This window comes from Eleginops maclovinus, chromosome 1 (genome assembly GCF_036324505.1).
Source record: "Eleginops maclovinus isolate JMC-PN-2008 ecotype Puerto Natales chromosome 1, JC_Emac_rtc_rv5, whole genome shotgun sequence".
In the NCBI taxonomy this organism is placed as follows: Eukaryota; Metazoa; Chordata; class Actinopteri; order Perciformes; family Eleginopidae; genus Eleginops; species Eleginops maclovinus.
Window position 1 is genome coordinate 4,312,389 of NC_086349.1, and position 140,826 is coordinate 4,453,214.

The 140,826-nt window shown below is 40.3% G+C and overlaps 6 protein-coding genes across 6 annotated transcripts; 2 read left to right on the plus strand and 4 right to left on the minus strand.

The window, feature by feature from the left end:
- Positions 1-7,486: 7,486 nt before the first annotated feature.
- snphb (syntaphilin b) lies at positions 7,487-37,294 on the plus strand. Its single transcript, XM_063879614.1, has 7 exons — positions 7,487-7,662; positions 24,349-24,466; positions 28,905-29,048; positions 29,566-29,676; positions 30,052-30,201; positions 30,351-30,993; positions 31,177-37,294. Exons 2-7 carry the CDS (start codon positions 24,417-24,419, stop codon positions 32,374-32,376), a joined length of 2,298 nt encoding a protein of 765 aa, XP_063735684.1. The 5' UTR covers positions 7,487-7,662; positions 24,349-24,416; the 3' UTR covers positions 32,377-37,294.
- A 655-nt stretch (positions 37,295-37,949) lies between these two features.
- sdcbp2 (syndecan binding protein (syntenin) 2) lies at positions 37,950-59,840 on the minus strand. The gene is made up of 9 exons (XM_063879628.1): positions 59,604-59,840; positions 55,505-55,556; positions 54,429-54,525; positions 46,406-46,506; positions 45,137-45,301; positions 43,317-43,492; positions 41,303-41,474; positions 40,731-40,822; positions 37,950-39,545 (listed from the first exon to the last, which is right to left on the minus strand). The coding sequence occupies exons 2-9, from the start codon at positions 55,553-55,555 to the stop codon at positions 39,491-39,493; spliced, it is 909 nt and encodes a 302-aa protein (XP_063735698.1). The 5' UTR covers position 55,556; positions 59,604-59,840; the 3' UTR covers positions 37,950-39,490.
- A 2,943-nt stretch (positions 59,841-62,783) lies between these two features.
- Positions 62,784-71,584, minus strand: fkbp1ab (FKBP prolyl isomerase 1Ab). The gene is made up of 5 exons (XM_063891710.1): positions 71,403-71,584; positions 71,204-71,251; positions 67,588-67,700; positions 66,170-66,330; positions 62,784-64,152 (listed from the first exon to the last, which is right to left on the minus strand). Exons 1-4 carry the CDS (start codon positions 71,437-71,439, stop codon positions 66,202-66,204), a joined length of 327 nt encoding a protein of 108 aa, XP_063747780.1. The 5' UTR covers positions 71,440-71,584; the 3' UTR covers positions 62,784-64,152; positions 66,170-66,201.
- Positions 71,585-77,302: 5,718 nt separating this feature from the next.
- Positions 77,303-90,789, minus strand: nsfl1c (NSFL1 (p97) cofactor (p47)). Its single transcript, XM_063891188.1, has 9 exons — positions 90,613-90,789; positions 89,575-89,675; positions 89,391-89,468; positions 86,362-86,527; positions 86,092-86,187; positions 80,674-80,783; positions 80,440-80,577; positions 80,095-80,265; positions 77,303-78,410 (listed from the first exon to the last, which is right to left on the minus strand). The coding sequence occupies exons 1-9, from the start codon at positions 90,712-90,714 to the stop codon at positions 78,248-78,250; spliced, it is 1,125 nt and encodes a 374-aa protein (XP_063747258.1). The 5' UTR covers positions 90,715-90,789; the 3' UTR covers positions 77,303-78,247.
- A 3,455-nt stretch (positions 90,790-94,244) lies between these two features.
- LOC134871057 (tubulin alpha chain-like) lies at positions 94,245-95,974 on the plus strand. Its single transcript, XM_063894040.1, has 3 exons — positions 94,245-94,452; positions 94,539-94,687; positions 95,231-95,974. Exons 1-3 carry the CDS (start codon positions 94,332-94,334, stop codon positions 95,972-95,974), a joined length of 1,014 nt encoding a protein of 337 aa, XP_063750110.1. The 5' UTR covers positions 94,245-94,331.
- Positions 95,975-98,453: 2,479 nt separating this feature from the next.
- Positions 98,454-101,405, minus strand: LOC134863014 (tubulin alpha chain-like). The gene is made up of 4 exons (XM_063881234.1): positions 101,281-101,405; positions 100,287-100,509; positions 100,052-100,200; positions 98,454-99,508 (listed from the first exon to the last, which is right to left on the minus strand). Exons 1-4 carry the CDS (start codon positions 101,281-101,283, stop codon positions 98,531-98,533), a joined length of 1,353 nt encoding a protein of 450 aa, XP_063737304.1. The 5' UTR covers positions 101,284-101,405; the 3' UTR covers positions 98,454-98,530.
- Between the last annotated feature and the right edge of the window lie 39,421 nt (positions 101,406-140,826).

Sequence of the window (140,826 nt, forward strand, 5' to 3'; positions counted from 1 at the left end):
AGCTCAATTTGACCCTGTTTTGGAAAACCATGTCAGCAGAATTAAAGACGGAGAGACACATGCTCATGACCTTAGTAAGGACATACAGAATGAACTCATACAGCTTGTGAGTGACAGGATTCTCACAACTATTGTGACTCAAGTGAGAGACTCAAAATACTTCTCCATTATCTTAGACTGTACACCTGACATTAGTCACCAGGAGCAGATGTCCATTATCCTCAGAAGTGTGGCTTTAAAGGGACAGCCAGAGATAAAGGAGCACTTCCTCGGCTTTGTGAATGTTGAGGCTACAACTGGCTTAAGTCTGTCTACAGTCATGTTGGACAAGCTGACTGAGCTGAAAATTCCATTTGACAATTGCAGAGGGCAAGCCTATGACAATGGGGCTAATATGAAAGGTAAACACCAAGGAGTACAAGCCAGACAGTTGAGAATGAATCCCAGAGCTGTGTTTGTTCCATGTGGTGCACACACATTAAACCTCGTCATTGCAGATGCTGCCAAATCCTCCAAAGATGCTGTTGTTTTTTTTTGGCTATGTATAAAAGCTGTTCACCTTTTTTTCTGCTGGCACACAAAGGTGGAATATCTTGAAACAACATGTGAACATAACAGTGAAGTCATGGACTGACACAAGATGGGAGAGCAGGCTTCAAAGTGTCCATGCAGTTAGGTATCAGGCCTCTGAGATTCAAGAAGCCTTACTGGAAGCCAGACAGAAGATTAATGATCCTGTGGCGAAAGTGGAGGCACAGTCACTTGCAGAGGAAGTTGGTTCTTACCGCTTCTTGATTTGCTGTGTAGTGTGGTGTGAGATACTGTCAAGAACAAATACAGTGAACAAGCTCCTCCAATCTGCTTCAATGCAGCTTGACGTAGCTGTGCAGTTCATCTCAAATGCAAAAGCCTCTCTCACTCAATACCGGGACACTGGATTCTCTGACCTTCAACCAAGACTGTGACATCAGTGGAGTTGATCTGGCAAACGAAATCAAGAATTTACCTGACCTACCATCAGCTAATATGACTGCCTTTGAGCTGCTTTCTTTCCTTTGTGAGAAAAATGTGGAGGAACTCTATCCTAACCTTTGGATAGCCCTGAGAATTGCTGTCACTCCTGTGACAGTTGCCTCAGCTGAGAGGAGCTTCAGCAAGTTAAACATGATCAAAAACTATCTGAGATCTTCCATGTCCCAGAAACGTCTGAGTGGTTTGGCCATCATGAGCATCAACCATGATGTTGGGAAGCAAATATCATATGATGACATTATTGATGATTTTGCATCAAGAAAGTGCAGAAAGGGACACTTTTAATGGTGAGTAATTTGTTACACATTTACTTCGATTTGATTTGGTCTGATTTGGTCTGCATTTATTTTGAGTTAGACTAACAGATGGCGACACTAGTGCAATAGGTTTAAAGGGGGGATGAGTGGAAGCACTGGGTGTCAGGTGCGACTGTTCAGTTAAGAGGGCCCCTTAGCAGAATTTTGCCTAGGGCCCCATGAAGGTCTGAACCGGCTCTGGGTCTTCCCCTCGGTCTCTTCCTTGCTGGACGTGCCTGGAACACCTCCCACTTCTCACCTTATCCCTAAGGGAGATGCCAGCCACCCTGCAGAGAAATTTCAGCCGCTTGTATCCACAATCTCGTTCTTTCAGTCATGACCCATCTTTCATGACCATAGGTGAGGGTAGGAACCAAAATGGCCCGGTAGACAGAGAGCTTTGCCTTCTGGCTCAGCTCTCTTTTGGTCACAACGGTGCGGTAAAGTGACTGCAGTACCGCTCCCACTGCTCCGATTCTCCGGCCCATCTCGCGCTCCATTGTTCCCTCACTCGAGAACAAGACCCCGAGATACTTGAACTCCTTCACTTGGGGTAAGGCCTCATTCCCTACGTGGAATGGACAGTCCATCGGTCTCCTGCTGAGAACCATGGCCTCAGATTTGGAGGGGCTGATCCTCATCCCAGCCGCTTCACACTCGGCCGCGAACCGATCCAGTGAGTGCTGAAGGTCACAGACCGATGAAGGCATTAGGACCACATCATCTGCATAAAGCAGTGGTGCAATCCTTAGCCCACCGAACTGCAGACCCATTCCCGCACGACTACGCCCCCTGAGGACCCGGTCATACGCCTTCTCCAAATCTACAAAAGACATGTAGACCGGATGAGCGTACTCCCAGGCCCCCTCCAGGATCCTTGCGAGAGTGAAAAGCTGGTCCGTCGTTCCATGACCAGGACGAAATCCGTATTGTTCCTCTTCAATCTGAGGTTCGACAATCAGCCGGACCCTTCTTTCCAGCACCTTAGAGTAAACTTTCCCGGGGAGGCTGAGTAATGTGATACCTCTGTAATTGGCACACACCCTCTGATCCCCCTTTTTAAAAAGAGGAACCACCACCCCGGTCTGCCACTCCTTCGGTACTGTTTCCGACTTCCACGCAATGTTGATGAGAAGTGTCAACCATGACAGTCCCTCAACACCCAGAGCCTTCAGCATTTCTGGGCGGATCTCATCCACCCCCGGGGCTTTGCCACTGTGGAGCTGTTTGACTACCTCAGTGACTTCCCCCCGTGAGATTGGAGTTGATCCCCTTTCATACTCCAGCTCCGCCTCTAACATAGAGGGCGGAAATGTCGGATTCAGGAGATCCTCAAAGTGTTCCTTCCACCGCCCTAACACACTATCAGTTGAGGTCAATAGCGTCCCATCCTTACTGTACAGAGCTTGGATGGTTCCCTGCTTCCCCCTCCTGAGGTGTCGGACGGTTTTCCAGAACAACTTTGGTGCCGACCGAAAGTCCTTCTCTATGGCTTCTCCGAACTTCTTCCACACCTGCTGCTTTGCCTTGGCCATGACTGAGGCTGCTGCCCTTCAGGCCTATCGATACGTTGCAACTGCATCAGGAGGACACAGGGATAACATATCCCAGAAGGCCTCCTTCAGTTGGACGGCTTCCCTGACCATCGGTGTCCATCAGGAGGTTCGAGGGTTACCGCCCCTTGAGGCACCTAAGACCTTGAGACCACAGCTCCCCGCCGCAGCTTTGGCAATAGAGGCTTTGACACCGCCCACTCTGGTTCAATGTCCCCAGCCTCCACAGAGATTCCTGAAAAGCTCCGCCGGAGGTGTGAGTTGAAGGCCTCCTGGACTTGGGATTCCTCCAGACGTTCCCAGTTCACCCACACTACACGTTCGGGCTTACCAGGTCTGTCCAGAGGCTTCTCCTGCCACTCGACCCAACTCACCACCAGATGGTGATCAGTTGACAACTCTGCCCCTCTCTTCACCCTAGGGTCCTCTGGTACCACGTACACTTATGAGCATCCTTATGTTCGAACATGGTGTTTGTTATGGCCAATCCACGACTACCACAGAAGTCTAGTAACAAACCACCACTCCGGTTCAGATCGGGGGGGCCGTTCCTCCCAATCACGCCCCTCCAAGTGTCTCCATCATTGCCTAGGTGTGCGTTGAAGTCTCCCAGCAAGGCTAAGGAGTCCCCTTCAGGAGCCCCATCTTTTCAGGGTCTCCAAGAAGGCCGAATACTCTGCACACACAACAGTCAGAGTTTTCCCCCCCATGACCCGCAGGCGTAGGGAAGCGACCCTCTCGTCCACTGGGGTAAACTCCAACAAAGCGGCACTCAACCGGGGGCTTGTGAGTATCCCCACACCCGCTCGGCGCCTCACACCTTGGGCAACTCCGGAGAAGAATAGAGTCCAACCCTTATCAAGAACTAAGGTTCCAGAGCCTATGCTGTGCGTAGAGGTGAGCCCCACCAGATCCAACTGGTAACGCTCCACCTCCCGCACAAGCTCCGGCTCCTTCCCCCCCAGAGAGGTGACGTTCCACGTCCCCAAAGCCAGCTTCTGCGGCCCGGTTCTGGTCCGTCGAGACCCTCTGCTTTCACTGCCACGCTTCTGGCAGCGCAACCGACCCCATCGTTGTTTCCCATAAGTGGTGGGCACACGGGCCGGGAAGCGGAGGTGTTGCCCACGTTCCTTTTTCTGGCTGTGCCCGGCCGGGCTCCGTGGCAAGCCTGGCCACCAGACGCTCGCCAACAAGTCATCCTTCTGGGCCTGGCTCCAGAAGGGGACCGCGGACTTCCTCCGGGCCGGGTACCCTCGCTTTCAAGTTTGTTTTTCATGAGGTCTTTTGAAGTCTTTGAATTCTAGATTCATAAAGTGAAATATTTTAAGATGATTATGGCATACAGCTCAGGAAAATCACAAATCCTTTATCTCAAAATAGTATAATATTACACCAATCAAAAAAGGATTTATAATACTGGAATTTTGACCTTCTGAAAAGTATGTTCATTTCTGTCACAGGTGTCAAACCACACATACAGCCAAATTTGACCTCAAGTGGGCCGTACCAGTAAAATCATAGCATAACAATAACCTGTAATAACTCCGAAATGTTTCCCTTTCTTTTGGTGCAAAAAAGTAAATTTCTGTAAAAGTTCACATTAAATAAACTATGTTTTTACAAAACATTATGAAAAATCTGAATGCAGATCAGAGTGTACAAAAGGTACTGGAACTGAGCAATATAGTATTTCACATTATGATCAAAACAACTTGTCAAGATATAGAAATGATTTTACATTCATTTCCACATCTGTGTATTAATGCTGACACACCACCATACAAACTAAAAAGGAAACCATTAAGGAAGAAGGTTAAATAAATGTAAATGTACAAAATGTTTACTTACAAAATACATCAAAGTTGTGAATATTGCAGTTAATTTCTTCTCTGTCATTTTTAAACTTTGCAAATTCCTCCCACGGGCCGGATTAATGTACTCAATACTTGGTCAGGGCTCATTTTGCATGAAAAATGCAACAATTTGACGTGGTGTGGAGGCAATATATTCCACGATATTCAAATGATTTTTAGATGTTTCATTTGTTTTGTATTCATTTATTTAACAGGGACCATGCACATTAATAAGCATTTCTGCAAATGTGCCAAGAGCCAATTTTCCATCTGAAGTCCTTGGACAGATGTTGTAAGTCACCCTAAATACAAATTCCATTTAAAATAACAAGTAAATACAATCAGTAAAAACATGCAGCATACAATAAATGCAAATAAAACAATTCATACATATTACACAAGGCAGTGCAGACAGACTGAGGGTTGTGCAGTGGATTGTATTGACAGAGCTGATTCCTCACTAACCATGTTTTATATGGGATTTAAATAAGCTGAGTGTATTCTGTTCTCTGATTGGTGCTGGGATTGAGTTCCATTGATGAGCAGCTTTAACAGAACATGTAGATTGACTGATATAACTTTGACCTGAGTGGAAAATACAATCTCCTCTCGCTGCACCTCTTGTTAGTGTATTTACAGTTGTCCGTATGATGGTAAGCGGTCTGAGCGAAGGTGCGGTAAGGCTGTGGATTATCTTGAGCAGAAGGCAAGCTTTTGCATATTTACTGATGTTTTCCCAGCTCAACAAGTTGTATATTTTCAGTATTGGGCAGTGATGAGAATAAACAGATTTCTAGTCAAGTGTTTGAAGTGTTTGTTTGTACAATGTGACCAGTTTGTTTAACAGTACGTGATATGAGAGGGAACTCTGTTGACGTGATCTTTGGTAAATCTTGAATTTGACCCTATTGTGACACCACCTGTACCCTCTTCGCTGACACAAAACCTGCATACTAATATACACCTGAACATGAGCAGGAGAGGACTCTTTAAAGTAGAGACACTACATACTGATATACACCTGAACATCAGCACGAGAGGACTCTTTAAAGTAGAGACACTCCACACTGATATACATCTGAACATCAGCAGGAGAGGACTCTTTAAAGTAGAGACACTCCATACTGATATACACCTGAACATCAGCAGGAGAGGACTCTTTAAAGTAGAGACACTCCATACTGATATACACCTGAACATCAGCAGGAGAGGACTCTTTAAAGTAGAGACACTACATACTGATATACACCTGAACATCAGCAGGAGAGGACTCTTTAAAGTAGAGACACTCCATACTGATATACAGTATCTTATCTTGGTCCTATTTGAATGTGGACAGCTCTCTCTGGTGGAATTAAAGTAAACAGCAGTACAAATCTGAGGTTTCTGTGAAATAACTCAGTTTGAATAATATAGTGTATGTGCAATGGTATTACTGTAGTTCATTGTTTTTATCATATATTAGGATTGGGGGTATCTGCTCTATAATGTGCAATACCATAATATGGGTTGGCAGGGTTACTGAAGAGGTGTAGTCTGTTATAATTAGTTACCTATAAAAAAGAAAGAAATCAGTAACCTAAATGAATTGAAATACAAAAGTAGTGTAATCTGATTACTGATTTGCATCACATGCAATGCATATAAAATCAGGAGAAAAAATAAATATTCATGACTTATTGTTATTTGTTGAAATGTGTTATTATAGACAACAGATTTGAGATTATCTGACTTGAGAAGAGAAGAAAGAACAATATTTAGGATAAAATAAATAGGTCATCATTTTGGTAATAGCCCGGAAAACCAAGTTGTTGTTTTTTTAATGTGAGTATACTTTAACTAAGTTGAATTCAGGTCAGTGAAATGCAAAAATATGGTTATATGGTTGTAATTAATCAACAAGACCAATTAACCAGAGGGGGGAAGTAACTAAATACATATATTGTACCTGAGTACAATTTTCAGGTACTGTACTGTAGTATTTCCATTTTATGCTACTTTGTACTTTTACTCCACTACAATTCAGAGGTACATCGTGTACTTTTACTCTCTACATTTATTTAATATCTTTAGTAACTTTACAGATCTGGATTAATGATGGTAAATATAATCAGCCCATAAATCAGACTTTAGTTCACCTGGAGTAAATCCAGCAGCTACCCTGCAGAATACAAAGCCATTAAAACTAGCTGCACCTTTACCAGCTCTGAGAACACTTTAATGATCAATCATTATAAAACATATCAGAGATATTATTCTGAAATGGACCAATCAAACAATGACTACTTTTACTGTCGCTACTTTAAGTACATTTAAATGAGAATACTTTCTACTTTTACTGGAGGAACATTTTGAATATTTACTTGTAACAGAGTATTCCTTCACTCTGGTAGTCTACTTTTACTTCTACTCAAGTACAAGATCTGAGTACTTCTTCTACCTCTGCCCATGAGCTCATAACATAAAATCAGATATCAGAAAATGTTGCCAATCAGATAAAAGGAGATTGTTTATTATGTATGAAATGCACATTTATTAATGCACTATTGCTGAGTGATGTAGCAGCCTGAACACTTTATCATTTATGACATTACATGTTCACTTGTGTTTTTTGTTAAATAGACCAGATTAATACAATGTATGCATTTAAAATAAAAGGCGTGGTGCCCCTTTAAAAAAATATGACGTAACGTGACGCAGATGTCTATCCATATGAAACGCTCTTGTGCCTATCCTCACGCGGCAGCCATACAGCGCACCTCCTGCATCCCCCTGGCCCGGCCCCCCTCTCCTCTCTTCCCCTGCTCCCCGGGTGTGTGAGCCTGCATCAGCGCTCCATCCAGCGGAGGAAGAACCGCAGGGAGACCATGAAAAGCGAGGGGATGGAAGCGCGGAAGGACTAACATCACCACATGAAAGGGGACACAGGTAAGGCCTGGGCTTGTCATTGAAGCCACCAGTGTCGCTGAACGCGGAGAGTATGGTGTGTCAACGGTCTAGAATACATACAAATGGAGTGAGTGTGCAGGAGGTGTGTGCAGCTTTGTCTTTCTTTGGAGTGTTTTCCGCAGTGTTGGAGCTGGTTTCTGCTGTGTGTGTTTATTTTGATGCAGCTGAGTGACGCTGCGCAGTGCGCTCCGGCAGATGTTTGCGCGTCCTGTCATCCTGTGCGCCACTATGTCTGGGCGTCACATCCATGTTGCGCATCGATGTCAACGTCATACAGGAATACCCATTAAATAGTATGGTGAATAGTAACGCCCCTGACTTCTTCCTCTGGCTCTGTGTGGTGAGACTGATCCCTGTGTCCTCAACCCAAAGTAAGTGACATCCATGTTTTGCAGCCAGGGAAGTCGTGACAGGTTTCCATGTTGCTGCAGTTTGACCTTGCAGCATTTCTGTTTATCATGAACACAGGTGCCACCTGACAGATTACAGAGGCCCAGCTCTTTGTGTTGGGCTTTCAAATGTTGCAGAGTGAATACTGCAATGACATCAAGCTTTATCCAATTCCCAGGAGGCTGTGGGGTTAGCTCAGTGCTGATTGGATTTACTTTCATATCTTGAGTAGTAAAGCCTGTTTCAATATATCTATTTTTTTTTTTGGCTGGACAAAGACACATGCCCTATTTTACATTTAATACTGACTAATGGCCTTATATCTTCTTCTTCTTCTTCTTCTTCTTCTTCTTCTTCTTCTTCTTCTTCTTCTTCTTCTTCTTCTTCTTCTTCTTCTAAAATGCTCAAATATTGTCAGATGTAACACATACAGTGGGGCAAAAAAGTATTTAGTCAGCCACCAATTGTGCAAGTTCTCCCATTTAAAAAGATGAGAGAGCCTGTAATTTTCATCATAGGTACACTTCAACTATGAGAGACAGAATGGGGGAAACAATCCAGAAAATCACATTGTAGGATTTTTAAAGAATTTATTTTCTAATTATTGTGGAAAATAAGTACTTGGTCAATAACAAAAGTTCATCTCAATACTTTGTTATATACCCTTTGTTGGCAATGACAGAGGTCAAACGTTTTCTGTAAGTCTTCACAAGGTTTTCACACACTGTTGCTGGTATTTTGGCCCATTCCTCCATGCAGATCTCCTCTAAAGCAGTGATGTTTTGGGGCTGTCGCTGGGCAACACGGACTTTCAACTCCCTCCAAAGATTTTCTATGGGGTTGAGATCTGGAGACTGGCTAGGCCACTCCAGGACCTTGAAATGCTTCATACGAAGCCACTCCTTCGTTGCCCTGGCGGTGTGTTTGGGATCATTGTCATGCTGAAAGACCCAGCCACGCTTCATCTTCAGTGCCCTTGCTGATGGAAGGAGGTTTTCACTCAAAATCTCACGATACATGGCCCCATTCATTCTTTCCTTTACACGGATCAGTCGTCCTGGTCCCTTTGCAGAAAAACAGCCCCAAAGCATGATGTTTCCACCCCCATGCTTCACAGTAGGTATGGTGTTCTTTGGATGCAACTCTGCATTCTTTCTCCTCCAAACACGACGAGTTGAGTTTTTACCAAAAAGTTCTATTTTGGTTTCATCTGACCATATGACATTCTCCCAATCCTCTTCTGGATCACCCAAATGCCCTCTAGCAAACTTCAGACGGGCCTGGACATGTACTGGCTTAAGCAGGGGGACACGTCTGGAACTGCAGGATTGAAGTCCCTGGCGGCGTAGTGTGTTACTGATGGTAGCCTCTGTTACTTTGGTCCCAGCTCTCTGCAGGTCATTCACTAGGTCCCCCCGTGTGGTTCTGGGATTTTTGCTCACCGTTCTTGTGATCATTTTGACCCCACGGGGTGAGATCTTGCGTGGAGCCCCAGATGGAGGGAGATTAGCAGTGGTCTTGTATGTCTTCCATTTTCTAATAATTGCTCCCACAGTTGATTTCTTCACAACAAGCTGCTTACCTATTGCAGATTCAGTTTTCCCAGCCTGGTGCAGGTCTACAATTGTGTCTCTGGTCTCCTTTGACAGCTCTTTGGTCTTGGCCATAGTGGAGTTTGGAGTATGACTGTTTGAGGTTGTGGACAGGTGTCTTTTATACTGATAACGAGTTCAAAAAGGTGCCATTAATACAGGTAACGAGTGGAGGACAGAGGAGCCTCTTAAAGAAGAAGTTACAGGTCTGTGAGAGCCAGAAATCTTGCTTGTTTGTAGGTGACCAAATACTTATTTTACCGAGGAATTTACCAATTAATTCATTAAAAATCCTACAATGTGATTTCCTGGATTTTTTTTTCTCATTTTGTCTCTCATAGTTGAGGTATACCTATGATCAAAATTACAGGCCTCATCTTTTTAAATGGGAGAACTTGCACAATTGGTGGCTGACTAAATACTTTTTTGCCCCACTGTATGGATACAGAAACTGGATTGACTATGAGACAACACTGACATGTAAAAGGCTTCCTCTTTAATAGTAAAAGTCTTAAGTTTTAATAGTTGTTGTGTCCCTTTCTAATACATTTGTGAAACTTTGTAGTAGTTGTAGCCTCTTTTGCCCTCAGTAATGTGTCCCTTGAGCCATGCATATGAACCTTTACTTATTAATGAGCCCATATACAGTCTGTAAAATGCGAGAGGGAGCAGAGCGAACACTCTATGTCTTCACTGTGGACACAAAGCTCTGTATTGTACTGTCCTTTGGTACAGGATACTTTTGTCCTTTGCAGCATGGCCATCTTGTCAGCAGCAGCCTCCTCCATCCTCAGCCAATGGCAGCTCTCCTCCTGCTCACGTTCCACACAAGTGGTCGACTGACCGTCACCATGGTGATTGGCATTCGTTTTCACAGCATGGGTGTTTGCTCAGATGCACCCATGGTGGGTAAATCTTCAACTGTGCCTTGTGATGAATGTAACCAACCTGAATTATTGATCCTGAAGAGGGTGAGCGTTCTCACAGGACGAATATGCAACACTTCATTTCAGGTATTTATTTATGCTGAATCTCAAAAGACCCCTGCTTGTTGTTTCCCATTCCTCCGGAGCACAGTGCATCCATCCATAAGCCTTTTCTGTCTAAACTATTGGTTGCATTCTAATCACAACAATGAACTATTTGGCTGCTTTTCCTGCTGGCATGAACAAAAAAAAACATTTCCATCTTATGAGGAGTTTGCAAGTTCTCCCCAATGCCTGCCGGTGATTCCTCCAGGTGCTCCAGTATCCTCCTGAGACATGCAGTTCAATTTTCACCACAATCCTCGTAGGTGGGAGTGTGAATGGTTGTCTTGTTCTATGTGTCAGCTCTGTGATTGACTGGCGACTTGTCGAGGCGCCACCCCACCCCCTCTTGCCCATTGTCATCTCATCGGCTCCAGTACCCTGCAACCCTCAAGTATAAGCATCATAGCCATTAAGTTAATAGCTTTAGCCCAAAAAGTATCACCTTAAATCTCAGTAATAACTGCGTAGTTGGGAGGGAAAGGGAAGTGTGGATGGGTGAATCAAATGCATAAAAATAGCAGGAGGCCTAATTGGATAGTTAACTTATCCTCCATGGAGGTTGTGACTACCTGATTTCCACTACACAAGTGCAAGTTGGTCCACCATATTGGAAAGCAACGAACAGCAACCCAAGTAGGACATTTTACACAGCGGCATTCCCCAAAGCAGGAAAAAGACTCCTTTTAGTGGGTTCAGTTAACTTTCTTAGAATAAGTGATAAATGGATTTAACTTCTGTTTGAGAAATACAGTATTTACTGTAAATTTATGCAAACATGTATGGCATTAATAATGGATATCTAATTCTTAACTGTGAATGTCTTTCATTTTATTTCAAATTATATAAAATAACATAACATATTTCTATAAAAAATCTTATTCAAGAACAAAACTCTGTTATTAGATCAGTATTTTTCTTCTATGGCGATTATTGATAAATCTGAAAGGTCTTTCTTAGCTTTGGAATTTCTCTGCAAGGGGCCATATAACGAAGCAATTTTTTTAAATACACATTTTCATATACAAATGTGATCATAAAACAACAGCATTTTTAAAGATATACAGTAGTTTATGGCAGAAAACCTTGTGCTTGTGCAGTGCAAATGGCGGAGACCTGCAAAATCGGTTAGTGGCAGAGGCAACTGACCTCCCTTTTTTAATTTGAAAAGTTTGAGGGTGTCCTGGTTTAAGTGCAGGAAGTATGTTAACCTGAAGTACAGATTTGGTTCCTTGTGGCTGGTGAAAACAAGCCTCAAGATGAAAAAACTAAACGTGCATATTATCAACTTTCTGTTGACATGGGAAGTATGAAGTTGCCATCCAGCAGATTTGGGCCACTTTTATTTAGATCCATATGTCTGGCTACCCGATAAATGTAAATCCAAAACTTTCAGATTTTCGCTGAAATAAATGGTTTTTCACCTACTATGCTGATCAGATTCAGTTTTATTGCCATAACAGTTTGCACATAAAAGTAATGTGTATTAATGGTGAATTGATGCATAGAAACAGGGCAAAAGTCCTGATATATAATAATACTATAACCTTTTTTTAAAATAAAATACTGAAATGTATTAGAAAACTATGAAAGTGAAGTGACCATGAAGTTTTGTGCAGGATTGTGCAAAAGTTCATAATGTAACACACAGATACAAAGAATATATGCATGTGGGGAGAAAGTAAATATATGTGCTCCCCAGCTAGTCCCTCTACTGTATATGACTCTGTTTCATGCTGAGGAATATGGTGTTCAGGAAGCCTGCTGCTGCTTTAAACACTTGGAGAGCTGAGAGGGCTGTAAAGATTCTATGTGCTTCATCTCTTTCATATTCAAGCTGTAATGCAACCACAGTTAGTGAAAACAAGTTATGTTGTTGCAGCCTCAAACTCTCCTCATATTGAAACCCCAAACTCTCCTAACGCTGCAATATTCAATCATTATATTTACCATTAAATGTAATATGGGTAATTTTAGTGTCTTTGAGCTTAATGTTTTGATTTTACAGTCCATAACTTTACGGTTGGGTTGGTTCAACTTCTTTTTTTATCATCCACATACACACTGTTTTCAGACAGCCAGTAAATATTGAAGACTAACTGGCGAACGTAAGTGGAACATTTAACAGCTAATGATGTGGATATTTTTAAGGGGTTTGAAAAGACCAAAACAAAGCTGAAAGACAGGGAATTATTGTATTAAATTATAAGTCCTATCAAAAAACACAATTTTTAAACTTTTTTTTAGCATTCAAAAGAAGTTTAAAAGATCTACTTATTGAATAGTCTATCATTGCATCTCCATCCTGAATGCAGACAGAGACTGAAAGAGATGTGTGTAGTGTTCAGTCTCCTCCCACGTGGCGTTAACGTGATCGATTGATTTCTTGTTTTCCTCAATGCTCTTTGCTTGTCTTGCCTCTGAGAAAAATAGTTCACACAGGCTATTAGCATGGTCACTCAGGCTGCAGCGCTCCGGCGTTGTTTAATCGTTGCTGCTTGACTCACTAATAACATGTAAGATATTTTGAGCGTATGCCCTGATTAATGGAACAAAGTTTAACTTCTGAAGGACTAATGCTAATGTGCTTCACAGCAGAATGAGGGATAAACCATGTAAAAAATCTTTGAAAGAAACCCTTTACTGGCCAAATAAAACAACAAAATCAAGATGTATAAAATGTTCTACGTCACATCCCCCTTTTTCACATTCACCCTTTGTGTTGAATATCATGCTGATTGTTGCTCCAGTGGTGCTTTGCTGTGGTTTTATTGCTGTGCTCTGCTGGATCTTAGCAAAGCTGCTCTGCATCCTCTGCAGCAGCAGCGTGACTCTGCAGGATTGACTTGATCTGTAAAAACCAACAGTCACTGTTTGTGCCCGCTACTGAACGTTATAGCCATCTTGCGATCACTGAAGAGAGATTGGATGAATCAGTGAGTATAATTTGTGTATCTCTGGATATTTCTTCCTCATACTTTTGTTCTTGAACTACACTCATGTCCACAGAGGCTTGAGGGAGAGTGTAGCTGCTCATATTTCTGCTCTCCAGTCTGCTCTTTTGGTTTTAGTTTTCCCATAGAAGTGTAGCCACTGTGACTTCCACAATTGCGGTGAAGGCTGTCTATATGTCAGTGTCTATGTATACCAGCGTAATTTGCAATCCAAAGCAAAGAGTCATAGTGTTAGAAAGCAGGTTTGTTTATGTGCTTCGTACATTAACTCTTAAGCCAGTGTTTTTGGTTGCTTGACAATTTCTCAAACACAACCTGCATTGCACATGTCGTACGTTTACAGTGCAATGTTGTGTCACAGTTGCAAAATTGTAGCAGTGGGCTTTACCTGGGAGCTTTTTCTGCCCTGGCGTTTGACAGAACTGTCCTGAATGGCAATGCTGTTGTGTGTCATTAGTTGCCCTATGTAGCTGATGGTGGATAGAGACTTGTGCTAGAGGCAACATCAATTCTTATGATCGATTAACCCCTGCATCGTCAAAATGCAGCTGACGCTGAGCTGCCATGCTCTCTACGGAAAGCTGCAAAGGCCATTAAGAGCTCAGTGCGAGTTGTTGCTGTTTTGATTCTGCAACCAAACTAGAAGGAGATTATGGTTTAACTTCAAGTGGCAAATTGTGGCCAGAGTCTACTTTCTGCTGCAGGAAAATGTAATCATAGAGGTGAGCCATGCTTCGCCGCAGTCTGGTGTGTCCCTGGCATCAGATGCATTGCAAGTCTCTCTTGATGTGTCTTGTTGCAGGACGGCAATAAATGGAAATGTTAAACCAAATCTTCGACATTATGATCACATGTTCCTTACGACTGAACCAATTTGAAGAGGGGATGTACTGGGTGTGCAACGAAATGCGGCCAAGTGCCCTCCAGTCTCACGAGGGAATAATCAGAATGAGAATACCTTTATTCTTCCCACAGAGGGGACATTTACATTGTTACGGCTAAAGTGAAGATAGAGACAAAAAAAAAACACTATTAGAAAGGGCATGCACATAATATTTCAAATAGAAAAAAGTTATTGCAATATACAATACACATTCATAATACATTTCCAATTTACATATTACAGTGTTATTGCACAACAGTCCGTGTATGTTTTTGTGTTTTTACATCATTGCATATTGGTGTAACTTCACAGCAGGGGTGTCATAGTCTCTATTGTTATGTACGTGGGGGGTCTACCAGGGGCCATGGTGGTTGTACAGCCTGACCGCCACAGGAAGGAAGGACCTACGGTATCGATATGTTAGACACAGCGGGTGAAGCAGCCTGTCGCTGAAAGAGCTGCTCAGTGCGGACAGGGTGTCCTGGAGGGGGTGGGACACGTTGTCCAGCAGGGATGACAGCTAGGTTGCCATTGTCCTGTCTCCCACCACCTCCACAGTGTCCAGAGGACCCCCAAGGACAGAGCTGGCCTTCTTAACCAGTCTGTTCATGTCAGCAGCTGAGATGCTGCAGCCCCAGCAGACCACACCATACAAGATGGCTGATGCCACCACAGAGTAAAGCGCCCATAACAGCTTGATTGATCTCAATGAGACTCTTTCTTTCCAAAAAATGTCTTGGAAGCATCTTAAATAGGCTTCAAGGAGACTTGAAGCGTGATCCTACTAACAAATACACGGCTAGTTAACCACCTCACCTCTGATAAATAGCATCATAGGGTTTCAAATGTGTCAAACTGGGCCAGTTAGACATCAAGACGCATCAAAACAGAATAACTAATACAATAATAAATCAAGGCCAGGCTATATTTACAGGGGTCAAATTTAGGACTGTAAATTGAAACTTAATGACACATGTTTGTCTTGCATTGGTGTTCCCAGTGAACACCAGTGATATGAAGCTGTTTTGGGCTTGACAATTCGAAATTTAGGCTAATCGTTTTGGGTGCTCAGAGTAATGTTGAGACTAAAAGTAATATTGAGGACGCTGTCAATCATACTGGTGTTATACGTCACAATCTTATCAGTGTTTCCACTGGCCTACACCACTATAAGAGGGAAAAGCATTAGGGAAACACTTTGCTCTGATACGTGATGATAAAGATCCTGGGTCATGTATTTACGAGCTGAGTGAAACAAGGGAAGGCTTATGAAGTAGAGGACATAAAAACTCTTTCACAGTAGACAATTTGACAGTTTACAATAAGAATATTGCAGATATTAAAATACATGGGTGCTGAATTATATAGTTTTTTCAGTTTCAGGGTCCTGGTCTTTTAATTTTTTGAATGCTAAATGTTTAACCTCCATCAAAGGGGAGACTTTGCTCTTGGCAAGGTTTTTCTACTGGCTCGATTTACATGGAACTGCATGGAAGGATGTAAAATGGACCAAAGAAAAACCAGTAAAGTTTTAGAGCAGAACTGAATCATATGTCAGAAACACAAATTATGTTCAACTTTGTTCATCTTTGTTCAACATTGCAAAATAGGGAATGTTTGCTGCATTCATGTGATTTTGAAATACTCTGAAAGACGTGTTCCCAGCTCGTACAATTTGAGTAAAAGTGCAATCAAGTAAGAACCAAAACTCCGTTGGCATCAGCCTGAAGTTTAAATGCTCTGAACACATATTCTATGCAGTGTCCACGTGGTTCTGACATTAGGACTTAAAACGCTCATGAAAACACCACCAAAGCCAAAAGTTCATCTGAGGGACGCTTAAATGCACTACTGGCTTTGGCAGAGGTCTGCACCCTCTTAAGTGTTTTATATTTTTCAAAAACATAGCAAGAACTTTTCAACCACAGATCATCACATACAGTGAATAAAGCTTTTATCTGAAACTATCTGAGCTCTGTGTTTAATATGAAACACAGAAATCCCACGTGTCTTCCTGTAGACTACAGGGACTAATCCGGGCAACTGCTAACAAACAAACATGGTCTCCAACACAGGCTCCTAAGGTTTTTCCATGTTTTAATGATCTGATTTCACCTAAGCTCCCCAAACAATATAATATAAGTCAACAATATATTTTATGACAGAACAAGTTAGTTTCACCAATAAACTAAATGTCACCTTATCTTGGGTGAGTATTTATAGTAGCTAGAGTAGCATGAAGCATGATAATACAAGTTGCTAACTGTGCAGAATATCCAGATGTGAGTCATCACCATCCTCTCCTCCGATAGAGACTCTTTGCCTCTGAGAGAAGCAGTGCTGCATGTATAATTTAACTGAGAGGAAAGCTTCTTATGGAGTTTAAGACACTGTGTACAGAAATAGAAATGCTACGAGCTAGCGTAGCTAACTTTCTCAGGCCAGGGGAACACAGGCTGTATGTCACTAATCAGACTGTAAAATGATCTAATTAAGAGCTCCTCATTTAACGAGTATTAATTACTATAATCATAGATTCAAACACAGAGTAGGTACTGTACTGTTTTTATAGACGCAGACTTAATATTGCTAAATAGTTTTGGAATAAACTCGAATCAAATGTTTGATATTTGCATGAGGTGTTAAAATGAAGGGTTTGAAATATGCTAATTTACTTTCTTGCAAGAGTTGGATGAGTTTTTTTGAGGTCTTTTTGAGTTCACTCGTCTTATTTTCAGTCAGCTGTGTCATGTTGTTTATTGTTTTACTGTTGTTTAATTTTTGTTTTGTCAGATTTATTGAAATGTAAGTTAATCAGTGATTTCTGATTTAAAATATGCAGCTTATTTATTTATTTTATTTCATTATTTTTTGGCAGCCTCTGAAAGATTAGCTGTATCCACCTTGTTCCATCATTTGTATGTATATCTTCACAGTATCATTTTTGTCATTTGGATTGTCTATGTTGTAATTCTGTTATTTTTTGTGTTAATACAAACAACTTTTATTGCACGTCTATCATCCTTGGGGAGGGATCCTTCCTCTGTTGCACTCCCCGAGGTTTCTATACCCTTTTCCCATATTAATCATGAGGGTTTTTTGGAGTTTTAACTTGTGCACTGTGATCTAAGTACAGAGAGTATGCTGTACAGCCCACAGAGACAAATGTGATATTTGTGATATTGGGCTATATAAGTAAAATGAGTGTGTTAATAGTAATAATAATAATAATAATCATAATCATAATCATCATAGTAGTATATGAAAGAAAGAGAGACCAGCTTGGAGTGGTTAAAGTGGATACTTATCCTTCTTGTTTTCATTTTATCAGAGAGAGGACTGTAGCAGCCAAAATCACATAGAAATAAAACAGATAATTAACACAAAAAAAACACTGCTGCTGAGGCACCAGTTAGCGGATCTTGCACAGGGCAATGGTCCAAGTCCAGACATGAATCTGCGTCTGTTCATTTATTTCCATAACCAAATATCATTGACACAAGAACACAGTTTCCTATGGCTTCCTTGTGGCTTGAATCACCCTGATAAAAAAAAGATATGCCTGCTAGTGATCTACTCCAACCCCCACCTGTCTCCAATATATACAAATACACCTGGTGCCTTAATCACCCAGTGCCCAAACCTGCCTTCAAAATAAAAGCATAGAAACTACTTTAACTCACTTCAATAACGACACCAAGAATACATTCACTATAATCAAAAACGGCAAGAAAATAAATGTTTAACTATTAAATAATATAAAAGCCATCTATGGCTCCAACATGCTGCATGTGACTCATGTGAGAAACATGTAGAAAAGACAGTTATCATATGTCAATCAAAATGTTTCTCAAATGAGTGACAAGAAGACCCAAATACAATGCATGCTGGGAAGTATGGCATCAAACAGTCATTCTAAACAACTTGATTTCATAAGTTAAGTGAACAAAAAAAGTGAAGTTCTTTTATTTAGTTGACAATAACGTGTTTGAATGTACTTGCCGATGATCTTTATTTCCAAATTGAATCATCTCTTATCTTTCATTTGTGTTACATATATATATATGGTTTTGCTGATCTATAATAATATCAATAAAGTTTACATTTTATTTTGTTAGACACCGTATTACCTCAAAGCCCTGATAAGCATGACATTACTGTGACGTAAAACTCAGAAGAATTAATCCAAATGGTCACCATGACAGGTCGCTGATGTACACTCACCACAACACCAATGTTGCCTTCTGCATGACAATAACAAGAACACTCACACGGCCATAAAGCTGTGAGAGGAGAGTCAGAGAGTCATTTATATACAAACCTCCCAACGGCCTTTATAGAGGAAAGAGAAGTATTTCAACTTAGGCTTTCAGAAAGTAGGGAGAGGGAAATCATTTCTGTTTAATATTCATTCATGTTTCTTGTTTTTTTCACTTGTATTTTCTTAAAAGAGATCTAAGGAAGCATTATTTATGTATTTTTCATGACGTAACTGCTTCCTCGTCCTTCTAAATGGGCTTCTATTTCACTGAGGATGCTAATCATTTCCCTGTAACTGCATGTTGGCTATTAGTGCTGATCTCTGTGAGTTGGACTGTTTTTGTAATGAGGCTCATTTGCATAAAAATGCAAAAATGACAATCCATCCATAAAGCCAAACTTAAATACAAATAGCACAGGAGTACCTTAACACCATGCAGGGAAGTAAGCACTGCATTCCACCTTTTGCAGGTGCACTGGGTTTTTGTGCTTTTTTCTTGATCTACAATATCTGTGACCACAGGGGCTTTGGATGAGCAGCTCTCAGAACACAAACATATTTTTACACGTTGTGTTTTGAGTGGCTCTCCTATATTAACAGCAGTGAGTCAGTGCAGCAAACCCCCGGGCTGTCTAACAGTCTGTAAACCTCAGTCTACCAGCATTTGCCTGTATGTGTGTGTGTGTGTGGGAGGGGGTAGCGTAGCTGGTATGAGTCACACTTTCCCACACACACACATACACACCCCCTCCCATCCCCACCTGCCTTACACATGGGGTTGATTTTGTGAGATGCATTAGCACTGCAGTCTCCTCCGTCAGGGGGGGTCATTAGTCTCTGAAAAAAACTCATTCCTGTAATGATATTTGAAAACAGCCACAACATGAGTTTGTGCTCTCCTGTCCACTCTGTTCTGGAACTCTTAGTACATGTTGTTTTACAGTTTTTGTGTTAGGACACTTTGTATCAAGCTTCGCACAACTCAATTGTAACGTACGGTAGTATTTGTTAGCACCTTAAAGAGACCCTTTCCTGTTGTGTGCTATATAGGGATTTTGAGCATGTAAATGCCACCCCCCCCCCCCCTACCTGAAATGCCTCCATTGGACTCAAGTGAGATCACTTAGTAACACTCGTGCTTCTATTGGTTAGGGCTATAACATTGTACATAATAGACCAAGGGGCGGGACATCTCTCAGCGGTTGAGCAATCATGACAATGATAGATAGATAGATAGATAGATAGATAGATAGATAGATAGATAGATAGATAGATAGATAGATAGATAGATAGATAGATAGATAGATAGATAGATAGATAGATAGTAGATAGATAGATAGATAGATAGATAGATAGATAGATAGATAGATAGATAGATAGATAGATAGATAGATAGATAGATAGATAGATAGATAGATAGATAGATAGATAGATAGATATGACTTTTATTGACCAATTTGGGAAATTCTTTTGTTCCAGCAGCATTAGAAACATAGAGACAATACAAAATATACACAATAAGAAATAGTCAAATATAAGGATAATGCCAGCCAGCTAAGCAATCCGAGCAGACTGGGCTCTGGTTTCAGACACAGGGGGAAAAGAGGTGCTGCAGCACAGACAGTATGAGAAAAATAAAGAGCTTTTTGAACTTGAAGGAGGGAAACATCTCACAGGAGAGACACTAAATACTAATATGAACCTGCAAACAAGCAGAATATTGGGCCCCTTGAAGACGCATCAGCGCAATAGCTATGATCTTCAATGTCGCAAACGTGACTCAACAGAGGACTGTTTTTAATTTTCAGAGAGAGAATGTTAAACGTACAAAATAATGTGTTAATTCTAGAATCAGTAGGCTAAGGTGGAATTAAGCTTTTAAGCTTTGACAACTTCTTACATATATTGATTGCCTTTGCCCTGCTGCTCCAAAGCGAGAGCAATGTTTATTTTTTGATTATATTGGACAACCAGTGCCTTTATTTAAGTGACAGTGTTGAAAGGGGGAGCTGATGCTATGTGGCAAATGTTCCAAGGCTGGATTTGTACCCCATTCCTCCGAATGCGGACCAAACCCCAGTACCTACCGCCTCCTTTTTTCCTATTTACTATTCAAAACTGTACTGATATTGAATGTGTCCCATGTGCTGTCATTCTATGTGGTGGGGTCAAAATAGTTCATTTTAGTTCATTCAGTGTGCCTAAGGTTCCAAGCATGAATGAACCCTATGGTAGGACAGTGTGGGCTTTTGGTTCATGACACACTTAATCCACATCAACTTTGCAGAACAGTTGTGTTAGATTTACAGAGATGAGTCAAGGTCATATCATCATAGAAGCAAGGACACACCACACTGACTTTGATGAGAGAAACTGCAGTGTCTCCACTACTGCAGACACAGTGTGTGTGTGTGTGTGTGTGTGTGTGTGTGTGTGTGTGTGTGTGTGTGTGTGTATGTGTGTGTGTGTGTGTGTGTGTGTGTGTGTGTGTGTGTGTGTGTGTGTGTGTGTGTGTGTGTGTGTGTGTGTGTGTGTGTGTGTGTGTGTGTGTGTGTGTGTGTGTGTGCGTGTCCAGATTAACCGGTGCATCTAACATCCCTTCCTCATTTACTCCTCCCATCTCTCTCCTCTTCACAAGGTCTCTGAAACGTGCCGCCTCCTCCTCTCCTCTCATTGGCTGTCGTCTCCTTCTCTTCCACACTTTCTTCCTTCTCTCACCCATCCCTGTAACTCTGTGTTTCCTCCTCGTCAGCACAGAAGCTGCTTGCGTGTCAGCCTCTCCGTCTGTCTGTGGTCGGGGATGCTGTTACGTAACTTAATAAATCCTGTATGATGTGCCTTCCTGAGCCAAAGCCACTCTGTGTGTATGGTTGTAAAATGCCATTCATAAAAGAGAAATACAATATTTATTTAGGTTTATAAAATGTTTTTTTTTATACGTACAGTGTGTGCATTTGAATTGTAAAAAAAAAATATTCAAAGGTCAGAAAAGAAACATGAAAACACTGAGTCATGGTTTCATGAGCATAGAGAGCAGTCTCAAGGTAGCTTATAAAAAAGTTCTGGAAAAATTCCCAATTAAATCATTACAGCAATGGTACAGGTAATAGAAAATAAGGGATTACAGGTGATAGTGACAAGTACAGCTGAACGACTCATCTGCGCCTTAATTTCCTCCCGCCCTGACTACGTAACTCCCTTCTCTACGGTATCAGCTCAATCTCCCTCAATAGACTCAAACTGGTTAAAAATGCAGCCTCCCGACTCCTCACACACACCAGATCATGGCACCAAATCACCCCAGTCCTCAAAGAACTTCACTGGCTTCCCGTCTCCCACCGCATTAACTACAAAATACTGGTCCTCACCTACAAAGCCCTACCCCACCTGGCTCCCCTGTACCTCACTGACCTCCTCTCCCACTACCAACCCCAACGGTCCCTCAGATCCACCTCAGCCGGTCTCCTATCCATCTCTCAATTCCAATCTCCGCCGTTTCCGAGACAGAGCCTTTTTCTCTGACAGCTCTCGGGCTCTGGAAGTCCCTCACGCTCTTCCAGTCCCGCCTCAAACTCATCTCTTCTCCTCTGCCTATCCATACCCACCCCCCGCCCCCCATCAATCCATCTTATTGATTGTCTTTGTTTGTCCTTGTTTGTTTGTATTATTATTAATAATAATAATAATAATCATACACAGCAGTGAATAGACCTCTTAATATTTTGAAGATGATCTGAGTGTAAAAATTAAAAATGGTGGCCACCATTTCCTTACCCTCTGCAGATAGCATCTCACACAGATCCGGTTTTGTTCAATGTTTGAATAAGTGACTTGAAACTGTAAAAACTCCCCTCAGAAATAAGAGAGAATTACACCACATTTTGTATGGGTGAAATATCACTTTCAAATATGTATTTTTTGAATCTACAAATATTTGAATACATTTATATATATTGTTACATGTAGTAAATGTGTCACCAACTAGAAGGGGAAGCAATTGAGGTAAGACGTATGAAGAGATAAGAGACCTTAATGGTCCCACAGAGGGGAAATATACATTCTGCATTTGACCCATCCTAGTGTTGTCACAATAATATACAACTTTTTCCCTGAGGTGTAGAATATATTGTATACGACAGAAACACAGACACACACAGACACTCACACACACCTCGTAATTCCTAAAAATCCATTAAAAGCATTAATGCTGTAAAATCATGAAATTATTGAACAATGCTTAATACATTAAACAGATCTCAGATATGGATAAAGTTACTCAGCAGGTAGCTTTGTAGTATTTCGAGGATTTTAATTCATAACCTGTCCTTTATGTGCAGCAAAGGGATTATATTACAAGGCTTTATTCCTAATAATCCACCTATCGTCACTGACTGGTGACAGAGACACAGCGTGTGGAGGTGTTTCAGCAGGGAGTTGACTTTGCATTTACACAAACACACACACCTGGCACAGAGGAGCTGCTAAATTGCGATTGATGTATTATTGATGGGGATAATCACTTCCCTTCTATCTCTGTCTCTCACTGTGCCTTTCTATCTCTGATGCTTGAACATATTCATTACATCCTTCGCAAATACCACGGAGTGTGTCAGCGACATATTTGCATTTGGTCTTTCTATCAACGTCTAGCTCTGCAGGGTCACTGAGGGGAATAGAGATTAACTGTTTATGAGATGATGTGTCCTAGAATCCACACAGCCACGTGTGTGTGAGTACTCAGAGGCACTTACTTTAAGGTCTCACTCATAGACAAAGAGAAATGCCCCGACACCAGCGGTGGAATGCATCTAAGTACATTTACTCTCACTGAACTATTATTTTGACAAACTTCACTTGATTATTTTCGATGTGATGCTACTTTATACATCTACTCCACTTACCTACTGTACTTCATTCATTTTACACTCATAGTAGTTACTTTTTACATATAAAATTACATTAAATGCTCAAATGATATGATGCTATATTATACTAATAATCCAGTGTGTATTTTATGATATCCAATGACAAGTTTAAAATGACATGACTTGTATGTGTAATTATAGATACAGGATAATATAATATCTATAATACAACAATACTTTGAGAATACTGCATACTGAGAATTTTTCACAGTTAATACTTTAGTAAATTTTGTAAGTTTTTTAATTTTTTTTACCTTAACTGCATTTTGAGTACAATACTTAAGTAATGTTTAGAATTCAGGACTTTCTTTTGTAATGGAGTTTTTTAAGACCAAAGCATATTTACTTTCATTTGAGTAAGGAGTCTGAGTATCCAACTCCACCTCACAAACACATGAGAATGTCACTAAGGTAACTCTAACTGGTCCTCAGCCAGAGATGACACCAATGAGTGATGATTGGCCAGGGCTCCCACAGGGCTGGAAGGTGAATGGCAGCTGAGCTATCTTTGCCAGCTAAGTGTCAGCTTGAGTCAGCAGCACCAGCAGCCCAACGCAGAGGCAGTCAGCAAAACTCATCCTTGATGTGTGTGTGTTGTTACTCACTGGTCATGTGGTGTGTTTTTCCCACAGGCTGCAGAACAGAGAGACGAAGTGAGGACGGAAGAAGCTAAAGGTTACGCAAGAGGCGTTCCGGCTCCATGTCTGCCCCTGCTCCAGCCAATCGGAGGTCTGGGTTGGGCTCTCGTCGGTAGGTAGCTAATATGGACATGAAACCTGTTCTATGATGTCACTGTTTGGGTATTAAAGGGGCCCTATTCTGATCATTTTTGTTAGAGCACCTTTTCACCCTCTGTCTGAAAATAGAGCCCAGTCTGCTCTGATTGGTTAGCTGGCCGGCTCCATTGTAATTGGTCAACCACATAGAGATGTCCCGCCCTTTGGCCTATTGCCTACAGTGTTAAATAGTGATGTCACTTCGTTATGGAAATAAATAAAGGAATCGAATGGAGGCGTTTCAGGCAAAAAAACATATATAACCTACTACAGGAAAGGGAGGGGCCTCTTTAGGTATGAACCTCCACCAATGCATTTCTCAGTGTGAGGTTCCCAGTTCCTTTTTATAATAATGATTTGTAACATTTCTTTCTCCCTCTATGTTCTGTCTTTAACAGCAGTTCTTGTACTTTTTTATTTTTATTTAACATTAATGATCCCGATGGAGAAGTGGAGGAATTACTGATAATGAGATGCATTTAGTGAGCCACCTCCTACTCACTGACAGTGAACAGCTAGTTTACTGCAACCTGAGCCCAGTTTATTAAGTGCATTGATGTGTTTTCTCCTACAGCGACTGGAATTCCACAGCCTGTTTACTGGACACATGTTAAGGCAGTGTTATTGAGCTTTCTTTGTCTATAAGCACCGGTGATGACTCTTTCCATATCCATTAAGCCTCAGAATAAATGCTCCCTCTCTGCAGTTCAAATGATGCAATAACATAATGTCTGTTGAATACCAAATGTATACAATATGTGATTGTTACAGCATTGATTCAGTCCTCTACTAGAATAATACAGAGAGCCTATTTGTCATTGATATTGGCTGGTAAGCTGAAGAATCACAACCCAATTAGAATTGCCAAAAATGCACTTATCCTGATTGTGTTCAGAGTTTTTTAATCAGGACCTCATCCGAAAGGTCCAAGCCATTTATTTATGTGTGGTTCATAGACAGATAAATGCCCTCCGAAACTACCAATGGTGGTCATTGGTTGTTATGGTTACATACAGTACACTCTCTTAAATCTGTGGCTGTGGTGTCCTCCTCTCTTTCTACGTCTCTTTTCCTTAGATTCAACCCTTTGAGGGCGTTGCAACCCAAACACCGCTTGCAGCAATTACTGTCGCCCTCGCCTGTCCCGGTGCACAAGGTGGCGGCGGTGGGGTCAGGGACGGCTGCCGCAGCGGCCTCGGCACCAGTGGCTATACCTGTGCCTCCTGCGTGAGACTCACTTCAGTTACAGTCTCAGAGGGCATGCTCACTAGCTGTAGCACTGGCACTGGCATGCTATGTAGCCACTAAAACAAGACCTAGCCTACAGGCAACATCTTGCTACCAGTCTCACTTAAACATGGTGATACTGAGATCCCTATCGGAGCTCTCAGTTTTGAAAAACATCTTAGAAGTTGGCACTGATACCAGCATGTATTTTTGTGACTTCCAAGTCTATTATATCCTGGTATGACAAAATGGAAAGCCAGTCTATTTTTCATTTCTTTATAAGGATCCCCATTAGCACTAGCATATGCATTGGCTATTGGAGAATTTCTAACACAATTTGGTTAATGTTCCATGTCATTTTTCGTAGCATGAAGTTGTGTTTAGAGGCTACATGCACGGTGGAAATATCGCAGTCATTGTGCTGTGGAAGCAAACTCTGATCACTGTGATCACTGGTCCACCGCAAACACTCAATCAAAAGCACCATGTTTGACATGAACACTAGAAAGTGCAACCACAGGAAGTTGGCACCGACATTGCCTTAATCTTGAAGTTTTTGTTTTTTCTAGGAACAAACCACAGTATTAAGGAATAATTCTCCAACCACCCACACAAACCAACACCTTTCCTGGGCAACACTTCCCCACACCAGCCTCCACCAGACTGTCACCCCCCCTCCACAGTCACAGTCCAGACACAGGTTGCATCCCAGTGGTTGGACAGACCAGAAACACTGTTGTCCTGTGAACCCCTCATCGCTTCAGCTGCTTCCCTCTGCCTGTTTCTATTCTGTCTTGGCTTTTGTCATATATTGATCTTCAAAAAAGAACCGAGCATTCAATATCTGGCCCCCTCCCTTATTAAATCACACAGGACACGCTTGCTAAGCACAACTCTTTGCTAGAATCTTGGATTAGCCCCCAAAAAAGATTGATTTCCGTGTTTTGACAAAGAATTTGGGATGACACTACTTTGTTAGTGTGTCAAATGTAGCCACGGCTGTGTTACATAGGCTGAACAGATGCAGTGAATCCCTAAGCAACCCTGGATCGACCATTTGATCAAAATGATGCTTTCAGGAGGTGATGATACACAGCCTCCTACCTAAAGTGAATTTGGGGACTGCCCATTATTCCAAAACAACAATTGCCTTGCTTTGATGTTCCATTGGACCGAAGTATAATAATTATTATACAGAATGACAGATTATTTCTTCCTACCATGGCAAGGCATCACCCGCCCTACTCTGTCTCTTATTGGCTAGTACGTGGTATGATGAGGCTAAGAACTTCACGATGGACCAATCGTAGGAAGAATAAGGCAGGTCAAGCCTTTGCAGTCATTCTGAATAATCATTATGAACTTAACTTTGTTGAGTATTTTCAAAGCAATGGGCCTTTATTTTTGGAGCGGTGGGCGTCAAAAAAATGGTTTTGTTCAAATTAAAAATTCTTCAGGATATTGGGGTTTTGTAAAAATAGGTGATCAAAACAATGACAAGATGTGAAACTTTGAAACAGCAGCTAAATGCTAGAACAAAATGTAAAGGTGTTTCATGTGGAGATAAGTCATGAAGAGAAATAAATCAACTTAGTTCTGTTCTTTTATACGGGACCAAAAACCCATTAAGATTCAAGATTCAAGATTCAAGAAGCTTTATTTATCCCAAGGGAAATTGAGGTGCAACAGTTCAATACAAAGAAGTAAGGAGAAATATACACTCAATATAACTAAACTACCAAATATACATCAAATATTACTAAATATAAACTAAAATAACTAAGTATAACTAAATATAAACTAAATGTATCAACACACACATTAAGTATTGTATTAAGCATAAAGAAAACATGTTTCTTTTACATAATACCATTTGTAAGACTATATACTTTTAGTTACAATGTCTCACTAAGAATTTAGAAAAACGTTGTTGGGTAGGGACAGAGCTCCAGGAGGTAGCAGTTTGAGTACAAAGACTCTTGTTTGCTGAAACTGTGTCCATGGTTTGGACTTCAGTGCGGTGGTGTGGAGTTAACGGGTCCTGTGTGAAAATCCCTTATGGCTGCTCTGATTTGTCCCCCCTTCCTGCCTCAGTCGAGGCCAGTGATTGGGCAACAGTCATGATCTTTATAGTAACCTGTTATTACAAGATTGGCTATGTGTCTTTAATATTACTGATTGTGACAATAATAATTATCATTAACGAATGTCCTGACAGAGGTTGCCCATCACAGATCCCCCTTCCTTCCTTCCTTGTCCTGCTAACCCTGATATTACTTTATTTTCTATAGCAGGATGGAAGCAATAGTTAATTGTGGAAATATGTGTTTATTCAACTGTGTTTCAACATTATATTTTGGACGATATGTGTGGTTTGACATCATCGATAAGGGGATGTTTTCAAAGGCGTTTGCAAAAATGGAAGGAGAGATTTCTATTGAAGGAAAAAAGCTTATTTGCATTCCTACCAAGAGAAAAAGAAGATTCAAATATAACATTAATAAATAATATAACTGTATGTTGAAAATATCACAAAGAACAACCTAGTCAGAAAAATTGTCACAGTATAGTGTGTTGGAAATATAACAAAATACAACAGAGTGTAGTCTGTTGATAAATTAGGAAAAATAAACTAAGAGTAGTTTGAAAAATAATGTCATAGTGTCATAAAAATCTGATTAAAAGGACATAGAATAGTATTTCAAAAACAAAAATAAAACAGTGTAATGTAGTGTTGAAAAAATAAGAAAAGAAGTCATAATATTGTATGTTGAAAAATGTTATGGAAAATATTATAATATATATATTTTTTAAAGTCACAGTATGGTATGTGGATATGGAGGATTCAGACTGTATGATTGTGTTCTTTCCATTAAAGTCCTCATTGCTTCAAATACAACTTTGATATGGAAAGTCAAAGAGAGTGGCCTACATGAATAAAGCACTATCTGTCTTTCCTTTTGCAATGCTTTTAGAGTGGCAAGTCAATGTTTGAGTGCTTGTTGACACCTAGGATCTGCATTAGCATCTCAGGCTCTGGATGACTTAGCCAAATGCTATATGCCAGACAGCTTTGCCTCACCGCAATAGTGTGCACACATTGGAAGCATGCACATTGTGTCAGTGTGGTTTGATCCTCTGCTGTCCTCCTGTGATTTAACACCCTGTTGTCTCTGCCTGGGCAGGTTTGACTACTGCAGGTTCATAGAGCTAGACTACGTTCCTATGGAGACAGACTATATGGTCTCAATGCGCCAGACAAAAAGCCTTGCATCGTCCAAGTCACCGACTAAGGGATACGCTTCCACCAAGTCTCCTGATCGCCACAGCCGTGCAACAAACTCCCCCTCGACCCCTCGCTCTCGGTCTGTTCTGAGTCCCGCTTCTTTTCTCACTATCAGTGTTGAATTTCTGAAGCATGGGAATGTATACAATATGGAAACCATTTGAAAATCTTTTCCACAGCATCATGTCTCGTGTGCCCTTCTTCTTTTATATTTGAGTCTTCTCATACATTTTGTACATTTAGTACAATCACTTTATTCTTTGTTAATGAATGCTTCTTCTTCTCTGTTATATCATTGAGTGTCTTTTCTTTAGTGCCAAAATGACTGAGTTTCCTGGTTTCCAAACTGTTTCCGAACTGTTGTTAGCAGTGATTTTGGCCTTTGTATTATGTCTGCATATTTGTGCATTTCCATGTTGTATTGGCATGCTATTGGAAATGGATGGGACCATTTGTGTCTTTTTAATTTGTTGTTTGGCTCTACAGCTCACAGGATTCACTGTCACCTGGTTGCTTGGGGTGTGGTTACGTGGGTTTACATTATTTATTTAACTTTTGAACAGGCGGACACCGGCCACGCCTAGTAATAGAGATCCCTATGGCAACACCCCCCTCAGCAGCAGCAGCAACTCAGGCTCTTGTAAAGGCAGTGAGTGCAGCCCCACCAAAGGGTAAGACATCAGAATGTGCATGGTCAGCTCAGTATAGGAGATAAAAAGCTTCTCTAAGTCTTCACTCTTGTCTAACATACACCAAAGAATTTTGAAGGATTTGTAGGGTTGCGGCCCCCTCACGGCCAAAAAGCTAATTAATGCAAGTTTAAAAGTCGGCCAGGTCCAATTATTGTTTGCAATTTTTAGTTTCATTTAACGATATTCCAGAAATTCTCAAATATACAATAAATACAATTTTTATTAATATAATTGAGTCTTAACTTAGCAATGTTGTAGGCATATGTACATTTTTGATACTCAGTGATACAGATTTTGGTAGTTACGGTAAAAGTTAATCTAGAAAAAAATTCCTTCCATATTCTTGTTTCCTAGTCGTCACCCGAAATATACGTCATGTACGGACAACCATGGCATCCGGCCACCTCCACCAGAGCAGTACCTCACACCGCTGCAGCAGAAAGAGGTGTGTATCCGACACCTGCGGGCCAGGCTAAAGGAAACCATCAACACTCTACAAGACAGGTAAGAAACTGAGAAACTGAGTATTAGTATTGGCCCCGAATGTCAGTTTTTATATTGTCTGACCGTTCTTTTGTTAACTATTATATACCAAGTTCTAACCCAAACCCTAACCCTTTGCTCCTTTCTTTTCTCCACGTTCACCTTGTTAGGGACACAGAGATAGACGATCTGAGGGGCCAGCTTTACAGGATGCAGGAAGACTGGGTTGAAGAGGAATGTCACCGCGTTGAAACTCAACTGGCTTTGAAGGATGCGCGCCAGGAGATCCAGCAGCTCAAACAGGCCGTGGACACTGTTCGCGACAGGCTCAGTGATGCTGGGGGGCTGAGTGGCGACATAGGGGTCCAGAAGTACTTTCAGGACATCAACACTCAGAACCACAAGCTTGAGAACCTTTTGATCAACATGGAGCTAGCCCAAGCTGGATTAGCCAAGGAGGGGGAACCCATACCAGGCTGTCGCACCCGTGTTGGAGGTTCGGCACCAGCGTCGGTTTCAGGGGAAAGTCCTGGAATACCCAAACCGGCAGTAGGAGGCAGGGGGTCTTGTTCCTGTGACTGTTCTCCAGCCCGTTCTTTGACGAGGAGCTCCACCTACACTAAGCTCAGTGAAGAAGCACTTGGGGACCGCAATGGCAACGGCCCCGACTATCCTTGTCTGTCAGGTGATGGCACCCAGGATAGTGGTTTTGTGTGTTGTGGGGAAAGCAACATCACCAGCCGGGCCGACCTGCTGCTGGAGGCCGCATTCCTCTCTGAAGAAACAGCATCTTTACTCAACTCCTACGCACAGACCTTCTCCCAATCTCTGCCCCATTCTCTGCCCAACTCCCTGCCCCATTCTCTGCCCAACTCCCTGCCCCATTCTCTGCACAACCCCCTGCCCCATTCTCTGCCCAACTCATTGCCTCACACCTTCTCCCATACCTTACCTCGCTCCTTCCCACGCAATATGTCCCACTCTGTGCCCCAAGCCATGCCACACTCCTCCACCTATGAGAAGCTGTGCACAGGCGAGCGGCTTGCATCCCTTCGTTGTGGTCTAGGCGGAGCGGGCTGTAGGAGCCATCCCTGCCTGTCCCACCACCACCTCTACCTGCACTCCTTGCGGGAGACCGGCATTCAGACAGAAAGCTGCCCCATCCCCGCAACGGCAGGTTACCCCTCTGATCTGGATACCATAGCGGAGCAACGTACTTTCCGTTCCCAGGCCTGCAGCCCCACCTCCACCTGGATGTCTGATGAGGGCGATGAGGAGCTGGACTCCATTACCACCACAACTTCAATAACCACTGCAACGATGATGAGTACGGCCACAGAGCCGATTCTGGTCACCAAAACACCACCAGTCCATTCCTTACCACGGTCTGCCACTGTAGCGTGCTCTATGGAAAGTCCTCTGTGTGGGGGAGAGGAAGATGTGGAGGAAGAGGAAAAGCAAGACAAGGAGAACAGAGAGAAGGAAGCTGCAACAATGGCGCAGCAGGAAGAAACAACAGTAGTTAGATTGGCAGAAGAAGAGCAGCAGACACAAGGGGGCTCAATGGGAGGGAATGAGTTGGAAGTTCAGGGTACAGAAGATGATTTAACAGAGACATCAGCAGGGATGCAGGGTGAGTTTGGAGGAAGCTGTGAAGAAATCAGACAGGTTGGGTCAACACTAGAAAACCTCAGCCTGGAAGACAGCCAGCAGGAAGTTGGTCTAGCAGCAGGATCACCCCAGATAAAGAAAGCAGAACTGAGTCCCAGTTGCTCAGGATTATCCCCGGACATAGAACAGCCTCACACCTCACAACCGAGGAGATCCACTTCCGAGGAGATCGCCAGTGTCACTGTGGTGGAGTTGCATGATGAGGACAATGATGAAGATGAAACTAAAGAACAAGGCGCAACAGGGGGCGCAACACCCGAGGAGGATGAGTCATCGGACTCTGGGACAATTGTGAAAAGCTACTGGAGTCGTCACTTCCTGGTTGATCTTCTAGCAGTGGCAATCCCCGTGGTGCCAACACTGGCGTGGTTCTGTCGTGGCCCCGCCCGTGGTGAGCAGCCCATATATCATATAGGGTCGCTGCTGCGGGGCTGTTGCACTGTGGCGCTGCACTCACTGCGCAGGGGAGGTGGGTTGAGGCACTACCCTGCAGGCGGGGGAGACATGGGTGGATCACAGATATAAGAGGAGAATCTGGTCCATCCTCTGTGGTCCTTAACTACGACCTCTCCTGTGTGGGTCTGGGTCCTTCTCTTGTGGGAAAATACCTCGAAGGAAAGGGGAAGAAACAACCTCCTGTCCTGCATTCTTCCAAGGTTAACAGCTATGGGGAACATCCGGGACAGGAATTCTGCTTTTATGACTAATATCTCTAACTGGTTAAGTCTGTTCTGTTTGGTCCTACTCCTTATCGTCTCCCAAACACTGGTCCTTGCTGTTGTTACCAAGATGTCTGCTAACACTACTGACTTGTGCAAAACTGAATGAGCTGATTGGAATGAATGATCTATGCTTGAATGTTTAACGCTGATTGTTTTCTTTTTAAATGCAGGAAAATGTTTTAAGGTTCATAGATCTGTCTACCAGGCTGTCTTGAATTGAAAATGTTCAAATGATCTTGTGTATGTATAAAAATGTGTCCATGTACAACACTTCGCTCACTGACCAGTGAAGGGAGGATCCACTCTAATTCAGATTTCACACATGACCTATGACTGCAGACAGTTTTCATTGAGTCATTGGCATCTTCTAGACCAAACAACATAGTGCTATCACTATCAATAACGACAATGTCGTCACAGAACCCTGGTTGATCCAAGGGGTAGAACACACTGAAACACTGCAAGGCATTAAGAACCTTCAGCTCTGTTAGAGGAGAGATCCATTCTGTTGCAGCTTCAACTCTTTCTGTTTATACAAGGAAAATTAAGCCAGAGAATGACAAGAATGACTTCTTGGATAAAGACTTGTATTGAGCAGGAAATTAGGCCACAAATAACTGCCTTAGCAATCAGTTGGTGGTTGTCAGTTTAGCCAAAGAAATATTTGACGGAAAAACATCTGACAATCGATTGATTTTGCCTTTAAATTCCATTCTCCCAGGGGACATATCAACATCTAATTCTCCTTTATATAAGGTGATTTGCAATTGAAGCTGTATTTCATTTCCTTCAACCCCAGCATCCAAGGACAACATTTCTTCCCTGCACCTCTTTATAATGCTATACAAAATCAAATTTCAAAGGTCAGGACTTGTGGGACAGGGATTTGTTGACTATTATAGAAAATGAATGAGAGCTGGTGGCTGTGTGCGGTGTGTTTCTACCCTGAGAGTAGATAATTACTACTAACCCGATTAACATTACAGAAATTAAAGAAAGCAGATCAGATACAAAAGTTCAAACTCAAGCTCAATAAATCCACAAACTTCGTCCCAACTTAATTCCACAAATCTATAGATTTTTCACCTGAGCAGAAAATGCCACCTGTTTTATGACTGAAGGCAAACTACATAATGTGTTTCCTTTTCATCTTCTAGCTACACAGTTTCTACTTTTTCACAGTTTATCTCAACACTTAAATAGACGTTCAACAATTAGTTTTCTTGCCGCAAGCTAGATGAGAAGATGAATGACCCTCTAATGATTGTACGCTAAATAAGAAGCTACAACCTACAGGCAGGTAGCTTAACTTAGCTTAGCAACGAGACTGGCAGCAAGGGGAAACAGCTAGCCTAGCTCTTACCTATCCACTGTTTTGGTAGGGATATTATGTTTTGTTATTATTTAACCTGTCCTCAGTCATACAGTTGTTAAACTGAATTCAAAGCAAACTCAGCTGAACTTTTGAATTGTTGAAAATAAATAATCTCCAATTGGGTTACTTTGGTCAGACACTTGTTTGTAGATACTCACTGGGTCAGTTTGACACTTTGATGTAGATCTGAATAAAGTGAGTTGTGCTTAGTCTGTACTCTGTGCTGTATATTTCTGCTAACCTAATGCTCTCGTGGTATAGTTTAACTGTCACTCTGGTAGTGTGTATTTTAAAGTCCGCTGTACAAGAGTTAGTCAGTCACTGCAAATTAAATCAAAATTGTTTAATAGATTATTCTGCAAAGCATTTGTGGACATGGAGGACATGTTAGTGAACTCAAAATGTAAATCAAAAAGATACCTAAGTTGTTATCACTTTAAGGATCAGGGTGTTTACTTTCTATGAATGTGAGAAATATTATTTAAAATTTCTTATGTTGGCTGATCTTGTGCATATATTTGGGTTCATATGTCCTAAGGGTAAATAAGCAGCCTGTGACTGTATAATCAAACTTGTCTAAATGTCAAACTCACTCTTATACAACCAGCAAAAATAGCCTGACACCAACTGAGCTGTTTAATTATTTGGTGAGGAAATATCAGAATGAATGTTTTTTGGTTTTTTTGTTGACATATTTTGCACTATTGTTCACTTTATGAATTTTAAGCAATTACTTGAAGTTGAGATTGTATGTGTGTCGAAAGTGTTTTGTGTCCACTGATTGTTTTGTTGGTCTGCAGTTTAACATATAGTGCTGGTCATGTTTAGAGCAAAAATAAAACAGGTGAAGTGTAGCTAAAATAATGCAGAAAATTCAGGTAGATCTTTAAAAATAATAATACAATACATGTCATTATTTTCTGTGAATACTGTAAAGCAGTTGCCTTTCATTCATGCTTTTTGATTTCAGCTCTTGACCACAATATGTATCTACAAGCCGTACAAATAATGGACATTCAAGTCTAAATGCTGATGTAAAAACATACACTGGTAGAGAATGAGCAGTGTTTATGCTACCGGATCAAATTATGTAAGTGTCAGACGTCAGTGACAAATTGACAATCATGACAACCCCCTGTCTGTGTTTAGTTTTCTGCAGTGGCCATTATCAATGCATTAAGATCCATGAAACAATTGAAGGAATGCCTTAGAAACAAAGGACTGCCTCTTCTCCACTTCCACTGTTCAATATTTGCTCATCTAGAACCTCAAAATCACGGTCTGACTCATGAGTTGTGTTCCCATCTCCTGACTTTATGAGCTGCTGGGCTAAAATGAATTAGGAGGCTAAAACTATTTCATGTTTTACAAAAAGCCATATACTCCCGTGAGAATGTGTTTTTATGTTTTGTGAACCAAATCTTTGATGATAGAAGTCATATAAATGAACTACATCAGCATTGGATGTAATTTGATTGGATGATGTAAAGAAGAAAGAGTATATTTATTGCAATCCAGGTTTAGGTTTGTTGTTGGGTGCAGCAATCATCTCAGCCTCCTTTATTTACCTCTATGCACAACAGTCTATACTTTAGCTGCTTATATTGTAATATAATGTATGTGTGTCTGAAAAGTTTTTTAAACTGTTGTGCATTTTTATTATTGTATTAGCCTCCAAAGCCCAGTTTTGTTTTTAATTTTAATTTTAATTTTTAATTCATTTTGTGCTTTGATTTTGTTGATATGTTGTGCAAACAAGACATATAGCTGAGGGGTGTACTATCATAAGGGGTAAAACATCTGCACAATGTATTAAGGCATCCATTTAGGTGTAGATCACATTTGACTGTCATTTAAACACAAAATCTCTCAAATTGTCTTTCTAAACTATTGTTGCTTTGTTACTTAAAGGCCCAAGCTAAATTAAAACAAATTGGTCAAATCCCAATTTGTTTTACCAAAAACCACAAAAATCGGTTAAAAAATGTTGTTGTTTTTTGCTGTTAATGGCTTTCCAAAATTGTTGTTGCGTTAATGTCTAAAAATATAGCATGTTAACATGACCAAACTGGTGTTTTAATATCAAGATCACAAAACACATTTATTTGCTCAATTGACCTTTCATAAACTCTACATATAAACACACACACAAATCTTGAATACATTATTGGCACTAGTGAACTTCCGAGGCGTTGTCAGCTAACCCAAATAAATCCAGATTCCTTCAGAATAACTTCGTAGTACACCCCTCACACAAGTTATTGATCAAATGTGTCGCATACACACAAACTACACAATTATCATTCAACACCTTTGTGCACGTGATTCTCTTGTACACAACATTCATTATGTTTTGTGCATAAGATCATACATTTTGCACCAAAATGGTCATTTGTGCACGCAAGAAAGCAATGAAAATAATAATATATGTTATTCTCTCGTGCTTACAAGATTTAAAAACAAAAATGTTTGGGTGGCTTCTGTATTCAATAGCTTTTTATGTGTTTAATGTACACTGTGTTTCCAACAGGCCTGTATAAGGCCTTTATGTCTGCAAATACTTATCCTAATAGGGTCTGGTGAAGATAAATGCATTCTTGGAGTCATTTTGGCCCTTACATTTTCCTATTCAATGAATACCATGGCCCCCAGCACTTGTTTAGGATTCCAACCATTGTTATAAATGCTTCAATTCCAGAAAAGGGTTGATTACAGGGTGTCATTTATTTATTACAATTCTATTCTCACTTTCCTTTGATCAATCCCGTGCAGAACTTTCAGAACCCATTCAAAGATGATTGCAATGCTAAGGAGGCCATAAACCTGAGTTGGACACTGTTCAAAATGTCCTATTTTTGTCCCATAATGCACCTGAACTTCCTGCTGTAGTGTTGGTTGTGCCAGTGTACAGTTTGAGTGGAAGGGGGGTGACTGAGTGATTATATACTACGTATATCCTAAAACACATATGATGCTGAATATTATTGTGGGAAGAGACGAGGAGGTGGGTGTGTTTGGCTTCTTTATATTGGTCAATATTTGAATGTGTATTGTCATTTTATGCTTTATTCCTTGTCTGACTGTCTGAGTATGTGTTCCATAGCCTATGTAATGATAGTTAACGTAAACAGAGCTTATACCAAGTCATTTAACATACTAACATAGAAGGAGTTCAATGCCTGGTATAGGAATTTAGCTGACATCCTTAATATTTACAGATAATGTAATGTAAATGAACTATTTTAATGGCAATAGTAGTGTGTAGAGACATCAACATTCACACTCCCACCACACTGTATAAAGGCAGACCAAGAGCCCCTATATTAAACAGCATGGAGGAAACGTATCTGTTGTGTGTTTGTCTCAATCTTGTTTCTCTTCATTTTTATTACTTATTATTTTGACCAGGAATTCTTTTTTTATGCTCATCTTCAGATTCAAAAGTGCATTTTGTGCCTCCACCATGTTCCAGAAACAATGTAGACGTTGACCTGGAGAATCTAGGGAGCATAAGAAATTAGTTCTAACCAAAAGTGTTCGGAGTGAGTCAGATTATCTATCTATATTATCTATAAAGAAATGATTGCAGGCGCAACAACACACTAACAAACAACAAATCAAGCACCAACCATCCTTTTATTGTGCCTTAAAGAAACAACCAATTTAAATAGCTATTTTACTTAAAGAAGACGTTCTGCTCATGTTCAGGTTCATCTTTGTATTTTCTGTCTCTACTTGGACATGTCTCCATGCTTTAATGTTCAGAAATCTCTTTATTCTTCTCACACTGCCTGTGCTGCAGCTCCTCTCTGTCTGAAACCAGAGCCTAGTCTGAGAGAAACTCCCTCTGGAGGGAACACAGGGATTTTAGCCTTTGCAGACCATTTACATGCACCAAAACCTATAGCAGGAAAGGGAAAACCCCAAAAAAGCACAACAGGTTTTGTGATTAAGATGAACGTAACAACCTAAAGGGGAAGACAGACACTTTGAATCCAATGTGAACAGAAAGACTGTTTATTGTTTTACAATATTATCTGGGTTACATTCGTATATAAACTTTTAGATTTTTTTTCTAGCATTTTCAGAATGACAGTGATGTTTATCAGATTGCATACCTTAAAAATTAAACCAATACATGCATCCGAACATGAACAGCATTAAAAGGAGCAAATTTTTATATAACAAGTAGAAATTGACGACTGAGTGCTCATCAGTCAGGGAGGGAATATTACAGGGGGTGGGGCGTCCTCTAACAGCAAAGGAGAGCAGGTTCACTGACTTCTTACTCAGGATGGGCAATTTAAATGCATTCAATTTGAGCGGATGATGTTCAGCATCAAATTTCAGCAGTTTCCTATGGTTAACATACACGATTTATGAGTTCCTCCATTTCCACGAGGCACCACAAACACAATAACAATAAAAAAGCACAGCTGTTGAAATGGATACAGGAAAGACAACCTTTAAAAAGGAAGTGGAAAGTGCACTTAGTGGGTCCGTCCAGCACAAACAATTCCCTTGAAAAAATGATGACGCGCAAAACCGTCTAACGCCTTTTAACTGACCTAGCCAATCACATTGAAGCACTGTGATCCCGCCTACTTGTGCCTCTCATCGCTCGTAGCTCTGATGGTGTTGCGCACAGGGCTAAGTCCTAGCTGCACAAGGCAACAAACTGCACCTTTTTTCCTACACTTTCCCCTGGAATGTGCACACTGTGTTCCCAGTACCTACAAATACAACACATCAGAGCCTCATTCCACCGCAGAGACAGGAAATGTGGTTCTATGATACCTCGCCATCTTCTGGAGAGGCTGGAAACTGCTGCATAGAATTTATTTATATTGTAGAAATGTTGGGAATCCACAAAAAAAACAAACACTAATCTTGATGACAAAATCGACATTTTTTACCAATATTTGGTATAAACTAAAAACAACACCTTTGTTAAAACCTGTTTTACTGGCCAAGTAAAAATGACACTAGACTCTGGAATAAAGTCAGCAAACTCTTTCTACACGAGGTGTTAATTCAGATTATTTACACACATCGGGGGTTAAGTACAGGGCCTGGGAGCACAGCGCTATCTCCATAGTAGGGTTCTGATGCCTGAATATTGGCCTTTTACAGCATTTTTGACAAGAGGAAACGTCACGTGCCAATGACTCATCTCCATACTGAGGAGGAAGCTCTGGACTTATGATGGTGTGCATGAAAACAAAAACAAAAAAACATTTTGTACGGTTCTTGATCTCAAATAGAAAAAATAAACATGTAATACTTCGACTACAAGGTTAACATATAAAAAGTACTAGATGCGTCGACAGAGATGTGGGAAGTGTAGCAGGGTAGAGACTATACTGAGTAACTAAAGAATAGAAAAAAAAGGCATTTTAAAGATGTTAAAAGAAATGGTGTTGATTGTAATGCAGGAGGTGGTATAAAGATAGAGACAGTTTTAGAGTTGAGTTAGGAGGAGAGAGAGAAAGATATATCTCTGTATTGAAGACATCCTGACAGTTTACGGTCCTCCTCGTCCTCACACCTCTGGGACGGAGTGATCCATGGCTGAGCGCAGAAGGCCGCTCGACATCCTGGAAACAAAATCAAATCAATCACATTTTATTTATGTAGCCCACTTTCCGATATTACACATTTGGCAGGGGCTTTACATACAGCATATGACACGACTCGTTGCGCATAAAAATAAACCCCACAAATCACATCCATAACCTGTCAGTGAATAGCACAGTGCTAAATCAATCCTCACATTTGGTTGATTTAAGGTGCTCTTAGTTAACTTGGTCGGACCCAAGGAATAAAAAGATACATTGTTGGCTTTCCTGGTCCACTTCCTGTCTACCCTGACTTATTACTGCCGAACATGAAAGGAAGACGTCAAATGAACAAACAAGAAAACGCTAATGACACAATTTTGCATCTTCAGCGATATATGGATGCAAATTTGGGGAAATCATCATTCTGTTGACTAATGGAATTGGTGCTGGTCAATGTCTCTGGGAAGATGTCCCAGGACCAATAGAAGAAATTCTGGTCCATTCTTATTTAGGCTTATTATTAAGCGCGAGAATTAATTAGTTTGGAAGGCTATATGAGGAATGACATCATCAACCCATGTAGATGTATGATTGATCAAAAAGTAAACAATATCAAATAAATAAAAACTAACAATAGACCTCTGCATGAAAAAATATATATATTACACAAGCCCATGCTATAAGTCTTCACTAGAGAATTTCCCTTAGCTTTAAACTTAAAGTAAAAACAGATTAAGAAATGTTTTTAAATAAACAAAATAACTTATCTTTAATAACCAGGAGAGAACACTTCATTTAGATCAGAACTGTGCAAGGTGAATATCACCTATTTGTCCCTCCAGGCTCATTTACAGGTTACTAATCAGCAGAGGTTGGGGTTAAAAATATGACTTTTATGAATGTCAGTTTTTGAGCAACAACGCAGGACTTATTAAGGCATGTTCATAGCCTAGCATATTACAGAAATGCCTTTAGATACAACTGGTTGATTAAGAGGAGTGAGGTATCAGCAGTCAATGATAGTACAAAACTGTTAATAAAAAAGCTTTTTTTAAATTGTGAATCACAACGACCATGAGAGGAACTGAAAAATACAGTGAAAGATGAGCACCAAAAATATCAGGGTGATGGGTGTTCTAGTATGTGAGATTAGCCGTGGACAAAGAGGAGCAAACACACGTACGTGGTCATCACACTAGAACTGAAAGGTCAAAGCCTTACCTCTTAATCATGTGTTCATAGATGAACTTGGGCATGATGGTGATGGTCATGGCGGTCGGAGAGGTGCAGAGAATGTCCTTCACCTGAGAATCCTGGAATTTTTACACAGGAACAGTGACGTGAGGATATATAGCTACCACATCATAGTTTTCTTAAATATTTGGGCTTGAAAAACATTTAAGCCTTTATTACAGGGCGGGGAAAACTAGATGCCTACCAGAGAACAGACAGGAATCAAAGCAAACTATGGATGCTTTACTGACAAAAAGCGAAACACCATTGAGCTTCACGTCACGTTCAAAAACAGATTGAAGCTGGAAGATGCTTCACTTACTCAAAACCGCCGCACACTCCTTTTGTTAGGCTATATTCTGTAGGTTTGCAAGCAGCCATCCCAATGCAAAATTCATATTAGCAAGAAAGCATTTAAATCATCACGCATGTTCTGAATGTATCCTCCTTTTCCACAATGCAATGAAGGGTCTGACGCATTTCTTATGCACTCAGTAAACAGTTTATATCACCAATGACAATTTGGTCAAAAGATTCAGATACAGAAACACGGGTCTGACCTTGAGTCCAATGACGTTTTGTCCATTGATTTCGCAAATGTAGTGGTCAGTCAGCAGGCCGTTGCGGGCGGCAGAGCCATCCTTTACCAGAGAGGTGATTTTGCCGGACTTATAGATGAAACCAACGTGTCCGGAGCTGTCTTTGTGCATGGTGATGGTGCGCTGGAAGGGCCTAGAGACACACAGAAAGGGATTAGTAATCCACTGGTGTACAGTTTATAAAGCCTTATCCTGAGACTCTTTCATTGACAAAGTATGTCTGTCTATATCTGTTTAATTAAATAAATAAACAGATGGGAACATATCAAATAAAAATAAACTTTTTTTGATAATGTCTGTGAAAACAGAACTCAAAGAGAGCAAAGTGTCAGTGGCAGAGCAGCCAGCAGAGGGAGCCAAACCTCTCAGCATCCCAAGAGAGACCAAACTTAAAGGTCTCCTATTCTGCTATATTTGAACAATATATTGTAGGGCAATATCTATGCAGAACATGTCTGTGAGTGTTTTGCTCAAAATACCAAACAGATCACCCATTGTAGTATGCTTCATACCCCTCTATTTCAGCCCTGTTCCTGAAGTGCTGATTCTGTGACTGTAGCTTTAAATTTGAGCTGAGCTGAAGCTGGCCACGCCCCTTTGGAGCATCATGATCTCTGTCTGAAGAGAGAAGTTTCTAACAGAGAAACTCAGCTAAATGCTGCCGTGATTAAACCCCATATTATGTTCAAAACCACATCCAGCATTATTTCTGAAACACTTCTCAGTGTTTACCTCTAGAACAGAGACATTATATGTATTATATACACAACAACTCTAAGTCCGTCCTGCAGACATCCTGCTGAACACACAGACACACAGAGGTGCTGCGGAGGGGATATAGCTCGAGACTGTATATGGGGGACGATAGGTTGGGACGTGTCACGTGGGCGGGACGTTGCCAGGTGTTCAAAGTAAAGCCAGCCCACATTTCAGTTATGACATCATAACTGAAGCAAATCTGGATCAGCTCGTTTGTACCCCCGTTTTCAGAGATGTGGGTAAGGAGGAAAAGAGAGAGGGTTGTATTTCCTGACACTTTGTGAGTCTCCTTACACACCGGGGACATATTTATGTATAAAAGACATCAAAAAGTGCATTTTGCATAATAGGGGACCTTTCAAGAGTAAAATACAACACTTTCGAGGTATTTAAGGTATTACATGGCAGCAGACAACAAACAAGATATGAGAACAGGTTTGAATTTTCATTGTTTCATTTAAAATATTAAAAGGTTTTTTTATGAATAATCGCGTCGATGGTAGGTGTTGAACATCAAGGATTTCTCCAGGAGAAAATCGAAATTCAAGCACATTCTAAACCTAACTGTTAAATTAAGCCATTAACAACTTTGCACTGTGGTACACAGTGTTTCAGGAATGAGTCGAAAACCAGGAAATGAGTGATTATTTCAAGGTTCCCTTTTCAAAGGTGTCTTTTCGATACCTGGAATAAAGTCTGTGTTTACCGCAAGCTGGACAGATTTTCACGTTTTGGTCTACAAAATAAAACATATCATTAACAAACAAACTCTTCGATAACCAGCGACTGACTTTGCACATTATCATAGTTACGTAGTCTATTTATGAAACTGTCCAAACAGCTATATTTTCTATGGCATACTCAAATTTATTCAAATTGTTTATATAAATGCCAGTGACGCTCATCATTTTTCTGTAGTATACTGTGTGTATTCTATTTCTATACTACTGTTTATACCAATACATGTAAATACTTGTTGCTATCTGTCATACGTATATTCTTATATTATACTATAAATAACACTTCACTGATTCATTTGTACATCTGGTAAGATGCTAACTGCCTTTCTTTGTCTCAGTACTTTTCACAATATTCCAAAATCAAATTGCTTATTGTCGAGGGAGCCTTTGTGATGTGTGAACTTCAGGGTCGGCATGAAAAGTGAGGCTGAATGATACAGGGTGTAGGAAAAACTGCTGTCATCTTGTGTCCTCACCTGTCCCTGACCACCAGCTCGATGCGGGTCTCGGCCGCAGCCTTCAAGGCCTTGTGGGATTTGTCCAGGCTCCATCCGGCACAGTTCTGCCCGTTGATCTGAAGGACCTGGTCCCCGAAACGCAGGCCAGCCAGGGCCGCGGGGGAGTTAGCCTGCACCAGCTGGATAAACACTCCCTGAGAGAGGAGATAGGCAACCGGTAAAAACAGTCAAAATGAGTTCAGGGAAATGAAGACGGACGGCGATAGTGGAGAGAAAACAAAAGAGCAACTGAAGAGGAAAGAGGCAAGGACATAGAGGAGATAAAACTTACATCAAGAGAGAAGAGATACGGAAACAATTCAACTGCACAGAACCATCAGAAGATTTGTGTCTGAACCACTCTCTCAAATTAAGTAGTTACCTGATGTTCCTGCAATAAAACTAAACTATTTGATGAATGACTTCTTTCATTTTGACGATTCAATACCCTCTAAAGTTAAATGTGCTGTGTCATTCAAGCAATACACTGAATCTTCTCTTTATTGCCGACTCATTCCAGTCTTTTTAAAGGCTGCATTAGTGCGACTTAACACAAACTGAATAATTAACCACCAAAAGAGCCTGTTACCACTTGCAGGCTGGCCATGGATCAAAATTCACTCTGGGTTTTCCTGGAGCACATTCATTCTTCACTGCTCTTGGCACTGATAATAAACATCCCCATGTCCCTTTTATAGTTGCCAACTTAACCATGGTGTAATTACTTCAGTTTTATACACGATGCAAGTGTCCCAGGTATCATGACAAAAGACAGGTCTGTTTGCAAAACATATCAAACATTAACTTAATTATCACTGTGAAAGGTCACAGGAACCACTTTGTGTGCACTGTGGCATTGCTGAAGATCTAGAGATAAATCTCCAAATCAACAGTAACGCAGTACTTCCGGGAGTTTTCAATGTAAAGACAGTGGCACCCCTTTATGCTGAATCAACCCTAGGAAAGATTTATGCTAGTGGAGTAAGCTAAAGAACTTCTCAGTCTGTATAATGTGTCTTAAAGGATGTGTCCCTGCTGGGCTCCAGGGGGGTTAAACAACCAAAAGTGAGTCAGGAAAATTCTTTCTTAAATTTGACTAACGGGGAATACCGACACCCAGTATAAGCTTTGGTTACACCTTGATGTGTTTTACATAACATAAAGATGACTGTGCCTTTGGTCCACCATCTCCTACACTGGAATAACATGAGGAAGTGATACCTTTTGTATGTTTGTTCAGTATCTGTTTACAAGACTATTAAGCTGATACTCTGGATAAACAGCTCTGACATGATGCTTGTAATGCATTCAAATCTAATCAAATGAATAAATATCCCTGTTAACCCATTTGTACCGGATGCTGCGTAGCGCAGCTTTGAAGCTTCTGCCGGCTGCTGCATAGCGCAGCTTTGAAGCTTCTGCCGGCTGCAGCGTAGCGCAACATTGTTGATTTGTCGTCATTTTCATGAGGCATACAGCATATAATGCACTGTCATTGGTTCAAATACACATGAGGTGGGTCTTGTTTTAGGAGTAAATGGGTTAATCACATCACAGCCAAAAGATTGTTGACGTAATAGGCGATTACTTTATCCGTACCTAGCATTAGCTGCTAAATTAGCATTGCTTAAACCCCTAGTGATCAACATGATGGATCATGAAAGAGTAAAACATTAGAGTGAAGCAGAGTATCGTATGTGGAAAAGTGGAATAAGGAAGCATGTTGTGAAAGGGCGTTAATGACAGTAAGTCGCTGAATAATAAATGAGAGAACAGGTGTGTGTGTGTTGCTGACTCACGTTGTCAATGGCTCTGAGCCGGAGCCCCACCTTCCTGTCCTGGTCCTTACAGAGGATCACCTCCCGCAGCCCGGGGCGGATCTCTGCCCTCATGATGCCGACGTCCGCCCCCGTCACAGGCCGCACCATCCCACTGTAACCTGAGTTGAAGGGCACTGCCACTTGCTGCAGGGGGGAGGGGGGGAGAAAGGGAGAGTGGGGGTAAGAAAGAGGTGAGAGGAAGAAAGGATTTAGGAGGGATGTTCCATTAAAATGCAGCTGGAGATAAAAAGGAACGCTGCATCAAATGAGGCGTGTGGGAGGATTCAGTTTCATCTCCCCCTCCACCAGTGGGAGAGATCAGGAATGCTTTAAGCAGCTCTTTTGAAAACTGGATCATAAATATGCTCTGTACTAACAATGAAGAAAATAAAACCATTACAAAGAAATTAGTATAGTTGAAGATATCAGCAAATGTCAGAGAACACAGATGGTCGAATGCCAGCTCATATGATGCTGTGAGAGCTATCTGCAGGAATTACACACTCACACACATGCAGGGGAGTGAAGAGCTCACACCTTCCCACACTCTGTTCCAGGCATGGGATGAGTCAGTCTCAGAATTCATCTTTCATAACATGGCTCTCATTTTTTGACACAAATAGAGTGGTGCAGTAATGAGTCCTAAAACCTAGAAATGAGTGAGATTTTGACCACTAGATGCTTAGAATACGGTCTGTGATTAACTCAAGCTGTATAGATTTTCACGTTTTCTTCTGATGCCTGAATAAGTGTTCCATGAAATCTATGCGCATTTAGCTTAGCGGATGTGATGCACAGCCATAATGCTGTTTGTTCATAGCCTAACGTTAGCTCTTTACTCCTGATGATCACATTTACACTTAAAAATCATAAAGTGGGGTTAATATGTGTAAATGATCCTACTGAACAAATAGTGAAAGTATCAGAAACATGTGTTTGCCATATTCCAAAATGGGAAAATCCACTGATTTTGTCAGGGGAGCCCCTTGTGATGCTAACTTTGCATATGCCTTCAAAAACACATCATCACTGCACCACTCTATTATAAACTCAATACTTTTTGGAAGTAACAACGATATCAATGGTGCCTCCCAGCTGTAACTGCATGTTTAAAAAATGATTATTATTTCTCTGGCTCCAGAAGGAGATGTGTGAAGTCTGTTTAATGCTGATGCTTGGGGCTTCTGTCTGTCATTCTTGAGATGTTTTGCGATGCTTTGACACCCCCGGACATACACCAATACTCACATTGTCAGCCACAGGCATCAACGCCAGGTTCCTCTGGACTTCATCACTGTTTAGGGCCAGACCCATGTAGTCTCCCAGCTCCTCCAGGTTTGGGTACAAGCCTGGAAAAACAGAGAGATGGATGGAAGGAAGAGGATAAGTTGGTGAAAAACGCGAGATGAAGGCAAGGCAAGTTTATTTATATAGCACCTTTCAACACAAGGCAAAGTGCTTTACAAACATGAAAGACATTAAGAGCATTAAGAAGTAGTGCAGCAGAAACACATTATAACATTTAAAAACAGTCATTTAAGAGCAAAGATAACAAAATAAGCACAACAGGTATAAAATACATGAATAAAAGTCACAGAGCAATATTAGATCAGAACAGTTCAATTAAAAGCAGCGGCAAAAAGAAATGTTTTCAGCCTGGATTTAAACGTAGTAGAGTAGCAGCGGCCCTGCAGGGTTCTGGGAGTTTGTTCCAGATATTTGGAGCTTAATAACTGAAGGCTTGTTTAGTTCTAAGTCTGGGGACAGAAAGCTGACCCGTCCCAGAAGACCTGAGAGTTATGGATGGTTCATAACGTAGCAGGAGATCACAAATGTATTTTGGGCCTAAACCATTCCATGCTTTATAAACCAGCAGCAGAACTTTGAAATCAATTCTCTGACAGACAGGAAGCCAGTGTAAAGACCTCAGAACTGGAGTGATGTGATCCACTCTCTTAGTGTTAGTGAGGACTCGAGCCGCAGCGTTCTGAATCAGCTGCAGCTTTCTAATGGATTTCTTAGTGAGACCTGTAAAGACACCGTTACAGTAGTCCAGTCTACTGAAGATAAAAGCATGGACAAGTTTTTCTAGATCCTGCTGAGACATTAGTCCTTTAATCCTAGATATATTCTTCAGGTGATAGTAGGCGGACTCAGTAACTGTTTTAATGTGACTGTTGAAGTTCAGGTCTGACTCCATGACTACACCAGGTTTCAGGCGTTTTGTTTCGAACATTGCTGACTGAAGCTCAGTACTGACTTTTTGTCGTTCCTCCTTCGCTCCAAAAATAATTACCTCGGTTTTGTCTTTGTTTAATTGGAGAAAGTTCTGACTCCTCCAGTCATTGATTTGTTCAATGCACTTACTCAGTGTTTTAATTGAAGCATAGTCTCCTGGTGAAATGGTAATGTAAATGTGTGTATCATCTGCATAACTATGGTAACTTGTTTTGTTGCTTTTGATTATCTGAGCCAGTGGTAGCATGCAGATGTTAAAGAGAAGATGGAACCTTGAGGAACCCCACATGTAATATTTGTCAGCTCTGATGTGTAGCTGCCTATAAAAACAAACTGTTTCCTGTCCTTTAAGTAGGATTCAAACCAATTTACAACTGTTGCCGAAAGTCTAGTCGGTCTAGTAATATGTTGTGGTCAACAGTGTGAAATGCAGCGCTGAGATCTAATAATACTAACACTGAGATTCTGCCACTGTCTGAGTTTAAGTGGATGTCATTCAAGACCATAACAAGAGCAGTCGTCTCAGTGCTGTGGTGCGGTCGAAAGCCTGACTGGAACAAATCAAAACAGTTATTTGCATCCCAGAAATGACTCAGTTGTTTAAAAACTACTTTTTCGATGATTTTACCTAGAAATGGGAGTTTTGATATGGGCCTGTAATTATTCATTGCTGAAGCGTCCAGATTATTCTTTTTTAAGAGCGGTTTAATTACTGCAGTTTTTAGGGTCTGTGGAAATACACCTGAGTGAAGAGACCTGTTTACTATATGAAGCAGCTCTGAGGACATGCTATGAAAAACAAGATGGGGGAAGCCGAGCAAGTGTAGTGTGAGCGTAGAAAGAGGGAAAGGAGTAAACCAATGTTACATAACGAATAGATGAATACATATGGTATATATATGCCCTGCTTAAACCCATACCTCTACTTCCTACACAGGATTTATATTAGCATTTACTCCACATTGAAGTAGTTTGTATCTGACGGTACATTTTATAATGGTTTTAATTCACACGTGTAAAGCATTGTTGTAATGGACACACCTCAGCTGATCTCACTGTTTCCATCACAGTAGGGTAATGCCACAGCTACATTTAGCCCTTCATTAAAAGAATGCTGATAATAAGCTGCGATGCAGTGCAGTAAAACTTTCCTGGCATCAGTTATGTCTTTGCTATGACGTAGAGGCCCCTTTAATCTGTTAATCTTAATAAGTGTTAGCTATCATTGCTGTGTTTGCATTCATTTTCAAAAATAACAATGACTTTTAAACACAACGTTTGTAATACAGTGTTAATGCCTTGAGAATGTTATGTCAATTGCTAATGCCTTAAGTATTTAAGACATGAGGAATTAAACCGGTCAGGTAGCTGCCTCTTGTCTTAGCCTAAGGTAAAAAGCTGGGCGAGTATCACTTGAGACTGAGATATTAACCAAGCTTCTTCTTGGAATTCCGACACAAAATAAAATGTTATGTGAAATAAAGTCAGGATTAAGCTGTGTCTCTCCTCTGTCCTCTCGTCTACCTCACTGTCTGTCCCTCGTCTTGCCTGCCTGCGTGACTGCATCACTTTTCTGGCAACAAGAGCCTGTTGTTGCGCTTGCAGCAGAGCAATGATGACTGCATTTATCCTGGCAAAGGTAAAAGGACACGTAAGGAGAGTACTATAGTCAGAGGTAGGAAAATAATCCTAAAATAAATCAGCCAGTGGCTGCAAAATGACATAAATGAAAATGTGCATGCAAGTCAATTATTGGAATTAAACTATCCATATAGAGTGTTTTCATGAGCTTTGAAAGTACCAAGGAGCCTCTATGTGCAGTATATGATTACACTGGGGCTAAAGGAACAGTCCTTTATGGGGCTAGAGTGCATTTTCGGCCATATTCAAGCAACAAGCATCTACCTTAACTTAATAAAGGCTAAACCTATGCCATGGTTTCACCCTCAAATGTACTTTGTGTTTATTGCTGAGATGTCATTGTTAGCATGCTGACGTTGGCATTGAGTTCATAGCAGGTTGTTGACTCTTGCTCTTGTATAACAGAAGTTGTCGATGGCAATTCAAACTTGTTTTATTGTGTCACTTATTAATTTACCCAATCACACCGCGCAGGATTTGTTATGGATATCTTCAAGGACCAGTAATCCAACCAAACCTCTTACACAAAAGCAAAAATATCAACAAAGTCTGTACATATAGATTTAAAATGTATAATTAGTGGGATAATTAATAATGCAAATAATAATAATAATTTCATTAACCAACATGATAGACACACAGTACCAGGGAGAAGCTCTGTGATTCTGTGAAGTCAATACTCATATTGATATTCAATATTTCTTTTGGTTTCCACAACAATGACTGTGCAATGATTACAGTAGGTGGGGTCAAGCCTAAAGTCAACATGGTGTGAGTAAGTCACTTCAACCCAATACACACTCCACCCCAGCACTCAGAACTCCCCCACTGCACAAGGTACTGAACATTAAGAGAGAGAAACACCCACATGTTGCCAGCCAAATGAGATCATGATTCATCCTGTACTCCTCCACTGACTGGACTTTTTTGGATCACTTTTTTTCTACATTTATGTCTTTGTGCTCTCCTGAATTATCCCCATCCCTATCAATTACCTCTCCCACACACACCGGCTCCTCATCTAACAAAATCATTTCAATTATCTTACGTAATACTTGTTCACTGTTCTTGAATGTAACCATCCCTGACCCCTTTCTTCTCAGAGGTCTATCTTGAGCTACAGTTCTTAAAAAACAGCCCTTGACCCTTCTTTTCACATTATTAATTAGAAATGACTAGGGCTGTCAACGTTAACGCCCGCGATTAATCTTGAAACCACGCGTTTAAAAAAAATAACGCAAATTAATCATATTATCAAGTTTGACCCCAACTTCCTACCGTAATTCCAGCGCGCATGTTTACCTGGCTTAATTACTGAAAGGCGTCACAAACACAGATAACACGATGACTGAGGAGGCGTTCCCTGGTGTGCTTAACGGTACATTTCGTTTTAAAAAGCTTCCAGACGGAAGTTTAGAGAAAACCAAAGTTGTGTGCACATATTGCAGTGATGAACTGTCTTTCCACCGAAGCACAACAAGCCTGAAGTACCATCTTCGGGCAAAGCACATCTTTGCTGATGCTAGCAATGAGACAGCATCAAGCCAAAACTACACTGGCAGAGTGCAGCAAGGGCAAGTCTGTCAACAAAGCGACAACAACTAAGCTAACCAATGCTATCGCTAAATGGATCGCCGTTGACTGCAGGCCCATCAACATCGTTGAAGACCAGGGGCTTCAAGGTATTATCCAGATCGCCTCAGATGACCCATCATACAAGCCACCTGCAAGGGGAACTATTGTCACAAGAATTCATGAATTGTTTGGCAGCGAAAAGGCAAAGAAAGCGGAGCAGTTGGCACAAGCTACATTTATTGCACTGACTGGAGACCACTGGACATCAGTAAGCAACCATAACTACCTCGGTGTAACAGCACACCTAATCGATGACAAATGGCAACTGCACTCGTTCGCTTTAGGTGTGGTGAAAACAGAGGAAAGGCATTTTGCAGGAGCATGTGCTAGTCAGATTCTTGAAGTTGCAAAGGAGTGGGAGATTACAGACAAGGTCACCACTATAGGAACAGACAGCGCGTGCAATATGATCGCGGGAGCAAGGAGTCTACCATTCGAGCACATGCCCTGTGTAGCGCACATTATACAGAGGGTAATCACAGGTGTCTCTCCGTGACAGCGGGTTTGACGGTGCTTTAGCCAAGTGCCGTAAAATAGTCGGACATTTCAAACACAGTCCTGCAAACACAGCAGAGCTGAAACTTCAGCAAGCCTCTCATGGGCAAGAAGAGCAGTCACTTGTCCAGGACGTACCCACGAGCTGGAATTCAACTCTCGAAATGATAAAACGTGTCCAAAACAACAAAGACCCACTGAAGGCAACGCTAGCACAGCAGAAGCACAACTTAGCCATGCTAACCTCAGCTGAATATGACAGGCTGGCACTGCTGGAGCCATGCAGGTAAGGTGACTTCACATCTCCAATACTTATCATCTCCAATTTTATTTTCTGGCAAATACAATTCATATAACAGTCACTTTGTTATTGTATTTCAGAAATAATTTTAGGCCTGTCCCCTAAATGGGTGTTAAATGAATTAAAAGTGGTCATTAATACTGTTGGTTTTGTGTGTTTGTAAGTATGTCACTGAGCTCCTGGGTGGTGACAAATATGTGTCCTGCTCTGTAGTGCTGCCTGCACTCTCCCACCTCTTGCGTACGATGGAGGTCTCAGATGTTGACCCTGCCTACATAGTGCGCTTCAAGACTGCATTCACAGAGGACCTCAACAGACGAAACGACAACACAAACCTGTTATGGCTAAAGGTAGCAACAGCTCTAGATCCCAGATTCAAGGACCTCAGGTGCCTGCCCAGAGCAGAGAGGGAAGAGGTGTGGCAAAAGCTGAGTGAGTTGCTGAAGGACAGAGAACCTGCATCACAGCCATCCAGAGAGGAAATAGAACCAGAGCCACCAAAGAAGAAGAAGATGGCCCTCCTACTGATGGGGTCAGAGTCAGAGTCTGATGTTGAGGCACTGTCCACAGACAAAACTGTAGACAGGTATAAAGCAGAGCCTAGTGTTGGCATAGAGGCATGTCCACTACAGTGGTGGGCGGCACACACAGGTGCTCATGGTAAGCTGGCCCATATTGCACAGAGGTACTTGGCTACACCTGCCTCAACAGTGCCATGTGAGAGACTGTTTTCTTTGGCAGGCCACATTGTGCAGAAGAAGAGGTCCGCTCTGTCATCTGAAAATGTCAACAAGCTGGTCTGCCTGAGCAACTGGTTGAAAGAAAAGTAGAGTGTATGAACAGGTTGACTGGAGTCATGTCACACAAGTTCACGCTGTTTAAAATAATCTTATTCAACTAAGAGTGTGAAAAGGGACTGCTCACTTTGTATCTTCAAAGACTATGACACTATGACATTCAGTTTCTTAAATAGGCCCACTGTTACTCACTACAGCATTCATTTGGGTGAGATGTTACTTTGCAAACTCTTTACAGGCAAGTTTTTTACATTCCCTTTGTAGCAGACGTCACTTTGTAACTGTGTTTATGTGGTTGTCTGCTAATCCTTCTAGTCTGCAGTTCATTACGAATGTTGTGGGCAATGCCAAGCACTCCCTGACACTTCTTACTCAGCAAATTAATAGATTCTAGTTCACAACTAAGCTGAGATCTTATAATGAAGTAAAAACTTTGATTCCTCTAACCAGTTTGTCATGCATTTCTTTATTTGTTTTATCTCCCCCCAAAAATACAAGTAAATACTAGTATTCTAAACTTGTGATTAATCGTGATTAATCACAACATGTTATTGTGATTAACTCGAGTACATTTTTTTATCGTTTGACAGCACTAGAAATTACACAACAGAAGTGTCTTATTGATGCTTTAAAGATACATGATTGTTGTTACTTTAACTTATCAAGATGAGGTAAATGGTGATGTATAATGTTAAGGCTATAGAATATTCACCCAATCAGTGTTTATATTGGTCACTTATAACCATTTCCTTTCACTATGCAATTTTGCATGGCACTGGGTGTCATGACGTGGGAAAAGGAAGGCTCAGTAAGTGCGTCAACCACAGCGCTAAAAAAACAGGAAGAGGATAGCTCCTTTGTGGGTAGATGTCCCCAGTTACCAAAGATAATCAATGTTAGTTTCTTGCCGTTACCGTCCTCCATAGGGGAAATGGAACAACCAAAACGACCAAAAAGAACAATTCAAAGCCGCTAAAGGTCCCCAGATGATGCTATATTCATTATTCGCACATTTATTGGCGTAAGGAGCTGGGAATTGAAATGACTTTGAGGACAATTGGGAAATCCTTTTATTATAAATACCTGAATAGATTTCCTGCTTCGGAAAGTGAAAAGACACTACATTTGTAATTATTATGCTCAGAGGGGAATGAAAAAGAACCAGTTGTCTTTAGGACAGTGCCAACAAGAATATTACCACTTGGAAACTTTACGGGTTTTTTTTTATTCAAATCCCTATTTCAATTTTTGCTGCCACAGATGTGGGTTGTTTAAGAATGGGCCTCCTTTTTATCTGGTATGCTTCTTCTATGGTTGATAAAAGAAAACCTTGTCATAAGGAAGAATAAAGGTTTTGTTAGCATTAGCTTATCTGGGTCGCTCCCGTGTTGATGTCTCCCTTTCAAACAAATTCCTCCCTTTTCTCCACTAGCTTACTACACCCCTGGATCTCCCTCCTCCTTCTTTTTCAAATCACCTCCTCTCCCTCTTCTCCTTTTTTCCCATCATGCCCTGTCCGAGCACAACTGCCAGAGCCTGTCTCCATGGTGACTCATAGCTCACTCAGCTGAGGTAAAAACAAAAGACAGAAAGCCCACAGGACTTAGCATCCAAACAGAGAAACTGAATGAGAGGGAGAAGGGGGGAAGTGAGTGAAAATAAGTAGAAGCACTGAGGACTCGAAAAGGACCCTTGCCTATCTGCTGCCCACTTCTAATCTTTTGAGGATGAATCCTCCTTTATCTCTTCTTTTTCCATGTCAGCCTGGCTTAAAGTGCATGTCTGCTTTCAAAGAAGCTCAGAGAAACATTTATAAAGAGTCACAAACACAGAGGGATGGAGAGAAATCATAGCCGGTGTGGGGGGCCCCATAGCTCCTCCTATTCCAGTTCTTCATTCAACTCTTCTTTATCCAGCCCTAATACTACAAAGCTGCTCTGCTCCTAAGAATAGCACAGGCTCAGAAACACAGACCCCCCACATACAGACACCAGCAAATTCCTAGCAGAAGTAAGAAGGGAAAAGAGAAAACATGATAAGGAAGAAAACAACTCTTACACCTTAGAGAAAAACTGGTTTCAGCTTGTTATCCTGACAATTTGGAACCACAATAGGGGGGATACAATTATCTTTAAAACAGTTCAACATTCTATGCGAGACTCACTGGATCCAGGCATCCCAGCAGTGGCAGGCGGGGGCTGGTAGGTTCCCTCTGGGAGGGCTGGCATGGGGGCGGCAGTCTGGGCAAACTGGGCCTGGGCCTAGAAAGTAATCAGACACACTAGTTAACTGAAGTGTTCTTGAACTTAAAATGGGGAATATTAGATATAAGCAAGCAAAAAACAAGAAAAATAGAGATATGAATGATGTAGGGTTGTAAAGGAAACAGTATTTTTCATTTGAAATACATTTTTAAATACACTCAAACCAAGAATTAAGGAATGACTTTAAACATTTGTGAGTTAAGTGTATCTAACTATTAATCCAGTGTACAAAAGGCAATCCCACTCTTAGTAATCAGATAAAGTGATTGCAGAATCCTCCACAACAACGTACCATGGCAACAAAGGATATCTTCAATGACGTGGAAATGTTAAAGGGCCCTCCATGGTTTAAGAGACTGTATTCTGACTTCAATTTATTTGGGAGGCTTACATATTGACCTTTGGATCTCAAAATAGGTCAAGCTCCAAAAACATTCTCATACTGCTACTGGACAGAATTAGAGATGCTGTTGTGAGGAGTTTTGGGGGTTTTAAAAGAAAAACAAAGGTCAGGGCGATGGGCAAAGCAATGTCATTCATGCATGTACAAACACTGTGTAACACTGGTAACACAGTGTAGATAGAAATTAAATTAAATGCAACTGTAGTGTAGATAATGTAGAACATTTATTTGATCTTTTCACCTGAATTCTGACTTATTTCAACACCTTAATCACCAGGAGGCTTTTCTTTAAACTTTTAGAGAGCTTAAAAGCCAGCTACTGCCCCACTGTAATACTAGTCACAAAATGTAGCAACTCTGAGTAACCTGTGTTTTTCACCATTTGTGCAAATTTGCTGCATTTCTAAGCTCTACAGTAGGTTCCATATTTTCTTTGTGCCAGAGGATCAGGAGGCATAAGCTCCTTTTGTAATCATGCTAAAAGTAGCAAATATACTTAGCTTAGCCTAAAACAGAGCTTATCATCTCCAGACAGATGTCTCTGTCTTATTGACTCAATTCAATCACACTTACTTTCATAACCTTGTCGACCTTGAGGTCCTCGAGGGATGGATACAGGGACATCCTGAGGAGAAAACAGAAACAGCTGTAAGGGGAGAGCCCTGGGAGAGGAGGGATGGCAGCTGCTGTCGGGGATAACAGCCTAGATAGATAAACCTTGCCGACCATTGACTCATAAAAGCTTTATGTCATCCATTACTTCTTCCCTCCATTAAGCTATATTCTATATTTACATTGAATCATTATGAAACTGTGATGTTGAAAGGATGCTGTAATAGGCTGATAATTCCACTTGGATTGCATCTGTGTGCCACTTTGAGCAACATCCTGTTCCTTCTTTATGAACAAAAAGCTGCTTACTTGCCTGACATGACGCAGAGATAACATATACGACTGAAACAGATATTCTGCTCAGGATATGTTAGTACAAACCACAGCTATAAAAACTGAGAATGCTTGAAATGCATGTTTATTTTATTCTCACATCAACATCGTGCAAATTCATTTCTGCACTGTTTTCATAAAAAAACCTTCCGTTGATGTACCAATGGCATTACACTGAAAAGAGTCTATGTACATATAGGAGACTACCATAACACTTAATACATCAGTATCAAGGGTGGAGGGAGAAAACACATTGGATCTAAAAGGCAAAGACAATGGTTAATGCATGGTTTGTGTGGTTTCTTGATAATGTGCCAAACTAGACTCAGGAGTTATCATTTCTATGGCACATAAACAAAACAGCAGCCTAAAGTAGAAACAGGAAGTGACAGTTATCAGTCAGTCAGCTTACTTACTGCTGAGACAAGCAGTAGTGTAATGTCAGGTAATAAACACATGTTCATTCAAGTCTGACCGCTGTTGGTGTAACTCCAATTCAACAATAATTTGACTTGATATACAGTAATTCTCAAAATAATCTATGTTTACTATGCTAAAAGACATTTCATGTGAATATCCAATTAGTGTTAATTAGGGATGCACCAATTGAAAAAATGTTGGCCGATGTTGAGAATACCAATTTTTGCCGATACCGATGGCCGATGTTTTACTATCTAAACTGTAATGGTAGCATAATGCAGACTAAGGCAGCCTGTCCCTTTAAGAGAGAGAGTGAGGGATACGTATGTGCATGTGTAAGAGCGACAGAGAGGTTGAGCGGGCCATAGTAACTTTCTGGAAGTTAACGGGAGTAGCAGCAAGTATAACAAAGTCACAAATAACGACGGCCTCCCAAGAACACTGAAGAATGGATTTAATTTACCGATCCTGCAGACACCCGCTACATGGGGCGGAAGTCCTGCAGCATACGCAGCAGGACCCACAGTCACTGTTCTAATCCATCAAAATGATGCCCCGACTTCAGATTTGGTCCGTCAGATTTAAAACCAACGTTCATTCATTAGTAAAAATACCAATTCTGCCAATTATTGTTTCAGGTGTTTGTTCTATAGAATATCAACAAAGTATAGAAAATCTAATCGTCTTACATTTTTAAATGTAGCTATTATGTTTCCTTCCTTCAAAACAAAATACTTGGGCTGGGCAATACGTTAAAGCTGCTGTCATCATGCGATTGTGCATGTGTGTAAGCATGTAGAAGTGCATGTGTTTGTACGGTTATGTGGGACCAGTACATTTCAGAGGACAACTGCTTTCTGTTTAATGTTTAATCATTTATATTTCAATACTTTATTTAATTCAGATTGTATTCCAACTACTGAGTAGCGATTCAATACCTGTGCTAAATTATTCCCCTATTTCAGTGTAAGTTAACATGAGGTCAAACTGTTGGCGGCGTAAACTGTTTAAATGACTGAATCTATTAACTGATAACAGAAACACTGAATTTAAAAATGACAATGGCAAACAAAATGTATTGAATGAGTTATGGCAAATGCATGATCCGCTTTATAAGCAGTTCTGATTCTCTAGGAAAAAAAGCAAGAATTCCACTGAAGAATGACCTGTAAATGCACTTCCCGTTATGGAAGCATTACTGATTTCTTAACCATTTTCCCAGCACACTGTGACAAATGTGTGTCACAATCACAAGACATGTGAGCACATAATCTTGCTCAGTAAGAAACAGGAAAACAAAGTAAGGATGATTATATTTATAACACAAAAAACAGACATCATGACCAACCATAGAACATACTACAAAAACACGTAGTGTGCCAAAATAACCTATAACAAAAAGTCTATATAAATGTTTTACAGAGTGGAATTATGAGTCCATGATGTCATGCCCTGTGCACACAGTGGTAGGATATGTGGTCAACATTCATTTTGACAGTAGTAGGAGAAAAATACACCCCATGAGTCCCTAAAATAAGCAAATCGTTCTTACCACTCTCCCAGCTACTCTAGCCACTACTCCACTCTGATATCCTCACTCCTCACACACAAGTGCATCATTGTTTGTGAGGACAGAAGGGCATTTTAATATCTTCTAGTGTTTACTTTACAGCTGTGTTTGTTTGCTCGCTTTATATTCCACCCTCAATTCGACTAGCTGGCCAGAGTTTATGTGAATAAGCCTGGAAAAAAGATGAGGTCGGGCAGCTTTTGCAATGACATAACCTAATCCTTCAGTCACTTCTGCTGCTGTAGTTAAAATAAAGACTTTCTTTGAAGGGTAAAAGGACATTTCCTACATTTTTACATAAACAAAGCCAAACAAGGGTACAAAGCTGGTGGTGTATCTTATAAGTGCAATAAACTGCTCTTTTTAACTAAGCTTCCATTGTGTATTGGAAGTGCAATAAGTACACAAATCCATGATATTGCTTTTCTTACAGCAGTTCAGGAAGAGGCTTCCCTCTAAGTACTTTTCGGAGCTATTTGTACTTTACTTGAGTATTTGTGTTTAATGCTACTACTTTATACTTCTACTCCACTACATTTCATAGGCCAATGTCATACTCCGCTATATTTAGTTTAACACTTACAGTTACTAGTTACGCTTTACATATACAAACGCAGTGTGTATAATGCAGTACTGTACTGCTAATCTACACAGTATTTCTATTATCTAAATGTGGTCCATATTGACAAACTACAACACTAAAATGCTCTTTCATAGATAAAAGAGGATAATATAATAACCATAATAATATAATACTTTGAAAATATCTGTTCTTTTACTTTTGATACTTGAGGTACATTTATCTGATAATACATCTGTATTTTATATTATTCTGAAATCGGTAATTGGGCAGAATAAGTACTTTTTGTGCTTTAAGTATATTTTGATGCATAAACTTTAACTTACGAGACATTTTGAAATCAGGACTTTTACTTTACCAAAATTCCTATTGAGCTCATTGCTACTCAGCCTGAGAGTATGTGGCTCTGGTGTAAACTGGAAAGGAACGACAGTGCTAACGAAACCTGAACGAATTGGTTAGATACAAGAATGTGTTCTTCTTGGCAGCTTATTCCGGTCTATTGACATGGCTGGGGAGAGGACAGAGGGAGTGGGAGGGAGTATGATGGACAGCGTTAAAAACGGCACAGAGGTCCACTGCTGTGTGAACTGACCCACACCCTTACACTGTACCTATCAAGCGGTCAAACTGCATACCGTTATCCTTTATAAACATGGCCTAGATTACCGTATATCGCTTTAACAACGTAGGCTCAGATATAACACGCAGGGCTTAAGTGGCGTTAGTTTACTTATAATAAATAAGGCATTTGCTTCATACTAATATGAAGAAAACGTAATTATTTTTAAAGTGTATCTAACGTCTGAGTAAGAGCATGACATGTTAGCTAACGTTATGGTGCTTCACTGCAGTCATTAAAAATTAACCAACCGCCGTTAGCTGTTTTAAGAAGACATATATATTATTATACATTATATATATTATTATACATTATATGGTATATTCAAGTTAGAACATGTTAAAATACATATAAATGAAGATTAAACTAGTGTCTTATAGCTGAGAGGCTAAGCAGACCGTCTTTGTTCCGATATAAACAGCAGGGAAGGAAGCTAACTGCTAAGTTAGCTTGCTAGGTAAACGAAACCTACATGTAGCAGTTACCGCTAGCGGGGGCATGATACCACGGTTTGGTAAAGCAGAGTCAGTCTCACCTTAATGTCTTGGTTGTAAAATCGTCTTAAACACTTCGGGGTATCAGACAGCGGATAACTCCTTTATTTTTCTGTTTTCTGCTCTCTCTTCGTCGCACTCCTCGTTCTCCTGGAGGGGAATTCTGGAGAATGATGTCACTGGTGGCTTCCTGGTCGAGCACACCACGTCAATCAATATTGACGTTGTAGGTCACGCCCCGTTTCGGTCACATGAACTTTCACTCACCATGACCATGGTGTATCAATAACACATACAGCACCTCATGACAATCATCATGACCTGTATAATCCTGTGGCCATATTTAGTCTGTGTATTGCCTCTGTGATCTGCACTCTGTAGGGTCAGTTGAAAGGCCATGTGAAAAGGTCTCTGTTGCTTCCTCTGCTCAGCGTCTGTGCAGCTCCTTCACAGAGCTGTTTCACAGAGCTGTTGCACGTGCGGTTTCTCATGGAGAGATACTGCAGGTCCTTCCTTCCTGCAGTGGTCAGACTTTATCATGGCCCCCGGTAGACCCCTACACATATAACAGCACTGACTATAACGCCCCCTGTTGTGTTAAATACTGTGCAATACATATCTGGCTGCTATACTTTTATTTTTGTGTATTTTGCAATTGTGTGATTCTTGTATATATATTTTTTTAGTATCTTGGTGTAATATTAAGCTGTCTTTGGCTCTTTCTGCTGTAAAAATGAAAATTTCCCCTCTGTTGGACGATTAAAGGTATTCTGAATCTGATTCTGATCTGCATTAGAAAAGGAGCGACTGTCAGCACATTCTAGATATTTACAATGTCCTTAAGGTAGAGCCACAATCCCTTGCCTTTAGGTACAGTAAATATCTAGAGTACTGACAAACAACTGGGACTGTTTTCACTAAGTCTAGGGGCCCTTATTAAATCCTTCATTGGATAATTGAGTTAAATGGACAGTTCACGCCAAATAATCAAAAATACATATTTGTTCTCTTACCTGTAGAGCTTTTTATTAATCTACATGTTTTTAGGGTGAGTTGCTGAGTGGCAGGTATTTGAGGTATAGATATATCGGCCTTCTCTAAAGGATGGTTCTTTTGTTTCGATAGCATTACTATCACCGAGACTCTTATAATTCATACTCCTGCACCACAGATGAAATGGATCTTCCCATTAAGTCATAGTGTTTGAAATTGTGTGCAAATACATTTTTTAAAAGCGTTTAAAAAATTGTTATGTAGGCTATAGAAGAGCACTGACTCCTACCAAATGCATAATGGCACTGATCTCTACAGTACAGAATGCAAATCTGTATTTTCTATTCTGGAAATCATATACAGTAAGAACATTCCACTGTAGCTTATTTTTGAGGTTTTTCCCATTTGTCTTGTTCTTCTCAATGGAATTCAAGCTACTTTTTTAAGCAAAGTGGTTGTTGAGAATTCATTTTGCGCGGGCATTTCAATAATTCAGTCTTGCACTTTCAAAAACGTGTGGGACTAACAAAAGTTTTTTGGGGCCACGGAGGTTGAGATATCCTTACTTTAAGTATATGTAGTCAAGCACCAAAGAAATAACTATATTGCTTTTCACATAATTCCTTGGTTGTGTTATTTTCTAAGACTTTGCAAAGCTCCCTCAGAGCTCAGAAGAAAGCACGCAACTCAAAGCCGAATAAGTACCTCCAGGGGCCCCTGGTGACTTAGAGCTCATGAACCCCCCAACCCCAACCCTGCCCCAAGACAAAAATGCATGCACACTCAATAAGCACACATTATTCCACACCAGCTACACATTTCTGTCTTTAATATCCCATTCATATGTTGTGCTATAACGCTGCTAATGTACAATAAGGACGTTTGAATATTACTTTTTACTGTATTGCAATATATAAATAATCTGCTGCGCTTGGAGATCAAAATGAAGAGGCTTGATTAGGAGTAAATTGAAGTCAAAACATCTCTAAAAGTGGCTGCTGACTGACTGTTAGTTAAGAGCACCTGAATTGATATGGAGTTTTCTATGTGGTTAGCACGCAGAGATGGCAGAAGTACTCAGATCTTGTACTTAAGTAAAAGTAGAAGTACCAGAGTGAAGGAATACTCTATCACACGTAAACATCCTGTATTAAAAATGGTACTCAAATAAAAGTAAAAAGTATTAGTATGAAAATATACTTAAAGGACAAAAAGTGAAAGTAGTCATTGTTTGATTGGTCCATTTCAGAATAATATCTGATATGTTTTATAATTATTGATCATTAAAGTGTTCTCAGAGCTGGTAAAGGTGCAGCTAGTTTGAATGGCTTTGTATACTGCAGGGTAGCTGCTGATTTACTCCAGGTGAACTAAAGTCTGATTTAAGGGCTGATTATATTTCACATCATTCATCCAGATCTGTAAAGTGACTAAAGGTATTAAATACATGTAGTGAGTAAAAGTACACGATGTACCTCTGAATTGTAGTGGAGTCGAAGTACTAAGTAACATTAAATGGTACGACTCAGGTAAAGTACAATTACCTCAAAATTGTAATTGGGTACAGTACTTTAGTAAATGTATTTAGTTACTTTCTGCGTATAACATGCACTTTAAACACATTTTTTGTAAACATATAAATAGCTGAAGACGTGCGAGGCTGAGAATGGCAGAGCATTGGCCCATGTGCCGGCGAACAGCCTCAAACAGCCCTGACCTGATTTAACCCCATCTGTAGAGCAAAGGGAAGAAGCAGGGCTGCAAATCCTGCACATCTCTTGCTTTTAGTGTTTGCATTTCTTAATACTGCTTTGTTTGATCACATGGTTCATGAAATATTAGCCAAAATGTTTAACAAGCTCTAACTGTTTAGCTTGGTATATTTCCATGGGTCATCTGTGCACCAGGAGTGATAACCTAACCATGAATGGTATTTGAGATTTTTAAATAAATGCCCACCCTTATGGAACACAGGTACTTAGATTCTTTACTTGACTTAAGAGTAGTCATGTCACATTGGCAACTCGCTTTCTTGCAAGAAAAAAATACAACATTATTTTTAGCTTAACAAATGTTAAGTATTAAAATTAAAACAATGAACCAACAGTATTGATACAGATCAGAAATCCAAAATATTTTATTTGTCTCGCAACGGGGGAAATGAAAAGATGAAGTAATCCAGGGTGATTAAATGCATTTCTACAAAAAAACAAAAAACACAAAGCAAGTGGAGAGCACTTCTTTTATTTTAAATATGTCATCATTGGTTAAGTCTGCATACAGTAAAGTATCAGCAAATAACTACACAGTACAGAGGAGCCGCTCCAGCTGCAGCTCAGCCAATATGTAACACCGACAGCCACGGTCAATATTTGACAGCCAGGCCAGCATATTCCTTCATTAAACTCCATTTAAAACTATTTATCTGAGATACAAAACCACTACGATTGCCCTTGTGTCAGCTTCTTTTTCTAACACAACACAGACTTCACATCCGCAGTGTGGTTCTTACCTGACACTGGCAGAAAAAACAAAAAACTATCATCATAGGTTACACATTAGATTTGTCGATTCTCCAAGATAGAAAGTTGGCATCTGAAAAATACATCATTGAAGTTGTTACAGAAAATAATGGGGGGGAGGTCCCAATTTGATTGGTTCCTCAAACCCCCTTTTTGTAAATTTCAAGCATTTCCCATTATTTCTAAGAAGAAAAAAAAAGAACAATCCAATTGATTTGCGCAAATCCTGTCTTTGCACTGTTGGACGTGTGTATGGCTTTAAATGGGGTTTAAAGACTTGGCGAGATGAGAAAGGCAATAATAATGCAAATTGGATGCAAAGCTTTCTACATGTACATACTAAGGGTTCCTTTGGGCCTCAAACATGCAGACAGGGCAAGGTAGTAACCATGTGTCCGGTGAAAATATTTAGGCACACATTAGAACTATCTACAACTGTGATTGGTTGTCCTTTGCGCCAATTACCCCTCAAGAATTCAGACAATGGAGTAATTCAAATTAAAGGTAAAACAGTGGTACTATGTATAAATAGGCTTTTTGTGAAGCAAATAGTTCCTGTGTTACACCATTAAAGGCTTCAAATACTTGTCATATCACTACATATCGCCACTAAATCAGCACTAAGCCTTACTTTCTAACAGAAACTCATTTCATTTGTCCTGATGTTCCACTTGGTGGTGATACAAATGTGTGCTTTTCATTTTTTTCGTATACTTCCTTTGTTTCAGTGATAAAACAAGGACTAGCTCTCAAACATTATAATACGCATAAGGGATGAATGTCGCTGCCAGTGGTTCATTGGTATTTTGTACTTTTCAGCGTAACCATGCAAAACACTAAAAAACACAAAGAAAAAAGAAGTAAAGCGCAATTCAAAATAATTCAAGATTTAAGAACATGGAGGTTGGTAAGGTTATGGCCCATGGTTTTTTTAGGAGGAAGAATATGATGGAAAAATATAATTCACTCAGTCACAGAGACAAAATAACACAAACTGTCATAGTGGAACTATAGACTCAAGCCTCTTGTAAAATCAAGTGCAGCTTCTCTCCAGCTCACCTGGGTAGGAAGTCACCTGTGGAGAAAAGGGGGGGAAAGTTAGGATTGAGGACAAATAATAGCCTGCCTCAGATTTACCTCACTGTCTAAGGGTTTAATCAAAATGCTAAATCTCCACTTAAAGTAGTAATCTGACTTTCTCCATTCCTCATCTGACCCAAGACTGCCAGACTGCTGGCTGGTACCAAAAATCTTATCTGTCCGGTAGGTACATAATATGCATACACAAGCAGCTCTCTGGAGAATGAGTAGCAGCTAGAAGGCAAAAATAGTAGACATGGAAATGTGTTTACTGTCTCCTAAACAAATTTCAGGGTTAATGTAAATACTGGCTGGTACAAAACTATGTGTTTCCTCAAATTACGCCATCACTCATGTTAAGCAGGCTATACTATGATTTGAATAGTTGTCATATTCAATGTAAAAACTACATTTGCCCACACACTAATCTGCTTCCTTTGCCTTTAAATATACTTTGGATACAAATCCTGCATACACAAAACCAAGGTATTTTTCTGAGGAAAGACTAAATGGCCAAAGTGTCCCTATTCCAGTGTGCTTAGTCGAATAGGACAGTGTTTCCCAATGATTGAAACGAGGTAAGCATTATTTAGATTATTAACGATAAATCAGTTGTACTGTTGACCATTTTCAACAACACTGTTATGAATAGAGTGTGTTTAGAAAGTCTACTCACACATTTCAGTTGTACGCATTTTTACTGCACTACCAAGGATGGTTCTAAAAATGGCACCTTCTTGAAAAATAACCGATAAAACATTTGCCGAGCAGGATTACCACTCTAAACAAGTGTCTGCACGTACACTTTATTTGTGTAAGAGATAGCTGCCTGAAATATATGAGATCTATAATTGAACAACTATTACATGTTTCCAGAGATAGATTACCGTAAAGGCCGGCTCATTACAGCATTTAAAACATGAAGTTTAAATTTAACTGATTGATCTTTTGGGGGGCCGATGAAATGTTATTTCTTTCATGTAAAATGTATTTTTGTTATCTCTGATACCAAGAAAGCAATATTTGTAATGTATCTGAATTATGATTTGCACCATTAACTTTTGTTTAAGCCATTCAGTATAAACTGAAAAGAGGAACAATGTAGTGGGGCAGAAGTCGATTTTAGAATGTGTTGAATAAAATACAGATTTTAATTTAGATATTTTCAAAACTCTGGTTAATTTATCTTCATGTGGACATTAAAAAATGAGCATTGTTGGGAAACGATTGATGTCATCTCCTCAATTTACTCATGCTTATCACTGCTTTGGGTAATTAGCATGTGCTAGAAAAGAAAACAACATGGCTACCACTATTGTGCACGCTAAGCAGCCATTACACCACATTGTTCACACTTTGAGATGCATTTCAGTTTATCCACAGTACATTGGTCCTATTAATATGTTAGAAATATGTATAAGTAAACTGAATTATTAGCTTCTTTTATTTTTTACTAATGTTTCATTTGTAAATACCACCAAAGGAAAAAAATGTTATGCTCAGAATCTTCTTCTGTGGCGTTTGATGTATTGTTGGTGTAGCCTTCACCGACACTTAAAGCAAACGATCAAAGTTTTTTTTTGAAATCCAATGAGATATTTTGAAAAAAAAGAAGGTTGTGTGGACAAAACACTTTTAAACGAAGGCGGAAATATCTGTATAAAGGACCTGAGTTGGTAAATCCACCTAGCAGCTATGTAGCAGTTTGTTAGTTAGATGCTAAATGTTAGGTAACAAACTGGCTAAGGTTGTTAAGGTATGTTAAAAGCTTAGCACTCTTCACAAATAGCTCCTAATATGTCCTCTGTATAAACACTTTAACACTTCAACTTTAACAACTTTTGTATGAAATGAAAAACAACGTAACTAAGCTAATTTGACTAGCACGTACAGTAGAATGTTAGCCGATGTTAGTCTGTGACTTCTACTGTCACAGGAAGAATGTGATTTGTAGCTAAAACTTTTTAACCCAACAGTTACCAGCAGTTAGTACGTTTTGGCAGATTACTTACACATAACAAAAGAAACAGGCCATGAATTTGTTTCATTCCAAACCCAGCAGCTCAACGTCAAAGATGAGGGTAGCATTAGGAGGAATGATGCCCGGATGGCCTTTGTTTCCATAAGCAAAGTCAGGTGTGCAGGTCAGCTTGGCCCTTTGACCGACACTCATCTGGAGGAACAAGTAGACACACAAACAGAGAACAGAGAAAAACATCATGGTGAGGAACAGCTAGTCTGCAGCACAAGATAATATTAATTACATCATAATGAAATCTCTGCAGTCTTAGTCGGATAATAAACCACAGGGGACTGTGAAAACATCTCTCCCAGAAATGATGCTTCATTATTTCTAAATCTACTCCTCTACTCGTTATTGCTGGGTATTCCCTTTGCAATAAAAGCATATTTTTATTATTATGTTAATGCCTTATCGAGATTTTTAAAACTGATGTTCTAACTCTTCAACAGCAACCAGCTTCACCTCATCTAAATGCTGCAAAGCTGAGTGTATGAGATAACGCAGTGTGTAATGATGACCCACTGCTGTTGTGTTAATGAAAACGTTAATGGGAAAATCTCGATAGTGGAACCATGTCAATACTTATTGTATTACAAAAGATGAACTTACGAAATTATCATAAGCAAAATGAGTTTAGTTGTTTTTGAAATTGGAATTATTTCTGCCTCCAAATGACTGTTGGTGATGCTTAATTGCCTGAGTATTTTCTTTGAAGTCTGTTCCATTTAGTACTGAAGTGATGACTGTTGTTTGTGCAGAAGTTAGCAACACGCTTGTTCCCTCAACAAAAAGCCAATGCGATTTTTTTTATTGGATTTTGGATTACTAAAGAAAAGACAATTGTGTGCATGGCAACAAAAGTGAAATTAATTATTTGGGTTTTTTAAAGTGAAAATGAAATCAATAGAAGTACAAAGCTAATTTTAGGATACATACACAGCCTATATACACTGCTGCATGAATTCAATGTCACTGCTGCTGAGTATAGAAGTTTCGTGTTCGGCATGATCATTTTCAATGTCCCTAACAACCACTTTACAAATTTAGCCACTTATTGGCAAATGCTTTTTAAAGACACGAAAAAACTTCAAAATCCAGGAGTGGAGTATCTATTTACTTTTTTTATTTCATAGAACCAAATGTGAAAACCTGTAACGCTTGTGTTAACCGCAGACTTATTTAGGCATCTTATCAAACACCCATTTAATTGCATCAATCATTGCATCAATGCTAACTTATTTCCAGATTTTAGAACTCATTCCTGCAGCGTACACTGTAGCATGTCAAGAATAACCTTCTCTTAGGGAATAATTAAGTGCTGCATGAAGAATTTGTGGCAATTTACGAAGCTCAAGTGTATTGACTTGAATGAAAATGCAGTATTGTGAGTTCAGTTGTCCAGCTTACCTGCACTACACCTTCTTCCCAGCCTCGGATCACTTCCTGCTTTCCGATCTTGAACCTGAAAGGCTTGTCCCTGTCACGAGACGAGTCAAACTTACGTCCGTCTGTCAGGGAGCCTGCGGACAAAGTGATGGAGACGGACACGGTCAGAAAGAGAGAGACAATGCACAACCTCATAATGTGGGGAAAAGCTCTAGCAATTACATCTGAACATGCACAACATTACAGGATTCCTTACTAAGACAATCATTGCTGAAGAACATGAACTGTATGAACAAAGACAACTTAGTCAAACGCACCCATTGTTTTTTTGACTGTTTTGAACATAATTGTTAAAAGGGAACTGGATACAATGTTGGAAGTGGGACCATGTTCATTACTATAACAATTGACTGTAATTGCAAAGTAGCCAAAATAAACACTTGCTGTATTCCATAATCAAACTGTATTTCCACGTGATTTTTTTTCTATTTCTGAACCGTTTTTGGGAACGCAATCTTCTAACTGGAATATTTAAATAATGAATCACTCTTTCATAGGTTGAATTCAATAACTTCACCGTTAAATGTGAACCCGCCCTAAGGGTATACATTTAAGTGAAAAGGAGGTTTTATTTTAATTGTTGTTATACATGTCTTTTTGCAAGAAGTGGAGTCGCTCCCTGCTGACCATTCGGGAAAAAACGCAATTTGACAAGGACTTCATTTTCAGACCCATAAGCTAAGTCAACTTCATTTAAACTGTCTATGGTGCTGACATGATAAGGATGTCAAAAGACTCTCTGCAGTAACATTAGCGATGAAGAAGCTGTATTTATAACATTTCATAAAATAACCATTGGAAACAAATCCATCCTCTAAGCATGTCCCACATGCATCTTCCTTGCTGTGTGCATATTGAGAAAGCCAATGAAGAGATTCCAAGGATCTCAGAAATAGCCGCTGCAGCTGTCTGCAGGGTGGGTTTCAGTGTGACAGTCAGGAAAACACACGCTTCAAACCGCAGAAAAGCACCCCTCCAAGACTATTTCCTGCAGCGCTCTAACTGTTATTAGTAGCAGCGAGGCGGTGTGTGTGTGATGTGAGTGTGTGTGGTGTGGGAGAAGGTGCAACATTGCTTATGTTGTTAGGCACATCAGGGGGCGGCTGGCGTGATGCAGCCTGTAATCCAGGCTGGAGTGGGTGTGCTCTCCTCTTGTGGACAGCAGGATAGCAGCCTAATGGAATTATCAGTTAGAGCTGAAAGGACCTTTCCAAGTAAAAGCCAATACAGTGCACTTCACCCCCATACAACACTGTTGACATTTTCAACATGAATCATTTCCTGCCGGCAGAGCTTTCACAAAAACAAGCAAATCCAAGGTCTGATCCTCACTTGGATGTCTACATTTGAAAAGGCTTGTCAAATGGAATATCCTGTTTCATGTCGCATTTCAAGGCTGCTTTGTAGCCTGCCAGGAAGGGAAACCACCCAGAGAGGAAATCCTGTAGTTTGTGGGATATGTTAAAAACAACACCAAGAATATGAACACTCATGCTTAAAAGAAACAAAAAATGGGTTGACTGTGAGAGGCCCAAATCTGGTCTTGTTACATAATCTTGAAGCATAGAGGCTTGTATTACAGAGAGAGTTATGTCTGTCTTACCAGGCAAGAAGACTGAGACTTGCTTTGCCAAACTAAGAATAGGTGCAGACCAATTTATAGTCTAGCACGGCGGGAAGTCAAATCCATCTGAAATCCCATTTTGCATCTGATTAATATATGCTGCTGATGAATGACTGTCTGTCTGTACCTCCGCCACTTTGGTCCAGACAGAAATATCCGTATAACTGTTGCATGGTTGCTGTCTAAGTATACACATTCGTATTCCCCAGAGGATGAATCCCAAAAACGTCCTTCAAGGCCCACTTTTTATTTGTCCAATACTTTGGTTTACAACCTGCTAACCCAAATAGATTCCCATCTTACCTGTACGTTGTCTTAAGTGCTAGCTAGCGAATCGCTAGTAAGCATGCTAACACAAACTAAACTATGGTTGTGGAAATGGTAAACATTAAACTTGCTAAAAATCAGCATGTTAGCATTATCTTTGTGGGCATTAGCATTTAGCATGTGTGTTTGTGTGCAAACAGCCAATCGTTTTTTTTAATAGTTTTATTATGTCTTATATTTATACTTTATTTATGTTGCATTGTTGGAGGAGCCTGTGACTTAATGTTTGATACTTTCAAATGCCTTTGAAAACAACATATTTTATCAATGTTAATGACAGCAATCAACCATAACGGAAAAAAGCATATCCTAATACAGCCTAATATTACGCAGTGTGGGAAACCTGTGACGCATTTCATATGAAACATACCTTTAAGTTACATTTTCCTCACCCATTCATGTCCCGGATGAAGCTTAAGCCAAACTTAAGTCCTTCTTGGAAATAACCAAAACTAAAACAATCAGATAATTCATGTCATAGAAAATGTTTTCGCAGCTACATTGATCATGTGTTAATCCTATCAAACCTAAGATGTCTTACTGGATCAAGCTTCTAAAATGTGAATATGTTCTGATTTACTAGCCTTTAATTATATTAATCTATATATTTGTGTCTTTTTTATAATCTATAGTTTTGGACAAAATAAGACACTGTAAGATAGTTCGGCTCTGGGAAACGAATAGACTTCATAGTGACATTCTATACACCAAATAATTACATGAATGAATAATAAAAATAACCAGTCTTAAATATAGTACTGTATGTTGGTTCCACAGCTGTCAACACAACTGACACTGTGGGCCACAACATGAATAAGTAAGAGATGCCATATAGTTCTTTAAGAGGAAAGATTAGGATCACTTCAAATATAGTGCCATTCAAACACTGTGCGTCTGTGGAGAAAACATTAAGGAATAACACTGCATGCTGTATTGCAGACTAGTCGCCCAGACGGTTATAATCCGCTCAACTAAACGCCACCAACCCCCCCAGAAACTCCAACAAAGACAGAAAAGCGGCGGAAATCGGACGAGATTTAAATATGCTGTCTGTCTGTCTGTCTGGGCCTCTGAGTGAACCCTGCGGCGGAATCCGTCTGCGTCTCCTTTTTTTTTTTCTTTCTGCTTAATTCTCCAGCCAAGACAAATTACGCACTGATCTTGATGAGACTGTAATGGAGCGCTCGGCCCAAAAACTAGAGCGCGCATTGTTTTACGCAGTGATGGATCCAGCGCGCTGTCTGTCCCCAGGACACAGACACTGTCTCCTGCTGTGCACGGGATCACATCCCAGTATCTCCAGCACTAATCCACACAGTGCAAATGTGGCGAAGGGGTTACATTTCAATGCAGCCCTGTCGGTGACTGACAGTCATGCCTCTTTGCCCTACTGAGAAATCACTGACTGGAAGGGGGGGAATCTGTTGTGCATAGTTTATCGCGCTTTGTGCCATTTCATAAAAGAGTGTTATATAGGGATTTACACTTACAGTAATACTATGCTTGGATATTTTTCATTCTGTAGTAGACAGTTGCCCGCAGCCCACTTGCATGGCCTTCGTGGGCAGAACATGAAATGTGCAGAATGCATGCAGAGTGATTTTAAGTTTCTGATTTAAAACTCACCAACATAATGCACCACGCACGTCTGTCCTTTTTTGGGGAAAGTCCTTCCTATGGAGAAACCAAAGAGGCGCTTATTATAACGGGCACACTACGCTATGAAGGCGGTGTTTCTGCGGCTCCGTTGGATACATGCAAAAACACATTATATGCACTCAGTACAATTAACAAAAACGCATTTCCGGTCCGTGTCCTCGCTTACCGTCGCCCGGGGTTATAGTCTCGATTTCGACTCCCATTTTCCTGTGTCTGTGTTTGGAGCTGTCCCTGCACCGACTACACTCTGCAGTCTGTCTGTCTGCTCTCCGGCGGATGTTCTCAGCTGTCTGTCTCTCTGGCTCTCTGCAGGGAGACCAGTGTCAGTTGCGGACATTATGCAACCACACTTCCGCCTCCACCTTCAAAATAAAACCACCGTAAAGGGTTTTCTGTCTATAACACCGGCGCACTGGCGGCCATATGGAGGCTAACTATGACGTTTTATCACTGGTGGTAGAAGTACTTTTTTTACATGAGTTAAAGTAGCAATACTGAATTGTATAGATCCTCTGTTAAAAGCAAAAGTCCTGTTTCCAAATTGTAACTCAAGCAGAAGTATTAGCGTGAAAAAATACGTTTAAGTATAACTAGTAAAAACACTTAATGCGTAAGGTCCCATTTCAGAATACTGCAATATAATTTTTGATGCATTCATGTGTTTATCCCAGCTAATAAAGATGGTACTCACTTTAATGACTTTATATAGTGCTTCTATATCTTGCCATCAATAATATGTCAATGTGTATTTATTATTTCTTAATGTATATATTTGTAATAGCTAATACTCTGATTCTGTAAGGTAATTCAATCTCTCTCCCAAAACGAAAATGCTTAAGTACTTATAAATACCTCAAAATGGTATTTATAAGTACAATACTACATTTGAATGTATTTTATTACGTTCACCCACTGCATTTTATATAAAGACATTGAAAACAGATTGTGATGAAACCATATGCATTTTGCAAGCTTTATGTTTTCTCTGTTCATTTTACGTCTCTTCCTGCAAAGTATGTGTCTGTTGGAATGACTTTTTTTTGTGTGTGTGTAAAGAACAGGGGGTCTCCTGATACTTTTCTCAGCTTAATTCCAATTCTGGACGTTCAGAAGTTAGAAACATTTCAGACATGGCACAATGAAAGCTTTTATTTTGAAGGCGCATTAAGGATGGGGTTTTTCTTGTATCTGTTAGTAGTAGCCTCTGGTCGTGTGTGTGTGTGTGTGTGTGTGTGTGTGTGTGTGTGTGTGTGTGTGTGTGTGTGTGTGTGTGTGTGTGTGTGTGTGTGTGTGTGTGTGTGTGTGTGTGTATGTGTGTGTGTGTGTGTGTGTATGTGTGTGTGTGTATGTGTGTGTATGTGTGTGTGTGTGTGTGTGTGTGTGTGTGTGTGTGTGTGTGTGTGTGTGTGTGTGTGTGTGTGTGTGTGTGTGTGTGTGTATGTGTGTGTGTGTGTGTATTCCATTAAATTAAAATCTCAAATGTCATTGATTCATTATCACACTTCAGAATCACATTCTTAGAATATATATATATATATATATATATAGAAATTCGTAAATTAACCTTCATAAATTAACACTTTACAGTGACTGCTGTTTACTCCGGGCCAACACTGCAGTGTAAAACTAGAGAGAGGTTGCACTGAGTGATGGAGCCAATTTATTCAAAGCATCCTGTAGTGTCCCAGCAGACACGTCTCCACAGCAAACGCGCCTCCATAGCAACGCCTGCATCTTGAAACCAGCAGCAATAAAAGAAAGTGCTTCTGTTCACTGGAACAACTTTACAGTAGATTATGATCTCCATTTATGAGTCCTAGTCTATTCAATTCAAACTGTAAAAGCTGTATAATGTATTCACTTCAGATTTTCTAACATTCTCGTTGACTCATTACAGCAGCTCGATAGTTTCAGGGTGTTGTGTTGAGGTCACAAGAACAGATAACTGGCTCTAAATGTCTGCCACGTGGGCGTGCATGGCTACAGATAAAAGTTGATTCAAAATACCATTGGTTCTGGGGGAACTGGAAATCTGAATTCACATCATTACCATGGTTTGAAGGAGAGCGTTGTTGTTAAAGATTTTTGAGTGGGATACACCGATCAGCCATAACACCTTCACTGACAGGGGAAGTGAAGATCAATGTTGATGTGTTGGAAGCAGGAAAAATGGGAAAGCGTAAGGATGTGAGTGACTTTGACCAAATTCTGGTGGCTAGACGACTGGGTCCGAGCATCTCCAAAACTGCAGCTCTTGTTCCTGGTCTGGAGTGGTCAGTACCTACCAAAAGTGGTCCAAGGAAGGAAAACCGGTTAGATAATACTATAAAATAAATTGGAATGATTGTGTCACACTGCGGAAGCTAGATTGATAATGTTACGCCTTAAAAGCTTAATTTCTTTTAAGAAAAAAAACCTATTACATCTTTTGCTGTCTTTATTATTATTCGTCTTTCAAAATGTTAAAATGGGTTATTTTAGAAAAAGATAATGATGATGTATTATTATGTTTGATTCTGAATGTCAATACAAATGTTTAAATAATACACTTTAACTATTTTCTTATTTCGTACTTTCTTTCTTTTGTATAATATACAGTGCCCTCCAGAATTATTGCAACCCTTTGGTAAAAATAAGCGAAATAAGTTGAAAAAAATGTCTTTATTGTTTTCCCTCATTATATTTCATTCAAAACATTAACACAAATCTAACCTTTTTACTGAAGTACATTTATTTTTAAAATAATAATAATGTTGACTTTAAATAAATATTGTTCTCCAAAACATGTGTGCCACACTTATTGGCACCCCTTCATTTAATATTTTGTGCAGCGTCCTTCAGGACTACAGCTCTGAGTCTCCTCCTGTAATGCCTGATGAGGTTGGTGAACACATGGCACGGGATCTGAGACCATTGTTCCTCACAGAATACCTCCAGATCCTTCAGATTCCGAGGTTGTTGCTTGTGGACTCTCCTCTTCAGCTCCTCCCACACATTTTCAATGGCATTTAGGTCTGGGGACTGTGATGGCCATGGCAAAGTGTTTACTCTGTAGTCAATAAACCATTTTTGAATAGATTTTGAGGTGTGCTTCAGATCGTTGTCCTGCTGGAAGGTCCAACCACGGCCCATCTTAAGCTTCCGAGCAGAGGCTGTCAGGTATTCATTTAATATCTGCTGGTATTTGATAGAGGCCATGATACCATGTATCCTAACAAGATGTCCAGGGCATATGGAAGAAAAACAGCCCCACCACATCAAAGATCCACCACCATACTTCACAGTGGGTATGAGGTGCTTTTCTGTATGGCTATCGTTCTGTCTACACCAAACCCACCTTTGATGTTTGTCGTCAAAAAGCTCTATTTTGGTGTCACTGACCATATAACCCTGTCCCATTCAAAGTCCCAGTTACGTTTGGCAAACTGTGGACGCTTTAGTTTGTTGATAATCGAAGCAATGTCTTTTTCCTGGCAACCCTCCCAAACAACTTGTGGTGATGTAGGTGGCGTCTGATGGTCGCTTTGGAGACTTTCTGACCCCAAGACTCAACTGACCTCTGCAACTCTCCCGCTGTGATCCTTGGAGATACTTTTGCCGGTTGAACCATCCTCCTCACGGTGTGTGGTGTCCATGTACACACACGTCCTCTTCCAGGCTGATTCTTTACTCTCCTGTTGCTTGATGCTTCTTAATTATTGCCCTGATAGTGGAAATGGGCATTTTCAACTGTTTCGAGATTTTCTTGTATCCATTTCCTAATTTGTGCAGCTCAACAACTTTTTTTCGCAGATCATCACTGTGTTCTCTGGTCTTTCCCATAGTGATAAATGACAAAGGGAATTTTGGCCTGTCACCTCATATTTATACCCCAATGAAACAGGAAGTCATGAGTGACCTCTTAATCAAACAGGTGAACCTTAAAATGTAAGTTATGAAGGGAAATATACTTCAGTTAGATCTTAATCAAATAATTTTCTAGGGGTAGTCAATAATTGTGGCACATGTTTTGGATGTACATATTTATTTAAAGTCCACATTTGTTTTTCTTTTAATAATTTTACTTCACTGAAAAGGTTAGATTTCTGTTAATATTTTGAATGAAATATTATGAGGAAAACAATAAAGACAGTTTTTGCATCTTGTTTAGCTTATTTTATCTAAAAGGGTGCCAATAACTCTGGAGGGCACTGTATATGGATATAGCTGGAGGAAAAATGAAAAACTTTGGGTGTAAACAACATTGAATTATATGTATTTAAAACAAATGCATGACTTAGGTTGGTTCCAAACATGGCTCCATGACAGTTATTTAAAAATAAATGCAAATAAATTAAATGTATTTCAGTAAATTCTCTTCACATAACTACTCCATAAAGGCATAATGCATTTTTTTTCCAGTAATAGCAGGCAATACAAACAAATAATGATATTTGATGTATGTACGAAAGCAAACAAGCTAAATACATTGTAACTTGGCACAATTTTACATCTTTTAAAGAAATCAGATTCACTATACACATGATATAAAATTCCTAACAAAACACAATTTATTTTGCTTCAGTATTAAACAGTTCAGTATCCCAAGGAACTCTGTGTCATTAAGCCTTTGTGAGCTGGGTTACATGTGGGCAAAAAAAAACCATGTTAAATTATATTTGATAAAAGGTATTCCTCTAGAGGGCCAAAGGGCAGGTGCTCAAGCCCCCCTTGGGGTCTTTATGTGCACGTGCCTGGGGGGGGAATGCATCTTCTAATATAGTTGTAGATTACCATTAAATACTATCATAGATTTTCAATTAAAGGTCTCCTATTCTGCTATATTTGAACAATATATTGTAGGGCAATATCTATGCAGAACATGTCTGTGAGTGTTTTGCTCAAAATACCAAACAGATCACCCATTGTAGCATGCCTCATACCCCTCTAATTCAGCCCTGTTCCTGAAGTGCTGATTCTGTGACTGTCGCTTTAAATTTGAGCTGAGCTGAAGCTGGCCACGCCCCTTTGGAGCGTCATGATCTCTGTCTGAAGAGAGAAGTTTCTAACAGAGATACTCAGCTAAACGCTGCCATGATTAAACCCCATATTATGTTCAAAACCACATCCAGCATTATTTCTGAAACACTTCTCAGTGTTTACCTCTAGAACAGAGACATTATATGTATTATATACACAACAACTCTAAGTCCCTCCTGCAGACATCCTGCTGAACACAGACACACAGAGGTGCTGCGGAGGGGATTCAGCTCGAGACTGTATATGGGGGACGATAGGTTGGAGGACGTGTCACGTGGGTGGGACGTTGCCAGGAGTTCAATGTAAAGCCAGCCCACATTTCAGTTATGACGTCATAACCGAATGAAGCAAATCTTGATCAGCTCGTTTGTACCCCCGTTTTTAGAGATGTGGGTAAGAAGGTAAAGAGAGAGGGTTGTATTTTGTGACACTTTGTGAGTCTCCTTACACACCGGGGACACATTAATGTATAAAAGACATTAAAAAGTGCATTTTGCATAATAGTGGAACTTTAATATTCGATACCGAACACATAACTGAATAGGGGTATTTTTATTTGTTCTAGCTTCTTTAACCACAGCTTATAAAGGCTAATGAGAATATTTTGAGAATTATAAGGAGTTTGAGGGACATTTTGAAGTTTCTACATACCTTTTCTGAAAATATTCTGACATTGGGATGTCATCCACCTCCTTCTCCTGGGTGTATCCAGCCAGGGCCGGCCTGAGGCATAAGCGAACTAAGCAGCTACTTTGGGCCCCCAATCAAGTGTTGTTGTTGTTAAAAGGCTCGGGCCAGCGCTGCATCCAGCATCACTAGATTGCTAACCCTTGACTGTGCACATTTAAAAAAAATGATATTTCTGATATTTTGCTTCTCAAAAATAACTGATAGTTCCTTAATAAATAATGCTAAAGGTTCTGACTGATATAATGGAACCTAAACATTAGACAGAACCACATCATATTTATAAAACAACCTAAAAAGTGGACTTTGTCACTAGAATTAAATTCTTTCCACACCTATAAGAAAAACACAAGACCATAATTTCTTCATACATCAACCATAAAATGGATTTATTTCACCAGAGGTCCAAACATATTTCCGTGTAGCCCCAGGATGCATAGAAGATGTCAGTGTCATAGGAATTCAACTTCTACAAACCAGTGTTTACAATCTAAATGTTCTTCAGCTCAACCATTGGTTTGACCGCAAAGCCAGGCGCAACAGATCTTCATGTTACACCGTATCAAAATGCCACCGTCTAACTGGGACAGTCTGTAAAGGAAATAAAAAGGAATAAAGAGGAGGGGGAATGGGGGCAGTTTAAAAAAATAATCTTCATTTGATCAGAGGGACGGGTGTGGTTCTGCATGTGAATGAGGGAGTGTAGGGCTACTGGTATAGGTACAAAAAAAATCTCCTCAGTGTTTTGTCACTAACACTTCTCTCATGTGGAGGGAGGTGGAAACTTTTACAAAACCGCATCTCTGCAATAACACTTATAATGTGGTTATGGTGTGGTGAGGCCCCAGCTCCTGATAAACTGAGCTGAAGGGCCACATTTGGGATAATAGGAGAGGAAAAATGTGGAGCAGGGCAAAGGAAAAAGCGGTTTAGTGAGCATCTGTGCAGGAAGCTGTGTTCAGGTTAAACCATCTACTGCTGTCAGGTAATCACCCCCCTATCCAAACACCCTACATTATCTGTAAGCGTATCCTGCAGCTCTTAATTTATCGGTTCCAAACTGGAAGATTTAAAGTGCCCCCATCACCGCAGAAGGGGGGAGGACGTTGAAAGTGGGGGTCTTGGGGTTTCACTTTAGAAAAACAAAAAATCAGAAATGAGAAGTCCATACATAAGTCCGTGTTTTCCCCTCCCTCAGAAGCAGGTTTCACAGGGCCGCAGTTACCCAGCCACAACACCGGGGGGGGGGGGGGGGGTGGTGTGTGTGTGGAGGGCAGAGGGAGGGTGCTCTTACTCTCTCCGCCCTCAGGTTAGCCTCTGCACGATGACGGCGTTGAGGAGGTTGGCCTGCTCCAGCGTCAGGCTCTCGTCCGACAGCTCCTTGTTGGGGAAGGTGGTCATCAGGACGAACTCTGTGGCGGCCATGAGGGGCCGGGCCCCCACTAAAAACTGCCGCAGGTCCGACACCCTGAGGGAGCAATAACACAGGGGGGTTACTGATGTTGCAATGAGTAAAGGGATAATGTGCAGCAAGCCACTCACTAATAGTCTGTTTGCCAGCTCTTAAGAGTCCTGTTGTGTTAATTAGCATTAGTTACCATCATAGACTACAGGGTCTGATTTGGACAGTTTTTGAGCGGTTTTGGAGCATTACTGAGGATGCTGAATACATTTTTGATATCTTCAGGATCAAAAATGGCAGTTTTAACCAGAAACTGACAATATTTGTACTCGAAATTGATTAGTTTTGGTTGGATTTGGAAGATTTATGGGATCATTTGGATTGGACAGATTGCCTATTGATCCAAGAAAGAATTGTCCACAGTAGAGAGAATCATTTTCATCATGTGCTCTGGATATCCAGTGGTGGCAATACTACTCATGGTGGTCAACATCAGTCCACCAAGAGTACAAATATGGCTACTTTTTGGTTAAAAACTGGCATTTTTAATCCTAAAAATGTCAGAAATGGACCCAGCATCCGCATTACCCCCAGAACTTCCACACCACCACTATGTGCAATATAAATACCATTACCATCATCACAAAACAATCTCTGCTATACAGCCCGGAAACAATTTAGAGCCCACTCTAAATGTTTCTTAAATCTTTATCTCTACATGTATGGCAGCCATTCCAGTGTCTGTTGAATTCCAACACAGAGAAATGTTGCCAGTAGTTTATAGAATACAATAATAAAATCATTTAACTCAAAGACAGATCTATAAATAATAAAACAAGAGAAAATGATAATGCTGGAGTAGAAGCATATATCATGTGCAATACTAATAATGTTCAATAATAACGTGCAATTACGTATCTGCCACTATGCACTTTGCACTATACTCAATACTGCTCGACACTGTACAGTTTTTACATTTATTATTTGACCATCTATGTTTCTAGCAGTTTTTTTATTTGCTCTTTTCACTGCACTGTTAGTGTACAGTTTTATTATTATGCTGTTTTGTTTATTGTATCTTTGTAACTCTGGCACAACAATTTCCTTCAGGGTAAATAAAGTCATATCTTATCCCCAAGGCCAAGTCATATTTGTATTATTGTTTACATACTGTAGGCTAAAATGCAATTTATTTCAATTAATTCAACTAATGCTAACAGTGCAAATTGCCTAACGTATGCAAGTTAGCATCCGGTAGTTCCTATGTGCTGGGGACCGTTCTTTACATTTCTAACACAAAACTCCGGGGTACTCAGCGTTTCCAGGTTCACTATGCTGGCAACTAGACTACATAACGGAATTCGCTCCAACGTTAAAGTTTTTAAAATTATTGATTTAGAAATGTATTGCTTTCACCGAGACAAAATAGTCCATTGAACTGCGAATCAACAGCTTGAACTGTGGCTACAACGAACATGGCAAGGTTTACTGTGTCTGTCCAAGTGAGGTCACATCAATCATGGCCGTATAAATGTCTGTGTTGTTGATTTGAAAAGAACATTGTGCTATAGCATAAGAAGTAATGAGTGGTTTGTTTAAGATTTAAATTAAAAAAGAAATGTCAGCCATAGAGGACCACCGACAGGAGTGTTGCACTCCTTCTTTAATGTTGAAGTTTTGTGCCTGCAGCTGTCTGGATTGATGGTTTGTGTGCATACCATCTCTAAGTAGAAACGAGCTCAGGACTCACCTGTGGGTGTGGTTGAACCTCTGCACCAGCCGGCCTCCGTCAGCCAGTCTGATCTGGATGTTGGTGACAGGCTGGGAGGAGTCCAGGCTGACGGTGGCACTGGCCTGAGCCTCGTTAGCTGCCTGGTCCTGCTGAGAGGACGGGGGGGCGTTAACCAGATCTGGGGTGGCACTGTGGGAGGAGGAAGAAGAGGAGGTTAGCTGAGGCAGTTTTATACAATTATTTGCCTCCCGATGATTCATATTCACGCAGAACAAGTAAAACTAACTTTCTAAACTGGATTTAGCCGATGCTATTTGTTTGGAAAACACTACAGAAAGCATGTGGAATAAAGCAACCACTCACGTTCCCAGCTTCTGTCCTTCTCCTCCGAAGGCTTTGAAGGCCACCTTGGGTTTGGAGAAGTCCTCGTCTCTGTGGTCCTCCATGTCCAGGTTGACCTGGCCCCCCCGGGACCGCTGCCTCAGCTCCAGGGGAATCTCCCTGCAGAGGAACAACAGGTCAACATACAGCTGTATACATATCCACATAGAGTCAAGTGTGTGTGCTGACGGTGTATCGATATGTGACTGTTCTCACCCTCTTCTGATGGCCTCGAGGAAGTTGGAATTTCCAGGATCGCTGTAGTTTCTGAGATCTCCGTTATCCAGACTAAAGCCTGTCTTCCACAGCTTCAACACCACGTGTACCTAGCAACCAGACAAAGAATGGGTCATACATCAGATGACATCAGATATAGATGTTATTCCCCAACAACTCGGTTGCGGTCGAATAGTCAGTTTAGCTTAGGAAGGTTCCTAACGGAGCGAAATGACCCGGAAGTACCCAAGTGGCCGCCATGATAAGAGCTGTTCGAATGCTCTAGATCGGTGGTTCTCAAAGTGGGGTCCGCAGACCCCCAGGGGTCCGTGGCACTCTACCAGGGGGTCCGTGAAAAGTTTTCAGATTCATTAATTTAAATTATCATATCATTTTTTTTTTTTAAGTCTTCATAGTTCAACAAATAATATTTTATTTTTTTAAATCTAAAATAGTTCATAGATTACGTTCTAATCTAAAAAATCTATACATTTAAAAATCAACCGCGTCACCCGTTAGCGTGGAAACAACAATAACTGGTACGTCAGTCAGAGAGCTCCGCTGCTCGCATCATAGAGATATAACACGGCTAGCATACTACGAAGATGGACAGATTTTTAAAACGACCGGTTACGGCAACAAATGAAGTAAATGAAAAACAAAAAACAAAAGTAAGGAAAACGATGAGGAGTATCTCCAATATAGATTTATTGAAGTGAAAGAGAAACCGAAATGTCTGATATGCCTGCAGTGTCTTGCCAATGAGGCGATGAAGCCTGCCAAATTGAGGCACCTCGAGACCAAGCATCCAGATTATGTAAAAAAAGACCAGGCTTTTTTTGAGAGGAAGGGCGAGGACTACCGCCAGCAACAACAACGGATGGTTAATGTTACGTCTGTTTCTGCTAAAGCGCAGCGGGCCTCCTACCTGGTAACGCAGAGGATTGCTAAGGCGCGAAAGCCCCACACAATAGCGGAGGAACTGCTGCTCCCTGCTGCGGTGGATCTGTGTGAGGTGATGGTGGGGAAAGATGCGGCTGCCAAATTGAGAAGTGTACCTCTGTCAAATGACACCATCAGACGACGAATTGAGGACATGTCTGCTGATATCAAATCACAACTGCTGGAAAGACTGAGAGGGTCTAAATTCACGGTTCAGCTGGATGAGTACCCTGGTGTGTCCGGCTCTGCGCAGCTCATCGCGCTGGTTCGCTACCCGTGGGAAGGAAGGAATCTGGAAGGTCTTTTATTTTGTCAAGAGTTGACGGGGCGAGCAACAGGTGAGGAAATTTTCAATGTTATAGATATGTTCATGGAGACTGGCAATGTGAGTTGGGAGAATTGCATTGCGATTTGCACGGATGGGGCAGCTGACCGGACACAAGAGTGGGGTGGTTGCTCGTGCCAAGGAGCGCAATCCAATGATGATAGCTACCCACTGCATGCTGCACAGGCAGGCTCTGGCGTCAAAATCATTGAGTCCTGAGCTACACTCCGTTCTCAGCACGGTGGCATCTGTGGTCAACCACATCAAGTGTAAGCCACTGCAGTCCCGTTTATTCGGCCAGCTCTGCAGGGAGATGGGCGCAGGACAGGACACCCTGCTGTTCCATTCAGAGGTGCGTTGGCTCTCCCGTGGAAAAGTGCTACAGCGGGTGTACGAACTGTACTCAGAGCTGTGTGAGTTCATCCAGAATGACAAGCCAACCACTGCAGCGCTCTTCTCGGACCCTGAATGGATCGCACAGCTCGCCTCGCAGATGTGTTCAACTTATTGAACGATCTCAGTTTGTTTGTTCAAGGCAGATATGCCTCTATCCTGGAGGTAAGCGACAAAATCAAGGCATTCCGTGCCAAAACAGCGATCTGGAGAAGGCGGGTGCAAAATGGCATTACAGACATGTTCCCCCAACTCTCAGAGTTTTTGGACACAAACCAAATACCAGCTGAGATTGTAAAAATACAATCGGTTCGCATCTTGCCTCCCTTGGTGACTATTTCAATTACTTTTTGACTGACTAACTGACGTTGACACCGAAGCCTGGGACTGGGTGCGCGACCCCTTCGTTGCCCATACATCAGCGCGGGGTCTCAGTGGAAAAGCAGAAGAGGAGCTGCTGGACCTGGCATGCGACGGGACGCTGAGAATCCGGTTCGGCCAAGGGAGGCATGTGGACTTTTGGCCTTCGGTTGAACAGGACTATCCGGAAATCGCTGCTGTTGCCATGCCGGTGTTGCCATGCCGGTGTTGCTCCCCTTTCCAACCACATAACTGTGCGAGTCATCATTCTCAGTGCTGACCTCCATGAAGACCAAGTACAGGGCTCGGATGGAAGTGGAGAACGACCTACGTGTATGCCTCTCATCTACTAAGGATGGAGAAGTTGTGCAGCGAGGGACGGGCCCATACTCTCTCTCTCTGAAAAAATAGTCTTTTAAAACACATTTCCTACATGTCTACACCACCTTGCCTAACCGCTTTGGATTTAATCAAGAAACATTAACACTGTATAATTATGTTATATTACTAAAAACGTATTATTGGGAATCGCGAGAAGTTTCAGAGTGACAGAGACACAGAGCGTCCCTGTAACCATGGTAACTCACTCTCACTCCTGCCTGGTGCGCATGGCAGAGAGGAGAGGGAGAGACGCAGAAGTGAGACTGACTGAGGTTACTTTGAGCAACATGCATGGGAATAAATTACAATATAATACATTTGTGTATATTTCTCGCTATTCAGATGATCTGCTGCCTGGTGCTGCTGTTGCGCAATGTGCAGTAGTGTCCTCTTTTCACACCATGACATCATCAGTTATGAATTTGTTTTTCACTGCTTGAGAAAATGGACTTGTGGCTGAGAGCATGTGAAAAATGTCAATTGTGTGAGAGTTGGCAGCCCTGTGAACTCGCTTGACATTATTATGTATGAAACTGCCAACCAGATTTATTTACTTATTAATCGAAGGTGTCGGAACGCTGTTCTGGATCATTCCGGCCCACTTTAACCTGTGTCTGTGTGTGTGTGTGTGTGTGTGTGTGTGTGTGTGTGTGTGCAACAGAAATGTCAGATATGTTGTATTTATTGATTTAGTTTGATATGTGTGTCTTCACTTGCAGAGAGACGCAATCAGCTTCATGGACTGCCTTGCATCACTCCAATAGTGTCCAGAGCTGGATGCCATTACAAGTAGTGGTTTGGGATTGTAGCAATGCAGTTGTTGTTGTTTTGCAATTTACTTGATACATGTTGCGATGCAGGCATGTGTTCAATTGTTTATAGCCTGCATTTATTTTGTGATTAGACTTTTATAAATCATTTAATTTGAACTAAGAGTGAAACACTTGATGTGTTATCTTTATGTGTGTGTGTGTGTGTGTGTGTGTGTGTGTGTGTGTGTGTGTGTGTGTGTGTATATTCTGAAATGGACTTCAAATGATCACTTTTCTCTTGATTTCCCTTTGATATTGTGTTTAGGTACAGTGTTACTTGCAGCTAATAGATTGATTGTGTTATGGGTATTCTGTGTTGAGACGGTGCAAATATTTTTAATACATATTTAATATCTTTCTAATACATTTCTCTTGTGTTGTTCTTTCACATAACTAAGACTATAGAAGTGTAAAAAATAGGCTGTCAGATTATTCCAAGGGACATGCATGTCAAGTCAAGTCCATTTTTATTTATATAGTCCAAAATGACAAATCAGAATGAGAGGGTCCGTGGTGTATTCTCTATCTTGTAAGGGGTCCTTGGCTGAAAACAATTGAGAACCTCTGCTCTAGATGATAGGAAAGGAGATTTGAAACTTCCTTTATAACCTCCTTTAGGAAACACTGAACCTTCCTTTACTAAAGGAAAGGAGAAAATACTGTCAACATACCGCAACAATACCGCAACATCTACCATGCCACAACATTCGGCCGTTCACGGTGACGGAGAAATGCGTTTCATGAAAGTTACGGTGCTTATTAAGCAGTTTAACACTTATACCGTAAGTTGCTAAAGTGCTTTGCTTTGAACGTTCAGCTCTATATTAATCAAAGGTAGAAATAGGAACGTTACTTTTTTCCTGAAATGTTCAAATACAGTCAACATTTCAGTGTTTACTGAGCTGTGTGGGGTTTCTGAAATGTTTTAAAACATGTTTGAATTGTGATATTGAAAGTGATCGGTTAAGGCATAACTAGTTTATAATAAACACATTTGTATTTATTTTTCATATAATCATACGTACTGGGATTCATGTGTGTTAATACGTGTGGACCGGAGGGTGAGGGTGACAAGCATAAGTTTCATTTTCCTTTTTTATTTCAATTCCAACCTTGGTAATGAAGTCCAACTCTGTTGTCCACGTTCATAAAGCATAAAACGGCACCATCAGAGAGCACGGTGCAGAGTAGATGCGCTTTCAGTAGTCCGCTTTATAGAAACTGTAGTTCAGCAGACGCACATTATAATGTCTGCTGGCCCATCATAAATACGTGAGATAGTGTAAGTGCAGTGGGATTCTCAAAGCACCTTTTGAATTCTCCGATTCACTATTCTTTAACCCTGTGACGTTTCACGCAAAGGTCAAGGAATAGTGGATAGGAACAGACGATAGGAGCTGATTTTTTTGACAATTCAACTGTACCCCTAGTCTTAGCAAAAACTGAACAATTTGACCTTTCCTGATGACTTCTGTAGTTGTGTTTTTTGTCTGTGCTGATACTTGTGCAGTACTTCAATGTTACAGCAACAGATATTTATGTCCTGTACATGTGGAACCACTGCCTGCACACTTCAGATTTGATACGTTTTTATAAGGCTTTATGAAGCCTTGATAAGAGATCATTCAGTTAGCTTGTACTGAAATGTGCTCAAGGCTCACCACAGAAAACCTATAGTCGTATGAGTGGGCATTTCATAGAACATTATGAAGCTAGTGGATTTAACCATCTAATTTTTCCATAAAATATGCTATATTCTTTGTGCAGAAACACACTCCTATTGGATAGTCTCTTAAAGGCTAAGTTAGGCTCATCACTTTAACGCCTTTCAAGTTAAGAGTCCGTACTGAAGTTATAGTTTAACGATGTAAACAAAACAAACAATACCTAAAACAGGACCAAACAGTCAAACCCTATAAGCCCCTTTGTCTTTCCAAATCAGCCCGGCGGTGGACTAAGAAGCCAACACCTGAAACCAAACCCATCTGAAATATACCATGAACCAAAAAGTCATCACAGCAACTGAATGAAGTTTGTGTAAAAAGAATGCATTGAATGAATTTTGGGCAGATTTATTAAAAGACGTTTAAAAACACTTCTCTGGTTGAATGCTGTTTAGGCTGTTAGCAGAGAATGGTGTGTAACTCTTCTCTACTATAGTACCAAAAGTGCCAGACACAAAGCCAGAAGTTAAGACTAACTCACATCCTGCTGGCTTCTAGGCCCATGCCTCTCTCCGGACACGTAGGCTGACTCCTCCTCAGGAGCTGCACCCAGCCTGTACCCCCCACCGATAAAGGCCTAAGAGGAGAGGAGAGGAGATAAACACTGATTACTCAAGAGCAAGAAGAACTACAAACAAAGAAGAAGATGAAACTGCTGACCCATCTGTTTGAGCGATTAAACAATTTATACAGATGCCAAAGAAGGAAGGGGAAAAGAACCATGGCATTGTTCTCCAGAGTTCCCCCATACCTTGGCTTTGCTGGTCTCTCCTGGCCCCCTCCCAGGCTTGTCCAGAGGCACGGCCCCATGTTCTCTGGCCCCCTTGAATAAATCCTCCACCACTTCATTGGAGCTCTTCTTCTTGGGAGGCCCGACGATCTGCTGCCCACTGCGCTCCGACCCCCCAGCAAAAAACCTGGCAGGGTGAGGAATATGATATACTATGTTTTTTAATATTATTTATTTACTGATAAAGAACGTTATTATAACAGCATGGTACGTTGTGTATAAAATAAACTCAGAATGATCCACACTTTGGATTTCCTGTCTGACAAAATTACCTGAATGACCAGGCCCAGCTCTGAATGAATCGGAGGGGGTTCCGGCTGGTTTCCATGCTGATTCGTTATTTTATTTTTTAATATGTTTGATAGTATTTTGTTAATCTGTTGCCATGCGGTAGTTTGAGGATCAGTTGCGCATCGCTTGAATGAAGAGTGTGTTCAAAAGCCGTTACCGGAGAGGACTCACTCTGAGGGAACAAGCCGTCGCACCGTGCACGCTCACAGATAATATCTCGTCTTTTTTTACTGTCACATAGGGTTGCGCCTTTTCTTTTTCAGTCTGGTAAACAGTTTTATTAAGGCACAAATGGATTTTTTATTTATTTTTTCTTGGGACAATACAGTAATGAAAAATGAGGGGCAGCTCTAATATTTATTTTGAAGGATGAGAGATGGTGTGTTTAATGTCTAGTGAATACAATGGAAATCAACTGGGGCAAGTAGAGACATGTCGTCTCTCGTTCATGAACATTTTGCAAAACAATAATCACTCTGACAATATAGTTCTGGTATTTGGTTAAGTTGGTTTTAAATGTGGGTCATAAAAGCAGTCATGTTCTGGATTTGAGGTCTTACATTAATAAGTGATTCAGCTACAGGTCACTGAAGCTCTAAATCGTCACTACAAACACAATTTTTGAATAACGACTACATGTTACGTTGTGTTTTCCCACAATCGTCCTCTCTCCTCAGACATGGCTCACAATCTCACATTGGCTTGGTGCATATGCTAAGAATTTCCACGGTCTGACATGTGCCCCCTGAAAAATGGAACTATACATTGGGGCTATGGAGACACACTGTTCAAACCATAAGAACAGTTATTAGTCAGCCTTGATTGCTTATATTTTGTCAAAAATGATTCTGGTATAGATTGATGAGGAATAAATCAATAAGAAGATTGAAAAAGTATAAGTAGTGTTCTCCTTTTCTGTATTAGCAAAGCCAGCTCCACTTTAAGCTTCTGCTCAGTGCGACACCACTCTAGCACTTTGAATAAACTAACGTGAACACAGCACTAACTGCACAGAAAGGTGTCCTTTATACGAAACAAGGCCGACCTCCCCACAACCTCACAACAGAAAGCGAATAAAATGGGATTAGTTACTGTGGAGAGTGTAATTATCAGAGAGAAAGAGAAACTGGACCAGTCAAATATTCAAACAATTGGGGCTGCACAAAAAAATAAAACAAAATCGCAACATTTGTGAAATATTGAAATCAAATAGGCATGATATTTTCTACAGGGAAATAATGTATAGTTTTTATTCTAATTCCAACACATCCCGGCCTACAAACCGTATTTTACAGACGTAAACAAATATCGTCTGTCTGTACGCTAGGTACAGTGATTCGCAAAAATTAGGCAGAATAGTTGCAATTAGTATTTATTCTCCAAATCGTGCAGTCCTACTGACAACCATGAACCCAGTTTGAGCAAAGCCCTGGAATGCTCAGACTCTTATCTTACAAACCTAATACACCAGGCCTCAACGCTAAATAGCCAAACAGCACTTTTTAAGTACGGTTATCAAGATTTTGGAAATGTATGCAACACTTTTCCCAGTTTTGTGGACTGAGAATTCCTAAAATAGACAGGGCTAACACATTTCACCACAACGAAACACTGACTGTTTTCTCAACAATTCTGTCAGTATTTCATTGAGCCCCACGACAAGTACTCTGCATTAACCTGTGAGTGGTGTCGCGATAAACACTTATCTGAAATTCGAAATATCTATATGATGCACGTTATTGTCATGATTATATACGGAAAATAATCCACCACATAATTGTATTATTGCGAAAATAATAAAATGTTATTCTGATTAAAGCCTGAAACACACACAGTACATTTTGTATTAGAATTGACTTAACACATTTGTTTCTCTTTAGTTGAGCTTGTTCAAAAAAGGGCATGAGCAAGCAAACATTCTTTTTAAACAATCAGTTCACTGCACTGCAGATTCTGTCGATGCTGCAGAAAAGCACCGATGACCGGCTCACAGAGAATGATGGAACACCAGAAATAGTTTGGTGCATTCTGGAAACACCGTGCTATGTTTGACTCGCTACCAACCAAACACTGAGAGCATGCTGTTCCGACAGACAGACACAGCCTTGAACAAGTGTCACCACCAATGAAAATAAAGAGAAATAAGACTCTTTACTTTACTGTGTCTTTGAGTCTACCTTAGTCCCTCCGATTCCTTGATCCATTTTCTATCATTTATCCAACTCTATCTAATTATGTTTCTTGAGAAAAAGGGCATTTCATTTCAACTTAATAAAAAGAAAATGCAACTACCTTGAACACTTGTATAATGTATGCTGTAAATAGTATCCTATGTTTACATTCTGTTAGTAGTAGGTTGGTGTATTATCGTGTATACTAACTCATGATGTATATTTATATTGTGTATCTGAAAGAGGTACTTCGTAGACACACATCTATCATTGTTGGTGTTTATGTATTTACTGTTTGCATCCATTCTACTTTTGATATGGTTATATTTAATGATAATGTTTATTTTCTATTTGACTGCTGTGGCAATATCATTTTCTAAATGGCAATCAATAAATCTAATCAAATCTAAAGCAGTTAAATGTCTCCTGTAAGGTGCCTAAATAACTAATTGAAGAAAAATACATCCTTATGATTGCCTTATTTGGCAAAGTAACATTGCTAAAGAACAAACTGGAAATCACACTTACCTTTGGCCTTCCTCCTCATCACTGTCATCCTCTGCCTCATTCATCATATCTCTGAAGGAGGTCACTCTGGGCTGAGCACTGATGATTAGTACAAATGTAGAGTAATGGTCAATAATGGACATTGCATTGAAGCTTACGAGTGTGCCAATACATGTTCTTGGAATGTGTTGAGCCAATAAGTCACCTTGGCCCTGCAGACCGGGACACCGAGGAGCCTATCTCAGGCTGAGGAAGCGTCACTATGTCGTCATCAGCTCCATCCTCAAAGAAACTGGCGAGTGCGAGCTGGGAAGAAGACAAATGAAGGTAAAAATAAATGTATTTTACAATTTATGTACAATTTTTCATCAGAGTTATTTTCAGAGAGGGATCACTCAGTTGCTCTTCGTGAAGTTGTTCCCCTTAATGGGCTTTGTTTGGGGATGTTTTCCTTATCTGAAGCAGAAGTTATACGACAAAGGGTGCTGTATGATTGACAGATTGTTTAGCCCCTTAAATAAAATGACCTAGTATGACTTGTTCCAGGTAACCTATCAGACAACACATTTCAGTCAGTAGCTACATAATTTAACTCCATCTTAAGGTGCTGTGTCATAACGTGTGAAATCCTTATTCACACAATCACAGTTCATATTTACTTTGTCTAGTTCTCTAATGTCTAAAATAGTCTATTCCACAGAGGAGGCGCTATTTGATCAAAAGAACTGGATCATAATATTAATTCAGTTTCACTTATACATGTAAAGTTATTTGACTATTAATTGAGCATCTTTGCAGTTGTGCCCTTACCCACAAACATGACTTTCAACGGGACAGCTGACACGGCAGCGTCAGAAGCTAACTAATCTTTACCAGGTTGACTGACATTAATATAGCGTCATATCGTTTCATGCTAACGCTAGCTAGCATGGCTCAATGGACTAACGTCATAGTAGCTATAGCCTACACGTAATGTCAACATGCTTAGTGATAACACTTCAGGAATGGAAATTTAAGTAAACATGACTGTGATTGGTTTCTAATTGTGTATTGGTTTTATTTTTTGCTGACAGAAAGCGACCAGGCCATAGTCAAAGGGTGACTTGCACAAATTACCGGTAACACAGGCTAACGTTAGCCGGGAAGCTATTCCCCTTTCACATGTCCTGTCAGCGCTGTTTTCTGTTGACTTCCCGCCTCACAGTTCCACACGACCCAGTGGGAACAGAAAGAAAACACTCACCTGCAAATTCCAGCCGGCTGACTCCAGGAAAAACCGGGCTCTTTCCTCATCCACATCAGTAACAGCGAGGAATTCCCTGACAGACTCCTCTTGGCTCGCCATTTTGATTTGCTCCTCTAGCGACTCGTCCGCCTGTACCCGGGAAACAAGGCACAGCCGATGGTTCCTATCTGTTGCAGACCATGCAGGAGTGTTCAGAGATGGGACTGCCCATTCTTTTTAAATACCAATAATCAATACAGAGAATTCTTTTTTTCTTGTGGGTTCAATTTGTCAGTAGAAAAATCATAATATATACTGGTCACTAAAATGAAATAATAGGTAATTGCCAGGGATTACCACTACACAGCAAGGCCAGAGTAATCATATTTAAATATCTTTGTTTGTGTTATTGAAGGAGCCATTTTGGATTGTGATTACATGGTGTGTTAAGCAGCAGTTAAAAGGACAAAACAAAAAAAATACAATACAGAAAAAAATACTGTGGGTTCCATTACTCATACAACTGTGCTATTTGGTATGCCAGAAGCGGAATAAGTAGGTCAAAGTCATTAAGCAAAAAATGCAATTATGTCCATCAGAATCATAAACAGGTTTATTGCCAAGTAGGTTAACACATACGAGGAATTTGTCATGGTGTTTATGGTGCATACATAAAAATACATGCCAATAAAACAAAAATGGAAACACTGATTAAAAACTATTTTAAGATAACTATAATAACATAAAAAATATAGCAATGTTTACAACAAATATGGTTGAAATATGGGTATAAAACAGAAATTGTTTACATTTTGTGCATTAATGAAGCCAGCATATTTGTATTGCTATTCTGACACAGAATACTTTATCGAGTATGAGGGCAAAGGTGAATGTGCAATGTTGTGATGCGGTGGTGGGGCCTTCTGGACCTTGTAGTGCAGTACAAGTACTTGCATAATGCATAATACCAATTGACATTTATTTAAAAATCATACGCAAGTAAATAATGAAGTACTTTATAACTACACATTGATAATGAGAAAGGAGAGTAGTTAGGATTTCAAAAACAATGGCATAATTTAAAACAATAATAGAAACTATTGTGACACAAATCTTTCTTTCTTTTTTTACCGGGGTTCATGTTTTTTAAGAGATGAGAAAAACAATTTGAAGTCAGTTATAAACATTATAAAAGGATGCATTTACTATTTGCATCTATGTTCTACTGTTGATATGGATGTATTTATTGTTAATGTTTATTTTCTATTTTAATTCAGGTACTGCAGTGGCAATATCATTTCCTAAATGGGGTTAAAAAAATCTAATCTAAAGCAGTCAAATGTCTCCTGTAGAGTGCCTAAATAACTAATTGAAGAAAAATACACCGTTATGAAAGCCTTATTTGGCAATGTAAAAGTGAGTGAGTGAGTGAGTGAGTGAGTGAGTGAGTGAGTGAGTGAGTGAGTGAGTGAGTGAGTGAGTGAGTGAGTGAGTGAGTGAGTGAGTGAGTGAGTGAGTGAGAACACTACTTTGTTGAGCATGATTGAGGACAAAGTAGTCAGAGGGCAAAATAGTCAGTAAATGTAAATGCATAATGCATACTACCACTTGAGATTTATATAAAAATTATACACAGAAGTAAATAATTAAGTTATTTATAACTACACATTGATAAAGAGAAAGAAGAGGAGTTAGGATTTCAAAAATAAAAGGAGGGCTTACTATTTCTCGACTTGATAGAATTAATGACATTCAGCAATAAAAATAACCATATTAATCATGTCAGAAAAATATATGTTTCAAAAATGACTTAAAATAACGATAATAATTAAAAGATGAACGTCAGATTCGAAATATATGTCAAGAATATTTTTCTTATCATCTCATTTACCAAACCTTCTTGTGCAGTCATTTTTATGCTGTTGTATTCATTTATTACGCGTATTTATTAATAACCACGTTTTCCTAGTACTGATGTTCTTAGCTGAGGGACACCGCCTTGAACAGCTTTGTGTATTGCCACTGTTCTTGTACTAAATAAAGTTGCTCTAAACTTTTTTTTAATGCTTTTGGCCAATCAGATCCCCCCCCTCACCCCTCCCCGATGGGCACATCAATAACTTCTTACACTGGACCCATAACGGCCTTGCTCTGAAAGTTAACTTTGAGGTTTCCTCTAATAAAAAAAATCCGTAGACTTCACATATTCAGAAAATGGTGAGTACGAAAGTAAAGCTTTTCTCCACTTACAGGACATATGTTTAACCAAATTCAACGCTCTGAACTTGTTTCATCATGCGAAAATGTATCCAGTTTACCGTTAACTGTTTAAAGAAGACGCATCCGATGTTTATAGTTAAACACAAATGCTGAAGTGTAAGATTTTTGACCAAACTTCGTCATTAATATGTCGTTTTAGAAAGGGATTTTGGAAAACTAACTCAAAAGGCACAGTAATATTCTCAGTGACGCATTTACAAATGGCGCCAATTGTTTGGAAATATAGACACTTCCGTATTGGGCGGGTATAATGTTTTTATATTTTATTTGTTATGGTTATTATATATTTGCACAGATACACATTAGTTTTTCTTGTAATTTCAGTTAATGGCTTTTTTTTCGAACGTGCATCTCAAATGTTAACTGGTGGTAGATGTTCAAATAAACTTCAAGGTGCGTTTTGTCAAATCTCGCGAGAGTTCTTTTTGCTGCGAGGGATGTTTTGGAACACCGTATGTTCGTGTCCTCATGTTAGAGATACAAGCGAACTGGGTCCAACGTTTATAAAGTTTACCATTTGGGCGAAAAGGGCGATTATTCATTTACGTTCAGACCTTTTACGCAACTAGTCTGCTAGAGGGGTGTGGCAGTGGTGCAATCCGTGCGACACAGTTGCAGAACATTTAAGTGCGTAGTCTCCTGTGTTGCCTTTCTTTGCCGCCGGTATCTAGGCGCAGTAGATGGGATGCTCACTCTGACTAGGCTCGTTGTTCGTTGCCGGTAACCAGCTGTCCAGACACTTAAACTTAGGAGAAAGATGAACGGGACCTTCGGAATCCGTTTGAACACCTCCGTTTTATTTCTGTTTAGTACAGTAACGGTCATACATACACTATTATTTCTCAAACTGCTGACTACTGTTGTACTTCCCTGCTTTCCTCTAAACTTTCCTCCCTCTGCATGCACCTGTCCAACTCTCGCCTCCGCTGCATTCCTCATACGCACGCACCCACAGAACTCCAAATCCCACAACCCCTTGCAGCTGCCTTCCTTAAAGGAGCAGGCCACCTGTCTAAATCAGTCCCACATTCAAGTCCAGTCATGCTTTGTATCAGCCAACAGCTGAGTCAATGTGCTTTCGGTAGGAGACATAATATGAACAGTATTTAACCTCTTAATTGTTGTTTTATTTATAAAGTGTTTTCTATTCAGATGCATAGAAGTGTGCATATTAGGACACTTAAACATATTATGTTATTCTGTTCTTATTAAAACATCGTTTAACTCTGCAGCAGGTCTCCACATGTGATTATATGCCATTAAAATATATTATTTTAAAATTTGCTCAATAATCAGCCAACCAAGCTTCCTTTTTACGATAGTTTCTTAACAAACTTTTTTTTTTCCTTTTACAGCGCGAGTGTCTTTCCATCCACGTCGGTCAGGCTGGTGTCCAGATTGGCAATGCCTGCTGGGAGCTGTACTGCCTGGAACATGGGATCCAGCCGGACGGACACATGCCCAGTGACAAGACAATTGGTGGAGGAGATGATTCCTTCAACACCTTCTTCATGGAGACTGGAGCTGGAAAGCACGTCCCCATGGCAGTTTTTGTTGACCTGGAGCCCACTGTCATCGGTAAACTCTCAGTACAGAAATACAAAGATGCAGATCCTGTGTAGATCAGTCAAACCCTTACATTTATGCTTATTCCCCTTTTTTAGATGAGGTTCGCACTGGAACCTACCGCCAGCTTTTCCACCCTGAGCAGCTGATCACTGGCAAGGAGGATGCTGCCAACAACTACGCCCGTGGACACTACACCATCGGCAAGGAGATCATCGACCTGGTGATGGACAGGATCCGCAAACTGGTGGGTATATTCAGAACTCTAAAATATTCAACCAAATAAATCACTTTTATTACCAAGTAAGTTGTCAAATAAAAGGAATTTGAACAGATACTCTACCACCACACCCATCTTCAAACTCTGCCTTCATTTTAACCTATAGTACCCGTCTGGAACGGTTTTGATTAGTCATATGCTGCAAACACAATAGCTTTTCTATGTGAATGCGTTTAAAGCAAAATAGACAACCCTGGCTTGATTTAGCAAGTTAATAACCAGTGTTGTCGAACTTCCTGAGTATGTTGAACTCTTAATACATGGCCCTCAGGCACATTTTTCCTGAGGGCCATGAGAAGGCTTTGCCAGGATGACGCACACTGACTCACAGGCTCAAAACAATACCAGTGTCTCTGGCATAGCTGGGAAAAAGTTGAACAGTGTTTCCAGATATTCTTTATACTCTGGACTTTAGTATTTTTCATTCCCTTTGTTTCAGAATTAATCCAAAAGATATGCAACGAATAACTGTATCTCAAATGTGATCATTGTCTCTCCCTCTACTTTCAGTCTGACCAGTGCACCGGTCTTCAGGGTTTCCTGGTGTTCCACAGCTTCGGAGGTGGCACCGGCTCTGGTTTCACCTCCCTGCTGATGGAGCGTTTGTCTGTCGACTACGGAAAGAAGTCCAAGCTGGAGTTTTCTATCTACCCAGCTCCCCAAGTGTCCACCGCTGTGGTGGAGCCCTACAACGCCATCCTCACCACCCACACCACCCTGGAGCACTCTGACTGTGCCTTCATGGTTGATAACGAGGCCATTTACGATATCTGTCGTAGAAACCTCGATATCGAGCGTCCCTCTTACACCAACCTCAACAGGTTGATCAGTCAGATTGTGTCCTCCATCACTGCCTCCCTTCGTTTCGATGGTGCCCTGAATGTGGATCTGACAGAGTTCCAGACGAACTTGGTGCCCTATCCCCGTATCCACTTCCCTCTGGCCACCTACGCCCCTGTTATTTCTGCAGAGAAAGCTTACCATGAGCAGTTAACCGTGTCCGAAATCACAAACGCCTGCTTTGAGCCAGCCAATCAGTTGGTAAAATGTGACCCACGTCACGGTAAATACATGGCCTGCTGCCTTTTGTACCGAGGTGATGTGGTGCCCAAAGATGTGAATGCTGCCATTGCCACCATCAAAACCAAGCGCTCCATCCAGTTTGTGGACTGGTGCCCCACTGGTTTCAAGGGGGGCATCAACTACCAGCCGCCCACTCATGCAGCCTCACATCACTTCCCTGCTGCTTTCTGAATTTCCGTGTAGGACTCAGGCTACTTGTGAAGGTCAAAACAGACCAAAATATATTTCATGATTTTACTAGCATTTACTAATTTCAGTCTGAAGCATGACATGGGAGAAATGCAGGAAAATATATCAATTTCTTTAAGTTTTTCTTCCAAGCAAAAGGAAGCTTCCCCTCTTCTTTGTGTTGTCCACTTGGAGATCTGTCAGAAGCGGGTTCTGGATCCTCACAGGGCAGGCTCATTTTCTTTAGGGTGAGGACAACAGTATGGGTTTACCCCGGTTTACCCTGGCTCAATGTGAAATATGCCTGCTGCAAAAAAGGTCGATCGCGAAAACTTTTTTTTTTAAAAAGTTCCTCTAATAATGCTGTTTTTCTAAGAGCAGTCGAAATGCTTTAGGGAATTATTCCTCTACATGTGTATATCAATGAAACTTCATGCATGTTGTGTTTATTTATCAAGTAAGAAAAAGCGTAGACTATGTGTGCAGGCAATTCCAAACTGCTTACATATTTCATCGGCAATTACTTTCACTTCAAACAACTAATTTAATCTGGTGCTATATGAAAATCCAGTAAGGTAGGATGGATATTTTCTACAGTACAGCACGCATCACACACACCTGTTTTCGAGAAATCACGAGAAAACAACATGGGGATGATTACGGTGTCTTGCAGCACGCAGCCTCTTAACCTGTGTGTCACCCTCATGTTATTCGTTTAAAAAAAAAATATTATTATAATAATTTAGCGTGGGACAGTTCTGCACACTTTGCAGTTGGCCTGCTTATTGCATACGTTTAATAGCTGCAGGTGTTTTTGTACGTTGTTTGATATTTACATCAAAGAACCTTTATGCAGTGTTCGAACTATGCCGAGATTTTCGGGGGGTCCCATTTTTCTCTCGGGGGGGGGGGGGGGGGGGGGGGGGGGGGGGGGGTGCGCTTGCTCTTGCGCTTGACTCAGAGCGCGGATCTCGAAAACACTATTTTAGAGACCCCCCAACATTTCCCAAATCATGTTTTCGGGGGGTCTCGTGTCAAGTTTCAGGGGGTCTCGGATCCCCCGAGTCCCCCCGTAGTTCGGACACTGCCTTTATGTATGTATTTATATAATGCAGGCTTTCTCAATCAAATAGAACTATGCATCATAACCTCACAAAAAACAACCCGAAAACAACCCGCCGACAACGTTCATCCCCCCGATATCAAATCTCATATCATGTGATAAACAAGCCTGGGTCCAGCCCTATTTAGTATAAAAGAAATTGAGCTTTTATAAAAATGATGTAGTATTTCCTGTCACCAGCAGGGGCAGTGCAGTATGTGGGTGGGAGAATGTGGGCCAAGCAGCATGACAATCCACAGAACTGAGTTGCCTACACGGCTCTGCTGCCGTACACTTCATTCAACTCCGTAATTACTTACAACCACCGAAGAAGACACGTTCTTCTTCTACTGCTTATTCTCTAGTTTACTAACAGGCGAAACCTTGTGGCGAAAACAACTACAACATTAATACTGCTTCGAACCACACAATGACATTAGAAATGAAGAGGAACATTAGATAACAATAGATTGTGGGTTCTAGCCGTTTGTACACAGTGGAAATCAACATACTGGTCAACTTATCAGGGATCTTCTTAATTAAACCGTCACATATGAACACATGCATATATAAATATTATGTACGTACACATCTGTACATATATAAATATACATGTGTGTATGTATATATGCAGTATACATATATACATAGTATATATATATACAGTATACAAATATATACAGAAATGTATTGATGAAATTATAATGATATATTTAATAGTAATGTGGGCTTGAGAGTACCTCGAACCTTACATTGGTAAACAAAAATAAAATGTTAAAGGTTGATATTATTAGCAAATATAAAACATAATTCTAGACTTTATTGGACCTTCAAGATAATATCAAATTGTAAGCCATAGCCCAATTCTGTCTATATTTTGGTTATTAATTATTAAAATGCCACCATGTGGATACATTTATGACACATCTTTGGTCTATTTTACATTGTAAATCTGTAGAGTAACTAAGAAAAATAAAGCTTAAAAAGTGCAATACTTTCCTCTAAATATATTGAGTAGAAGTATGAAAATAAAAAAAGGAATAGTTGTTCAAAAATGTCCACTTGAGTTAATATACTTACCGTGGTTGAATTCAGATTCTAAACTCTTAGGTACATTTAGGAAACAGCAGATGACATTTCTACATTGAAATAATCTGATGCTGTAAAATGTATTTGAAAGTAAAACTACATGCAACAATTTTTAATTTAGAGTAGTTTGCCAGTGCTATTTCTGTTGGAGAACCTCTGTCAAGATCATTATTATGGAAAAATGTTAGAATGACATGACCATGAAGTGAATATCTGTTGTGTTTTAGGCATATTATTAAATTATGAGAGTACAGTGAGTGTCGGGAAAAAAAAGCGATTGCAAACAATAAGTTCAGTGAACAAACAGATTTTATTTTCTCAACACTGAGAAAAAAGGCACAGATCAATAAAGGGGAATGTTTGCCTTTCTAATACTCCTCTCCTTCCTCATCGTCTTCTCCCAGACTATCAGCTCCAACCTCCTCGTAATCTTTCTCCAGAGCAGCCATGTCTTCTCTGGCCTCAGAGAACTCTCCCTCCTCCATACCCTCCCCCACATACCAGTGCACAAAGGCACGCTTAGCGTACATCAGGTCAAACTTATGGTCAAGCCGAGCCCAGGCCTCTGCAATAGCAGTGGTGTTGCTCAGCATGCACACAGCCCTCTGGACCTTGGCCAGGTCTCCACCAGGAACTACAGTGGGCGGCTGGTAGTTGATGCCCACCTTGAAACCAGTGGGGCACCAGTCCACAAATTGGATGGAGCGCTTGGTTTTGATGGTGGCAATGGCAGCATTCACATCTTTGGGCACCACATCACCTCGGTACAAAAGGCAGCAGGCCATGTATTTACCGTGACGTGGGTCACATTTTACCAACTGATTGGCTGGCTCAAAGCAGGCGTTTGTGATTTCGGACACGGTTAACTGCTCATGGTAAGCTTTCTCTGCAGAAATAACAGGGGCGTAGGTGGCCAGAGGGAAGTGGATACGGGGATAGGGCACCAAGTTCGTCTGGAACTCTGTCAGATCCACATTCAGGGCACCATCGAAACGAAGGGAGGCAGTGATGGAGGACACAATCTGACTGATCAACCTGTTGAGGTTGGTGTAAGAGGGACGCTCGATATCGAGGTTTCTACGACAGATATCGTAAATGGCCTCGTTATCAACCATGAAGGCACAGTCAGAGTGCTCCAGGGTGGTGTGGGTGGTGAGGATGGCGTTGTAGGGCTCCACCACAGCGGTGGACACTTGGGGAGCTGGGTAGATAGAAAACTCCAGCTTGGACTTCTTTCCGTAGTCGACAGACAAACGCTCCATCAGCAGGGAGGTGAAACCAGAGCCGGTGCCACCTCCGAAGCTGTGGAACACCAGGAAACCCTGAAGACCGGTGCACTGGTCAGACTGAAAGTAGAGGGAGAGACAATGATCACATTTGAGATACAGTTATTCGTTGCATATCTTTTGGATTAATTCTGAAACAAAGGGAATGAAAAATACTAAAGTCCAGAGTATAAAGAATATCTGGAAACACTGTTCAACTTTTTCCCAGCTATTCCAGAGACACTGGTATTGTTTTGAGCCTGTGAGTCAGTGTGCGTCATCCTGGCAAAGCCTTCTCATGGCCCTCAGGAAAAATGTGCCTGAGGGCCATGTATTAAGAGTTCAACATACTCAGGAAGTTCGACAACACTGGTTATTAACTTGCTAAATCAAGCCAGGGTTGTCTATTTTGCTTTAAACGCATTCATATAGAAAAGCTATTGTGTTTGCAGCATATGACTAATCAAAACCGTTCCAGACGGGTACTATAGGTTCAAATGAAGGCAGAGTTTGAAGATGGGTGTGGTGGTAGAGTATCTGTTCAAATTCCTTTTATTTGACAACTTACTTGGTAATAAAAGTGATTTATTTGGTTGTATATTTTAGAGTTCTGAATATACCCACCAGTTTGCGGATCCTGTCCATCACCAGGTCGATGATCTCCTTGCCGATGGTGTAGTGTCCACGGGCGTAGTTGTTGGCAGCATCCTCCTTGCCAGTGATCAGCTGCTCAGGGTGGAAAAGCTGGCGGTAGGTTCCAGTGCGAACCTCATCTAAAAAAGGGGAATAAGCATAAATGTAAGGGTTTGACTGATCTACACAGGATCTGCATCTTTGTATTTCTGTACTGAGAGTTTACCGATGACAGTGGGCTCCAGGTCAACAAAAACTGCCCTGGGGACGTGCTTTCCAGCTCCAGTCTCCATGAAGAAGGTGTTGAAGGAATCATCTCCTCCACCTATTGTCTTGTCACTGGGCATCTGTCCGTCCGGCTGGATCCCATGTTCCAGGCAGTACAGCTCCCAGCAGGCATTGCCAATCTGGACACCAGCCTGACCGACGTGGATGGAAAGACACTCGCGCTGTGGAAAAAAGGAACTTGTTAGGGGACTATAACTTAATTGTTATTTAAGTCATGTTGGCTCATATGTGTGTTAAGCTTCACAAATGAGATGCTGAAGGCAACTAATCACATTTTGAGGGCTGCTCTAAAGATATTTCAATATTTAAACTTGGAAAAAATCCCTCATTTTTTAAGAAACAGAACATCATGACGAAAGTCACCTGATTGAAGTTTACATTAAGCCGAGGGACAGTCAACTCCTTGTGAAAAGGCTATTTATGTCAGAGGCCGATTATTCACACATAACATGAGTATATACATTTCCTAAACCCTAACCAAAAACAGCTGTAGTTCCTTGTTTTTAATATATTTAAAACATAAAAGATTTAATGTTAAGGCCCCGTTATGCTTTTAGTGAACAGGGTTTGTCTGAAAAGCCAGTGGTTGCAGTTACATAAAGGCTAGCCTCTTCAAACAGCGGGTAAAAGAGGAATGTGTCAGGCTGAAAGCACACTGACCTCTGCCAACAACTGGGTCAATGTACACAGGATAACCACGAACAAACTTTAATGTGGACTGTGTCCTGTCAAATGTACACCGATTTTAACAATGTTAGAGTTAAAACGAACTATTGAAGAAAAAGTTGGTAAAAGTGTAGCCCGATTGTAGAGAGCATATATGCCACTCCTTAACAGCTATTACAGTTAGTTAAACTAGTTGGGTCGCTGCGTGATGACACACGTTCATATTCAACGTATAAGTTGAGAAAACTTTATATTTTTACACTTACCATGTTTTTTTAAGTTGGGAAGTCTTGAGTATGCCTTAAAATAGGAAACAGGCAAATGTAGCTCTCGCAGCAAGACCTTTATGAGTCTAGAGTGAGAAGCAAATGATCCTGTTTTTCTAGGCGGGGTTATTTATACTTCCTCAACCGGCGGTTAAGAGCCGCGGAATCCGATTTGCCGAAAATCACGTGAGCTTAATTCTTATTGGTTAAACTGTGCTGCAGAAATGTCAGAATGGGTCCTAAAACCAGGAAATGAGTTAGCATTCTACCACGTTTCTGATCTTGCTAGGCAGAGGATTCGCCACCACAGAGATACATATAGACTTATTGAAATTACCGAACCTAACTTCCAGTTTAAATACTTGAATTGTTTTATATGCGGGGCCATACTTCAAATGAATGGTTTCACTGTCCGCTTCATTTTGCTGCTCGCACTTTGTACTCTGTAATGCTTGTTTTGACCACTATGTGGCAATGTTTCTCCATTTTACACAAAACTGCATTTACTCATTAACACGTTCTGTGCATCAAATTGGTTTGAACGAAGGTCTTACCGATTGATTATATATTAATATAATACAGTCTATAGTATTGACCTAGGGATCATGAGAAGATGAACCACTATGTTTGGGCGTATATAACTACATACTTTTCTCTATGTTTTAAGAGATGGTAAAGATCCATTAACAAATTATTACCATTCAATTATACAATTCATGATGATTAATGTCCTTGATAATAAAGGATGATGCTTATCCACTTGATAAAAAATACTTTATTTTACTTTATCCATAGCTCTAGAAGCGACTTTCTATGGAGACCTATTTCTGCCAGTTAAACAAAACATGAAACGTGTCCTTGTGAGGAAATTAAAAGTCCTCGTAAATATAACTCTTTTACGAAAATAATTATTTATTATGTTACATTTTTTTTATTTATAATGACCAAGTGTCTCCAAATAATTATAAGCTTTTTCAAAAATAATGACTTTTCTAATGTTTCTCATTTTGAGTAATTATTTAGAAATTCACATGTAATTATTTTGAGGTAGTGATTCATTATTTCCAAATAAATTAGTCATTTTTCTGAGATAATCTGTCAACGTTTTGAGACATTTCTAGGGCTCGTAAGTTACCACAATGGCCAAAATGAGGCTCAATAACTTATATCTACCAAGTGTGATCTTTTTCTCATGATTTATAGGTTATTTTCCTTTGAGACTGAGGTTTTTTCAGATATTATTATTTATTTAGATTATATTTGATCTCATCTGTCTCTTTAATCTGACCCCATCTCATCAAGAGGTGACAACTCAGTGTAGTAGAGCTTCTAAAACAGCATTCAGATTCTAATCTGCATATTATCAGATCTTATCTCTAGTTTGTGTTTTTGTGCGAGTGTACTGTGAAACAGATGTGTGGGACAGCTCACTTGTGACAAAATCATTCCAGAAAACATGTTCCTTTGATTTCAGTATGATAAGCAGATGGAGATAATTCCCACAGCAAGATACCTTTGTACCCCCACTAACTGATGTCTGATGGCAGGCTGGTCATATGGTACACAGTAATAAGTAGACAGATTGGGAGTATCTTAATTGTTTCTGGGGGGAAAGGGTTGATGGGTTTTTTTTCGCTGTTGGTTGTTTGATCTGAAAAGCTAATTAATCTGCAAAGTGTGAAAACCATGTTGTCACTTCTGAAGAAGCACAGCCCCCACTGAGCCTTAGATGCACACAAAGAACACGTTAATATCGAAATATTACCGAAATGAAATAGAAAAATACAATGCATTACACTAAGGAGGTTCATATTGTTTCCCCTTTGGATGTTTTTACCTTCAGGGTCTGTGTGATGAGGCAACAGCAGTCACATTTAGGGCAAGAGAGTGAAAGAGACAAAGAAGACAAGTAGAGAAAGATGTTTAAATCTGCTCACTGACAGATTAAGAACAGGAAAAGGTGCGGATGTGAGAGTAATTGGGAATGAAACAATGCACATAAAGCACACAAGGCATTCGTGACAAACTGGAAATAGCTAAGGTGCAGAAAGTGTACCTGGAGCTTGTCATATGTCAATATTGTAAATCAAAATAAAGGATAAAACACAACAGTTCAGGTCAGTCAGCCCTACCACAGTTGACGGATTGACAGCATGTCGCCTCAGGAAACCCTGAAGGTGTATATGTATATGTATCTTCCCAGTAGTTTGGGGTTGTTGCAGTATAATGTAACCACCAGTGTTTGGTTGCAATGACTTAGAAGCAGACAGCAGACACTGACATATCAGCAAAGGTTCATTTAAATGTCAGTAGGAGGAGAGAAGTGTCTGAGGCCCCGAGACATGCTAGAAAACACATTACACAGACATTAAAGACAGGAACTGATTCCAGAAACCTGTTGCAAATGTCAATGATTGTGATTAAATATATCATATTTCAGTTGAGTGAAAGATATATGCTTTTAGAAAGGTTCTAATTATGGGGTCATATGAGTGCCAAAAAAAATAAAGGTAAAATAAATCAAAACTAAAGAGAAATAAATACATGGAGAAATAAAAAGACAAATGACAAAGAAACATTTCAAAATATGAAATAATTTATTTGTTATAGCATGAATTTCTATTTATGTTTACTTATTAATATATACAGTATACAGCTCTGGAAAAAAATAAGAGACCACTCCAAATGTTTCTTAAATCTCAATCTCTACATGTATGGCAGCCATTCCAGTGTCTGTTGAATTCCAACAGAGAAATGTTGTCAGTAGTTTATAGAATACATTTGTTTTTTAATTTAACTCAAAGACATACCTATAAATACCAGAGAAACTGATAATGCTGCAGTGGTCTCTTAATTCTTTTCAGTGCTGTATTGAACATTCCGAAATTATTTATTGCAAATAAATTATCATGCAATCATAAATTTTACTTTGGTGGTAACTTTTTCGTACGAACCAAAGGAAATTGAATCGAAACGGACTTGCGTTTTGACATAAACTAAAGCGTAAGCACAGACTGAGCACATTTCATAAGAATCGTTTAGTCTCATTAAACTTTTACTTCAGAAACCTTTCACCACCAAATTGAGAACAATTCTTTGTCTCGCATTTTGGTTTGCATCAGACTTGGATTGGCCTAAAGCAAAACAGAACATATCGGCTGTAACTTCTTTACAGAGGAGCATCTTACTGAGTTCTGAAATCTTTAAATGGTCTCGCCCCGTCTTACCTCTCTGAGCTGCTCCGTCCTTACACTCCTGCCCGGTGCCTAAGGTCAGCTGATCAGGTGCTCCTGGAGGTACCAAGGCCTAAACGGAAGCTCAGAGGGGATAGAGCCTTTTCCGCTGCCGGTCCTAATCTGTGGAATGACCTCCCATTGCACATTAGACAAGCCCCTTCACTGCCCATTTTTAAATCTCCTCTTAAAACCCATTTCTATTCCTTGGCTTTTAACCCAGCATGAGACTATGTTTCTGTATTTGTTTCGTTGGTCTTGTTGTTTTGATATTGTTATTGTTTATTGTTGTTTTTGTGTTTTGTGCTATGTGTTTTCATCCATGTGCAGCACTTTGTTTCAGCTGCAGCTGTTTTTAAAGGGCTTTATAAATAAAGTTGTTGATGATGATGATGATGATGATGATGAGTATTCAAATTAAACTTTGAGAACCAACCCAGTCAATCAAAGATATCATCATGTAAGCAACCAGGGGTTTTTCACCTTGAGCAGCCTGCAGGATGTCAACGACCATGGGAGCATTCTGACAGAGAAACAACAGCTCATTAAAATGAAGCTGCTGGAGAAGGTTGATCAGGACAGCCATCCATAAACCCATTAAACCTCCTCCCTGTGCCCCACCCCTGTGGAACACATAGAGCAATTATCTTGCTTTTCTTTCCTCCCCCAGGCTATGGTTTCACGTCATAAAGAAGAACACAGCGCTGTTTATGGCTTTTGACAGTTAGCTAGTGAAGGCTGGGTCTCCCCTTCCTGATCGTCAGTTTCAGGAAAGCACCTACACTTTTGACCGGAGGGCACCTTGGAATAATACTTAAGCCTCATTACAATAAGACAAGTCTATCTATTGGTTATGAAGGTTTGTTCTGATCAGCCTCCCTAAAACTGTTAATTGATACTGGCTTTAACAACAAGTATATACAAATCTTGCGTCCTTATACAGTATTTGCTCATTGTTTTCCGTTAGACTTGTTATCCTCGTCCTCCTCGTCCTCCTCCTCCTCCTCCTGCAGGAGTGTCAAGCAGAACAATATATCTCCCTGTCCTCCAGGCAGGCAGTAGCTAATAGCAACAATGCTGTCTGAGGGGTCAAGGCCTTGTGTAAACTTAACTGCCCTGCTAAAGGTCAACAGTGTCACAACTCTCTAGTTCTTTAGAGAGGAATCCCTGACCCACACTGCACACAGGGGTGATGCTGAGCTTTACACAAAATAGAACACATTTAGCAATGACTTTGTTTACATGTTCACTATTATCCCAATACTATTTTGAATATGATATAGGTCATGTAAACAGCATATTTGGTGTAAATATTCCAAATGTAGTTTTGTAAAATTAACATGTGTGTGCAAATATTTAATGGTTTTATAAGTGTTTTTGGACTTGTTTACATCACATTTGGATTATGCGTCTCAATCGGGGTTTATATTACAGTTTGCAACACACTGTCTTGCTTGTTTACGACAACTCAAGACGCAAAAAGGAAAAGCCCATATTTCCGGTCCAAAAGAGGACGTGTTATGTTCATGATCAGCTTCATATCTGTATTCAGTGTTTCTACTGGGACATGTCTCCATGCTTCAATGTTCAAAAGCTATTTTTCTGCCTGTGCTGCAGCACTTCTTTTCCCCCTCTGTCTGAAACCAGAGTCCAGTCTGCTCTGATTGGTCTGGCTTGCTCTGTTGGGATTGGTCAACCTCTTAAAGATGTCCTGCCCCTTAACCTATCATGTACAATGTGTTGGAGCGCTGACCAATCGACGCCGAAGTGTTACATAGTGATGTCCTTTTGTTCCTGAATTCCAAAAAGCATAATAAGGCTTCTTTAAACCTAATCCAGCTCTTGGTTTTCAACAGGATTTGGGATTCGCGCAATTATTGTGCCTTTATCAGAAGGTGGTAAACGGAATGAAGGAAGGAGGCAGTTTCTAGCAACCAGTGTTAAACTTTGAAATAATCCTCTTTATATGGCGGCATAAAAACAGCAATGTGAGTAAAATATTTTATTTTATTAGCAAAGTAAACAGCTTAGTAGGAATTTTGTCTTTTTTAGAGTAAGGGGGCGAAAAACACAACACCTTTATCGAATTAGTTGTCCGTGTTGCCCCATAATTGCTTTTGTAGTTTTCTATTTTCATGCAACACAGCTTTGTGATTTTTTCCATCCAAAGTAGATCATCGTAATGAATCTTTCACATAATGTGTACCCTAAGGGCAGTCATGATCTCTGCGTCATGATTTGTCACAATGAGTCGCAGGATTTTTAGACCCTTTGATGCTCATTTTGCTTGTATCAGTGTCATCACCAACGGTGTTTTTACGCTGTTGAAACCATCACTGCTTTCACAATGCTTCAGCGGTATTTCCCTCTGGGAGAAGCTTTCAGACCACCAGACAAACACCACCATAGAAGTCCAGGTGAAGTCAGCTACAACAATGGCTGCCCTGAGGGTCACTGTCAGCATGGGGCTTTGTTCCCACCCATCACAAGCCTAACCATAATTACAAACTGCCAGAACTATTTCTGAGGAACTGGCTGACATAATACCACTGGGACACACCTGACATCATTCTGTAATGTGTTCAACATGCGGAAAGTAATTTAGTATTAGTGACTTAGAGGCCTTAGAAGAAGCCTTTCTGGTTCACCCATCATGAGTCTTTAAACAGACTAGAAACAGAATGGGAGAAGCAAAGCACTGCAGGTAATGATTGTTTGTAGACTTACAGTAAATCCTGAAAAGTGGAATGAGAGGTTTCTATTAGCATTATGTAGTGGAGGAAGTTAGATCCTGAGCCAAAGTGACAATACCACAGCTTAAAAATACTACAATGCATGTGTACTCTGCATTTAAACTTAACTTAACTTAAAGCTGCCCTCTGTGTTTTTCTGGTTAACAAATAAAAGTTATTTTGAGTTGAGTATTATTTTTGACGAACAAAAAATAAGTTCACATTAAGCTTTAACCAATTGCAGATACTGTTAAAAGTATTATTGTCCATTGACCTTTTCTATGCAAATATAACAACATTTTCACCAACCTTCTGAAATTGCACTGACAAAATCCATTCACATATAAACAGACATAAATATATAAACCTGACAAAGAACCCAAAACAGCTTCTCTATGCTAGATTAGGTGTTTCCTCCAGGCTTTTTGCCAGGATGATGCATTAATAGACTCACAAGATGAAAGCCATACCAGCATCGCTGTCACAATTGGTAAAGAGATAATATTTTGGACTTACATCGATCAAGTTTCCAGAAACACAAATCCAAATTAGTTTGCTCTGTGTCTGCTAGATTTGTAATTGATAGCATTTAGCTAACAGGTTTGCCATTTCCACCTAAATGGTGCCTCCAAATATCACAAAAATGATATAGGTGAGTACATTTTGAGTAAATTGAACAAAAACCCAACACTGCTGTAGACAAATCATATCTGCATTCTTGATCCTCACTGAGTTTTCCCTTGAGTAACACAGGGCAGGGCGGATATCCAAACAACATCATCTCCACTTTATCTCTCTGTGTGTTGCTTTAGCCCATGAGGGTGTGCAGGTTGGGGAAGAAGGGAAGAGGAAGCGCCTTATTATCTCTGCTGCCATTATACTGTTTAACTAGCCCATTAGTTTTCCCTGCATTACATCTCAATAGGTGCTTCTCCGCACGTGCACATACTTGAAAACTGTCTGTGTGCCCGTCCAAAAACCAAAACCAGAGCCAGCTCAGTTTCTATCGTCATGGCAGCAGACAATCCTTTGATACTGCTGGCAGAGCCGGGTCTGCAGGGAGAAGAGATGAGCTACTGACCTACATATGACAAGAGTGTATCCGCTCTAAATCACCTGCATATTGTAGCAGATCATACAGTATACAGTATAGATCATCATACAGCAGCAGTGAGGATGCTCTTAGGCTGTGGACACTACTAGGCTGTGAAGAGGCCGATAGAAAAGGATCCAATCCATTCTCTCATTACGCGAGCGGGCGGCCATAAATCTGAACATGGCCCTCTCCTCTGTCCTGCCAGAGAGAGATTTACTACAACCAGCGAGCCGCTTGCACCCCACTCCCCTCCTCTTTCTTTATTTTCACACCTTTGTCTCTTCCTTTCTCCTTTTTCCTCACTACATTTCCTTTTTTAATCTGTGCATTCTCTGCTTCCACTTCCCAGTGTCACTGAGGGTCAAGCTCCCACTGCTCCCTCATTGTAGCTCAGAGACACACAGTGACACAGCAGCCAACACGTTTTAATTAAACCCACAATGATTTATTTTCGCAGGACAGAATGGCTGCAAATGAAGGCAGTGACTGATGTAGAGTGAAAAATCAATGCAGTTTAATAAATAGAAAATAAACTGAGTGTGCTGCACCTTCAAGTCCTAATTCAGAGAATGTGGATAGAAGATAACTATATGTAATCTGTGTTTCATTTACCTATTTATGGTTTACAGAGCAGATGGGTGAAATGGTACATTTACTCTTGAATAGATCAGGTTTTAATCTAATTGGTTCTTGTGAGTTAATTGGTTCGATGTATAAAAAAACAAAAACAGCCAGTAAAACTCGAGACATGATATAAGGGTTTTCAATTATGTTGGTTCTTGTCATTTAATTGATATGGTTATAAATAAGCAACACAACATACAAAAATGTGGAATGAAGACAGAAGTAAAAAAAAAAAACCTGCACAAATATCTATACGTATATACATACAAAACATTGCATAAAAATTAGTAGTTTCTCTTAATATAAATAATAATAATAATAATATTCAACCCTTTATAACACTGCATATCCTTAACTTTTAACAACCTTAATAATTAATGTTTTTGTAACATTAATAATCAATGAGCTGTTTGCTAGGCAAGTGCAGTAAAGTTTTGGGACAACGCAAGAGATGACACTATTATACATTTTCTTCCAAGTTTCACATAATGACTGTTCATTATCAAATGAATAGAAGCTGTATTTCACAGGAGAGTTTTTCTGCCTCTCTCTCTCTGATCCGTAACATAAACCAGCCTGCTGCTTGTTTTCAGGTTTTATGCTCTCTTTTCTATAAGAGAAAATTAAATATACCGGTAGCCATGTTGTGCTTGTTGGCACTAATGTTATTTTCTTCTATCCAGTTGTGTTGACAACAACAGTTTATGTCTTTAACATGTTTTATAGTGGGCTTTACATTTTCCACTTGAGGGCTTTGTTACCTGCACATAATGCTAGCGGTTTTCCCCTGTTTCCCGTCTCTGTGCTAAGCCATAGTTATCTGACAGAGAGATTTTAGATTTTTTTCAGTCCTATGTGTACTTTCTGAAATGTCAAAGGACTCCTTTGAAAAAAAAAAAAAAAAACAGCCGGACAGTAAAAAGATTTGGAATGAGAGTCGAACAAAATTCTTTTCTACCAGTTAAAAGGCTATTCTTGGGTCTCAATTTACATTCTTCTGGAGGCCTACTTGCACTTGCTATTTTGACTGTATAAGTGACTACACACTGGATTGGCAAAATGCAAAGCAATATGATGACTCTTGGACAATTCTTACCCTCAACGGTCACCATCTTGGCTAGCAACGGCACTTTAAACTCCAAAACAAACTGAATGTTTACATGTGTTGCTTTTTCGCTAATAACTACTATACTTTTGTCAGAAAAAAGCCATCAGTGTGTTTATTGGTTAATTTAGCAGTTGGTAATTTTTATTTTACTACGAAAATAACATGAATGCTAGCTTGCTAACAAACATCAGTTTCCGATAACTGCACTATGGCCCTTTTCAATTTGAAACACTCCCCTGTCATTATTCCTGCTCTACGGCACAAATAAGTACATTCTGTAGTATACTACAATAATATATACTTAAGGACGTTTAGATGTTTAAACACAGCCTATTATTATTGAATACAGGACACTTGCTTGGTTAGCACTTGTGACAAACTGACTGGACACAACTGCCCACAATTTAAGTATTAGCCATAATGCTTTAACTCGTTCATTGGTGCAGGCAATTACAAGCAATACCCATCCAGACAAAAACATAGTGGTCACATGTGCCCATTTAAATAGCACCTATTAACATGCTTGATCTTGAAAAGAGAGTCAATGAGCCTGTGTAATCATCAGTGCAATAAAGCCTCCAGGCGCAGAGTGCTGCTGCTAATGGCTACTAAACCTAAATCAGAATCCGATAAAAATCAGCCAGCAAACAGACATTGAATAAACCCGTCCCTTTGTGTGTATTTTATTGCCACGCCAGAGCATCTAGACAACCTCCAAGGCCCTTTCAAAGCCTTTAAATGTCCAACACTGACACACACACACACACACACACACACACACACACACACACACACACACACACACACACACACACACACACACACACACACACACACACACACACACACACACACACACACACACACACACTCTCTGTTTAGGGTAATACCACATGACATTCCACTAAATGCCTCCCAGACAATCCCCCCTCGCCAGCTTTCTAGCATTTTTATTGGTTGTGATGGAGAGAGACCAGGGTCACCGTGGTAACCACATGCTCGGCTGGATGCAGGACCTCATCTGGCTGCATATAGGCGTCTGTGGGCCATGCCTGCGAGGAAGCTGCCCCAGTTCTCAGCTGACATTTGGCAGCCTTCAGTGTCTGTGTGTCTGAGTTACTGTATCGTAGATGGGGGTGTGGTGGGGGAGGGGTGTGTGACTCTTGTCTTGTATGAATGTTTTTCCTGTTTTATGATTTGAGTGCAATGAGAGCATTTCGATGTATCAGTTAATCATGTTTGTGTGTCTTTCATTGTATCTAAAGATGCATATGCAGACTTGTGGGGGGGATGAAAAGTCGGGGTAAAATATTGATTCGCCTCATCCAAACTAGGTCTTTTAACACAACGCAGATGCTTTCAAGTGCCCTCTTTCCAAAGGAATTAAATATTCTCTTTTCTTTTTTCTGTCTCTTCATCTTGTCATTTTTTCCCCCAGAATTTCTAGTTCATTCATCACAGTTTAAAAAGGCTTAGTTTCTCTCCGTCTATGCATGTGCTTGCGTAATCCACTGACAGTGCTTTGTTGCACAAAAGAAGATGGAGAGCAAGACGACAAAGCAATGAGTGAGAAAGACTGAAAGCGATTAACAGGATTATACAGATGCCTGACTGTTGCTAAAGCCTTGCAAATCACTGTCCTCACTGATAAATAAGTCCAATAACAAAATCAATTAAAGCCTAAGCAGCTGCAGGACAATCATCTACAGTCGGTCAGTACCTGCGTTTTACTCTGTCTACAATGTCATTTAATGAACAATTTAGAAAACGGATCCATCAACATCTCTTGCACAAAAATCTCCTTTAAAGACCGTCTTGATGAGAGATGCCCTGAAACATTATTAACTAAGTGTCGATGGCAACATTCCCAGTAAAGATCCTAAGCCCTTCAAAGTTAGTAATGTGTTTTCCATTACCCAGCATTCAGTGTTGCCAGATAAGAGAGGCAGAGGTAACTCATTAGCAGGATTTTTTTCTGCTCTCTGTTAGCTTTGCGAGAAAGGCCATATTATGCTTTTTAGGGTGGTATAAAATCCCCAGAATCCCTCCAATCTTTTGTTTACTTTGGTAACATAATGACATCATTATGTTACACTCACACGTCTTTTGGCTAGCGCTCCAATAGATTGTACGTGATACGCTTAGGGGTGGGACATCTCTAGGAAGTTGACCAATCACAGCGGAGCCGGCCAGCTAACCAATCCAAACAGACTAGGCTCTGGTTTCAGACAGAGGGTGAACAGAGATCCTCGAGATGGTTTCAATTACAGTGTAATGATGGAGGCTATGGCACAGTGGGTTAGTGCGCTGTTCTTCAGATCAGGGGAGCACAGGTTAAATCCCCACTAAAGTCAGCATGTCGTTGTGTCCCTGGGCAAGACACTTCACCCTAAATTGCTCCTGTGGAGATTTTCTACAGTAAGTTGCCTTAGGTAAAAGCATCTTATAAGGGACATTTAATGTAATGAGTTAGTTCAGTGACAATCACATTTTGTCTGTATCTTCATAGGTTGATTCTGTGTGGGTTAAAATTTGGATAGGAGCATAAAGTCCTATGTCCTCTGTTAAAAGTTATTTTGAAGGAATAAATGAGGAAGACAAAGAGGCTCTGTTTTTTGTTGTAATTCTTTACGACATTTCAGCATCAGGGCTTCATCAGATGACCAAAGGATATCAGGGAAATTTTACAGAGACGTCCTGAGGGCGGTCAGAGGACTGAACCTCTGCCCCCTGATGACATCATCAACCGATGGTCTGTGCTATGATCACAAGTGTAGAAAGTTCCATCTTCATTTCTTTACACATTGACGTCATTCTGCCATAACCATGTAATTTCACCTCACTGATTACTGACCTTTCTGAGTGAGTGGAGTCATTGGAATCACAACATTGATACCACCTAATACTTAGTTAGGACTTTATTCCTAAGAAATGATTTACTCATTTTTGGTAAAGAACTCTACACTGCTGCTTATATTACATTTTCCTTATTATACTAAAGGAATATAATACATACTAAATACAAGGAATATAACAAATAAACAACTTGTGAAATAAAAAGAGAAATAACTTAATATTATAGAATAATTCAAATCCAATATGTGTGTTTGTTAATATATATGGGTATTTCTTTGAAAATAAACTACTCTTTTTCTTCCTGAATGTGTCTTTTTAAATGACAATGGTATTTATTTATTGTAATCCTTTTATTGTCTCTTTCTTTTTCCTATGTATTAACACATACATTTTTTCCAGAAAATAATTAGTTAACGTTACAAATGTATTGCTTTTGATAACTAATTCTATATTTTCTTTTACATAAAAAAAAAGCATAAAAAAAACAAATGCAAATGAAAAACACTGTAAGAAAACGGAAGTGGGGACTCTAAAAAGTGATGCACACAGCTGGGACCAGAGCCCTTGGTGAGGTTTGGGGATTAAAAAGTTAGCTGTTGGAACGGTTAGCCTGTTTCATAATTGCTTGTGTTCATCAGTTTATGCTAAATAACTTGGTTAGCTAGCTAGCTCATGGCAGATCTACAATAATATCGGAAGGAATCATGCGATCAGATAATGCAAATAAACTGATTAAACTCTCATCAAAAGTACTTTATTTATCCCAAACTGGGACAGTTTTTCAATTAGGTACGTTTCCAAAAAAAGTGACAGTTGAGCAACTTTATAATCCCAGAATGTCAACAAGCGCTCCGGTCCTGGCTGTGTGCCTCACCTTTTAGTGTTGCTTGGTTTCCATTGTGTTTTGAGCTTCTTGCAGCGTTTTTTACTTCGAGCATTTTGTATTTGCATCGTTTCGTTAATGAATCTATCTTAGGTACACACTGTGCATGTTTCATCAAGTTGGTGAGGATGTTTCTCCGTTATCATGCGTTTCAGCACATTTGCATTTTTATATTTGCATTGTTTTTTTAAACTACAGCATGTCTCCTTTAAAACATTGTAGCGCGTTTGCACCTGCCAGTCACCGTACTTAAGTTAATATTGTATGTTGCATTCTTGGAGGAGCATAGTATTCCAGATGTTCATTGCCAAAACTACGCTGTAGCTACTGTACAAATGATGACAATGAAGCCTCTGAATCTTGAAGCCATGTGTTCAGTGAAAACCAGGAGTAGCATAAAGCTTTATTTGAGCCCTTCACTTTTCACTCAAATCCAAATCAGTTTAGGAGGGGGGAAGCAGGCCAAAGTTGTGTTGCAGACACTCGGTGTGTGTTACGGAGTCACCAGCACAGAGAAAGCGATACCCGGCCTGTGTGAGGAGATAACGCGGAGACAGAGGCACAGCACCAATCTCACATGAAAGGGGTTTTTGGAGTCGGGCTGCTTTTTCCCTGGAGTCCCTCACACACACACAAACACACACAGCAGCACACATCTCATCCCTGTCGTTCACACACATGTACAGCTCCTGGCTGCCTCCTCCTCCTTTCCCCGATTCTCACAAAGACAAAACAAGTCCTTGGATCTTGTGACAGAGTTGCTGCCGCACTTTCTTAGTATGTTTTTCTCTGTCTGGGTCTTTTTACTCCTGCTGTCTCTAACTGTCTATCATCCATTACCCCCTCCTCTCTCCTGTTATCACCTTTCAAAAATACAAACACTTCTCTCACCCTTTTGATTTGACAATTGCATGGCAGATCCCATTTGGTCTCTGCGTCATCCAGAATAACTTAACAATGGGAGTGCATTTCTCTTCTAAATGCATCCATATAAAAGCTCTGATTCTCTCCTGTTTTTGTTTTATCAAGCAGTCCACTTGCTGCTCCACCTTCCCCTTTTCCTCATCCCTGTTTCCTCTGGTGCGGTTTCCTCCCAGACTTCCAGAGATCAGCGTTATCAAACAGGAAGTGGAGGAGAGTGTGGCTTCCTGTCCCATATACCCAGGGCAACATAATGGTGCCAATGTAAAAAAGAAAAAGTCAGAGTGTTTATCAAATATTCAGCAGAACAGCCAAGAGCTCACTACAGCACATCATCCATTTTTAATTGAGGGCCTCAAGAGGTGTCCTTTACTGTTTTTCTTGTATCATGTTTGTGTGTGTGCGTCTGTGTGTGTGGCTTTATATGCACATTATAACTATTACCAGTTAAAATAATTTGCTCCACAAATGAGGTTATGTTTTTTTTTAGGTTGCTCTGTTTGTGTGTCTCTCAGCAGGATTATGGAAGAAGTACTAACCTGATTTCCATGGAACTTGGTGGAAAGATGTAGCATGGGCCAAGAAAGAACCCATAAGAATCCCGGGAGAATGTGAATTATTTTTTCACATTTGTTAACATTATGAGCATTTGTGCTACATTCCTGCAGTGACGGATTACAAAGAAAATGTGTTCCCGACTGAACTCAAATGAACATAGATAAATAAAAAGCAGCCATTAACATGTTGTCCAGAAGTTCTGAGGAATTCAATCCTACAAACTCCTTTCTAGTATGCATTTTGATTCCACATACCACTTAAAGCTTAAAAGAACAACAAAGTCAGACAAATTACTTCCCAGCTCTGGAAATATGACCATTGAAGGAGCATGTGAATGCGCCTTTGGCCATGGCGAAGGTCTGCAATCTCTGAGTGCCATTCTAGTTACATCACAGTCAGCCTACCAAACATGGGTTGTGGGATACAAAATTGGTTCTGTCAAAACATGCACTCAGCTACACATCAGCTTGGAGCAATGTCATTTTAATGATAGGGAGATTGCAGATGCAGTGAGGTCAACACTAGCTGCTTTTATCAACTGTGCTTAAGTTGAACGCTTACAAAGTGTCTTACCTCGTGCCTTTTTTTGTCCGTTGTTCAATTGGATGATTTAAGAAAGTCTTCTGTGACTGTTTCTGGATACTTTTAGCTAGATGGCTTTACCAAAGATAGTTGATAAGCAATTATTCATAGGCCCGTTGGTTTATCTTCTAATAATTTGAGCTTTACCCTCACCTCTCACTCCTCTCTATCCATGCACATGCAAACGGCCTTGGGGAAGCTGTTTACCAGAATGATAAGGCAGCCCCTTTCTTTGCGCTCGGTCTTCAACCACAGCTGTGTCCAGATATGACCATGAAACAATCTCATCTTCAGACAATGACACGACTGTGTTTGACCCTGCCAGAGACAGACTATTTGGAGTGGATAAGAGTGATGGACAGGGAAAGAAAACCTCATAGTTGGTTGGGCAGAGGCTGTGTCACTACGATGTCTCAGCAAAGGTTTTTTTTCCACAGTAACTTCCAATAAATGTTCAGTGTCTGACATCAGTTTGAAGCCCTTAAGTGTACTCCTTGTGTTTCCAGTTCTTTGCTCCAAGAAGTTCATCACAAAAGAAGATCGGAACAGAAAATGAAAAATCTGTTCAGTACTCTAAATTTATTTAGACTATTCTATTCATTTTTAGGTGGCCTATAGTTTATGTTTTGTGTTAAAATTGCCCTATTATGCTTTATGGGGTTTTCCCTTTCCATTTCTTGTTCTGCAAAGGCTAAAATCCCTGTGTACCCTCCAGAGGGAGTTTCTCTTCCACACACTCCCCGCGCTGCCTGAAACGCCTTCATTGGACTCCATTGTAACAAATTGACATCACTATGCAATACCTGCGCTTCTATTGACTAAGAGGCGGGACACATCTGTAAGTGGTTGACCAATCAAAACAGATTTGGCAAAGAGGTGCTTTAGCACAGGCAGTATGAGAAAAATAAAGACCGTTTGGACATTAAAGCATGGAGACATGTCCCAGGAGAGACACACAATGAACCAGAGAATGAGCATAAGAGGGCCCTTAACGCTAAAAAAAACCCATTATTTGTTGTTTGCCCAGAAACAATGAAATTAAATAAAAGATAAACTAGTAAACTAACTGAATATGACACTGATTATGGTTATCTTCAATTAAAAAAAAGATGCAGAGCGCATTGCTTCCAGTTTTCAAACCAAAAATCATAAAAGGTTCATACAAATCCTCTCTGTCTCATCCAAGTCAGCACTAGTTGAGACATTCCTTCAGTTTTAATGGTGCAAATAGTTTGAAACTAGATTAAAACCAGTTATACTTAAGAAGAAGCTCACTAATGATGAGTGTATAATAGCTTGTTAAACCCAGATCAGTCAGCAACATACTTACACCCTGATCATTAGGATCTCCTCTCTCACTCTGCTTATGTAAAACATGCTTAGACCTGCTTTCTAACGTCTGTTCTACTGAAGAGTCATCTGTCAAACACTGGAACATCACAACTATGTAAGCTATGCAGCCCATAGTTCAAACTGAGCATACCTACCAATGTAAAGAGGAGGACCGAGCGACCTTCAGAATGACGTCTGCGGAGGTCAAACGGAATGAATCACAGTTAGAAATAAGAAATAAAAGTTCAAACTGAAACAAAGAACAGGAAAGAACTTGAATCATGATCCGTCAAAGAGGAGGTTTACGTGTTGCATCTGATGCGTGTGTTCTGTCTAGGACCGCCGATGGCAAATTACTTTGGGTTAGTAAGACAACCTGAGGTACAATCCCTGTTACCTGGAGGGTCTGTAAGTGTGTGTATGCACGTGAGAGCATGCAGCCTGAGCTTGCACATTAATACATTTGCAGCTGCATGTGTGTGTGCTAGTATATTCGCGTATGTGTGTGTGTAGAGTTGACTCCCTTCAGTTCATTTGGCGTCACAGTGACAGCCACAGGTGATTCAGCCTCTAAGTCATGTGTGGGAGTGTGTCGGTGGGGGTGTGTGTGCTAGAGTGTGATGTGTTAGATTTTGATGGAACCTTTTAGAGGGAGAGAGGTGGAAGTGGAGGAGATTTAAAGTAGTTCACAGCTCTGTTAGGATGAAAAGATAAAAAGTGAAGGATGGGAGAGACACCCACTGCAAAAACCTCACCTCATGACCCCATGTAGCTTTATATTCTGTATAACTCTATTTTTATGCCACTTATTCTGTCTTTTCTCATTATTAAAACATGCAATATTATTATTTAAAAAGACGTTTTAAAGATGCTGTATAAATATTATTTAAACATATTACAATGCCTTAAAAGTAAATCAAATGAAGCACCTTCTCCTACCAGTGCCAGGAGAATTACACCATTTAAGGAAATTCTTTAAAAAAAAATATACATATAATGTGAAATTGTGTCTCTCAAAAAAAGGAGTCTTCAGATCCAATAATTGCATTAAAAGGATGTCTCAAATATATAATTGAAAAATGGGTTTAACAGAATGAATGGGAGGGGGTTTTCTGGAACCTTTAACCTCTCTGTGGAGGGGAATTTGATAAATAAGTATTTAGTGTTTGACCAGCTGCAGAGAAAACATATACTCATGTTTTATGGGGGAACTAGAAGAAAGAAGATGTGTCTGTGAGCTCGATCAGATCTATTACCTGTCCTCAGTGACGTTGGATGACAGAGGGAGCAGAGAGAACAAGGCCCTGCAGTGTGAGGGGATGACAGCTTATAATAACATGCATTACGTCCTGACTGCACAGAAACCCACGTACTTCGATATAAGCTCTGTTTCGCCTGGAGGGAAACACAAAGTAATATCTCCAATACAGATACAGATAGACACCAACACACAGATAGAAAGATACAGCACACACACACGCTGCCACACACGTGGTGACACACACTCTCTAACAAGTGAAATTCCACACCACCCCTCAGTTCTGCCCTTCTCTGTTCAGGTTACATTGGGGTGTATGAATAGCAGCTTTTCCACTGATACAACTGACAGTGAATGATTGAACTGTTCCTGCTGGAGAAGATTTCTTATAATTCTTTTTTATGAGGTAGCAGATAGAAGAAAATGTAATAGAGGCTGGAGTATGGCGTTAATTTGTGTGTTTGCTTCTCCCCCTGGAGATTCTTAATTCCTAATATATTTTCCTTAAAGAGGCCCTATTATGCTTCTTTGGTTTTCCCTTTTCTGTAGTGTGTGCTATCGGTTTCTGTGGATGTAAATGGTCTGAAAGGCTAAAATCCCTGTGTTCCCTCCAGAGGGATTTTCTCTCCCATACACTCCCCCCCTGCCTGAGACACCTCCATTGGACTCCTTGGTTTATTTCCGGAACCTAGTGACATCACTATGTAACATTCGCGCTTATATTGGCTAGCGCTCCAACACATTGTATGTGCTTAAGGCTAAGGGGCGGGACATCTCTAAGCGGCTGATCAATAACTACAGAGCCGGCCAACTAATCAATCAGAGCAGACTGGGCTCTGGTTTCAGACGGAGGGTGAAAAGAGGTGCTGCAGCACAGGCAGTATGAGAAAAATAAAGAGCTTTTTGAACATTAAAGCATGGAGACATGTCCCAGTAGAGACACCGAATACTAATATAAGCATTATCTGTCCTCTAAACATTCTAAATATTCAGCTCATTTAGGACATTTGCTTTGTGATTTGTCTTTCATCTCCAACCTTTCATACATAATTCACTGAGATTCTGACATCATTTGTTGAGAAGTTGAATTGACAATTCAACTTCTTTCATCTCCTACACTTCGACTGACAATTGAACCCCCAAATATTCACACTTGAGAGAACTTCTCATTCCAACATTTGGCTCTTCAAATACTTTCATCACTAACTTTTCAATTTCATTTTCAGAATCAAGCATATATGTCAAATGACATTTCAACTCCTATCGTCTTCGAATAACAATTCTGTTGCTTTCATCTCCTATACCTTTCAACTGACAGTTCAACAGATTTATTTAATAATTCTCTAAAACTAAGTTTTCCACTTCTTAGAAAATGTACTCTGCAAATTCAACAACCACACTTTGTTCCAACTTCTGTCAATGCTTACTCTCGAGCTGCATTCACACCAAATAAGGGGTTGTGGGGAAAACACTAGTCCAGGCATGAAACTGGCAAATCCAGGGTCTTAATGCCAGGGGCGGCTGGCCCATAGGGGGCGATAGTGCACCGCCCTCCTTAAGCCAAACGAAAAAAAAAAAAAAAAAAAAAAAAAAAGAGAGAAAAGAGTTTATTTTGCCGGTCTAAGTCTTAATAGTATAGTCCAAACAGCAGCCTGAATATCGCTGCGACAATCAGCAGCCTGGATGTCACTGTCCAACCAGTAGCCCCGCCCCCTTGGGGCGATATCAGTCAGATTGAAAATCGCCCCAGGCGCTCTCATAGACTTACATGTTGAGACTCGTTTTTTCAAAAATCGAACGATACAATGCATTTCTATGGGCTCCGGGGGGGCTTGCCCTAACGTGATTTCGTCATACGCAGTTACGCACTGATGCGTGATTTTTTTGAACACGCCCCTTTCAGTAAATGATTCAGTTTCACAGAATCAGCAGCATGCACGTCATGCCTGTTGGGTCTGTTGGTTTTCTATACCTTTACTAAACCTGTAAACTGTATAGTGGTAAATGGAATATGTTCTGGAAAATTTTGATTAATTACAGTTTTGATTATAGTATAATTTGATTTGATTATTGCTATGGCATCCATGATGGCTATAAATTGTAGACTGTGCTAAAAGTGATTTCAAGGGCAAACTATTAGATGACAAACTATCTGTTAATGTGTGTTTTATTGTGGAACCAAATGTATTGTATATTTTATGTCTGGGGTTGCATCTAGTGGTTGAAAACCAAATTAAACAATGAGATGTGACACTGTAAAGCTGGCTATCTGACTTTTATTTATTATTATTTTACCCATTGAATGGGTCATCTTAGCCATCATCACAACTTTTGCCCCCCCTGAGAAATTTGTCAGGAGCCGCCACTGCTTAATGCCCTCCGTATTAATGATGCCGCGACGCCTGACTTGGTGAGAATGCAACCTAAGTCTGGCTGTAGTGTTTAGTTCAGGGTTGTGCGGGGTTGTGAAGAGTGTCACCTTAATGAGTGACTACAAGTGAAGCTTAAACTCCAGCTCGGTAAACACCTAAATGCTACCAAGCTACATGCTAAATATCGTTCTGACCCAGGCTTCTTCTGATACGACCATCGGTAACGTGTTTGGCCACTGCAGCATAGTGATGGGTAGGGTAACTCCATAAATTCATTGTGTTTAACCTTTTGGCTACATGGCCAATCGGACCACCTCCATCTTATACTTCCAATTTCAAATATTTTGAATTAGGAATCAACATTATACACTTAAATAACAGCATCATTATCTTCATTTATTGTAGTGTTAATTGTTGGTTATATAAAGTGCTTTTGGGCTAGTATTGATTGCCAACAAACTACAAGAGCCACAGCTATCAGTTAAATCTATTCTGAATGTTGTGCCAGTTGACACAGGTTTGATAAGAGCACAGACTTGTACAGAACCACTTGTGTTAAAAATGAACTCGACACCTCACTCACACCTGTGTTATTGATCTTTCCTGTCCTGTCTGTGACCTTTCACGTGTTAGTCCGTTAATGACTCACAGTTAAAAATGTTGCAAAAGTACCATTGATGATTCACCAAATTCCATGAAAAATACCTCTGTGTGGAAATGAGAGCATGAGTCAATGGACAGTGTTACAGTATTACATAAAGCTAGGATATGTACACGTAGTGCAGTGAAGGAGTTAAAGTGTGAATGACAGACATGTGATGAATGTGGAGCGCCGGGCCTCATGAGGGCTGCTGCCTGTACATTTCCACTTGGTTTACACTTTGCACATCTAAGGCACCTGCCTCTGAAACACACATCTGGACAGCTTAGCTCCTATAATCTACATTAAAGCCAAAAAATGTGAACTTTGAAATGTGAAACATTCATCAGAAAGTTAAAGCTGCCAAAATCAATACTGGTAGAGCTGGAAACTACTAAGAACAGTTTAAGACAAACACCCACTAGAACACCTGAGCTCCCCACCTTATACAGTATATGTGTGCATTAAAATATCTTAAAATAACTAGACCTGTGTCATATACTATGTTGAGTTTGGTTTTCCAAAATGTTTTCCACGCAGAGAAAACCTTCATTTTGAATCATTGTAACAGGACGTCTGGGTGCATGAGACATGTCCCAAAAACATTTATTACATTTTAATCTAATTATATGACACATTTTTACACATTTTCTTTCGATCTTAGTCACTTCAAATATACAGTATATTGCAACTGGTTGTGGGATTCATCCAACATATGGATTATAAGGATTCAGTTAGCGGCAGCTTCATTCAGTGGTTTTAACAAATGAAATACTAAATCCATTTGTTTTTGAGAGGTGGAGACCTTTGCGGATAATCTGGCTTCTGGTAGAAACCTCCTGAAAGATAAAAAAAAAAGTCCTTACCGGAAAGGTAAAGCTCTCTGGGATGACAGAAATGGTGGGGCACTTTGCTACTGCTAAACATCACCAAACTATTTATTGCTGTTGTTTTGATTGTGAGATCCCTAGTGGCAGACTATTCAAAATACTCCAAACTATGAAGTTGCCAGTGATAATCCAAAGAACCACATATTATGATCTTTTCTGGTTTCTTTTTTCAAACGTTGGATGTAGCCATGCTACGTATTACTCCGTTGTGCCGAAGCATGGCAGTTCATGTTGAGTTGATGGCTCTCAGCAATAGTGGCGGCCATGTTGTTTTCCAGTAAGGACTTGAAGCTCCTGAACACATCACATTTGGAAGAATGACTTCTTATTACTGGAGCTGGGATCATGTGAAAGCACCATTGTCTTAAGTGAAAGTGTGCACTGCCATTCTGCTTGGGTATTTGTTTTTCTTCTTTTTATTTTACCTGCCTTATTGGCAAAACCCAAGGCCCAGAAATATGTACTAATCAATGTTTCCAATGTCTGTTTGTACTCTGTTTGGAACCAAAGGTGCTAACACGTCTGAATGCATCATTGACTACCCTCACCACTTCCAACAACAAATGCTTCCAATAAAAGAGTTGCGATCCCTGACTGATGCTTGCGGTTTTGTTAAAACTCTGCTGCCTGGAATAAGAGGTCTGTGGATTAGATGTCCGCAGGTCAGGCTACATGTAAGAGGATTGGTTGCTGCTCCAATAGTCCGCGGGGAAAACAGGCAGATGAACAATCAACCAGCTAAGCCTGGAGTCAACAACAGTTTATCATAATCCCTTTCTCCTCCTCAAACAGCAAACTGCTTATGTATTTTCTTTTCAAATTCGTCCAAAAAGCTTTTTTCCATTAATGACATCACTGAATTCCCCCAAATCACTCATTGTGTTTTTACACAGTACGTTCCATATTTTTCTATCTCCAACATCAGTAAGCAGTATTCATTATCATCCCCTTGTTATGTCTTTGCACCCCCCCTTCCCCTCTGTTTAACCCCTGTATCCTCTCACCCCCTACTCTTCCTATATGCAGCAGACACTATAAAAGAGGTTTACTATAATCATTACTCTAATCACCCTTTCCCCTCTGACTATCCCCATTTCTGCTCCGTATAATGAGGGGAAATTGTAGGTCACCAGGCCGAAGCCTCTGATGAGATGAGCCGGTCAAAACAGGCATTACAGAACCCCGCCCCCCCAACCCCCGGATAAATCAATAACAGAATGCAACACTGCTAATGTTGGAAATGGTGAAATGGCACGGAGCCAGGAGTTGATTAGCTTGACACAAAAACTGGAGGAACCCAATACAGCAGGTTGGTCAGTGGTGCTACACCTACACTATGATGCTCCACCTCACTGTTACCATCAGTTTTGCACCTATAGTGTCCATAGCATTTATAACAAGAGTATCAAGACGGGAAAAAAGGCAAAACTTTCACCTAGAAGACCGCTGTTCGTGTCCACGATGAATCCGTAACATATTTATGTCACGTACACAATGTACTAAGCTTACGTGCATAACAAAGTTATCTATTTAAATCTGTGATGTTTTCCAGGTATTGTTGCCTTTTATCCGTCTTGTGTCAATTCCTAATTCTGTGATATGTTTTCTTTAATTTATTTCGTAATGTTGATGAGACAGAGGGTGTGGTTCAGTTTGATGGTAGGCAAGTGTTGACTCATTAGCCTGTATGAGTGGCACCTGTGACACACACGGGAGGATTTTGGGAGCTGCCACAAAGACATTCACCATGAACATTGTACACACCTTTATACCCTGAACCATGCAGAGGAACAGGCTGGACGCTTGACCGAAAAAAGATAGGCATCCGAGGGGTATGCAGACGGTGGGTTGCCCACCTGAGTTAGTTGCAGGACAAGGACGGACTGGCAGTGAGTCCACCTTAAGACAGGGAAGGGTTGCACTCACACAAGACCGAATAGGAGCATTAACACATCCACCATGTAGGGAAAGGCACATAGGATGGGGACTTTCTATCCATTTCTTTTTATCACAAGCCTTGCTCAGCAGTGCACCATAACCATAACTTCAATTCGAATTAAAGTAAATTAGACGTCCCTGCACTTTGATAAAGGAATACCCAGTGTGTTAAAAAGTGATGGCAATGTGTTCTGGGCAAGAGTAAGTGACTAGCATGTGAACATGTTGGAGAAAGCAATTGAAATCTTAAAATGCTATTCCTTCCTTCCTGATCTTTTTTTCTTTATAGCATGGAGCAACAATTATTAATAGCTGTTTCCAATTCATCCCTTTAAAATCATACATTCTAATTTGTGGAAAGGTATTTGAAGAGACAGCCAGCAGATGAAAGTGGGTCTCATCTCCCCCACAAAGCAGAAATGTTTCTGCTTCAAAGCACGTGTGTATATCGCTGTGTTTCTGCAGCTAGATGTTGACATTAAAGGCTGAGGATCTTTGAATCTGCTCTGCAGCTGTACTCGCACTCAGGATTTCAACTCTGTGTTAACCTGGCCTCTTTTTCACACTTCTCTCATGCTCACGCAGACACATCATAACACTACAGCACCCTCCTCCTTGCCTCACATGTTATGCAGGAACAGAGATATTTCTTGCATGTGTTCTCTGACATTATCAAAGCTTCTGTTTTTATTTTCACAACCATCGCTTTATGGCTAAATCCCACCGTGAGATGACCGCTACACAACTCAACAAAGGATCCATTAACACATGGAGGAAATGGGAATTCTTATAAAATCACATGGGATCCATGTCTTTTCCCTTTCCTCTCTTTTTTCTTTCTAATCCTTATTTCTTTCACCCTCTTTGTCCCAACCCCCATTCCTTTCCCATGCTAATGTCTTGTGTTTTACCCTCTGCTTTGTCTACGGCTACATCCTCTCTCTTCTTCCTGATTTCCATCAATGCTTTGTCTCCAATGAGTAGCATTAGTAGAGTAGCATCATGTCAGATTCCCATTCTTGTTAAATGAGTTTCATATCCAGGCAGTTTATACGTTATGATGACCTGTATATGCTCTCTCCTTTATCAGCTCTTCATCCTATGTTGAACCCCAGCCTGATATTTTGAACCGACCAGATTCAAACTGAAATATCTCAACAACGATTTGCTGGATTGCCGTAACTTTTGTACAGGACTATCACTATGTCTACATTTTAACAGTGGGACACAGGGATTTTAGCCTTTGCAGACCATTTACATGCACAGAAACCTATATAACACTCTACAGTAAAGGTAAAAACCCAAAAAGCACAATAGGGCCTCTTTAAGTGCTCATGAATGTTAGCACGCTAGCATGCTAAGCTGAAATGGTGAACATTATCCTTGTGTGATATGAGCAAGTTAGCATTGTCATTGTGAATGCATGCTGATGTTAGCATTAAAAAAGCAGCATTGGACCTGAGGAGAGCCTTGAGAAGCTGCTAGTGTAGCAGAATCTTAGTCTTGCTAAATTAGTAATCGTAAAAGCTTGTTCCAGTACTGCACTTATTCACTGTGACGTCGAGTGAGAGAATCAACCAAATGTTAAAAACGCAGAAATAATGTGGTTGTAAAAAAAATAGAGATCCTCTCTTTGATTTCCACTCAAGCATACTCTCTCCTCCCCTAAGACACAGTGCCTTCATTTTCCACCACTTTCATGCATCGGCTAAAGAGCTGAAATATGAGCTCCAAAGTCTGCTCACTTCCAGGCCGTTTTATTTGAGTTGTCTTCTTCTCAGATGAGAATTCTTGCATGAACAAACCACGAGAATTTGGTTTTTTCCTGCTCCTTTTGATTCCACAACCACAGGCAGGGCTATGTGGGAAAACCACGGTAACAGGGTACATACTTGTCCATCCACCAGTAAATTATCTAGAAAAACCAAAAGGATTGAAATGGTAAATTAGCCAATTCCCAACAACTATTTGTTTTTTTTTTATTGTCATGAGTTTCACATTGGGTATATTTAAAAAAAGACAAGGCTGCTACATTTCATGGCTTACACTAAAAAGCTGATTCAGCTAAGGGGATGGTCTGGGTATTAATACCACTGTATCGCAGTGTCAATCAGGTCAAAAAATGTAAATGCTGTATAATATTCACAGCAGATCTACTCCATGCTCAGCAGCTGCAGCTACAGCTGGTACTCTGCTCTGACAGCCTGATTTCAGAAAAATAGTGCCTCTGTATAATTCATCTCCAGCCTCTACACAGGCACGCTGCTGCATCACCCACAACTGCCAACACACACACGAAGGGCCAAGTTTATTACAAAACAGCCAACTGAGGTTCTGTTACAAATTTCATAAGCAAGCCATGCAGGTCTGAGTTTTAATGGAGAAATGGAGCTAAATTATGAGGCCCAGGGTGCCATGTTTGTCATGCATAAGTAATCTGAAAGAGTAACTTCAGTATTTTTCCATTGTGAACCCTATATTTCCCATGGTTTCGTGTCAAAATGACTAATAGAACCAACCTATTTTTTATTGGACCAGGTCTGCAGGGTTGTAATGAAATCATATGGCATATTCCGACCTGTCAATGTACTAAAAGTTCTTGGTTCTGTCACTGACAGGCTCGGATTGAAAAAGCGTTTTTGACAACATTATGAAAGGATTTGTCTTTAACCTTTGCTTGATCTCTGCCCTTGAGTTCTGTTTTTATTTCTCCGTAAGGTTCTTTTGATAATGCAATCAGACATTAGTCAGTGTCGAGACCCAGCACTGTTAGTGGACGTACATTGACGGTGCGGAATTTTGACGGATTACATTGTAGCCGCTTTGTTCTATACCAAACACTGCAGTTTATGGTCTCTGACTGACAGGAAGGGGTTGAAAAGCCTTATGGGATCTCACCTCGTCAAATGTAAAAGCTCCGGGGTCTGGCACTCAACTAGGCTATTATCATCCCTTGCAAGAACCCCCCTGTCTCACACCATTAGAGACACAGTCACACTTGTATCCCCTCCAAACCAGCAACATTAGGGCAGAAAGGGAAGGAGAGGGGGGACTTTAATGGCGTGACATCTTTTATGGATGGGACAAATTGACCAGACAAAAAATGGACAGGGATGATCTTCCACCTCTTACACACAGGAGGCCGTGGTGTGTCTGAGGGCTCTCAGAGGTTAGAACATCCCTTTATCTGACTGTCAGCTGTGATAAGAGTTGAATTTGTTGATGATGATGCAGGCAGAGGAACACTCTGTCCTCTTTTCTCTCCGTACCCCTTGTGATTTTACCCACATCTTACCTTCAACTCTGCCTCGGTTTTACATAACTCTCAAACAAACAATAGACTCTTGAATAAATGAATGGCTTTATGGAATTTTAAAAGTATACAAGCCCCATTTAGAATTCTCTCCCCAGACCCAAATAAATCAAACCAGAAGCCTTCACTCGGGCTCGAGCCATTACACCTTAATAATGCACTATTTTACCCCCCCCCCCCCCCCCCCCCCCAATGCATACACACACAAACTTTCTTTCCTCTCTTGCAAAATTCCGCGGCTCATTCTGGCGACCTAGTTTACAGCCCTCGCCTCTGAGCCACAGAGAGTTGGTTCCTTTTGAAGATGCATTGAGCAGCACAGCATGACAAGCCCATTATAGAGCCGGAGGAGGAGAAATCGCTCAATTACCAACTGGCAACTCTAAATGGAAAAGCAATGTGCACTTTTCACTTAAGGATATCAGTTTTTACTACTCCATAATAAATAAATATTCTCAAGTGTTAGGGCGCTTATAATTAAAGCTGTATTGATATATTTTGCAAAAGCAGGTCAGTAATGCAGTTTTATTTGACAGACATCTTTTGGTAAGGAGGCTTTATTGGACCTTCTATTTCAGACAGGCTTCTGTGGATGGATGCTAGTGCTGGTTAGCACGAGAGTTGTCATTACTTTTTCAGTGATCGTGTTTTATGCTCATAAATGCAAATCTCTATGAACAGACATTATGATATGAATTCAGAATCTGTACAAAAGACTTTGGGTGTTGTAAGCATTTGTTCTTCAATTTATTCTCACTATAGCTGGAGCTAACCACTAACATTCCTTCAAGTAGCAGACATGCCAGCAGTATTCAGCCCCTACCGCTCACGAAGATTCTTTGAATTTCATCTTAACTATGCATATTACCTCTTTCTGACCTTTTATTCTTATAGTTTATTCATTCAATAAAGATTTATTGAAGAGTGATTAGCTACAGCTCTCTGGCTGGTGACTCTTCTAACTGTCAGTAAAAAACCTTGTTAGCTCAGTTAGCAACAGGAAGTTCCCTCCAAGTTTGTTCAACAAATACATCCCTTTGTATTATTGACTCCGGTGTCATACCTGTCTCCAACAAATAAGAGTTAAATACAGCTAATAAAATATGATAGCCTTCCTCAGTTAGGACTCTCCACTACTCATAAGGTCAGCACTGTTAAGATAGTTTGCAGTCACAACGTGACAACATAGGCTGAGGGCCTTTAGACACAACAACACCTGGATTTGAGCTATTTCTTCAATACGGAAGAGGTAAAATTCCAACAACATTTTTATGGACCCTGATGAAGACAACAAGGGAAAACATGTTGCTCTAGCAACAACGCTGCTAGTATAAGCTATTTGGTTTGATTAGCAAGGAAGGTGCAGCTGTAATCCACATTAACTTATCCTAAGAGTGTCTTTAGACACTCAAACGACTTGAAATATAGCGATCGAGACCATGAACTCATCACAAAACTGTTTACAGGGGTTATAAATCAAGTGGGAAGTATGGTCATTTTCTCTTCTTCTGCTTTGCTTTTGAAAGGTTCTGAAAGCGGCTTTTGATACTTATAATGTTTTTCTTCATACAGTTAATGTAGTGTTGCAAAGACGCATGTCTACAGGGCTTATTTCACAGCATCAACAACATAACAGAGACCTTTGTCCTGATATCAGAGCAATAATGGTCGAGTAAAATAACATAAGTGTATGCAAACACACTTGAGCACACCCTTATACACAAGTGCATGAAGGCATTCACAGACGCAATCAGGCAGACATGCACTACAGCAGATGCAACCATGCTGCACTGATGAATCTGCAACACACACACACACACACACACACACACACACACACACACACACACACACACACACACACACACACACACACACACACACACACACACACACACACACACACACACACACACACACACACACACACACACACACACACACACACACACACACACACAGTTAAGCCTCTGCACATGCACCCCTAAATGCATGCATGAATACACACATGCATAAGGACACGACACTCTCACAAATACACTCACAAACACACACTCACACAAATCCCTTGTACAACAATAGTGAAATATTAATCCCCCTCTGTAAGAGGAGTGGTGAGATGGGCTGATGGGACGCGAAACAACGCCGTCTGTAACCTACATATCTAGAGGTTTCCGGCTGGATCACCAGGTTATTTCACATTAAAACCGCTCTACTGATTCTACCGGCTTTCACTGTTATAGAAACAGTGCTCTGGCAGCCTGGCATGGAAGATGAAAGGAAGGCAGTGAGTTAAAATAGAATAAAACCAGTGTGACAAACTGCCACGACAGCCCTCTAAATCCGTTTATGATCCTGAAAAAATTGTTATTTGACAAAGCAGATTCATGGAAGAACACCAGTCTATATATTTCATCATACAAGATGCAATGTGACACAACATTTACACAGTCTGTATGTGATCGGATGCAGCAGCTCAAACTGATTTTGATTCACCAGAACATATGTTATTCTCGGTGTATGTGATATCACTGTCACTGCCAATGTTTTTCATCATCTGCCTCATCAGAGCGTTGTTTCATTTACTAGACTATAGCATTAAGGGTAAAGGATATGGGGGCCGGTTATAGGCAGAAATATATGTCACAAGAAACTGATTTGAATCTTTTCAATTTGAATAGATCAACTTGAATAATAGCATTGAAATGCACAGGCTTAAAAAACGTTGTTAGGAGAGAAGTGTTGCACTTTCAAAAAACGATTGCCTAAAAACTAAAATGTGCCGAAACATACACAGATGAAGAAACTTCTTCACCGACTTCAAGAAGGTAAACAATCACCAACTTGAAGAAACATGGTAAGGTTTACTAAAAGCACAAAACTTTGCAATTAAAAAAATGCTGCAAGAAGCTCAAAACTGAACGGAAACGGAGACACTAAAAAGTGACACAAGTTGGGACAGGAGCGCTTGTATTTGCACCTGTTGGCTACCATAGCTTTCCAATAAACATGAAAATAAATGCAATATAATCACATGAAATTCAATTTCTTAATTTAACATTCAGTTCATTGGAACTTGCAACATTCAATCTCATATGATGCCAGTAAAATTCAGTTTTTCCATGCAATTATTCAAGCTAAACGATATATTCTAATTATGCTATCTGTTTAGTTTTTTTAAAGGTAATTATTCAAGTTGTTCAATTGAAATTCAAATCTAAATTTTGTTTCTTTTGTGACATATTTGGGCCTATGCATTGGATGCAGGCTGCACGCTTCACTGAAACAAAAGAGGTAGAGGAGCGTGCAGCCGCCTTTTGCGATTGAGTATAAGCTCCTCAGCTTTACAGTTTTACCAACATTAGCCTGAGCCAAAAGTGGGCTGAATGGTGCATGTGTAATTAGAGCAGGTTTTCTACTCCCTGAAAAGCTCCTCAGCTTTGTGCAGGGGATCAAAGCAGAGAAAGAAATAAAGAGCCATTCTTGTTTGTGAAGGTGTTGCTGTGTGTATTATTAACATGGTCGGAGTGTGTTTCTGTCGCTGTGTGTAATCTGAGTACAGCTGCTTCCTGTCCGTCTCTGTTCCAAGCTGTTCAAAGATATTCAGGCTCAATTCATTCCAAATTCTGGTCAATTTGTGAAATCGAGGCTTTCTCCCTGGGAGGTTTTCAGTCACTTAACCATCGCAGCAGGGAATCAGCGCCTGAATCAACTGGAATTGTAAAATGCCTGTCTCTTTCCTCCTGGGGAATGCTCTCAAGGGATGGCCATGCCTAAAGTACAGATGAAGCCATCAAGCAAAAAAAAAGTTTAAACTGGATCCACATGCACAAATGACTTATATTTAGAATGAAACATACTGTATACTGGACATCATACTTGGCACACACACACTGCACTTGCTGCTTGTTGTCTGTATTAGATACTTTCCCACAGTTCAGTTCAGTCCAAACAACAGCTGCTGCCCATGACCGTTTTATTTATTGCTGAGTACCAGCTGTGGTCCAACGGTCCTCTATGAGACAACTGGCACACTCACACATATTCTCTATACACATGCCCCGTGACCAATCGTCATAATGACTCCAGTAGCACATGAGGAGGCGAACAAGCACACATCGAGAGCATCACTGTACAGATTTCTCCAAAACAACACATGAGAAGATGGTTTTGTGGAAGCCAACAGTTACTGATATGCCCAAAAAGTTTTGAATGGACTTTGTACAATTTCTAATAATGAACTAGATTTGTAAGTAATCCTGTATATCAGACAGGATTACCTAGAATTCATTTTCTAAAGTCAAACTGAATTTCTGAATACAGAAATAGAAACTTTAATGAGTCTACGTGGTGCAGTGGAGTTTTTTCACAGCTTTTTCCCAAAACTAGCCCACAGAGAGTTGCTTATAAAGTTGTTTATTTACTTGCTTATTCAGCATGCAACGTTTCTTTCCGTTCATTCTTTTTCAACTCTGCTTGAATGGCTGCATTTCTAAAGCAGTTTCATCAATTTTATCCATCCTTTTTGCAATCATAATGTTGACCAAAATCATTATAGGTTGCAAGTCCAAAACTAATACCGAGGATCCATAGACTACGTTTTTAGCAAATTACATTTTAATTTTGAAATCACCTTAAAATAGGTTCTTTTAAACCTGTAAAAGCTGTCACTGACATAAAAAAAAGTATTTTTCAGGAGAGCCACCTTAGCATTGTTACCACTTGATGACACCTTATTCATCTGTGACACCTATGTACTATCTAAAATATGTTTCACTTTCATTTCAGATGTCATTTTATAATATGATCCGTATGTTCAGTTAGTTTTCTTGTTCTCTGCCTTATATATATTTGTCCTTTTTGATTTTCTAAATGCTTCTGCTGAAAAACTACAGACTGAACCAGAAAATAAAGTGCTATCAGACTGATTTAGAAGTAGAGGCCAAAAGAAATCATCAGAGTAGTGACCTTTTCTCTTCAAACTTTCCGTGCACTCAGAAATCATTGTGAGTGCAGAGACGCACGTCTATTTCAATGCTGCAAATATGTAACCAAGGCCACAAACCCCTGCTATCTTATCAAGCACGCACGTTACACACACACACACACACACACACACACACACACACACACACACACACACACACACACACACACACATCTGTCGAAAAAGTGTATGCTAGCCTAGTGTGCAGGCCAAAGCAAATACAAAGTTCTGTTGGCTGTAAAGAGTGTGATGTTGTGACAGAGGACAGGTGGACAGGAATGTGCTGGCTCATTGTCTGACACAATACATTGTTTGCGTGCTTTGAAGGGGCTTGCGTGTTTTTTCACATCGTGACTAACTGTTTTTTCCAGGCAGAAAAGGAGGACAAATCCTCATTTCATGGTTAGTTAGTTCTGATTCAGCCTCGTCTTAAACAAAAGGTGCCTCGTGGAATATTCCTTAACAGGGATATCTCTGTTCCTGAACAGAGATGTTTGTACTGAAACAGCCAGTATCGTGATGCTAGTTTTACATGCAACGTCTTAGATCACACCCATGAATATCCCACACCACTTTCAGTCTCCTCAGCTCCCTTGATGTGTTGAGTCTGGCCTCCACTTCTTTATCAGAGCTGCAGATGACAGCGACACGGCTATATTTTAGTCATTAGTATATATCCTGTCTATCATTCCCTTCTGTACAATTTAAGAATCTATTGGTTTTGAAACCAGGGTGACCAGGTGCCAACGAGCCGAATGTGGGACCAAGGGGGTGTTTGTGCAGGACAATGTGGGACATGTTACTAAGAGATAGATTAGATTTCAATATATTGTCCATCCAACCTGTTAAAGCCATTTTTCTGATTAATTCAGTTCTTAATATATTCTTTAGATTTATGAATTTGTAGTAAATTCTGAGAATAGTTTGGATTTATTGTGACCAATCAGATGATCAGCTGGGGTACATGGAAGAGTTTGGATTGAGCCTCTGGCTTTTTGTTTTCGGCATGGAACGGGGAATTGGTACAGTCTTTGACCTCACGTTACGCTGATAATGGTTTGTTTATTTGTTTGTTTCATTTCATGGAGATGTGAATAAATCAGCCAAAGGAAGGCAAAGAGATCAGCGCCTGCAGAGTTTTATTTTGGACGGTTTTAATGTGCGAGTCAAGCAGTGGAGCCCTGTGGATGTTCACAGTTTTAAATAGAAAAGAATGAGCCACGAGACAACCCTTAAAAAATAAAAATGTTATTGAAACTTTAAGCTCATAATCGTCCACATGATATATATTTTTTTACTTTCTCTAAGGGTGGATAACTGAACAGAGCTAGTTTACAACCACAGAAGGGAAAAATAACACTGTGTTTTAAACTTGAGAATACTGCAACTAATGGGCATTGTTAGCACTCCTTTGAAACTATAAACTAGGTCCTTGTTTCAAGTTTCAAGGTTTCAAGGTTTTATTTGTCATATGCACAGCAGATACAGCGTATATGTTGGCAATGAAAATCTTATGTCGCGTGCTCCTCCAACAACTCCACATACATGGTGCAAATAAGATAAATAAAATAGTGCAAAAAGAGAAGAATATTTACAATAACAACAATAAAGATTTGAGGATGTGAAATATATACATATGTGGAATACATTGAGAGTATTTAAACACTTTACACTGTTGAATGAACCATGTGTAGCTTATTGCTATTCCGTTAAAAATAATGAGCACCTATATTATAAGTGAAATAACCATTCTTGTTTTTCTGTTAAAAATTGGCGAAAGACGTGAAGGTTGAAAATAACAGCAGGGTGGGAAACTTCCTTCACTGCGTTATGCTGTTAGTCATTCAGTGAAGGGGCTTTTCATTCAGTCAGCAATCAGGTAAACTTTAAGCGTCGGGAACTGACTCTGTTTCTGTTTCTCTCACACAACTTGCCAGTCACATTTTCTGTGCGTTTGACAGCCTTCGCCAGCGGGTAAACTCTGTGTTTCCGCTGATTGCTGCTGGCCAGAGATTTTGTTTTGGCTGCAGATGGACGAGTTCCCTTCCAAACATAAAAACATATCCTTCACACTGCTCTTAAGCTTCGCGATGACGTGTACAAATCCTATTTTCATTGCTTCTATTTTTTTCCCCTTGTTACAAGGTCCTGTCAGGAGAGCACAGTTATTCGTGACTATTTTTTCAGTCCTCCCTCTCAGTCAAAGGCTACTGAATGGGAGAGTTTTTACATGAGAGCAGAAGAGGATCAACACAAAGCCTGCAGGGCATGTTTGCATGTAAGACTGTTGTTGTGTCAAAGTCCAGCAGATATGTTACCAGAATGCTTGACTATCTGAGGGTTTTTAACCCAAAGGTCAGTCCAACTCTGAAAGGAAAGTCTCGACATGAGTCCAGGCACCATCAGTGAGTCATAAGACACATATAGTCAACTCAATGACAAGAGTGCTCTGGCCAGATTTTTTACTTGGGTGGGGCTGTGGGTCACTGTTTCTGTGGTAGTTTTCACATTACAGCTATTAAAGTAAAAAAAAAAAAAAACATAGACAAAAAAGTAGGCATTGGTGGTTATCCAGTGAATTTTTACAAGGACGGCAATAAGTCACTTAAAAATCCTCCGAACAAAACAGACCAGCAGCTAATAGCTAGCAAATGAAGCTAACGCAGGCTAATTCTTCTGTTTACTTTTGCTTTAAATGATCATTTTCCGTGCTGTCTTGTCCAATATATACATACTATTTTAATAGTTGTGTTACATAAGTCTAACTGCCGCATTTAGCTAACCCCGAGTGATAGTCCGTGAAATGGAAATTATTTGAAGAGTAGCCTAAGTAATCTTTGGAGTTTGTCGACATTTTTCCACTGTGCTGAGTCTCCTAGGCTTTCACACATCACATTTAATTATTGACAATGTCCCTTTGCACTTATCTTTCATAAAACATCTTAATGGTTTTTGTGTGCATATGTGTGATTTTGAGAGAATGTGTGTTATAGTTTGAATGCAGCTGCAACTCTGTCATTCCCTGAATCTGATTATGGTGAGAAATGTTACTCTTTGCTGTGGTCTGTGAGTACGTCAGTGTTGCGTAACACATACTTTCCAGCTCATTAAAACTCAGCTTACAAACACCTAGCTTAACGTAACACTGTTAACTGATCATGCTTTCCTGCTCATCCTCCCACATCTGCTTTTCCTGTGTGGAAACAAGATGTATCATATGTCTGCCGATGAACAGTCAATGAGCAAACATTAGGAAACCCAGATTGCACATTGAAGGTTTCTTTGAACACATTTGCTAATAGATGGATTTTACTCAAAAATCTGATAAAACCTCATTCTTTATTTCCTATGGTATTGTTATACTATTAATATTAACTTGATCTCTTTCCACTTATTACAGATTAAGTCTAATTAGCTTTGTTTAGCCTAGTTTATTCTCTCTAAACCAGTTGATGGAAGCACGGTTAATTTTTTGATTATTGTATAAAGTGGCAGGGACATTTTCCATTTGGACCGACTGAATACTAACATTGCCATCCCCACAGCAACACGGCTAGCACAGCCTAAAACAACTGCCAACAACGTAAACCCATCACATGGAAAGGTTTTTGCATTATAATTTGTGTCATGATGTTTACGGAAATGTAGAGATGGGTTAGAGACATACAGATCTGGTCATTCAAAGCAAATGGTAACACAGCCACAGTTGGCGTGGAAAGGTCTGCTGTTTTAGGGATCTGTCCGTGAATCCAAGCAGGGATTCTGCTTAGAGAAATAATTCCTTTTATAAATACACCAACATGAACATAAATCTTAATCAAATCTAAAATAACAAGATGTAACATACAAGGATCAGGTCAGTGGTGGAGGGAGCTACAGCTGCATGAGGGTATCAACAGAGCAAAAGTATAGGGTCTAAATTAAATATAGTTTTGATCCATCCCCACTGATTTCACCCAAAGCAGTAACTTAGGCGGCAGCAAAGGCTTAGTTTAGAGGAGATGGGGGAAAACAAATCTCAGTGTCCTTTTTATGTATATCAACAAAGGCACATTGGTTCGCCTTGAAACAGAATACTGTCTTATAGCAGGCTGCCAAAAGACTCAAAACAAAGACAGCTGAGTCTCAATCAAAACTCCCAATTTCAGCCCAAAAATGTCAAAGAACTAAAGATTTTAAACGTATTGTTATGCAAGCCAGAGTGAGGGGTAATGTGCAGAGAAAAGTAAAGTTAGAATAAACAAAAACAACTTGGATATGTTCTGCAAACAAAGTAGTATATAAAGGACAAGAAATGCATGCATTTGCAATAAAAAAGGTTGGGAAAATTGTGTTTCTTTTCGTCAAAGAACTATGGTTTCACTCAGTTGGATCAGCCTCATGGCAAGTGAGTTGCACAGGTCTTCATCGGTCTGTTGTGTTGTACTGTAGTGGCGCTGCTTAAAAAGTCATCCAATTCAGTCCGTTGTTTTCTTCTGAATGGATCCAATTCACAGCAGTGGTTATATCTTGGCTAAAATCACCAGTACTTCCTTTTTGCTAAATCACATTGCAAAGTATAATTTCACCAGTTAACCCACTGTGGGGATCATTTTAATTTTCATGGAAATTTCAACTTAAATTTAGAAAATTCAGGCATTTTTCTGTTTTGCACCTTCAATGACCCTAATACGATCAATATTTCCAAATGATCCGCTGAAGTCTTCGAGTCTTTTGCATGGGAATCTACGTAACTGTGTTCACTGTCACAGTTAAAGGCCAGAATAAGACAGTTTTATCCTGTCTGATTCAAATCTATAGCGGAGCCTAAACAAAGCAGAGCTGGCTGTGTGTTCAGTAGCGTCCAGCGGCTGATATGATTCAGATGAACAGATAGAGACAAAGAGAGGGAGATGGAGAGATGGATGTCCACAGATAAGGCCTCTGCAACACAGCGTTAAGCTAACACAGACAACCCAGTTTTGTTTTCCCACGAGTTACACAGTCGCTCCCAGTGACACACACACACACACACACACACACACACACACACACACACAGTCAAAAACAAGGAGATCCCATCTGCCCCAGTGCCTTAATCAGCTTATCACTCCCTGCACTGAGGCCGTACAGAAACATATATCATGCTTTGACATACATTAATGCTATTCCTGGGATCAAGCAATGAACAGTTCCTAACCGAGCACCCTCGTCTCACACACACACACACACACACACACACACACACACACACACACACACACACACACACACACACACACACACACACACACACACACACACACACACACACACACACACACACACACACACACACACACACACACACACACACACACACACACACACACACAAGAATGCATGCATGCAAAGAGAAAACACCATCCCAAAAAGATTGCAAACATCCTCTGCATGTAAGCACCACAGAAATCATTTGTCATGCACACACACACACACTTGGAAAAACAACAAGGCAGAGACACGCAACAGAGCATGCACAGGCAGATACAAACTGTGTGTGTGTTCTGACAGGATGCCAAAGCCCAAATGATCTCTCAGTAAATATGGACATATGGTCAGCCTCTGTGGGGACAGGAGGAGAGTATGCGGAGGACACAGGGATGCTGCCTGCCATGTTCTCCTCATCCGTCCACAGGGAGAGACTTCTTATCATCAGTCGACATGTGTTCCTCTCCCAAAGCGAAAGCGTTTAGCCTTTTTGACTCTCCACATTGCCCTGGGGAGCGGGTCAGAGGTGTCCGGTTATGCAATGATGAGACTGTCACGGGATGACAACACAGGGAATTGTAGCGCCAGACGGACTTGTATGTTATGTAAGACTCACAGGGAGGTTTGAGGAAGCAGTCTGAAATGCGTGCGTCATGCATCAAAATAAAAACACAGCTTTGACCGCAGCAGTCTGTGATTGCTGTCTTTATTTTAGATATTGTACATTAAACCTATTTCTTTTACTGCTTTTCTTTATCAGGGACCCAAGGTCACATAGAAGCTAACACAAAATGGGGAAAAGCATTTTTAATAGACATGTGTCCTATTTGGCAGGTTTTAACATCCCAGCACAAGTGAGAATCCAGTCTGTTAAAGAAAATCAAGTGGCCACCTGGGTCTGAAGAGTCAAAGCGGGGGGTGACTCCACTGGTTTCTCAAAGACCTGAAATTCTGTAGAAGTCTATGAGAAAGAAAATGTTTGCAAATGAGATTACAGTCTAAGTTGCTAGTTCAAGTCTTCCTTTTTACAGCATGATGTTTTTTGTAAATTATGGTCCCATTAAGAGTAAAATAGACAGTAAAGCAGGGTATGTTGTATACAAGGCAACCTTCTTTTTGATGCTAACATAGCGTTGCGTGAAGGGCGCAACTATCCCAAGTACTAAGAGAAGGAATCGACTGATCATACAGTCTGTTAGGACTTTACATATAAGCCTGTTAAAAACTTGCTTGCTGAAAGATATAATAGTTGAAATGATTTATGATTGCATTTTGCCAATCTACCATAGCTAGCTAGCATTAACTGTTAGCCCTGCCAGGCCGCACTCTGTCATTTCCTGATTTCCTTTTTATTTGTTTCATTCTAAAATGGAGCAACTGTCACAAAACCAAATCTCCCCTGGGATAAATAAAGTATTCTTATTCTAATGTTCACATTAATAGAGCCAGTACTTCCTGACATCAGTTCCAAGCTGCTGATTTCACCTATTGGACATTAAAACCGCAAAGATGCACAGCTGCTCCGACACAGAGTTATTTGATGCTCTAGAAACTGACACATTACTTATTGGTTATAAGTACATATTGGCATAAAATCACCTTCACTTTTTGCAGCATCCATCCAGTTTTCCCAATATTCTCTCTCTATGTTCCTTCACTAACTTCCTCTCATCCTCTGCCATTTCCGATCCTTTAAACTGCTGTGATCTTTCATCTTTTTAGGTCTCTCAGTATTGCTGGCTCTTAATCATAGTTGCCTGGGAGGGACATCAGGCGGCTGCTGTCATGATGCCCAGTCCCAGGCTACAGGCAGCAATATTTATCATTTGCAACAGCCTGCTCCACTCCAACACACTTCTCCAATCCTCCAGCTACCCACATCCGCTAAACCAGCAAAATGTGAGGGCTGTAAATCAAGGCCACGTTCTGGAGGACATCATACATGCGATGATGTCATAATATGAAGGGACTGTGATTTCCGAAAAGTAAGGCCGTGGGGAGCAGTCACAGGCTTGCAGGAGGCCAGCGAGCTTCATGATTTCATAAGTCAGACAGAAACCAGCAAACATCAGAACAGGGGTTTGATCCTGGAATGAGTCTGCTGGGAAAACACGCCTGAGAGAGAAGGCAAAGGTGAGTCGAGACCCAAACTGTTCATGCACATAGGGTGTTAGAAGTTAAGAGTTAAAGTTTGAATCCCAAAAATATTGACCTCGTTTAAATTATGATCAAAACAAATCATATGGATACCAATCTGACTTACAGTGATGTCAGGTAGGATGGAATGCAGCAGAAAGAAAACATGCTAGAGTGTGTGGAGTGCGAGTATACTGTCGTCAGTATTTAGAACAGGTGATAGTTGACTCTGGAACAACACAGATGTAAGAAAAACAATGTTGGGACCTTCAAAATGAAATCTAATGATGAACATTAGTTTTGTTGTGTTTATTAAATGGTTCTGAAGCCTTTGCTCCAAACAAAAAACATGAATAAGAGACCACTCCAAATGTTTCTTAAATCATTTTCTCTACAGGCAGACACTGGAATGGCAGCCATATAATAATAAAACCAATTAATTTAACTCAAAGACATACCTATTTATAATAAAAGAAGAGAAAATGATAATGCTGGTGGTTTAGAGAGTGGTCTCTTAATTTTTTCTAGGTCTGTATATCCAGATTACAGCAACAGCAAACAATACGCACAATTAGGGGGGGTCGTGGTAACTTACTCAAAGTAAAAAAAGGTAAACAAAGACATTTGTCTGGACTGTATTGATAAAATGACTACATTTCAACAGTCTAAACAACACAAAAAGACTTTCTGTGACTAAGACAAAACTTGCTAAGACATGCTAATACTTTCAGTCTAATAGAAATTGACAAACCCTGGAATGATAGAAACTAACAAGGACATTTGACACAGGGCTAAGACTAAATTAGGGGAAAAAAGCTGACTTTTACACTACTAAGTAATCATTTCACACCCAGTCAT

Excerpts from the sequence above, each read along its gene's own strand:
- nsfl1c (XM_063891188.1), bottom strand. The coding sequence starts at position 90,714 with ATGGCGAGCCAAGAGGAGTCTGTCAGGGAATTCCTCGCTGTTACTGAT. Across the intron at positions 86,188-86,361 it reads GAGAGACCAGCAAAGCCAAG|GCCTTTATCGGTGGGGGGTA; the intron begins GTATGGGGGAAC and ends CTCTCCTCTTAG. Across the intron at positions 78,411-80,094 it reads AGGTTCAACCACACCCACAG|GGTGTCGGACCTGCGGCAGT; the intron begins GTGAGTCCTGAG and ends TTGCTCCCTCAG.
- fkbp1ab (XM_063891710.1), bottom strand. The coding sequence starts at position 71,439 with ATGGGAGTCGAAATCGAGACTATAACCCCGGGCGACG. Across the intron at positions 71,252-71,402 it reads GACTATAACCCCGGGCGACG|GAAGGACTTTCCCCAAAAAA; the intron begins GTAAGCGAGGAC and ends GTTTCTCCATAG. Across the intron at positions 66,331-67,587 it reads GGGAAGAAGGTGTAGTGCAG|ATGAGTGTCGGTCAAAGGGC; the intron begins GTAAGCTGGACA and ends TTGTTCCTCCAG.
- LOC134871057 (XM_063894040.1), top strand. The coding sequence starts at position 94,332 with ATGCCCAGTGACAAGACAATTGGTGGAGGAGATGATTCCTTCAACACC. Across the intron at positions 94,453-94,538 it reads CCTGGAGCCCACTGTCATCG|ATGAGGTTCGCACTGGAACC; the intron begins GTAAACTCTCAG and ends CCCCTTTTTTAG. Across the intron at positions 94,688-95,230 it reads TGGACAGGATCCGCAAACTG|TCTGACCAGTGCACCGGTCT; the intron begins GTGGGTATATTC and ends CTCTACTTTCAG.
- snphb (XM_063879614.1), top strand. The coding sequence starts at position 24,417 with ATGTCTGCCCCTGCTCCAGCCAATCGGAGGTCTGGGTTGGGCTCTCGT. Across the intron at positions 29,049-29,565 it reads AAGTCTCCTGATCGCCACAG|CAGGCGGACACCGGCCACGC; the intron begins CCGTGCAACAAA and ends TTAACTTTTGAA. Across the intron at positions 30,202-30,350 it reads ATCAACACTCTACAAGACAG|GGACACAGAGATAGACGATC; the intron begins GTAAGAAACTGA and ends TCACCTTGTTAG.
- sdcbp2 (XM_063879628.1), bottom strand. The coding sequence starts at position 55,555 with ATGTCCCTGTATCCATCCCTCGAGGACCTCAAGGTCGACAAGGTTATG. Across the intron at positions 46,507-54,428 it reads TGCTGGGATGCCTGGATCCA|GCTTGTACCCAAACCTGGAG; the intron begins GTGAGTCTCGCA and ends CTGTTTTTCCAG. Across the intron at positions 45,302-46,405 it reads TGATGCCTGTGGCTGACAAT|CAAGTGGCAGTGCCCTTCAA; the intron begins GTGAGTATTGGT and ends TCCCCCCTGCAG.
- LOC134863014 (XM_063881234.1), bottom strand. Across the intron at positions 100,201-100,286 it reads CCTGGAGCCCACTGTCATCG|ATGAGGTTCGCACTGGAACC; the intron begins GTAAACTCTCAG and ends CCCCTTTTTTAG. Across the intron at positions 99,509-100,051 it reads TGGACAGGATCCGCAAACTG|TCTGACCAGTGCACCGGTCT; the intron begins GTGGGTATATTC and ends CTCTACTTTCAG.